The 110,910-nt window shown below is 33.8% G+C and overlaps 7 protein-coding genes across 15 annotated transcripts; 3 read left to right on the top strand and 4 right to left on the bottom strand.

The window, feature by feature from the left end:
* Positions 1–11,616: 11,616 nt before the first annotated feature.
* LOC123523409 (uncharacterized) lies at positions 11,617–17,700 on the bottom strand. Its single transcript, XM_053540993.1, has 6 exons — positions 17,605–17,700; positions 16,403–16,511; positions 15,476–15,629; positions 14,836–14,907; positions 12,224–12,387; positions 11,617–11,831 (listed from the first exon to the last, which is right to left on the bottom strand). The coding sequence occupies exons 1-6, from the start codon at positions 17,698–17,700 to the stop codon at positions 11,617–11,619; spliced, it is 810 nt and encodes a 269-aa protein (XP_053396968.1).
* A 24,148-nt stretch (positions 17,701–41,848) lies between these two features.
* Positions 41,849–47,145, top strand: LOC128555157 (uncharacterized). Its single transcript, XM_053536714.1, has 4 exons — positions 41,849–41,981; positions 42,311–42,458; positions 42,817–42,921; positions 44,443–47,145. The coding sequence occupies exons 1-4, from the start codon at positions 41,947–41,949 to the stop codon at positions 45,133–45,135; spliced, it is 981 nt and encodes a 326-aa protein (XP_053392689.1). The 5' UTR covers positions 41,849–41,946; the 3' UTR covers positions 45,136–47,145.
* Positions 47,146–52,150: 5,005 nt separating this feature from the next.
* On the top strand, positions 52,151–74,573 carry LOC123541530 (uncharacterized). Of its 5 annotated transcripts, XM_053544468.1 has the most exons (6): positions 52,151–52,257; positions 52,340–52,469; positions 67,443–67,493; positions 67,851–67,998; positions 68,833–68,937; positions 69,877–74,573. In XM_053544468.1, coding segments are annotated over exons 2-6 (903 nt in total). In that variant the 5' UTR covers positions 52,151–52,257; positions 52,340–52,467; the 3' UTR covers positions 70,474–74,573. The 5 variants fall into 5 exon arrangements, with proteins under 5 accessions (XP_053400443.1, XP_045183024.2, XP_045183031.2 ...); XM_045327089.2 differs by lacking the exons at positions 67,443–67,493; positions 67,851–67,998; positions 68,833–68,937; positions 69,877–74,573 and adding exons at positions 55,951–56,000; positions 56,298–56,445; positions 57,375–57,479; positions 58,341–59,249 and having other exon boundaries at positions 52,161–52,469; XM_045327096.2 differs by lacking the exons at positions 52,151–52,257; positions 52,340–52,469; positions 67,443–67,493; ... (1 more) ...; positions 68,833–68,937; positions 69,877–74,573 and adding exons at positions 52,959–53,271; positions 55,951–56,000; positions 56,298–56,445; positions 57,375–57,479; positions 58,341–59,249.
* A 1,787-nt stretch (positions 74,574–76,360) lies between these two features.
* On the top strand, positions 76,361–81,871 carry LOC123545673 (uncharacterized). 5 transcript variants are annotated; one of them, XM_053544490.1, is made up of 5 exons: positions 76,361–76,506; positions 77,122–77,172; positions 77,959–78,106; positions 78,735–78,839; positions 79,816–81,871. In XM_053544490.1, exon 5 carries the CDS (start codon positions 80,718–80,720, stop codon positions 81,627–81,629), a length of 912 nt encoding a protein of 303 aa, XP_053400465.1. In that variant the 5' UTR covers positions 76,361–76,506; positions 77,122–77,172; positions 77,959–78,106; positions 78,735–78,839; positions 79,816–80,717; the 3' UTR covers positions 81,630–81,871. The 5 variants fall into 3 exon arrangements, with proteins under 5 accessions (XP_053400465.1, XP_045187923.2, XP_053400484.1 ...); XM_053544509.1 differs by lacking the exon at positions 76,361–76,506 and having other exon boundaries at positions 77,001–77,172; XM_053544496.1 differs by lacking the exons at positions 76,361–76,506; positions 77,122–77,172; positions 77,959–78,106 and having other exon boundaries at positions 78,724–78,839.
* Positions 81,872–95,311: 13,440 nt separating this feature from the next.
* LOC123545672 (uncharacterized) lies at positions 95,312–99,150 on the bottom strand. The gene is made up of 3 exons (XM_045331987.2): positions 98,994–99,150; positions 98,120–98,225; positions 95,312–97,794 (listed from the first exon to the last, which is right to left on the bottom strand). Exons 1-3 carry the CDS (start codon positions 99,069–99,071, stop codon positions 96,488–96,490), a joined length of 1,491 nt encoding a protein of 496 aa, XP_045187922.2. The 5' UTR covers positions 99,072–99,150; the 3' UTR covers positions 95,312–96,487.
* Positions 99,151–103,535: 4,385 nt separating this feature from the next.
* On the bottom strand, positions 103,536–105,140 carry LOC128556324 (uncharacterized; the record flags this gene model as incomplete). Its single annotated transcript, XM_053541056.1, has 2 exons — positions 103,536–104,668; positions 104,953–105,140. Coding segments are annotated over 2 exons (894 nt in total), but the record flags the coding sequence as incomplete, so codon positions are not given.
* LOC123541486 (uncharacterized) lies at positions 105,123–107,071 on the bottom strand. Its single transcript, XM_045327022.2, has 3 exons — positions 106,931–107,071; positions 106,348–106,468; positions 105,123–105,274 (listed from the first exon to the last, which is right to left on the bottom strand). Exons 1-3 carry the CDS (start codon positions 107,015–107,017, stop codon positions 105,147–105,149), a joined length of 336 nt encoding a protein of 111 aa, XP_045182957.2. The 5' UTR covers positions 107,018–107,071; the 3' UTR covers positions 105,123–105,146.
* Positions 107,072–110,910: the final 3,839 nt, after the last annotated feature.

Genomic DNA, 110,910 nt, shown 5'->3' on the forward strand with positions numbered 1-110,910 from the left:
TAAACCTGAGTTAAAGACATCTACGAAAGGAATATTCAGAAGATTTCTGTATGTATGTTTTAGTCCAGCATAGTAGGTCGTACTGTATATTTACGTTTTACCTAAGGAAATTTATAGTACTAAAACCTTCACCCCGAGTCCTTCCAACGAACAGGATTTGGTCACTAAGCACAGCCCTGTAGATTGTTTTAGATGATCAGCAAGATTATGTTGGATTACTTAATTGCATATACAATCACATTAAGCTCGTTTCATAAATAATTCAACCTCTTATACATGTACTACTACTAATTTATTTAATAGTGTAACTCCATGTCGAACTGATATTTTACCCCGAGTGAAAACCTGGAAAAACATTCCTAGAAAAATGAAAATCCAACAATTACAGGGTTTGCTGTTCAGTTGTGTCATATGATTTCTTTACTCTTTATACCTATTTACCAAATAATCTAATGAATGACAAAAAAACTGCTTTAATTAAACAAATTTTTATGCATTTAATTTCAGTTCAGCCTTTTCTGCTTGTAACATTGTTAAACATTTTTCTATGTGAACCTGCGAGGCAGTTTGTCAAACCCTCTCCTTGTTAACAACATTGATATCCGGTTAGTTTTTCGAGACGAGAGAACTACTTCTACCTGGCTTGTCGGTCGCAGATATTTTTCGTATGATTTAGAAAACGTTATACACAGTCAGGTGTGGTTACTATACCGACAATATTTCACGCATTCTTGATGTTGCTTTCAAATACGGACAATCAGTTATTGCTCGAATAGTTGACATTTTTTTTATGCCAGATAGGTGCAGTTATTAAATGAAACTAACAATTCAAAGACTACAGTACTGCATTGCTTGGGATTGACATATCTCCGTTTCAAAATTGATTTAAGTATACAGATTTACTCAAGATTTTCTCTCTATTTAGATGGGGTATGGGGATGTTCCCCATACAATCTTTTGAAATGTATCAGCCCAGGTAAGTATCATTTACTATATACGTAATTTTTCACAATATTTGTAGGTCATGTTGTCGGTCTGGTATATGCGACGTTAGATAAATACATTTCCCTTCACCTTTATAGAATTGTCATATTTTTGCAAGAGCGACTTTCAAGAATCAAATGAACGTTATCAATATGTCGTATTGCAGAAATACCGCTATTATCAACTACAAGAATATTCTATTAAATGGAACTATCGTTATTCAGATTTGTGTGTGTGTGTGTGTTTTAAGTTTAATAGCAATTTAAAAACACTTCTGTTACTAAGTGTATCAAAACAGTAGTTATTTGGTAAAATGTTAAAATGTTTTATCATATGCGATTCTGACCCTCTTATTTGTAGATATATTGCACATTTGGTGCACAGTCTTTCGTCAGTCGGATGCTACTTTTTCCTCTTTGATCGTGTCTAACGAATTTGGTGGACGCCGCCATGGTAAGTAGTTCTTAAAGCCCACTGGTACTGAGCTGCTTTCCTGATAAGTCGGATCCTTGTTGTTTTGCTTTCTGCAACGGCGTGTAGAACATGTGCAAATGGTTTGTTTAAAGTTTCAAGAAGATCCCTTGAAAGTATTGAACTCAACTAAATAAAATAATTAAAGACTTAGTTTGACTAATTTGTTTATGAGAGGTTTAGAAAGGTGAAGTACTCCTTACGCCCTTTAGTACCAGTTTAAGCGGAATTCTACTATGATAAATATTAAATGAACTCCATAATACTAAAGGCCAAGAGTTTCTTCATATAGATATTTACCCTGATCATTTTTTGTGTTTTAATTTCCCTTGTGTGAATAAGACATTCAACAGTCGAGGTGGGGGGGGGGGGGGGGGGGGGGGGGGGGGGGGGGGGGGGGGGGGGCTTAATTTCATCACATTCGAATATAGTGGGGATATAGAGCGTGAGCATTGTTGCTAACTACTGTTTTCAGCCCGGCAGTGTTGTTTAGCAATTGACCGTTCCAAAGTGTTGCCGCACTACGTTCCTTTATTTTACCTTTTGAGCTTTCTGTCTATATGCTTTACTTTGTTCATGTATCATGTTCTAAACTATACATGCATTGCTGCTGTGTTACGGATTAAAGAGGATGTTTTGTTGAAACGTTGCATTAACATAAATCAGAGTATCTGCCCATGGTGACATTCCTGCAATTAGCTGAACGTAATTGCGGAAAGCCCATATTAAACTCAAAACGTTTTAAATGCGGGGATAATAAATAATACTGTTCGTAAAGCTTTGTTATCGCGGGGCTAAAGACAAATTAAGGAAAACACTTTCAGTGTTGATGTTAAGTTTGAATGAATATACTTAACCAGTAACACCGAGTAAAAAGACTATCATGATTTTACCACTTGCATTAATCAAAAATAAAAGCTGTAAAACTTCTAATGGCATAATCGTGTTGATAGTGCTTAAATCTAATGAAACTGAAATTGCAAACAATGCATGTAATTTGCACATAAGCTTATAATAAGTGAACAGACAACTACTTGTGCCGACATTGATTTGTACTGCATTTTCGTCAGATTGCCTTCCGTCCAGGTAAAGCAGATATTGGTAACATATATTCCCTTATTGTATGTTATGTTTCTTCAATAGTCTTGTAACTGTCGGGAACAATCTTATTTCAAATTCAACACCATAAGAATAGTCGAAAATAATCAATATCAAGATGTAGAAGAAGCGACGTGTGAAAATGCATTGTAAATTAAGTTGGTGGGATTATTAAACCGTTAAAATAAATTATATATATCTTTTTCCTGAGAAAGTGTAAATTTAGATATTTGAAAAGTTCCATTGGTTTGTTTAATGACATGATATCTGATATTATAAGCAACTGTACTGATTTTTTCAGACATTATTCAGCAGTATTATTTTCGTAATCGCTCGCCATATAGATGACGTCATTTCCGGATCCAGTCGCGGTCCCCAGAAGAGATACGTACATATTGTTCTTGTCTTAGTCCAAGGGAAAATTTGGTATATGTAGCTTTATTTCTCAACTACTTTTGAGCGGGATTACAAATGGCAGTGGACTATAGTGTTACACTGAAACTTTCAGTTACATTTACATGTAGATATTAGAAATAAATTTCAAAGATAGATTTCTAAATCAAACAAAGACCATTTTCATATAGAAAATATAGTAACTTTTCCTGTGATTTTCGTTTTAATAATATTAGCATGTTTTCACGGCCGTTATTTTAAAGTTTATGTTTTCTTATGTAATTCTTAATTTAGTGCATTTTACATAAATGTATTTCTAAATTACACACTCAGAAATCATTTCAGCATTATATATAATAAATCACTTTTCTGGTCGTTATTTGAAAGTTTGATTCTTAATTTACATCATTGATTTATTTCTAATTTCATTTGCAAGATCAGAAACTATTTCAATATCATACTTAGAAATATTCTTTAACGTAAGGTATTTTAAAGTTAATCATTTTATAATTCTAAATTTAGTCCATTTGACATCAGCAACAAAACATGTTGCCAGTGCTATATATAAATTATGTTAAATAGATTCATATAGAAATATTATTCTTGCAAAGATATGAAACATTTCTGTAAAAAAAAACTCATTATGTTAGCTTATGATATAGTGAAATTCGTGCTGTCATGTAGCAGAAAACGAAAACATTTAGACAAATTTCTTTTCTTTTCTTTTGAAACTGAATCCCGCTAAACGTTGAAACCCGAGAATTATTTCATAAAAGAGCTTTCCCACAAAAGCATATATAACAGTTTTCCTCGAGAAAAACGAAAATAGTGTGAAGATACATGTATTCCCATTTTGTTTGATTGTTTTTATCTTGTATAACTGTACTTTTGTTTAACTTTCATGCCTAGATTTTACGCTTTAAAACATGATAAAATAATGTAACAAACTATGCAATCACTGTATTTGACAGGCAAATGCAAAACAACCCGAGCAATTTAACAAACTTAAAAAACATACATGCTACTAAAACACGCACACACATGTTTTATTGACTGGCCTTGATCCTAGGTTTTCCATAGAAATCATGGAAAGAAAGAATCTATTTCATTATGAATCAAGTTTCTGAATTTTCTTATCAGCATTGGTGTATGTATTATTGAGATCCGAACTCACTTAAAAATAAAAGCTCCGAGACACTCACTGTCTACTTACTTATAGTGTCTATGTTACTTGTAAAACCAATGGAACTGTATACATAAATCAAATATGCCTTGTACATACTATAATAATCATGAATTCAAATTTATCGTGTAAATTAAAGTCTTTAGCTGTAATGATGGCTGTTTCGCATGCTTCCCACGAACAAAACCGTGACAAAAATATAGGTCGCACTATAGAGATAATCCTACCGTGCAAACTCATGGAAAGCATGCTATCATAAATGTTTGTTGTTGCTGTTGTTGTTGTTGTCTTTTGTTTTGTTTTGTTTTCAAGCTTGGATTTTATTTCTAAAATAGACAAGATATTGCGCGTCCATTGTTTCAACCTTTCTTTGCACAGCGTGGAAACCATGCTGTGTCTTTTGTGTAGATAAATGTAAACATTCTCTCTCCCTCTCACCAGCTTTCAATGAGCGCCTAACTTGCAAATTACACTATTTCATAAGAAAATTATTTTTTGACGTAGTTTTTCTCCTGTCGTCGAATGGTTTAATATTCAAAAAATATTTAGCTTTCAGTCGGAAATAATGTAATTTACGTTGATTCTTATTGTTCTTATACCACAAGTTGCAATCACTTAAACAGTTGGGTGAAAAATCAAATCTCTGTTCTATTCTGTTCTGTTCTTTTTGTTTCTATTTTTGTCTAATGAGACAACTATGAACGTTATTATTTCCAAAATCTATATTGAATCGTAGGTCATTTGCTGTTATACAAGTTCCATAAATTATCAACGTTTAAGTAACATCAGCATAAGAAATCCAACAGTTTTTAATTTCTTGAGACACTTTGACGTTGAATGGAAGCATTTATTTATTTTTTTATTTGGGTTTTACGGCGCACCAACACAGTATAGGTTATATGGCGCCAAACAGGACTACAAATTTTGGTTCCGCATCTCATTTACATCGAAGTAAGAACATGAGGTATGGAATCAAAATTTGCACACCTGCTGGAATCACAGAGTTACTGCAAAACCAATTGTTAAGACCCTATTAGTCGCCTCTTACGATCATGCAAGGGTAAGGCAGTGGTTCCAATTCTTTTCATACACAGACCGTCCCAGAACCACATGGGGCTAGAAGCTTTTACCCTATTTCAATTATAAATATACCATTGTATTGTTCATAAAGTCAAGAACACCTACACATATGTTAATAAGTTGTCATGTTTTGGAAGATATAGTTCATTTGCCTCTAAAGTAAAAGAAATTGAAAAGTTTAGTGATTTTCATTCTATGTTCAATATAAGCGATGGTGATACTTAAAATTAAATTGGAAGTAAGAAGATGTTCAGTTAAAATAAATATTTTCACATGATAGAGGAGAAATTGATGTATACTGCCATATATGTTAAAATACACAAACTTAAATTTATGTTTGAAATTAATCATTAAAAATAAATTTCCTAGATATTCTATTGCTCAAAGTGACATCACTAGGTAAACCAATATTGATTATCGGATACTAGTAATTTTCAAGGGGACAATCTACTAGGATATGCCAGCCAAATATAATAAAAGCTGGGGATGATAAATATATACATAGACATAAAATGATAGTGTTACTTGTGTAATTTTGACTCGGAGTTCCGTCAAGTAATTTCTCGAAGTGACTCGGCGAAATTCTGCTAAAGTAAAGAAATAACAACAGCCGATTCTCCGAGTCAGTATTATGCAGGACTCGGAGGAATTCCTCGCTAAGCAATATTTCTTCTTCTAGGAAAAACGGAAAGTGGGTTATCCGCGTGAGCTGATCTATTAGTCTTTTCAACACTACATATAACTTTTAGTTTTTTTGTGTCGTAACGTTTGAAAGGACGACCCAGTAAAATAAATTGAACACTGAAGTTAATTGATATTTTTGAAAAAATCATCTTAATACACATTCATGTAGTGGTGACGTAACGACAATTTCCGTGTTATTGTGTTTCAAAGTATGGAATTTCAACATTCTTTGTTTGTGATTATTTAGTTGTTTTTTTTTGCCGTATTTATCGGTGAATGCCGTTAACGTATAAGGAAATTTCGAAATGAACGGAAATTGCTATTTTATTACGGGTCCAATAGCTTAAGGTTCATCTACACTGAATACTGGAATGTTCATTGAGCAGTCTCAGATAGCTACACATAGGGAACCCAAGTCCTCACCTCATTAATAGAGAACACTTGAAATGTAGGGATTATATATATCGTCCAGGGGATTTTCTTTTAATATTTTGTCACTAGTCCTGGTACGAAAATATAGTTTGACCTAAAATGCAACAGTTTTTCCTATAAACATGTCTTAAATATACATCCACAATGAAATATTATCAATGCTTACCTCTGACTCTAACCCATGTGAAAAAAAAATAATGTCCTATAATTTGTCCGCCACTACGTTTTTTTACCTCAGTTGAATCTAATGTATGAAATTATCCGCCCAAGTTCACTGTGACTATAAAATATCACTTATACACCGGTGCAAGAAAGTTACACTTTCAGCGAATTTCCGTTATATTTCACTGTTTTAGATTTATAACTGTTCACATAATTATGAAGTTCAAAACATACATCTAATGCTAATAATCTTTGTGTATGCATTCAATTGAATCAGAATTAAAAAAGAACAGTGCCTACCAGCTGTGATGGAAAATCCACGTTACCCAGTGTCACATGTAAGTTTATTCTATTGATATTTAAGTCTACTCTAGCATAGCATGCTGTTAAGCAGATCGGAAAAAACATGTTTACACCAACCAATATTGGTTACCTGGATACGGTTTCAATGAAAAGTACGAAGTGTAATGGCAATAAACTGTTTAACAATAAAAATCTTAATAATATTTGACTGACGAAAGACAAAATCAAAAACTGATAAGGTATTGATAAGTACATTTTCCTTTGGTTAAAAGGATACTAGATTATTTGCATAAACCTTTTTCACCGTGGAAATACAAAGGTTTAAACTTATCCCTAGTCTGGCTATCGACTAGACAATCATTTTTAATTCTTTTATATCTTTTTTTCTAAATTAAAAAAAAATAAATAAAAGAAATTTAAAAAGAATTTTACTATCTTAGCTCAAAACTCATCTTAGCTCTGAGTATCATCATATTTTCTGGGAAGAAATTGGACACAATTATACAAAAAGTTAATAGCCTCTGGAGTTATCTCCTATTACCACAACTTAACAACATAGGGTCTGAATACAAACTATGTTGTCCGTGACGTTCAGCAGCTCATGCATGATATACAGTGGTAATAAATTGATTTTTAAAGTTAATTCCCTTTCGTGTTTTTCTTAAAGGAATCTAGTCAACTGAAAATTAAAACGACCATGAAGAGTAAACAACATTTATTTAGTTAACAGCTGAGTCCTCGCTATGTTTTGAAATCCGTTGTCCCCATATCAGACTTAAAACTCACTCGAACTTGTAAACTTAACTGCTTTCATAAACAAAATGTATAATAACTCATTGTTTAAGTTAGCACTTTTTTGTAAAATTATTTGGTCTGCTCTTGGCTAATACACGTATTTAATCTCCTTTACCGGGTATGTATGAACTGTCTGTACTTAGCACTGGCACAGAGTCCAGAAACACTTGTTAGGTTAACTGTCCGACGTTAAATAGCTGAAATACTGTTGAAAAACAGCGCTATACATCCAAGAAAAGAAAGAAAAAGTTGAAACGGCACAGGTCTCCCAACATGACAAAATGAAAATGCATTACGTTTATTATTAGTGTGTAAATTCTAGACATTTTAAGCACATTGTAGGTCTTTTAAAAATACTACTTTTACATGAAATCATTTCTTAATTTTATTGAATTTTCAAATTTTATGAAAAACATGCTTCTTAGCTTACGCTAAATTTCAAGTTCTTTATGTATCTTTGATATTTGCAATATAACAGATGGCAGGCTGTTTTGCTAGGTATGGTTTGTCAGCTAGTATATGGTACAGACACCTTTGTGATAGGACCTAGTTTAGTGCTAAACGTATAAATGCGTAAGAATATTTCATGTGTCATATATTCATGTCATGACATCGACAATGTCAATAGCAAGGCCCATACTCCTGACAACAGCATTTAATTGGTAATGCCTCCATTTCGCAGACTCTACTTCACATTTTCTTTTGCACTTGTACACACAAAATAAAATTAATCAGAAAGGTTTAACTATTCACACACATTTCTGGTTTGTAAAACATATTTGCTTAACTATAATATTCAGTCCATTTTCCTTAGCTATTCCTATTTGTTTTACAATGCAACGCTGAAAATAATCCAGCGTTCTAAGGAATCACTGTTTTAATTGTTTCTTTTCCTAAGTTTATAATTGAAATATGAGATTAAAGTTGAATGAGTTTAGATATTCTTATATAAAAAGACACAACTAGAGTATTTGACTCCATAATTACGTCAAATCACTTTCAAATGCAAGTAATGATAATTGTAACGTAAAAATAATGTGATTTAGTGATTTTTATACACCCGTCTCTGAAAGAGCGGGGCATATAATGTGAACACCATCGAAAAGCGGCGCGCGGCGTGTGGTCGGCGGGCGGTCGGCGTCCAAAAGCATGTCCGCTCTCTAAGTCGAACAGTTTTCATTTGATCTTCACCAAACTTGGTGACAATGTTTATGGGCATAATATCTCGATCAACTTCGATAACCAGCAAAATCGCCTCTGGCGCTCTTGAGTTATGGCCCTTGAATTACTCAAAATCTGCAAATTTAACTTTGTCCGCCCTGTAAGTAAATCAGTTTTCATCTGAACTTCACCAAACTTGGTGACAATGTTTGTGGGCATACATGTAATATCTCGGCCAAGTTTGATAATCAGTTAAATCGCCCCAGCCACTCTTGGATTATGGCCCTTGAATTACTTGAAAAACTGCAAATTTAGCCTTGTCCGCTCTCTAAGTCAAACAGTTTTCATCAGATCTTCACCAAACTTAGCGACAAAGTTTGTGAGCGTAATATCTCGGCCAAGTTCGATAACCAGCCAAATCGTCCCAGGCACTCTTCAATTTGGATGTTTGTCCTTGAATTACTCGAAAAACTGCAAATTTAGCCTTATCCGCTCTCTAAGTCGAACATTTTTCATCCGATCTTCCACAGACTTGCAGATAATGTTTGTTGGCATAATATCTCAGCCAAGTTCGATAGCCAGCCAAATCGCCTCAGGCACGCTTGGATTATGGCTCTTGAATTACTTGAAAAACTGCAAATTTAGCCTTGTCCGCTCTCTAAGTCAAACAGTTTTCATCCGATCTTCACTAAACTTGGTGACAATGTTTGTGGGCATAATATCTCGGCCAAATTGATAACAAGCCAAATCCCCCCAGGTACTCTTGGATTATGGCCCTTGAATTAGGCCAAGTTCGATGACGGGCGTATTTTGTGACAGTCTGCTACTCTTGTTAGTAATATTTTGCTAAGTCTCTGCCATGTAGTATATGCAAATATATATGACGTATGACACGTCAATGTCATGTACATGGTACTAGTTTTACTGCAGCGATTCTTTAAAAGCTAACCTAAAATACAAACAGAAGTAATATAAATATACTTACAATAAAGATGTATCAGAAAAAAAAAAACAAACAACAAAATATTTAACCTTAATATGTAAGCAGGTTTGTTTCACAATTTATCTCTTTTTCTTGTCTACCGAGCGAGGAAAGACAAGATTGTCCAGTGAGATAACATTATATTTCCTAAAGGCAAAGGATAAGCTATACGCGTGCATACTGTCATCTTAAAGGTGTTTTTCACAATTACTTCTAGCGGACAGAATTTTTTGTAACTTTGCATATTTATAGATTGATGTATGACAAGTTAAAATAAAAAATAAAACTAATAGGTACCCGTGCTTCTTTTTTCAATATTCAAAGTTTATTAAGAACACCAAATCGGTATTTTTGTCTGAAGAAACAGTACATACATGTTATAATAAAACTACTGCAAACAATTATTTATTCGAAGTTTCATTCTGATGTTACTTTTTATGCATCCGAATTAATATCACCACTATAACTATGCATAAAATGTCAACATATAGATATATTAACTCAGAAAAATTACTCTTGACAGATGTCGAAAGTATCTGAAACTGAGAAAAACACGAAGTATTTCTTAATGATATGAAAAATCTAGCAGACAGATTTTTTCCAAATTTTATATTATGTAAGCTAGAACTAAGACAAAAAATCTAAACCAAAAAAATAATATCAACCCGTGCTTGTTTTCAAGAAAAATTAAAAAATATTCACTCCACCCACAAAAGTATTTTTTCATTACCCCACCCACCTAAAAATTATGAACATTTTTTTTCTTACAAAAACAAATTGCACAATGTTATTACCAGTTCCTTAACCAATATTCTTACTCACATGCGGAATAATGCTCCTTTAAGGTTGCAAGCCTCTAGATCAAATACTTTTTGAGATACGTGCTACACAAGCTTTCACATCCCATTTACGTATATATTTGACCACGTCAAGGGACATAAATCTGTTTTTATTGAGTGAAACCTCAAATAAAAGCACTGGTGCACAATTTCGCATTCTGAATTTAATTCTTTTGTGGTTTCATGACTCTTGGCGCATATAATTTTGAGGTACATGCGACACAAATGTTTAGACCCTTTATGTACAATTTGACTATCAGGGGCCATAACTCTGGTCTTACTACGTGAAATTCGGGATGGGGCACAAAAAGTATAACAACATTTTTAGGAAGTCACATTTGAACTTGAAGGAGATATATCTACTTTAAGATTTTCTGGAATTTTATTTGACTTGGAGTCGGCTGCATCATTACTGGACGAAATAGTTTACTTTCAAATTGGCTGTCCACAATGTATTCGATTCGAGCACTTCCTACAACTACTCCTCCAATAAAACACCATCACTTTTAAAGGTAAAATATGGATGCACGACCTATATTGTCAGTACATACGATATATTTTGCGCGAGTGCCCTCATATCCGACAATTATGCACTTTCGGCGGCGAATTCTGAACTTTACAGTGGATATCGCTTGCTGCGCGATTGAGCTGCGCACAAAATATTGTGATGAACTCCTTTAATTTGACGTGATATTATGAGGTTTTAGCATATGAGCGATTTCTAATTTATCGTGCCTTTGAAAATGTTTCAGTGTTATCAACGGTAGGCAAAAAATGATTAAACATAGCTGCCTAAGTAAGGCAGATGTTTGGCTGGCGCTCAGTTTTTAATCCACATTGGGTCTCGAGTTTGGAAACCCTTTTATTACACAGACAGTCATATAAGATCCTTATTATCTAAATTTAGGACACAACTGTATTTTAGCATCACTGTCTCCTCGCACCTGATTACCGCCATTGAGGTATATAAATATTAACTGAATGAAAAGAAAAATGAACATTACTGATATTCATAAACACTTCTTTCAAACACTTTTCTGAAATCCCATTCAAGATTCATCAAAGTCCGTCAGCGGGGCATAAGTGTATTTTATCCTATCTCTTTTCTGACACCATTCTCTGGCATATTTCAAGTACAGTGCCATCATAGTGTAAGATACGATCATGAACGTTATATTGGCAGCCAGCAGAAAGGCGATAGCAACTTCCATGAAACGAACATTCGATATTTCATACTCGTTCCACGCTGGATTTCTCCGGGAACCTAAAACACAGCGGGATGTATGTATTACAATTTATTTAAACACAGCAGCTCGCGAGAATACTTACATCAGAACAACTTACAACAACTCAAAACTATTTAGAACAAAATAAACTGAAATTGTAAACAAAGTTAAACACAGCAGCTCGCGAGAATACTTACATCAGAACAATTAACACCAAATCAAAACTATGTAGAACAAAATAAACTGAAATTGTAAACAAAGTTAAAATATACTATTTTACCTCCCCGTGACTGAATAAGAAAACAAAGTGTAGCTTTCTAATAAATACTGCCCGAATTACTCTTGCAGGCATTTTAAAAAATAATTTATTTATAACTACTAAATCAACGCGAGAAAAATAGATTTAAAATGATCATTTCAGTAAACCTACCTGGGAATGGTGTAGGTAGAAACAAGAGAAAGGATGTAAGAATGATCCATTCTCCCGCACACAAAACAGAAAAACATCGCACTATTTGTGGTAAGATATTGTTCCTAAATCCATATTCAAATAACATTGCCAATCCACTTATTAACAGAAGTGGTATCAAAAATCTGAAAATGAAATATTACATATTTCAAATATCAAGAATTGGCAAAAAGAAATTTTACCAATTTCATAATATAGATGAACATTGTTCCGACATTATATAAATACCATATGGCAGCGTGTGTGACACTGATATTGTAAACCCAAGGGCAGAATGTTACCCGAGGCGATAGCCGAGTGGTGACATTCTGTTCCGAGGGTTGACAATATCAATGTCACACACGCTGCCATATGGTATTTATTTTATTATACCGAACAAAACTAAACACATAAAAAAGTTTTAAAAATGTTTTTGATTCATTTAATTCAACAGTTTCATCTTTAGCGCGGTAATCAGTTGTGTACACACTGAATAGCGACGTCATTACAATATGACATTGTGTACAAAGGAGGCAATCATATGGCTAAAAACCTGAAGCAGTTATTTGCCCTTATATGACATTCAAAATATCAGCGCGGTCACATGACCTGACAGTCACTTTCGCTTGGTCACGTGTCGAAAAGACTGAAAATGTTTCTGATAGTCAAAATATCTCCTTTTCGGGTAATGGGATTTTACCATTGTAGACAAAAGTGAGGTATAACAATACAAACTATTGTAAGATTTAACCGACTTCAAGGGAACGTGGAATTATCTATTATGAACCAGTCTGCTGTTTTTATGTATTTCCAAGCTCTTGAGTTTTTAGAATACATAAATATTTAAGCATCTTTTGGCAAAAGTTTCAGTTCTTTGTTTTTAAATAAAAGTTTTAGAAGAGTTTTTAGAATACATAAATATTTAACCATGTTTTGGCAAAAGTTTCAATTCTTTTTTAAATAAAAGTTTAAGAAGACGACGGTCACAGAAAACTACTACTCTTTTTGTAGCCATTTTCTGCGTGACTGTGAAAAAAATCAATAGCAATTTTAGCTGTAAGACTTTCAAATCATATCAAGAGGACTAAATGTATAATTTTCATAGGTGCTTACTTTATGATTCCTGTACAGCTTTCAATTACCAATCTTTTGTTCTTGGAAACGATATACATGTTTCAAATATTCATAACTGGGCCCAATCGAATCATGTATTCAATCATTTGAATCGATCATTTTTATCTCGTTATTACAGACATAACATTAACCTACTTTTGCAAATCACATAAAGATGTGGTCTTCAAGAATAATGATGAATGATACTTTTTCTTTTTCTTTTTTTGTTGTACCGATTATTACTCCCCAAAATCGTTGATATGATTCCTAGAGATGCAACTTGCATGCAGTTTCACAATGAACTTCAATAGTTTTCAATTTCTTTTCGCCGAATTCGAGAGAGTAATCATCAGTATGTTGGGGAGATGACAGTGTGTCTGAAGTTGGTACTTAACACGGTAAAAAATATTATGGATTAGATTACATCTCTTATACTACAAAAAAAGTTTTTATTGAAGAAGGATGACGAAGACACCAGATGTCCATCTGCCCAAGAACAGATGTTTGACCCTGACATAGAAGATCATGTATGAAGAGAACGTGAATTGCTTTGTTTATTCATGACTTTCTGCCGTTAATACATGCCTGGATCCAGGGAAAAACTGAAGAGTTGATGTAAGGATACATAAACCGCATTATTATCTACTGCTAAACCTACAGCCGTCACCGTCAAAAATTCTTTTAAAAATGATATATGTCCTTCAGCTTAGTGCACTGAAAAAGGCTGTTTCCTTGAATAGCGTATTGCGAAAACAAATCGTAAATTCTGTACATGATCATCAAACTCATCTGATCATCGGAAGATAGGATTATTTCATACGAAAATCATCAATAAAATCTGTAAAAAGATCCTTTGGAAGCAAAGAATGCAACCAAGAAAAATAATAGCAGACTCGGTTTGATTGAGTAATGAAATGTGTAACACCTCTCACGGCCCCTAGCACCGGCTTAAGCGGAACTCTATTACTCATATGTTGAATGGAATCCAGGATTCCAAAGGACCTGAAAATATAACAACACTGAATCCAAGTATGGGGAGACTTTTTACAGCCGCAACACGGCACTTAAAGATTGCAGTGGTGATAGTTATTAAAATCTGTAAAAAAGATCCTTCGAAAGCAAAGAATGCAACCAAGAAAATTAATATCATACGCGTTTTGATCGAGTCTGTTCATAAGATATAATGAAATGTGCAACACCTCCTACACCCCTAGCACCGGCTTAAAGTCAATTTCTAACAGAAACTTATTTATCTGATTGCTTAACAATTTAACCCTTACCCTGCTAAATTTTTATAATGAACTTGTCCGTCTTTCAATTTGGACAGAACCATTGACAGTTAAAAGGGATGCTTACCAAAAAGATACTGACTGAATGGCGAACAGTGCTAATCTTGATCAGACTGCACGGATGTCGTTTTATAAAATACCTAATCCAAGAAGCCAAGATGTGCCTAAAATATACGCCGACGTGTAGTTTACCTGTGTAGGATGTTCTCTAGTGGTGGTCTCCCTATATCAGGCATACTGTGGAAATAAAATCCCACTCCATACCTAAAAAGTATATCAATTAGTTTGAAAAAGAAATGTTTTAATACTTGTTTGCCCAAATTACTTGTAACGCATGCACTAATATATGTAACGCGGGCGTTCTTTACTACATTTAATTATTTGAAAGTTTTATTATAATAAAAGAATAAGGTATATATATAACAGTATTTAATGTCAGTGGATTGATTTGTGGTGTGTCGGTGGCTACGCTAACGATTGACATGCAGAATCCTTACAGTAGAGTGATTGGTGTGAAGAATGCTTCAAGCGGCCTGATTTTTGGTGTGAGGCTTTGGCTACGAATGATGTGCAATATGCTTTGAGTGGCTTGATTTGTATGTTGGCATTATGGCTACGATTGATGTGTAGACTGCTTCAAGTGGCTCGATTTGTGATGTGTGGGTATGCCTCCGGTTGATATGCAGAATGTTTGTAGTGATTTTCGTTTCTTTGGAAAACTAAAAAGAAGTAGCAGGCAAAATATGTTTACTCACTAACTATATCGAACTTAGTGTAACTAACATGACTTTTACAGATTCAGCACAATTAATACAATAAGCAAATGTCTTACCAGATGAAAGCAGTTGCAAATGTAAAGTACTTCATTCCTTTTATGGATGGTAATTTGCTGTATTCCAAACTGTCAGACACGCCATGCAATATGAACAGAGCAAATATGCTTATGTGAACCAATTTATCGATATGCTGGTAGTTGCCATTTTTGCCTACAAAACTGTCGGTGGTCAACACTTCATTGAGTAAACAATGACTTCTTGCAGACCTTTGTATTTTGTTTTGTTCAACGTCACATCGACACACTTATGACGACTTTTCAACTTTTTAAGGTGGAAGAAGACCCCTGGCCAGTGCCCATTTCAGCATTATGTCAGTCACGGGCGGGTACCTAGATAGAACACAAACCTTCCGTATATAAGCCAGCTTGGTACACGTAGCTCTAGCAACAGCAACATATTTTGCACAATAAACGCGGCTTCGAACACGCTACGGTGAGTGATTCAAAGCCTGCAACCTTAACTAAAAACTATTCTGTACACACACTAGTATATTGTCTATGATCATTTGATTTTAAAGAGAAACAAATTGAAAAAAAAATCTGTAAGTCGAATATTTATATGGTTGTAATATTTTTAAATTATCACTTTATAACAGTTTGAAAACATTTTATTTGTACAGAATATGCATTCGGAAGAGTATGTATTACGTTTGAGTCCACGGAATTGTTTTTTATTCAAGGACATTCTTTAATCTATGTCTCCATTATTGATCGTTTCGTTCCTCTGGAGTAGACGAGACTAGCTGTGTATACATTATTTTGACAACACACAAAAGATGTCTTATATTGAACATACTTTTAAAGATGCCTTTTGCAAGTAAGTTGTGATTTTCTTTTACTTACAACAAGCGTATTGAATTTCATGCTTACCCAAAATATTTACGAGATATAAATTTGTAAGGAAATAAATTATATAGATTTTACCTGCAACTGGAAATAGAATCTTCAGCATCAATTCTAATGGAAGACGCCTTCCCTTAAACATGAAGTAATATGAGCAATGTGACCGGTACGGCAGATTCTCGTGTAAGGACTGTAAAGAAAGAAAATATGAAAATAATTTATTCAGCTGATTCGTAGTTTGTACAACAGCGCTTTTGAAAGGAGTGTGGTACGCCTGTTTGCAAATGAACGGCTTGTCTTACCTATGCCAGTTAAGATATTTATTTACACTAATGTATGGAAGCTTGGGTATAAAATGTATTGAATTTTTCATAAATTTCCCAAAACATTTCGTTTCTATAAACGTACACGATTACGTCTGAAATCTAGTAAGTTTAAAGACGGACCGCGCTTCAAAGTAATAAGTGCTTTAATCGGATGTATAAAATAGATGCCAACTTGTCTATTGAAAGAAAGGGATATAACGGTACAGCAAGCTTTTAATTGACCGTTCTTTCTTGCATACCAGACGGAGATATCCAGTATTTTTACAGGTGCTGGAAAAATACACCTTACACCCCGGGGTTTTAATATGACTCTCGTGATGTAAATGACGTATTACGAACTACATATATGTAGAAGATTTATGTAGTAAAACGGAATAAAAATCCAATACCTTGACAGTTCCTCTTTGTTCCTGATAGTATATTTCTCGATTTAAAAAACATTATTATATCAAAATTTCATAACATTACGCTGCAACTGATAAAACAAAATCGGAACTAAATATTATTTGTCTGTGAAACGTCATGACGTCTTCCTATTTACGGATGTTGGTTTCCCGCGCTTTGTTTAAATACGCTGCTATATGAAAAAGTTCTAAAAAGAAAGTCGTTCGCTTGACTTTATTTTCATCATTTTTTTAATATGGTATGCAAGGAAAAGAGTCAATCACTGGTTGTAGGTGCAGATGGGAATATTCGACTCTCGGGTAACTTTATGCGGTATGTCGACAGAGCCTCGTTACCGCCTAAACAGTTACCCTTGAGGCCGGAAATTCCCATCTGCACAACCAGTGAAATAATCTTATATTTTTTGTCCGGTTTTGAAAATACATTGCATCACGACTATTAATCTAATGAGTTTAATATTTCGGCGATTTGTTGCATTAAACTTGAAAAATTGACCTTAACGCAGCCAGATATGGCTGTATTTCATCAAGGTTTTCTGTATATGACACATACCTGAATATAATTTTTATATATGTTATACATCCACCAAAGTGCCAGCACAACCAAAACGATACCTTCATCTATATGTGCAGCAAAATTTCCCCCCATCTTTGTCCCGTCTGAAATATCAAGAAGGAACGTTTCATTATAAATGTAAAATTTCTGCCATATTTTAGGGGGTTTCAGCCGTATTTTAGAGGTTTTAAACCTCATTTTAGGAGTTTTAAGTCCAACCGGCACGTTTAAGATCACATGGTTACGTTCCTACTTTGATGACCCCTTTGTGCCTTCTAGGCTTTCAGATGCAGGAAGGCACCTGGGCAGAATAGTCAACCTTCCATAAGCCGGGTGGGTTCTTTCTTCACATAAAAAACATCTTCATCCCGACCTGGCAAACGACAAGACTTGGTGACTCAAAGACAACCTCTAAGAAATCTAAAAATGCTCTGTATGAAATGTAAATGGAAAAAAGAAAAAGAAAAAAGATTAATGTTTGCTACTTGTTTCTTTTTTGACTGAACTATCAAAATATCCATGTACAATTTAACTGATAATTTCACAGTAAGAACTATCAAATACATTTTTCAACGGATTACAAAGATGGATACAAAATTTGGTAAAAACTATTAAAATATGGGATAGATAGTTAATGTAAGATTCTTAAACATCATATCCTATATTTTTTCTCTTTTGTCTGTGTCACTCGTAAAAGTATTCCATATGATTTTCACTTAGTGACATATATTACGATCCCTACAGCAGTGTATGTAAAGATTTGCAGACAATAAATATCTACGACGAAGTTAACGAACACAGTGAAATGAAAATAAACACAGGGAACAGTCCGAATTCGTGTACAGTTTTGTATAAACTCTTCTCAGCTTTGTCCAAATGTGTTCGAAAGCTTTCTGCGTCATGTATAGATTTCATATCTTAGTAAAACAATTTTAAAATCAGCTTGAAAGTGTTGCCCGGTTTATCTTATCTGTATCATTTATCATGTTTGTTCTTGCGTTTACTCGCGCCATGTAATATATATTTATATGTATGTATTGATCTGCAAAGATTTTCCAGATTACCTTCGCGTATTGCGACATTTATTGTGTAGGAATTTGTAAACAAAGAACTGAACTGATGCAAATTATATACTGACTAAAACAGAAAACCTGTAATTCTACTATATGCATTTTTGTCACTGAACAACGATTATTCACAAAGGCGATAAAAAGCTATTCGTTAACATTTCTGACAACCTTTCTACATAAATCTGGTCAAAAAACCAAGAGCCATGTTAGACATGGCTAATCCCCCCGCCGGGCATATTATAACTGAAGGATGTGGTCCGCATCAGGGGTTTTAAGATGTGGAAGAAAGAATAAGTCAGTAGTGAGGTGGTTTACTGCTAAATTTTATTAATTTTCATGAACAGTATAGCTATGATGTTTTTCTATATGGCTACTGTAAAAAGAAGGAATGGAAAGCTAACAGGGAACAAGAGTGCCAGAATGTCACAATATATGCCTGTCAAAGCAAATTTCTTTACTCTAGCAGCTGTATTTGCTGTTAATTTTGTGGTTGTTTAGTAATCATTGTAAGTCTTTTGTTTTTTAAAGTCCACAAAAAAACTCCTTACCAGGTAGGGATACCTTATATATAATGAAGTTAATAAAATACACCTAAAACTGGAGAGTAACATCTATGTTGTACCACTGAAAAGTGGTCTTGTTTTTTCCCTAGGGTCCATTATAAAAATGTTACAATATAAGTTATTTATAGTAACAACTAAGGGAAGTTAATCTTAAAAAAAAAAAAAAAAAAAAAAAAAAAAATTGCAAGTCCACACAAAAATCTTTATCAGGTAGAGATTGGTCAAAATACACCTCAAAATTGGATTTAGCATGCTTGTTGTACTACAGAAAAGTGGTCTCGATTTTTCCCTACGACTAGTAATGAAAAAGTTACAATAAAAGCTATTTAAAGTAACAACAAAGGGAAGTAACTCTAAAGAAGGGAACTGCGCATGACACTTCGTCTCATGATGGTGTATAATTGTGCCAAGTTACATCAAAATCCCTTCATGCATGAAGAAGAAATGCTTCGGACAAAGTCATTCTTGTATCTGACCTTTGGCCTCTAAGTGTGACCTTGACCTTAGGCCTAGTGACCTGGATCTTGCGCATGACACTCCGTCTCGTGGTGGTGAACATTTGTGCCAAGTTATATCAAAATCCCTCTATGCATGAAGAAGAAATGCTCCGGACAAGGTTTTTATTCTTGTATCCTTTGACCTCTAAGTGTGACCTTGACCTTAGACCTAGGAACCTGGTTCATGCGCTGACACTCAGCCTCGTGGTGGTAAACATTTGTGCCAAGATATATAAAAATCCCCCCATGCATGAAGAAGATATGCTCCGGACAATTTTTTTAAAGAAAATATGATATTTTGATTGAAAGGGGAATAACTCAAAAACAGGCATGGTAGAGTTATTGTTCTTGCACACTGCACTTCCTCCCAATGTGTTCTATCAGTGTATGAAGTTTGAAGAAAATCCCTCCAGTACTTTTGGAGTTATGCTCCGGACAAAATGTTTTAAGAAAATATGATAAAGGGGAATAACTCAAAAAATAGGCAAGGTAGAGTTATTGTTCTTGCACACTGCACTTTCTCCCAATGTGTTCTATCAGTGTATGAAGTTTGAAGAAAATCCCTCCAGTACTTTTGGAGTTATGCTCCGGACAAAGATCGTTGCGGACGCAAGGACAGACGGACGGACGCACGGACGGAGAGCATTTCTAATATCCCCTCCGCCTTTGGCGGGGGGATAATAAATCCCCTAGCAGATTCAAAGTCCATTTCATAAAAACAAGCAACATTCTCTCCACAACGATTAAATTTACATTTACACAAAATACATAAAGTATAACAATTTAACAACAAAACAAAGAAGATGGTGGGGCATCGCCTTGGAATTGTCAGTGGTAACTGCTTCAGGTTAGGTTTATTCATTCATTGTGCGCACAAAACCTAACCTATCTCTTAACAAACACTCTTCTTAAGTCATAAGACAGTATAAATGATAAATCAATGCCTTATTAGATTAAACCACAGTCCTCAAGAATCGTCTACAGAATCTGATGTGTTTCCATAGACGTATGAATATAATTAGCAAAAGCAATATGCTTACCAGTTGTGAATTCAGTTTTACCCCAAAACAAGTTCATTGACAAATATGTAACTTTTGTTAACTTTATATGTTTGATTCAAATACATGCTGTGATCAGTGGAGAGGAAAAAGCCGCATCTAGGCAATAATAACCTGTATTGCCATATAGGCTTTTGATTGTCAGAAAAAAAAATCAAATTTATACGGAATCTGGTTAGTGCAAAATTAAATGTCGTGTGTTGCGCTTGGAACGCAAAACACAACTTTCGGCGCTACACACGACACGACTCGAGACAATGCAATGCAACACTTGATACGACCGCCGACAATGCGAAGCGACATACGACACTGAACACAGGAATGTCGCGCTGAAGCACAGTCATATGTTATGTATGTAGTTCGAAATGTGGTGGTAAATGTTCCAAGGGCGACATACGACACTCAACACAACACTCTACACGACATGCAAAGTGACATACGACATTTCATCGCAAAAATATCGCGGAACTGTCGAGGGTCCTGTAACATTGCTCAGTCATCAATAACGCAACACACAAAAAGCAAGGCTACACACCACATGCAAAGCGACACAAGGTATTTTATCGTATTTAATTGACAGAATTCCACCTCCGGTAATAGCGGTTGACATTTTTATGTAAACAGAACGGAAATTTTGAATTATGGAGAATTTTAAAACTATAACAATGTGAGAAATGAAATGATAGACTTGTGAAGAGTTTAACAAGTAAACTGAAGCGCTTTCCTGATAGAACATGTAAAAATCGTGAAAGTTGTGTACAGAAACCTCTTATGCACAAAAAGTATGAGACAAAATTCATTAAAACAGTAATTAATGTGCAACCCCTATATCGGAAAGCAAGAAGACAAAATTATCATCTCCGTTTGATAGTGTTGATTTGAAGAAGTCCAAAAGTTCAAAGTCACAACATATTGGCCTTTCTAGCGAAGACATGTTTGCAATCAGTAACGCTCTTAAGGTAAAGAAGGCGCAATGAGCGGGAATTTCAAAAACAAGTTGTATCCTTGATAACATGTTTAAATAGAAGAAAAAGCTGATCCACACCCGATGTACAATTATCAAAAAATAAAGCACACTTTTTACGCAAATGGCGTCGAAATATCCCGTTTTAGCCAAGCCCTAAATAGTTGTGACGTTTCCGATTTGCGATTAATTTAGTTTCGGGTCGTCCATTCATTAAACAAGTAATTATTTTTCATTTAATATGACAGGCCAGTTAAAAACCTATACGGTGATGTAATTTTCAAACATGTACTCCGACTATTCGCCGAATGAAATGCTTACTTTATGCAAAAATCATGCGAAAATCTTTCTACGGAAGTACTGTTTTCGAGCGGAATGACTAAGTAGTGTGTAAACACTGTCCCATAGATTAAAAAAACAACAACTAAAATTGTCATATACTATTTCGTATCTCCTACGTAGGACTTAGTATCTCCTACGTAGGAGATATTTTAAAAGTACTACGTAAGAGTTAGTATCTCCTACGTACGACACACTATCTCCTACGTAGGACTTAGTATCTCCTACGTAGGAGTTAGTATATCCTACGTAGGACATAGTATCTCTTACGTAGGACATACTATCTCCAACGTAGGAATTAGTATCTCCTACGTAGGACATAGTATCTCCTACGTAGGACTTAGTATCTCCTACGTAGGACTAAATATCTCCTACCTCCTATGTAGGACGTAACTTCTCTACGTAGGACTTAGTTTCTCTTACGTAGGACTTAGTATCTCCCTCGTAGGACTTAGTATCTCCTACGTAGGACATAGATATTAAGTACTACGTAGGAGTTAGCATCTCTTGGAGTTACTATGTCCTACGTAGGAGATACCATGTCCTATGTAGAAGATACTATGTCCTGTAGGAGATACTATGTCCTACGTATTAGATACTAACTCCTACGTAGGAGATACTCAGTCCTACATAGGAAATAGTTTGCCCTATGTAGGAGATACTAAGTCCTTAGTAGGAGATACTATGTCCTATGTAGGAGATACTATGTCCTACGTAGGAGATAGGACAAAATGTAGGAGATAGTTTGTCCTACGTAGAAGCTACTAACTCCTACTTAGTACTTACTATCTCTTACGTAGGTGATAGTAAATCCTACGTCGGAGATACTAACTCCTACGTAGGAGATATATGTCCTACATAGGAGATACTATGTCTACGTAGGAGATACTAACTCTTACGTAGGAGAAACTAAGTAAGTCGTACGTAAGACAAATTTATATCTCTCTGCTGGCGACGGGACGCTGCCATACTTTTATATTCAAATTCGAATCAGCAATATTTTGGTACAGTACTATACATGCGGCAATATTAACAATATTTTCACACCATATGGAAGACAAAGTAGGCGATATGATCGATATAAACTTATTTAAGTCTGTAAAAGTATCATCTAAGAAAATACCTTTGGAATAAAAAAGAATGAGAAAAATATTTGTTCAATTTAGTAGAAAATGAATAGTTTACCTTTTAAGCGCAATTTAATCAATACAAAATGTTGTAGTAACGAAGGAAATAGAACGTTTTGTCCCTGCAGGCGTGCTTGCAAATGACAGATTTTTTAAAAGTAACTTTATTCTGACACTTTATTTATAAGTTTTGACAGGTTTTATTGCTTGTCCTCATGTTTATATGATATATCAATGAACACATAGTCACACGGCATGCCGACTTGATTTAGCTAATGCGAAGGTTTGAGACAATTTTGGTTAACTCTGCGATGTGTTGAATAAAATGAATTTCTGTAGATAATATGTTGTTAACTTTTATATAGATATTAGTTACTAGTACAAGTATCCACAAAAATGTATATATTGCGAATAGAGAGACTTAAACACACTCAAAACTGTAACTAAGACCTTTGAAACACCTAGTACTATTGTTTTCATTGCAAGAATCCGTGTCCATACATTGTCAGTTTACATTTCTTTGTATGTATTTTATTGTTTTATTGTTTTTCTTTCTTTTATTGTGTAATAAGAAGTTTTAAAACCTCGCATTGAGAAGAACTGTAGTTTTGTTGTATCTCATGTAAATAAAACGCAAAAGGTATTAAGCATTTTGCGACTTTGTCATTTAGTGAAAGTTTATTACCGAGTGTTTTACAGCCACCAAATGGTAGAGTTTGAACTGGATACTTACTTAAAACTGTTAAACTAGTCTATAAAATAACGTAATGTGAATGGATGACATGTTTGTACAGTTTTGATGTCGACGTCTTCATTATATCTCGGTTGTAGGTCATCCAATAGAAAGGGAAAATCTTATTTTCAGATATCATATCATTGAACTTTGACCATTTCAGATATCTATTTGTTCAAAAATTCCACGGAATTTGCGCCGCCATAAATAACGTAATGCTTTTTCCCATTGCGGGAGTATGTATGGTACGTAACTATGCAACGTATAATTCCTCATGATTCAAGATTTAAGATCCAGACACAAAACAAAATTTGTACGGTTTTAATGTAAAAATCTGAATCATGTACAGGTGAGGAGAAAGAGGTATTATACGGAACAATGATAAAACATACAGGAATATAAAGGGAGGGAAGAAAGTGTGATTGTTTTATTTTACGCTGCAAAATTAAGCATTCGTTTATGTAAAAATCTTCGGCTTCTTTTCTATTGAATCTTATAATTGTTTTGCACATTTTAGATTGTGCATCCGCGCAGTCTGGTCAGGATCCATACTGTTCGCTAACGGTTTCTCTAATTGCAATAGGGTTTGAAAGCGAACAGTCTGGATCCATGCTGGTCGCAAATGCACTATGTTGGTTTTCTCATGGTGCGGCTCATTTATGTAAGAACCTTACGGACTACTTCACACAAACTGAATGAAAGTAGGTATGTATGTTGGTTAGAGTCTTCAAAGCGTTATATTATTGAATACGTAATTACCAAAACTTTAGTAACATTTTTGTTTAATTCCGAAAGTATTTTACTTAAAAAAGAAGACATGATCATGGCGACTTATTTTGTTTCTTATAGGCTTATATCACATTATTACAAAAAGAATGCGGCAACTTATGTGAGATAAGTGATACGCATTTCAACTTATCGTATTATTAGTTACACTGCTTGTTGGTAACAGGATACGCGATATACGCTGTCTTGGGAATCCAAATCAGGCGAGAGCAGCAAAACAACATATATTCCATATCCTGTCACCAACACCTTCCATATTTTCTTATATTGGACATTACTTATAAACAAAATCCTTACCTACTAAGCTACTGTATACTCCAATATTTGCTAGATTTGTCTTAAATTGATACAGGCTAAATACTGTCAAACTGTTGGAAAATGATAAAATCGACAATTTGCCTCTAGTGTGTTAACAATATTACTTCTAATCCCCGATAAATCGAGTTTCGAACTTGATCTAGATTTTTTAAAGGAAAACATTCTAACCAGGTTTCATATAGATGGAATGGAAATCATGGCTTCCAATGTTAACAATGTTTCTCTATGAAATGATCAATTCACCTAGTGTTTGGGCCAAGATGACCCAGTTCAAATTCTAACTAAGTTTCATTGCAATTGGGCTAAAAATGAAACATTCAGAGTGTTAACAGTGAAATAAACTGCAAAAAGCGTACGACGAAGGAACGAGACTGACGACGTACACAAAGCTTTCACAATAGCTCGTCTTAAGCACTTTGTGCTCAATTGAATTAAAATCTCTGGCGCGCAACTGCTTATGTCGAATAACATTTCTATACAGTTTCATGAGAGTCGTTCAATACTTTTGGCGATATGTGTAACACACATTTTCTCTAAAGGACAGACGGACGAACGAACAGACAAAGCTTAATCTAAACCTCCCACCTCAAAGTGCTGACATAATAAGCTAGACCTTATCAACGGTACAGATTTACCGCACATAATGTATTCAAATTATGTTGAGATAACCCCTTGAAAATTTATCAAACTCCACTTCGTCTTCATTCGCAAATGTCTATAAATCTAAGGCTGAATTTTACAATAGAAATACTATCATTTGGTATACGATACTTATACTGTTAACCGTTTTGTGAAATGTATCAACATATATATATGGTCAGTAAGTACGAAGAGAGACTGTGGTAGTTGCGGGTAACCTTTGGTAGAGATAGACCCTAAAATTTTCAATGATAGTAATACATTAAATAAAGTATAGAAATTGATTTCTAAGTCCTTGAAATAACCAAAAATGATTTCACAAATGTGAAGTTTATGATAGTTTTGTTAATATCAATAACAGAAGTTTTAATTTTTAATTTAAAGTTGTGATCCACAAAGAATGACAACTCTTGCCTTTGGCTAGTACTTATAAGCAGAGATATCTATTAGTTTACTTCCCTTGAAATTACACAATTGCGTGGAAAATGAAAATTGTTTTAGACACAATATCATACTTTTTTGCACAACAAAAACATTTAGGATTTATTCATTTGTGTTTGATTTAACCCTCAAAACATGGTTCCTATGATTCTGTCAACTTACATATGGTAAAAAATTAACTTTTAATAAGCCAATAATAAAACGAAGTACCAGTAAGTAAATAATAGTGCAGATAAAACAGTTTTGCTTGTATCAAAATGTCACACAATAGAAGCACTTTTGTGATACAGAACACCTGGTAGGATTAGTAAAGGTGCAATTATATTGATCTCTATTACCTATGCCTACCTTTGGTCGGAGGGAAGTTTTTGCTCTCAACTGGAGTTTTAAATTGACAGAAAAGACGGTCCCTTACATGTAAGTTATATTTGTTTGAAAGTAGACAAAAACATCTGACTTTAGTTTAATGTTCACATTATTTGTATACTATCCTCAAGGATTGCGAATGATTAAAAATATATATTGAAAATATTTCGTTTCATTAACTATATAAATATAAAGGTTTGTTTTTAAATGTAAGTTAATAGCACTTACAGAATGTTGATTGTAATATTTGTAAAATTTGAAATAACTATTGTTCGTGCTTTCAAAACACTAGCAAGTAGGCTACCATTAATTAATCTACCGCCATTATCATTAAATATGTTTGTTTTAAACCTGCAACATAACTTTATAAGTTCTATATAGTTTTAGACACTATTGATATACGTTTACACTAAAGGTAAGACAGGTCGAACAGAATACTTTACCAAAATACTTGCCTTTCAAATATATAGATAATTAAAAGTACTCTTTTCAACCTGCCTTACCTGTTATAAGTGATAAAATCGTCTGTTCACGCGTTTTTGTTCAAATCATAAATAAGGACGCAAAGCTTTTTGTCTAGTACAATTAATACATACCCGAATTATGAAATAGTCAATACATCGGATTTGTATAAAGCGATTGATCAATGAACTCTGGATAATATAACTTGGCAAAGAGACAGTATAACACAATCATGGTTTTGTAGTGGGTATATTTTGAAATACAAATGTAGCATATTATAAAATAGGGACTATTTTGCTTCTTAAAGGCTTAGGACACATTATTTCAAAAGAACGAGGTGCGTTAGGTGAGATAAATTATTTGTTTTTCGTCTAATCGTATTTTATCGTATCATGTTTTATTTTTTTCTTATCTTATCATTTTTGTCCTATCTTAACGTATTTTTTATCCAGTCGTATTCGTATTTTATATTATCACAGCGTAAATAAGCTTATCATGGCTTATCGTATTGTTTTCTCACTACCCTGCTATATATTTTGAAGTGCTACAGTATTGTCACGTGCATCCTGAACAAGCTATATCCAGTTTAAGACCACAGATATTTTTACTATCGTCTATATACTAGACAATGTAAATTATTGCAATTTTGCCTGTATTCCGAAATCCCAAAATACCTACACTAACAAGAACTACTCAAAATACAAAATTCCAGCCACAATAAACATGAGGTTGCCCTGCTCTTTTTTCCACCATCTTGGACCAAATTACATGCGTATGAAGACTGTCAATGGTCGCAAACAGGCAAAACTGGCCCTATCAAAGTCGTGCTATGCATATTTTGACATTCTTATTCTGTCAATTTGTACATGTACCTACTATTTCATATCCCCTCTATTAATTAATGCCATTTATTGCAGGTCCTTCCCTCAATACTTCATTAATATTCACCGTCAAACAGAGGAACTATTTTCTGCGTACCCACTTCTTTATGGTCAATCAAGGGCAAATGACTGTGGTGTTGTGCTTATACAGTAGTTTAAAATTTAATAAGGTAGTACTATAAATTGCATGAATACCATATATTTTAATGACCAAACATCCAGTACTCGGCCATACCCTGTTGTACTACATAAGCTTTTTAAGTTTCTTATTGCTCTAATGGATTTAACTTTATCGGTCATTTGTTTAGACATCATTGGCAATATAAATTAAGTCGAGATTTTTGTTCTTCTACAGTAGCGGACCTTACGGTTGATGATTTAAGGTATCCGATCCACAAATAAATAATATTTAGATGCCTAGTGACCTAATTTTTTGTATCATTGGAGAGAGAGTTGTATCTGGCGAACAAGAAATACTGGAGAATGTACAAAAGGTTTTATGAAAGGTTTTGCAGTATTTTGACGGATAATTAAACAGTATACTATTTAAAACATATATTGGTTTTATAGACAGGATAGCCTAAATTGGTATCAATGGTATACTTAGTATAACGACTGGGCACCCAATGTATCTAGAGGTATAGAGAAGGCAACTATGGATATCTTAGGTATATCGGCAGGCAATCTTGGCTTTTCATACAGGCCACTGTAGATATTCATAGGATACAGACAGGCAAACTGTTTATCAGTGATATATAGGCAGGACATTTTGGTATCATTTGTATACAGACAGGCCATTCGGGCTAAATATTCATGCCACTATCGGTATTGAGGGTATACAGACATGCCACTCTGGGCAACCTGTGTATACAAACTGGCCCTTCTTGCTATACATACAGACATCTAGGGAAAACCTGGTTATACATACGTGCAACAATAGGTAGCCTCGATATAGAGACAGATAACATGGGTATCCTAGTTATACAGGAAAATGATCCTGAGTATACATACATGTACATTCCAGTATGGGTATTTTAGTTATACAATCATTAACTCTGCGTGTTTTGTGCATACAGAAAGGTCACCTGGCTATACATACAGTCCACTGTGGGTACCCAGGCTATACATACAGGTCACTATGGGTATCATGGGTATACAGAAAGGCCTATCTGGGTATACTGAGCATACAGTGGTATTGGCTACCCATGCTTACATATTTGCAAATATTGGTATACTGAATATACAGACAGGCAATTCTGGGTATTCTGGACATACAGAAGGGCGAACCGAGTTTCCTTGCTTTAGAGACAGATAACTCAAGATATTCAGGGTATACAGGCGTGTCATCCTTGCTATACAGTTATAAATAAAGGCTACTAAGGGTATCTTCGATTTACATACACACCATTCTGGGTATCTTGGGTATATAGACATGCCATCATGGCTATACATTCAGGTCACTTTGGATGGCATTGGTATACAGACAGGTTATCTATGTATCCAAGGTATAGGGCCATGCAACTCTGTGTAGCCTAGATATACAAACCTGTCATCGTGGCCATATATACTGGCAATTATGGATGTCCAGGGTTTACATATATAAAGCCTTTCTGGGTCAAAAACCTGGGTATACAGGCAGACCATCGTTGCTATACACTAGGCCAGTATATGCGTTGAGTATGCTGGGTATATAGACATGTCACCTGAGTGCATCCTAGGCAGGCCACCTTGAGTATCCTGGGTATACAAACAGGCCATCCTGACCGTTTGCCTAATGTCACCACTATGAATAACTTGGGTATAAATACATGCCACCGGTGTACCCTAGATATAGAGGCAGGTCTATCAGGGTATCCTTGGTATACTGTCAGGTCGTCTTGGCTGTAAATACAGGCCACTATTGGTTCCTGGGTACTGCTATTTGTAAACTTGCAATACATAAAGACCACTCTGGGTATACTGGGTATAAATACAGGTCATCCTGTTTATATACATGCATACGGAAAACCATGGGTATCCTAGGTGTACAAACAGGCCTTTCTTGGTATCCATTGTATACATAGAGGCTATCAGGGCTATATATGTATGACAATACGGATTTCCTTGGTATACAGAAAGGCCGCCAATGTATCCAAGGTATACAGGTCACTCTGGGTATCATGGATATACATATAGGTCAGGTTAGCTATACATACAGATACACTTTGAGTGTTCGTGGCATACAAAGTGGCAACTATGAGTACCTTAGGTACAGATGCAGGCCATTTTGGGTATCAGGGTTATACAGACTGACCACATGTGTATACTGTGCATACAGACAGACCATCCTAGCTATACAATGTACATATATGTCAGTTTGGACATATCCTAATTACGCTTCACAACTTTGCATCGATAGCGTAAAGTAATGGATCTAAGTTTGCATGTAAACAAATGATACCACGGATGTCATGTATGATTGTAATCCTATAATGGTCCGTGGGCCAAGGCCAAAAAAAAATTGAAAGTCGTAACCCAGAAATTAGGCAAAGGTTGAGCTATACCATGATGTTATACTATCATTCAGGAAACATTTAAGGGTGGATGTCGGTCTGAGCGACATGTCAGTAAAATTTAATGACGATTTTAAAAACGTTGGTGTCTAATAGATATAATTTAGCATTGCATAGGGATATCGCTGATTTGGATGGTAAAAGAGACATTTATGCGACATTTCTTGTAACAAATCTTATCTTTAAATGCCTGAAATAATCAATAATTTCTTTTGGTTGTCAAAGAATGCTTACGCTATGTATTATATACTGAATAAAATGTAAAAAGTAAGGGCTGATGTACCCCACCCACCACATTAGTACATATACTTATGTAGGAAATCTTTAGGACTTTCAATCCTTTATAAAGGAACAGAATCCTAAACAGTAAAGAAAACAAAATGAATGAATAATTAACAAAAATTTCAGACACCTTTGCACTTTAATGTCAGTGGCTAAACCTATGGTTTGTGTTTCATTTCTGGGCGAATTGCATACTGACAGACCTATTCTTTGTTAGTGCAGTAGAAATGATGAAAGCATTGCAAAAAGTAATACGACCGCAAAAGTTTTATGGAAGTTCCGTATGGGGAACATCAAAATGGAAGCAAATCCAGCAATATAAGTCTTTATTCAAGATGATAGCTATTTCAAATTAATCCAAAATTATTATACATATGAGTTAATGCCACCAAGTTTTTATATTTTGATGACTTTAATTCTCTTCTATGCTAGCTTAGGTCTTCTTGGTTGTCATTATGTACGTAGAAATTAACCCAAATTTAAGTTTGTTAAACTACCAACAAAACAGGTTATTTAGTTACACAGACTATTCAAATTAAGACGGCCACCACTTTCCAAATTTCAAATAACTGCATTAAATTTGATCAAACATGCACATATGAAAGAGGCGTAGCTCTTTAAAAGTCAAAACTATAACCTGAATCACCTGATATTGATTGAAACATGTTACAGAGGATTTTACCGCTCACAAAATGACCACCTGAAATCGGTTACATGTCAAATATTGATGAGCTACTACTGCTTAAATATTCAGTATTATAAAACAAACCAAATAAGTTTTCAAGGATTGAAGTTTGGTTATCCAGATCAATCTAATAAAAAAACACTCCTGTCATTTTCAGACTGGCCGCCAGAAATAAGTTTGCAAACATACATATGGATAAGATCTAAGTAATCATTTAAGATAATTTCAGTTGGAAACTACGTTACCAATACGATTTACTTCTCTTGTTTTAATCAAGATGGCGCCATTTTCAAAATGCATACCGTAAAAGACATTGCAGTAATATGATTTAAATACTGTTTTTATTCTAAACATGTTACTCTCAATTTTCATTCAAAGGATTTTGAATGTAGCTAAAATGTAATATAATTTGTATCAGAATGGCTGCCTGATAGATGTTACATGTACAGCGTATCCTAGTAGAATAACGAGAAAACATTTAAACATTTTTTTTGAAATATTTAAAAGGATTTATAAAGTTTATGTTTCAATGCAAATTGCATTTTTCTGTTAAAATTCAGCTAAATATGTACGACCTCTTTTTAAAGAACAAAGCCCTATCTGATCACACAAACGGAAATTAGCATATACAGTTCTAAACCTATCAAAGCAATTCAAGATACATATATACTGATGTACCTTTTGGTTGTGCTTGAACGTTTTATCTGTTTTATTTGAAATAGAAATTGTCAGATATATCATAATGCCAAATCCCTTTAATATCATTCAACAAAATCCTTTCAATGCGTATTCCTCTGAAATAGTGCCAAAGTATTATGAATACATCTGTAGTCATGCATTTGCTTGAGATAATGAACAGGTAGTCCAGAGCTTCGCAGCTATAAATTGAGCAAGTCCTGGAGTCAAGAAGTCGTGTATCGTATCTGTTTTTTTTTTTTGGTTGTATGAGTAATAATTATTGGTATTGTTGTAATTAATATTTAACGTAACGTATGCTTCAATTCCTTTTAGGATGTAGCTTAATGATTTTACTACGGAATAATTCACTTAACATAAAAGAGTTTTTACAGATACATGTATGTCATAAAGATATCAATACGTTTTCCAAACAAATAGTGCAGACTCTGTAAGTATGTACATATGCATCTATGCGTGTATGATGAACTTATTCTGATACTGATACCGAAAAGTGACTTCTTGCAACCTCTCATATAAAAAATAGAGTATATTTCTGTCATATGGTGTACATAGGTGTTATATATAATGTTTCCTCTTGTGTAGTTCTGAAACATACGTTACCGAAATTAGATTAAGTAGTTACTAGACTTAATGGTTGAAACACAGTTTCATACCGAGGTAAGCTATATGTAACAGTTGAAATACACCAATTTTTGAACGAACTAGTTTGTTTGTATTTGTTAATAGTTTTGAAAGTAGAATATTGAATTTTAGTAAGATCTTAGAACTGACAATAATGATATCACAACCATGATATGAACAAGGAGTCTTATCTATGTTTTCGTTAAGGGAATGTAATATGAATTCGTAGTTCAGTAATTCCGCCCCACAGTATAAGTGATATTTGAAAATCACCATTATCAAAGAAACAGAACTATTTTAAAAAACATGTTTTACCAAAAGTGTCATTTGTTTCACTACATGTACCCATGTTGTACTGTATATGTATGATGCTCCATAAGTTCAAAATGTGCCATGTTTATTTACATCAGGAATTACATCAGCAACTTTGAACACATAATGCATATAAACCGATAATTTCAGTAATGAATACAATCTTACCTTCCATAAATATCAAAACAACGCATTAAAAATATAAAATCCTCTGTCTTGAAAGCACCTAAGTCCACCGAAACCCCAAAACTATCCTAGCTTTAATGTTACTTAATGTTCTGTGTAATCTTGGTAACGTATGTTTCATAATATATGATTCATTTAATCTTTGTAATGCTGTAAAAGCTGACTGAGTAGGTGCTTTGCAATGCCAATAAGCATGATTTATGTATTAGCCTGGAATAATAACATACGACATATAAAATTGAATAGGTGACCTTTAAAACCTAGGTAGAGAGGAGTGGATAAGGTGCCGGCTGCTCAATCCAGAGGTCGTGGGTTCGAGCCCCACTGGGGTCACGACCATGACCTCTCATATGGCACCAGTATTGGTTTTTCCAGGAAGCGGACTCAACAGTGGTTTCAAACAGCTTGACGTTTTCATTTCAATCGAGCTAAAACAAATTAGTATAAACTAAAACCTAGGTAACGTATATTTGATTCTTAGATACCCTCACGTTCTGTATTTATTTTGAATGAAAGTCAAAAATATTCAGACTGCGTACATACTGTAACCAAGTCTACTGTTAATTATCAATATGCTATCTTTTGAAGCAGAAGCCATACAAATTGCTATTAAATCTATGCTATCTTTACAGTGATACTAAAAGAGGCACCGTTGTTTTACTGTAGTTTGTCGACATCCTATAATTGAGAATAGTAACAGGGTTAAGTCCGACAAAATTATATGTTATTATATGTTCAGTAAACATAGTTTATTTCAACTAAAAGCATAAAAATGCAATTGTTGGAGTATTTTCAATGTTGCTAATTCTTCAAGGTGGAAAATTTGAGTGGCGACTGTTACGTATGTTACATTTTAAAGTATCTTTATCAAATAAAGGTCAACATTATACATGTAAGCTTACTTTGACATCTAAAATAAAAGAAAACTATTGTTACCCAAAATCTTTCTGAATAAAACACAAATAGGCTTGATTTATTGAGAAACAGCATGTGATTTATACGTATTACATATGCATGCATGTTGGCTATAACCTAAACTGACTGCAATATTTCATATCTTCTCATGAAAATATATAAAATTGTTAATCTTAACACAATTATTTGATGATGTCTTATTAAAAAATACAGTAATTTTGATACTTTTACGAGTTATTTAAAATGGCAAAAATGTAGCTCGGGTGGGTGGGGTATTTTAACCCCTGAATTTTGGTAGAAATCATCAAAATTTGGAAATCATTGTTACAGTGAATCTTTAATTGATTTAGAACAGTTACATAAGCAAAACTCTATTATCTGAAAGTCAGTATTGAAACAATCTATTAAGAATTCGTGTGTAGCCAACAATACTTTCAAAGAGAGAGAATTCCGCATTTTTCATACACAACGTTTACTAAAATGAGTATAATTTTCATTTGACATACGGAAGAAAGCGACATCCGGTCTTAAACTATCCCGGAATGAATGTATTAATTGCTGAAGTGGATGAACCTTTGCCTAATTTCTGGGTTACGAAATCGAAAAATTAGAGGACTTACAGAAACTGGCCCACAGACCATAATAACCAAAGTAACATATCATATACTAATGTGGATTGCAAGACGAAATGTGGCAGTTCAAGGTGCAAATGCTACCGATCCAACCAGGTTTGAATGTTTGAATGTTCATGCGAGGCTATTTATATACCAACTGTAGAAATATAAATGGCAGCGATGACAATTAAATTGTGACATTTAAATTTTTCAAAACAATGTCTTCTGGTATAATTGTGTATAGAGAAAAGACTATGAGCAAGACTGAACTGTGTGAACTACGTGGTGCAGTATTTGAATAAGAGTTACATACTAATTATATTCTTAATGCATGGAATATTTACAAGCTTTTCTTGGACATGTATTAAACTGATAAGATTCTTATCAATGGTTAAGAACAGATATATATGTGTACTAAATGAACGTTTTAAATGCACTGTTTTCTTAAATAAATTTGATGAGGATTTTCAACATGTGAAGTTAATATCTTAATTAATGAATAACATAGTGGAAGATGGCCATTGATTCGATGAACGTTTCGTGAAATTTATTAATTTTACTTATATCTGTGTTTAACATAAATGACTAGTGAGTATGTTGAGTATTTTTTCTTTTTGCAGTTTCTAGTATTTTTTTTATACTTTTATTACATATGATTTAATAATTATTGAAACTCTTTTACTCATTAACTTATGCGCCGTGCAAAACTGAGTTACAGTAACATCGTTACAGTAACTGCTATTTACTCCTTTTGTAGCTTCTCTATTCGGAGAATAGGGGTGCTATTCTACTCGCCCCGGCGTCGGCGTGAGTTCTCTTGGTTAAAGTTTTTCGGCAAGTTTATGAAGGTGAAAATGATAAGTCCTTCCGTTTCCGCTAACATTTCAAGCATAGCTTGAGTATAGACTATTTTTTGTAACGTGGAATATTTGAACTGAAAATAAAAACATATAAAATAAATTAAAAATAAAGTAAAAGGCAAAATTAAAACAGAAAGGAATACATGTCACAAAATAAATTAACTGTGATAACATTCAACTTCCAATTTATGTTTTGAGATCCCATGAGTCTCCACAAATATGTATTCTCAATACGAAAAATAACCCCCGTAGTGCAAAATATATGTACACTATTAAAATAGATACTAACCATTTTGAGCATACATTAAGTTTAATTAACTTTTTTGCATTCGTACACCACATTGTTTTGGCGATGCGGCTGCTTAATGCAACTATGACTAATAAAGTAAGGTCACACGCTTCCAGTTAAGTATAACATGATGTAAAATATAAAAAGCAAAGATTACCTGACCAAAATAGATCCAAATTGATGGATTTTCAGATAAATATTTCATTGGCGAGAAAGCGAAAGTTGTCAGTTTTCACTCACTAACTTTTTATATACGACATAATTCTTCCTTGTAGAAACGGCATTACACAGCTGAAACATTTGTCCACATGATGCACAGTTTAAATAACCGCAAAAATGTTGAAATAAGATAATTTAAAAAAAAAATACTGACCTTGTATCTTGTTTACGTGCCTATATCCGCCATTTTGTGTTAACTTACCTCGCTTAATATTTCAACGTACCGAAACACGTTCGATCCCCTGGGTTTAGGAGAAAGTGTCGGTGGAGGATGTATATGTTTCCATATTAGCTATGTCAGGCCCTTCGTGCAGTTGAAAGGAGAGTGGAAGCTCGTCAACAATCTTGAAGGCGACACTGTCGAAGGACCAGTTAGGCAATGTTTCATTTACTTCCATCACATCGTTTCAGACGAGATGCTTTCTGAGCAAAATGTTAAAGGTCTCTTAAATGTTCGCTTAATATGGATTGAACAGCTATTTCAGGTGGAATTTCCGTTGAATATTCATCATCCCAGAATCAATTGCCTGTCTATACTTCTGGAAGCAGTACCAGTTCATGTACATTACCCAGCTAAGTAAGGTCGTTTTTGTACAAAGCGTTCTATTTTATATACTTGGTCGGCTGTAATATAAATATAAATAGGAAGACAGAAATAATATCAAAATTTCATCGAACTTTTCTTTGCACTAAAAAGCTGACTGTTATTCTAAGGCTATGTAAGTCAAGTTAGAAACTAGTGCAGAACGTTCAGTCTTTTTAATGCCTATAAGCGTGCTGTTAAAAATAAAATTTGTAATAATAGCTTTCAAAGATTAGTGAAAACTTTTATCAACAATAATGAATTATTCAAGCAATAAAAGTACAAACCAATGTGACTACAGTATCCTCAAGTAAGTTCAAAAGCACACTAGGTAAGAGGTATTGGAAAAGATACAAATCGATAATAACATGTACATACTGTTTATACATACATGAGGCCAGAAAATAGTGGTTTGTAGTAACGAAATTTGCAACCAAATTAAAGGGTTTGCCGGCGAAAGGCGGGAACTTTATACGTTTAACTTGAGTTTATATCGTTTGGTGTAAGTAAAATTTATATACTACGTTTTTGTCACACTATGATGCAAATCTAAAACAGAAATGTATATAAATATCTAACTAAAGTTAAATGTAAACATTATAATTGGTATCCCTCCGACAAAGAACTTTAAATTTGCATATCTTATCATAAATGAAAAAAGAAAATTGGTATCGCAAGCATTATATATTACTATTTATATGTAAAGTCTTTTAAAATGTGAATGTTAAGTGGTTAGTTACGTACCATGACATTGGCTGTAAGATAAAAAAAATCATTGTAAGTAACACCGTATTAAATCGTTTGGAAATGTACGTAAACAACAGAATTACATGAAATTTAGTCCATACACAGCTTTTCCTACAACAAATAGTAATTCGTCTTTACCCGGGCGGTATCTCACTCCTTTTAGGACTTGAAGTACTTTCTGACGTGAGTTCTGTCCCTTGACTCTAATCGTTTTATTTGTACAGTATATCTAATTTCTTGTTTTTCTACTGCTACAAAGTCAGATCAAATTGTTTTCACAAATTAAAAATTGCCTATTTTATTAGAAACTAAACGCATATAATAATGTAAAAATAAAGCTGTTCTATACTGTAATATTCTATCTACATTGATATTTAAAGGATAGGGATTAAGACAGTGCCTCTGATTGTTTATTTACATACATATAAACCTCCAGACTTTTTCTCAAAAACTAATAGCGTCTTACAGGATTTTCATATTCAAGAACAAGAAATTTTTGATATCTTATCTTCGCTCGTTATAAATAAATCATTTGGGCCTGATGAAATAAGTCACAGAATGTTAAAAGAATGTAAAACCTCAATTTGTAAGCCATTGCGTATTCTCTTTAATAGATCATTATCCGAAAGAAAGTATCCGCAATCTGGAAATCAGCCGTAGTTATGCCGCTTTTTAAGAAAGGTAATAAAAATAGTCCTTCAAACTATAGACCTATATCTTTAATCAGTTGTGTTGGTAAGGTTATGGAAAGGCAGTCAGGTTTTTGCCAGGGACACTTCACTGTATATCAGCTGTTAGACATTTATCGTCAAATCTGTTACTCTTTCGATAATAAAATCCCGACATGTATGTTTTCTGTGACATTTCAAAAGCCTTCGACCGTGTCTGGCATGATGGATTGCTTTTTAAATTAAAACAAAAATGGGCAAATTTTGCATTGGATTCAAGATTATCTAAGTAATCGCAACCAAAAGGTATTTGTTGGTTCTTCATATTCTGACTGTAAATATGTCACTGCAGGTGTTCCACAGGGCTCTGTACTTGGGCCCTTATTATTTCTAACCTATGTCAATGACATTGCATATAACTTAGTGTAACGCGGCTCTTTGTAGTCGACAGTTCTCTCGCAGTCTCCAACTCTGATATTGCTTATATGGAAAGTACACTAAATGACAATTTAAATAAAATAACTGAATGGTCGAAGCGTTGGTTGGTAACTTTTAATCCGAACAAAATAGTATTATTTTTTACACTCGAATCTGAAGTTAAACCTTCTCTTTACTTTGATAATGTTCTTCTTGATTATGTTGATAGTCATAAACATTCAGGAGTTACGTTTAGATCAGATGGTAAATGGCACGATCATATCAATAATATACTTTCATCTGCCTCAAACATTCTAGGATCAATGAGAGCATTAAAGTTTAAACTAAAAAGAAATACTCTAAATCAAATTTATATATCACATATGAGACATGTTCTAGAATACGCATCTATAGTCTGGGATGGCTGTGCAGATTACGAAAAACTTCTCTTGCAAAACTCTAAGGCTGCACGTATTGTCGCTGGTCTAACAAGGTCTGTTTCTATCGAACGTCTTCTTAATGAAATTGGTTGGGTATCTCTGTCCGATAGACGAAACATTCAAAAACTTGTTACCATGTATAAAGCCAAAATCGTACATTGCCGGAATATCTATTAAATTAAATTCAAGAAACAGTTGCCAATGATGTGTTCTATCTTCTAAGCAACAGGAATAATTATATAACAGTTGCTTGTCACTCATAAAGTTTTGCTAACTCGTTTATTTCATCAGCTTATTCTTTGTGGAACGTTTTAGAATCCGATATAAGAAATTCATCCACAATTTAAATTTTTTAAATCAAAACTCAAACTTAAATACAATCCTTCTTTTGTACCCACATATTTTTGTATTGGGGAAAGGCTGCACTCGGTTTTTCATGCTCAAATGCGTAATAAATGCAGTAATTTAAATGCTGATTTATATAGAAATCACTTGAGAGACAATGCTGCATGTGATTGCGGTCATGCTATTGAGGATGCTGAACATTTTCTCTTTAAATGCAGATATTATGCTTTACAAAGAATACAGCTTTTAAACGCCACACGTATTTTTCATCCACTGAATACGCGTACTCTTTCGTTTGGTCACGAAAATTATACTGAAGAAGAAAATTCACTAATATTTTTAGAAGTACGAACATATATCAAACATACAAATCGTTTTCGTTAAGATATCTGATTGATGCCAAATTATTAACTCTTAACGCAATTGTACCCCGCTCCCCCACCCCCTCCCCCAATTATGACCCAGGAGTTCGGACTCTCCCTCTTCCGATCTTTCCATCTATATCACTTTCTCTTAATTTCTGCAGTTAGGTAATTTCTACTTCTTCTCTAATATTATTGTTATTCATTTCACTTAGCTTTGTACTCTTCCAAATACATTTTGTCATTTTTTTTTCATAAGAATACAATGCAATCAATAAGATATTTTTTTCCTTTAAATATACCTTCGGGGGCGGACCGAATTACTAATGTTATATGAACTTGTGGTCCAACCCTTTTACCTTTCCTAGAATGTTTTGTATATGTTCTGTATATGTACAAAATATGTTGTCATAAAAAAGGAAGGAATAAAATATGTTTAAATCAATTTACATACCGCTAAAACTAAACGCCTGTTACTCATAATACCGTGGGGTTCATATATTTGTTGTACTTTCTAAAGAATGAAGATCAGACACAAAGATTGAAAAGTTTAATTGATAATTATATTTGTTCTTCAGCTGTATGAATAATGTACGATGTTCGAATGGTATTGTAGATTGTACCGGTACTTCGGTTACGCACTTTTGCTAACGAATCTATTGCGCTTACTGTTGTTGCTGAGGATACAAGGTTTATTGTCCATACAATGCCGGTATAATCAATACATACCCATATTGCGAAATAGTTACTATATTTATTATATTTTATTTAAGGCTACTTAGGTACATCCATCACAGTAGTAAGGTTATATCAATGTATAATGTAACTTGACATAGATACAAATAATAATCGCTTAACAGGGATCTTATTTTGAAACAGTAATTGCACAAATTAATAACGAGTTTGTTTCACTTTTTGAGGACTTACTAGAAAGGGTATCGATATATATTTAGTGTTTATTTTACCGAACTTTTTCTCATCTCTTTTTTTACCGTTTAAGGTGTTCTACACGTTTGATAAACCGGAAGTGATGGCGTAACATCATTTATCCGGAAAACGTAGAATAAAGCCTGGATTCAAAGTACGGAAATGGAAATAATTTTATGATTTAATCGAAACCTGTGAGAAAATTTATTACAATGGCACTGATGCTATATTTCTAAAGTCAAAATATGATATTAAAACATATGACACATTAAAAAATTCAAAAAATGTCTTAAAATTAGCGTGAAATGTCCGGTTCACTTTAATCTTGGTCAAATATCTCAAAAACAAGCACACGGACCTATACATTGTATTTCTTTCAATTATAGGCCATATGTTTATTTATAACTGTGAGAAGTATCATCAAAATCTACATTGTAGAAAAATTTCTATTCGCGAAAATGTTATGAAAGTTATGATTTTCCCATAGACTCTCATTATGAAATATTGCGTGAGGTCCATTTTTTTCAAACCAGTCTAGCAAAAAATCAAGCACACGACCCTATCTTTTTTATTTGCTTAATTTTCAAGGTATATTCTGAAGTTTTGAAAAATCAGAGTTTAATCAAATTCAACATTGTAGAAAAAATTTCGGTCAAAACGTGCAGAACTACCTTAAGCGGTGTGCTTAACATCTTTTCTCCATGTGCTTTTTTGAACAGCTATAGAGTATTTTATAAATATGTTAATAATTATGTTTAGTCAAAATATCTATTGTCTTTTATAGTACCAAATGTACTTTTTATTTTTAATTTTAACGCATTTCCGATTTTCACTGATTATTTATTCAGACAGCATTGTCAAAATACATTGCCAAAGCTTTTGTTTTACATGTAAGTATTATAGTTCTCACAACTTGTACTTAAAAGTCTGTACAAAGTAAATGTATAGTGACCTTTCTCCTCCTATGTTACAATACGACTGGAAGTCGTTGAAGATAAAATTTTAAATAAATGCGATATATATGAGACCACTGTCTTTTCTGAGCAGGGATCGTTATCGATATGAGAAATAAAATGACTTTATTTATACTAGTTTGTTTTTCAATGTATTCGAAGCTAGCGTAGGTAAAGAGATTTACAATAAAACCGCATTGCTAAATGATTACATACAAGACTCAAACATATACACACACGAGTTGTTATCTCAAAAGTTAGATTATAACTTCTTTTCATGTGAAACTTTTACAAATGTATTTACAATCCATGCATAAGGAACAAATATGCATATATTAAGTGAGTGCCAACCGTGTAGCTCACTATGAATTGACGGAAAACTTACACTCGATATTTCTTTCAGACAATAGACTACAAACATGGGAAAAGGAAATGGTGATCACCCTCCACAGAAGTAAGATAGATATTTTGTGTTTGGGAATAAAAACTATCTAAGGATTACATACTACGAATATTTTGGTTTTGGTGTATATGCTCCAATATAAATAAAATTCATTTTAGCTATACATTTAGTATTATTGTAATTGTAAGTGTTTTATGATATGCATTTCAATATGTTAGAACCCATAAACACTTCAGACATGTTTTTTTGCTTTATAATGACACTTTACTTCTATCTTGTGCGAGTATTTAAATCATATTATTAGTTTTTGATCACATAATATAATTTTTATTGCTGTAATTTTGTGTATTTCTTATTTTACAACGGATATTGTTTTTCAGGTTCAAAACCGACCAAAGTTTCTGTCTGCTCTGTATTTTTCTCTTTTTTGGTGCCAGTGTTACATTGTCGGGCCTAAGTACTGGAATGGATGACGGAGGCAGTTTCCCTTACCCATACTTCTTTACTGGCTTTGTTTTAGCGCCTATTGTAAGTTCTAAAATTGACAAAAAGTACTTAATTATCCGAAATACAATATTAGCACATTTTAGGAAATCAACTAGTATTGAATTCATAGAATTAATTGTTGCAAGAAGAGCTTTGAATGGAGACTAGTTTTAGAGTAAATGTTCAGTGTGACGTTTTGTTAGATGTACAAAATCATTTCACCGGCCACTTTTAATTCCATCTAAAGATTGACTAACTACTGCATTTGCATCCTTGTTAAATACAATGTATAATATTTCTTTTGGTTCACTTTAAGCTGGCTCATATTAAAAATGAAATATCTGAGTAGTACCATAATTTTTAATTCATCTGTTAATATTAAATATGTCATTTCTTACAGCTGCTCGTAAACCTCATATCCAGATGGTACGTCGTGACAGCTGTAGAAAAGAAAGGGTTGACCAGAAACAATATTGTAGAAATATTGAATAAAACAACATGTGGTGTAAGTAATATAATTTTCGCATACTGAGCTGTGTTAAGTTACATCATATTTCGACGTTACTGCATATTTCTTTAGTATCATATGAATAGAAAAGGGATTGCATGCTGCCTACATGCATTTAAATAAGGATTGAGAAAAAAATCAAAATGATTTTAAGCAATATTCCCGTTGATGACTTTCCACCAAATTCCTGCAAGTCATTTTGAATTTTACAATTCATGGTTGTCGTAGATCAGGTCTAAGTTTCTCTAATATAGCGTGATGAACGAAACTGATGCCCGATTTTACAATGTACCTTAGGTGGCCCTTATATAAATTCCTTCAAACTATATTGATTTCTTTGAAGATATGACCGCAAAGGAGTGGGTCTAGTTTTCCCTGTAAGGCTGTTTGGGAAAAGGCCTGAAAATCTGTTCTGCTGTAATTGCTAACCCGATTTCAAAATTATTTCATATACATTATTCTTAGTTGGCCCTCAAGATTGCTCAAGCTAGCTACTAAACTCCTGTGAGCGATCTAGGGCCATTTCTGCTGACCAAGGTTTAAAAAGAAAATTGACAGCAATGTTTCTTTGGTATTTGCAGCAGCAGGAGCCCCAATATTCCTTCAATCCAGGCATGCTAATTTACTTAAAAAATATGGCTGTGAGGATGTGGGCTTGTTTTCCCTTCACGCCTGTATGGATAGTTAAATAATCTTCTATTCAGACACTTTACCCGATTGCAAAACGATTTTGCAGCTGTACTTAGAGAAATTATCCTTACTAGGCCTTCTACCCAGCTGTGAAACACGGGTACATTTATAGCCATCTTGTATATTTATGTATTTTTGAATTGATGTGAGTTTGATTTAAGCGGATTTCAGTGAAATTTCGCCACATTACATTTCTCAGGAAATTGTATATAACAGGACCAAAGAGGCCCGTCCCCATATGTTGTCACACGCCTATGTATTTTTTTGAAACTAAACTATTTCATTGCCATTAAGAACCAATTTTGTAAACAATAGTAAGACACTGATGGGTGTTTATTATCTAGCTTTCAACGTTTTCACCATTTAGTCGAAATACTCTTGTTTATTGGGGCTATACATCGAACAGAGGATGTCTATCCGAAAAGAGATAGGCTTAGGTAGCTGGACATGCCTGTATCACTCACTTCGGTCTGGAGGCTTTCTCTCGCACTGTCTCTCCGGTCAGATCGTTCTTTATTTGTACTGACAGAGGATGGATCAGGCTCTCTCAGTAGCTTCAGTTATACGTAATGCTCATTAGCACGTGTTTATCATGAAAAGGATACTATATATTGTATAATATTATGATAATATAATACATTTGCAAATCTTGTATTCTGACATCTTGTTTGCAACACTCTTATACTTTTAGATGTAATCTATTGTAAATGTATTTAATTTATTACGAACAACTATTGTGTGCGTGCGTATGAAATAAATGCGTTTGAAATAAGCTACTTTTAATTAACTGAATATGAGCGTGATAATACCCTAACGTTTTAATTCTAGAATCACATCTGGCCTTGGTCCTGCAAAGTGGGGATGTTGTGGTGCATTCCTGGTTCAATACTTACAGGACTAGGTGGAGTAAACTGCGGAATAGAAGAGAATCATGACAACACAACCTTAACTAACGACACTCGCACAGTAAGAAATACCTGCTACTATGATATTGAAGGAGTACATGGCGAAATGTACAAAGGTTTAGCTACAGGATTAGTTGTCATACACGTGTTTTCGTTTGTATACCTTTTGCTAAGTAACTGTCCCGTTCATTCTGTGCTTGAACAAATAAAAGAAGACCCGCAAAGAAGTGCAGCGTCACCAGCCAGTACTCGTGCTGCTGAGACTCCTTCTGTGGCTCAAGCTAATACTCGTCCTGCCGGAGCTCCTGCTGTAGCTCCTGCAAACACTGGTCCTGCCGGGGCACCTGCTAACACCCATCCTGCCGAGGCTTCTCCTGTGGTTTCTGCTGCTACTTCTGCAAACAACGCCAAGGCTCCAGCTACCGTCGAAGGTGGTAATGACGTGGAAATGAAAACTAAGGTACAACAACTTGAAGTAAGACTAAGAGAACTTGAAAGTAGAGATAGACAAGTTAGAGAAATAAGTGTGCTACCTCCACCACCGACATACAACGAATTGATGAACTCTGATAGCTACAATAGTTCCGGAGCCCATCCTGACAATAGTTTCTCTTGATTGCTCAACAAATCGGCAGGGACCATAATCATTTTATAATGTGAATGAAAAGTAGTAAAGGTACTAGGTCACAATTATAAGAATCATAATGTACAGCAAGTTTTAAATTTATGATCACTAGATCTATTCTTTCTCGGCTAATACAAAGACATTTTTGTCGTGCTCTGTGATCATTGCATACATATTTGGTTTGTATTTGAACAAGGCAAGACATTTAGTCATTTAGAAAAGTAAAAACAAAGTCATGGAGTGTATGTTTCTCGCGTATCAGGCTAAAATAAATTTACAAGGCTATAAAAGACGTTTGCTATGTATATTTATAAGTAAACTCAAATTGCAAATTGCTTTAAAGTCATTCATTGGGTATGAAACCAAGCAATAAACCACGCAGATATAACTATTAGTATTTTGCTAGAATATATTTCTGTTTAGTTTCAATTTATCAAAATTTTATCTATTTTGTCTTTATATTATGAGGGATTTCTTGCAACACATTTTTAACCAATGCATATCGTAAAGAGCCATATCTTTTAATGTGTTGTATTTTTACGTTTGATTTAGTTTTTTTTACGCCCGTTTAAAAAACGGCACGTATTATGGGAACGCCCTTGGCGGGCGGGCGGTTGGGCGGTAAGCGAAAGATTATTGTGCTGCAACGTTCGTCCTGGTAAAGTCACTTTTTGCTGCTTCATTACGTGTCCTAATTTGTCATTTGTATGATATAGCTTTTTTATGTTATGCAATACCTGCAAGACAATCATATTGTTTTTTAGAAACAGAACCAAGTATTATTTCCTAGTTTAGTCGATTCCATTGTTCTTATTACAGAAGAGAAATTCATCTTGACTTTGCGATTTTAATCTGTATTCGTAACAGTACGTTGAAGTAGTGTGGAGGCACGAATTTTAGTTTGTATTCTTACAATTGGTTTGATGTAATAGAAATCCTGCTCTAAAGGGGTTAATTTTGCATCCAGAAGTACAATGGAGAGAGTGGTTTGATTATTCAGGTCTACCCTTGGCAACATTGCTCATACAAATTATGATACTGAAGGAGATTTCTTTTACTTAATACGTCCATGTGTGTGATTTTTACACTGTTTCTTTATTACAATATGTCAGCTGAAAATTATAGTAGTAATTACTTCTGGATGATTTAAGAGATATACAAGCGAAAGTCATGATTCTATTTCTGAAATTTATTAGACATGGGTCACTTATTATTGTTTATGACATATACCATTAAATGTTATATATAACTTTATCACAGAACGAATTTACGGCATTATGTTTTTCATAATATAGCATGCTTTTCCAAAAGGCGACATGTAGTATTAAACAACAATGTATGGTACTGTCATTGTTATTTTCATTTACCAGCAAGTAAAATAGACAATAGCTAGATTTTAAACTCCAAGATGTCGTTACATGAAACCATTTTTATTACACTGTACTTATGGCATTAACTGTTGGATATAATTTTCAAACGAAACATGTGCACGCGTGTGTATGTATGTGTGTGTGTGTGTGTGTGTGTGTGTGTGTGTGTGTTTTTAGATTTTGTTTATATTGTCGTAAATGTATGTTGATTGTTTCCAGTAAAACTGTTTTCGACATTTGATTTGGTGCCAGTAGATGTTAGATTCAAAGATTTGATGAATATTTCTTTCATAAATATACAAGATAAAATTTTCAATTAAATTCATGTTTGAAATTGTCATTATCACAGCCGTTATAACTGAATTCATATTCTACAATTTTGAAACCGATTTCCACCCTAGAAATACAAGGAAATCCTGCGTCAGAAAGTGACAATGACTTTCGAAATAGTTGTTTTAGTGCACAATTATTTATGTGCTTATGTACATCTTTTCAAAAGTTTTAGACTATTGGTGATTACAGATTTGAACAGAAATGCAAATTGTCTTACGAAATTCATTCATTCCTATATATATGACATTTTGTTATTTATAGCCGTGGTTTTCATACCCTATTGATCAATAAAACTCTTACATATGTCGCAAATTTTGTTTTTGCATAATATTGGTTCGATGCCGACAAATTGTTATATTCTATTTTCTATCTCAGCTGGTGCCTGTATGAACAGTTTCGTAATTTTTATAATCCAGTAAGCAATACAAGCGTGTGCATGAGTAAAAACAAAAGACAATTAATCAAAGATGACCTACCGTATTTGTACAACTGTATTACACATAAAGCAAGTGTTTTAAGATTTTTAACAGGTTGAAAGTGTTGATGGTACTTCCCGGCTGGAGGGTAATTGCTAAGGCGGTAATAAATATCAGCCAAGTTATAGACGGATAGTCCCATCTGCACCTACCACCAGTGATAGACTTTTTCTTAATACCATATTTAACAAAAATGGTAAAGATAAAATCAAACAAATAAATTTCTTATACCACTTTATTTCCAGTAGAATATGAAACCTCCAGTTTGCTTATACGTGACTTTGTCCATCGATAAAGAGAAGCTCGTATCTGTATTGGTCATGTTCCTCTCACACTCCCACCCACAAGATAGCTAATACCTTTATTTCATCCAGCATTATTGTTTTATATGCAATTTATTATTCATTCATTATGTAAAACCAGTCATACAACATTTAATCCAAAATCTGCAATACCAACATGCATAAACTGTTGTACAAGAGGAAAAATATAGGGGTAAGAGGACAAAAGCAAGTAATTCAGTATCATTGGTTGAACATTGGTGCGATCAGCGCTGATCTAAATTCAGAGACTGGTGCATCAATGATTTGCATGGGATGGTAATGTGTTCCATTGGACAACAACCCTAAGGAATAATGAATTTTATCTAAATAATCAACTGTGGAAATTAGAATTTGTAATGCCATAAGATGGTGAATTCTTGATTGTCTTTTGTAAGGTGTAAATTATTGTTTAGGTTCAAATTCTACAAGGTTATAAACAATCTTACCAAATAAGCTTAATAAAACAAGTTATCTTTTGGATTGTAATTTCCATTCCAGTGTTTTAAAGATATTGATGACTGTGCCTGAGATATTTCTATATATGAGCTTCGTCGTGAGAAAACCAACATAGTGCGTTTGCGACCAGCATGGTTTCAGACAAGCCTGCGGATCCGCGCATTCTGGTCAGGATCCATGCTGTCCGCTTTCAAAGCCTATTGCAATTAGATAAACTGTAAGCGAACAGCATGGATCCTGACCAGACTACTTGTCGCAAATGCACCATGTTGGTTTTCTCATGGCGCGGTTCATACGTTCGTAGCGAATCTGCAAACTGTCTTGGACATTGTCTAATTGTTAATACATTTTCAAACATATTCATCAGTCTTCAAAATGTTCTCTATTAATAGTTTTGGCACGCAGCTACCTTTGGTGCTCTCAGATGCGTACTTCATTACATTTCAGACAACCTATGCCCTGACATGTTTTACTAGAAATCTTGTTGACCGGTATTATCTTATTTCTCATAAAATATGTCGTAAACGTCTTCTACCTCTGCAATTAAACATTTCACTGTGCAAATACGATACCAGAACTGAATCTAGAAAAATTACAGAAGTTGAAATTTTCCATGAAACTCCTTTCCACCGTTATAATAATATAATCCTATGCTCGGATTATTCATGGTATAAACTGACCTACCTGTTGACATTTCAAACTTCAGATGACAAAAAAATGACCTCAGACTTGGTTGATAACCTCGGTAGTATTATTAGTAGAGCACTTGCTTCGAATCGTGGCGAAAACCTAGTAAAACATACTCGTTCGTAGTGAAAACGTTATACTCAGCCGCTTTGTTAATAGGCCTGACACCTGTTAGATTAGTCAATACGTAGTGAAACGTAGTGGAAACTTACTAAAAACCTAGGTAGAACCTAATATATCCAAAACGGAAATCCTAAGTGTGGGAAACGTAGTAATACCGATCCCTTTATACATGGCAGTTCAACAAAACATGCATGGTAAGGTATTAACAGTCTGTACGTAGTTACTATTTCATCATTTATAACATTTATAACTACGTCATTCGTCGCTCATCTTCAGCACAATGCTACTAATATGATGTTTAAATTTACAAGATTTACTTGGAAAAAGGGCATATATAACTGAGTTGAAAATTCAAATCCTTGCAACCGATCAAAGGCAAATTTTTTACGGTATATATCTAGCGATTTGATCAACATGAACATATCATTTTTGTTCTTACTCAGGTCAATTTCATTGTAATGAGGTTACGATAATTACATACTTCTTTGATCATATATTTTGTAAGGGTCTACACCGACCAAGAAATATTTTACAACTGTTATTTTTCTATAGATTATGTATTTAAAGTTATCCATAGGGACATTTAGAATTGAGTTTAAATCTTTATCGTCTATTTTACAGCTATAATGCCGCTTGATAATATTGTTTAGAATTTCTTTTTCAAATAGAACATTAAAAATCTCTGAAAAAATACATTTAAAAAGAGAATGATATATTTTTTTCACTTCCGGCAGACGTCCGTTCGATTAGAATTTTCTTCTAAGCTTTTCTAAAGCTTCTCGGGGCCCAAAGGAAGGGACAGTTGACAAACAAGCCTGCCAGGTGAAGTTCTCGCAAAAATGGTGAGACGCTAATTTGGCAGCTTTCACCAGGGCCAAGTTCAGTGTACAATTGTTGAAATTCAGTAACTAGGAAATGCTTGGGCCTACAGTCCTCGGATTGGCGGAGGTTGATCATAACCTGAAGATGACTTATTGATTTTGAGGTCATTAGGTCATGGTGACAGTGACTATGGCCCCTAATATGTCACAGTGACCTGCAACAGGGAAACTGTTTTTAGTCTATAGCACAACCTATCATGTAATCAGAGATATAGATAACAATTGTTATCTATGTGTCTGATATAACTTTGAAAGGAGCAACACTGGACCTCTCCTAGGTTTCTTTTTTAAGAGAAGCCTACTTGTTTGTTTCATGTTATAGACTGTGCTGTCACAATTTTGATTGGTGTTATTATTCTGTGAAAAGGCATGTGGTTTGTGTTTGCTATTATAATAAGCAATTGTTTTGGCATGCAATTTACATAAATACCAAGCTACGGAGAAATGAAAGCTTAAAATGCAAATGTTTATTTTTATCTTACTTCAAATTGAATATTAAACAGATGACCAAGATAAATCTCAAGCCAGTTAAAAGCAATCTTTGTACATCCCTTATTTTTACCAAGATAAATCTCACGCCAATTAAAAGCAGATCCTTGTACATCTCTTGTGCATAAGTCTGTATCCTATAAATTTCGTGCTGGATTATTTTAATTATTTATTTGTTTAATTAAGTGCTGACATTACTACATGCTAAAAGAGAATTTAAATAAAATAATTACACACATTCCCTTACGTTCTGCAGCAAGTATCAAGACAAAAGGTGGTATATTATACAGTTATTTGAGAAGGGCATATAATATAACAATTATAGACTTAATTTGAGGTCAATATGTGTTTTGCATATGTTGAGGTCAATATGTGTTTTACGGACCTGTAAAAATGATATTGACCGAGGACGTACAGGCCCGTAAAACACATATTGACCTCAACATAAGTCTATAATTGTTATATTACAGTATATGCCCTTCTCAAATGCACTCATTTGACTGACCAATATTTCATGCACATAAGAAAAAGTGATATCACAAGAGTCATTATCACTTTTGCGGGTCAATATCGCTTTTTGTGGACCCGCGCGTGCACCCCTTCCGACCAATCAAATGAGCGCATTTGAGAAGGTATATATTATTAATTATTCTAACGAGCCCGCCCGTTTTGCTCAGTAGGTCGAGCGTTGGTCTACGGATCGCGGGGGTCGTGAGTTCGATCCCCGGGCTGGGGGTATGTTCTCCGTGACGATTTGATAAAAGACATTGTGTCTGAAATCATTCGTCCTCCACCTCTGAATCATGTGGGGAAGTTGGCAGTTACTTGCTGAGAACAGATTTGTACTGGTACAGAATCCAGGTACACTGGTTAGGTTAACTGCCCTCCCCCCCCCCCCCCCCCCCCCCCCCCCCCCCCACACACACACAAAACACACAAAACAACAACAACAACAACAACAACAAAAAAAACAATAATTATTCTAACACAACCAGCAAATAACCTATATACACATAGAAGAAAATCATTCAACAGTTATTTTGCGATAACCCATGCGAGTGCAGCGATGTCATCCGATCCAGATGCGTAGCACGGTCGTAAAAAGTAGTTACCATTTTTCTAACGCTGTTGATACTAGTATGTCGTGTTAGAATCGAAATAACAAGTTCCCAAGTGTGATTTATCGTAGAATTACCCGAGTTGTTCGTTCTTATGCGAAACAATATATATCTCAGGCATACGGCCTTCGTGATATATTCTTACGCATAAGAACTCGAAACACGGGTTATTCTATGATAAACTACGATTTGGAACTTATTATTTCTTAAATAAAAATAAGCATGTGAAATAATAAATACATGTGTCAAGTATTAAACAATAAAATGACAGCAGTCTGTAACACAGTGTCCTTCTAGGTAGCCGAACGGTTGTAGACCTCGGTTCCGAGACGCTAGCTGTTTGATTAAAATGTCGTAAATTCATTTATTTAATTTTTCATTTTCTATTTACTTATACTCGATGATTTTGTTTTTGATCCATTACTCTTCACCAACTAAAACGTGGGAAAATATATGTAATGTATCATGATATTGGCTTGTCAACGGTATCTAATAGAGAGACTATTGTCTGTCTTAAGCGGATGATTTGTCCTGACAAATAACTTGTTATAGAGCAGAAAGAAACTCAACGCGCGAGTAACTGTACGAACTTCACAAAAATGCAATTTTCGTCGTGCTCACACTCTTTACGCAAGAAATCCGAATGTTAATCTAAGGCTGAATTTACATGCAAAAATGACATACTTTATTATGCGGATATTATACCCGTATATTATATATACGGTTATAGTCGTATTGTGAAATGTAAAGATCGATATAAACAAAATACTAGTACTAATAAGCTTTGATAATGTGGCAGTTGAGTCCAATAAGTCTAGGGATGTTCAAAGATAATCCGTCATAGATCCATTTTAAAAGTAAATATTGGATTTACCTCTATTGGAAAATAACAGTGTCGATTGTATTGAGGTCAGCTGCCACATTATCAAAGTTTATTAGTATATTGACATTCATGTATTGAGGTCAGAAAATAGTGCAGTACTGTAATTGAACAGAAGTTGTGGTAGTTGTTGATAGTTTTTGATAAAAGGGAAGTTTATGCTTTCAACTGGAGTTTATAACCGTTCATGTAGGTATATTTATTTATTTCAGTTTCACAAAATGACGTCAATTGAAAACTGATACAGATATCTGACCTAATTTTTTTTTTGTATACTGTCGGGAAGAATTTAAAATTATGAGGAATTAACTATTTAAATAGATTAAAAAATGTGAGTTATCAATTGCACTTCTAAAAGAGTATTGTTAATGTGGATCCTATAAAATTAGTAAAATGGCAATAATTGTGCTGTACTTTTATAATAGCATAATATCTACCATTATCGGTGATAATATTTGTTTCAGACCAGCGGCAAAACTTTAATGATTCTATATTGATTTTGACAATTAATTTGTAAACGACTCTACTAGCTGTAGATTAAGCTAACTGTAATCTAACACAACTGTAGATAATAGTCTCGCATCGTAGTTATGACAGGCCGACCATTTCATTCGATCAATATATTTGCTGTTCCATTATAATAAATAAAGTGAACTTTTCAACCTGTCTTACCTGTAATAAGAGAAACTGTTGATAGTCACTTTTGTCAGAAAGCCTATAAACAAATCGATTGTTGCGGAGGATCCAAACATACCTGTTTGTACAATCAATACATACCCGTATTTCAAAACAGTTAATATATCGGGTTTATATAAGGCGATTAAATTACATTGTTCACGGTTTAAAGTCATTTGTACGTATAAAATTAAAAGTATTTGGCAAAAAACAGATAAATAGCATAATAGAAATAGTATACTTAAAAAAGATAACAACATTTTGATTTTTGGAGGATTTAGGTCACATAATTAAAACAAAGAACGAGATACATTAGGTGAGATTGATGATATGTATGTTCTCGTTTCGTATTTAATCGTATCTTATCATATTGTTTACGTGTTTTCGTATTTTTATATTTTAGCCTGTCGTATTATTTCTCATTGTATCGTACTCTACAATTTGGTTTAGCATTCTACCTGGTATAAGCAAATGAGTGCCGTTCGAAAAAAATAACATGTCAAAATTGGCAACCAAAGTTGCAAAGGGATCTGAAACGCATTTCTTTTGTCTGTAAATATAAAAATTGAGTTAACTGTCGAAATAAATTATCATAAAAGCTATCGATATATATCGGAAAGCAAACTACAACTGATTTAACATGGGTCGTTATATCTACAGTGTAATACCCCAGTCACACATACGGCGCGGATAGCTACGTCTAGCCACGGATAGAAACGTAGTAATCCGTATAGATCCGTACCTGAGCCGTACCTTAAAGTAGTAACCCGTATCAATCCGTACCGAACCGTACGGCTCAGGTACGGATCGGTACGAATTACTACGTTTCTAGACCTAACTAAACTAAAGGAACCAGCGTGGGAGCCATCTGGTCTAGTCGCGTAATGGCTGCCAGGTATTTGAACACTAATTTTTCACTTGGCATGGCAACAGAGATCTAAATTGAGGCTAGTTTTTGTTTAAATTTCATTGTGGATGTATTGTTGACATTTTGGCAGGAAAAATGGGAGAGCAGGTTGTATTTGGTGAAGTCAAGCTCCATTTTAGTATGAGTAGTACTTTCAGGTCACAGCAGTGTGATTTTGATGTCAGTTTACAGTAAGTAAATGTGACCAGAGAAATCTTTCTTAGAAGATACATGACCCCTACTTTTCTCTTCATTTTATATCAGTTTTATCATAACTCTTTAAAATGAGGTAAGGATTTGTTCTCTGAAATGGGTCTAGCTATGTTTGGTAGCTCTTTGAAAAAGGTCAGTTTTATATAGAATATATAGGGGAAACTATTTAGGCTATTGTGACCTATAAGAAATGTGGGCAAAAATGAGATTTGTCCAGATATTGATATAAATGAACTAGTTTGGTCAGATTTTGGTAAAAAATGAGCATTTCATTGAAATTTTGCTGCAAAAATATGGTTAAAAACCCAAAAAATCACATTTTCACTGTCTTGGGGGTATTTTTTTTAAAAAAATGCAAATTTGCTCTCTAAATTATGCCCATCTATACCTTTCAGAGGGGACATTTGGTATATTTCAAAGTGTTAATGTGTAATTTGCTTGCAAATTATGGTGAAAGTTTATGAAATAGGGCAAAAACCAGCTCTGGCTACAAGAACTGGTTAAAAATTATGTCGCGACATCAGTTTTGAAGGAAAATTGGCGCAGGGACACGCGTTACTGAAAATGCCATAAAACCTGGAAAACTGATTTAATCAAGCTGAAACTTGATATTTTTCATGCAGATGTGTTACTGGTACTATACAAATGAAATGAGACTGTTACAGAAAAACAGTTTTTCTTATAGGCCTAACTAAACTAAAGGAACCAGCGTGGGAGCCATCTGGTCTAGTCGCGTAATGGCTGCCAGGTATTTGAACACTAATTTTTCACTTGGCATGGCAACAGAGATCTAAATTGAGGCTAGTTTTTGTTTAAATTTCATTGTGGATGTATTGTTGACATTTTGGCAGGAAAAATGGGACAGCAGGTTGTATTTGGTGAAGTCAAGCTCCATTTTAGTATGAGTAGTACTTTCAGGTCACAGCAGTGTGATTTTGATGTCAGTTTACAGTAAGTAAATGTGACCAGAGAAATCTTTCTTAGAAGATACATGACCCCTACTTTTCTCTTCATTTTATATCAGTTTTATCATAACTCTTTAAAATGAGGTAAGGATTTGTTCTCTGAAATGGGTCTAGCTATGTTTGGTAGCTCTTTGAAAAAGGTCAGTTTTATATAGAATATATAGGGGAAACTATTTAGGCTATTGTGACCTATATCCGTAGCTAAACGTAGCTATCCGCGCCGTATGTGTGACTGTGGTATAAATAACGATAGCCTGACTTTTATTTCGAGTTTTTAGTACTCATGGAAAGGAATCATTTTCTTGTTGTGGCAAGCTACTGTAAACTAAACTTGAATTAAGGGTTAGAAAGTTATTTTTTTTGTGTTTAGATGAGTATATACCGTATTGGCATTGCTGTTCAATTCATTCAAGAATCCCTAGCGCAGTTCATAGATTTCAAAGAGGTCTCTATATGTTGTTTATACAAAGTATGCACGGCTTAACGAATATACATAACACTTATTATCCAAATACACAGAACTAGTATTCAAACAACATTACAGTGCAAGTACTTTGTGTATTTTACTAACATTCTGTGTGGAAGAAATAAATGAGCTGCGCCATGAGAAAACCAAGATAGTGGGTTTGCGACCAGCATGGATCCAGACCAGCCTGCGCATCTGCGCAGTCTGGCCAGAATCCATACTGTTTGCTGTCAAAGCCTATTGATAATAGACAAACTGTCAGCGAACAGTATGGATTCTGGCCAGTCTGCTAGGATGCGCAGGCTGGTCTGGAAACATGCTGGTTGCAAACCCACTATGTTGGTTTTCTCATGGTGCGGCTCAAATAATAACTTACACCAATAAAATGTTATTAAGTTGTAATCGCGTATTCAGTGAATATTCGTACATGGATATTTTTTTCAGACAATCGACTAAAACATGGGGAAAGGGGATGGAGAAAACCCGCCACAGAAGTAAGTTAAGTTAAATGACTTTGTCTATCTTTTGAGGAACGAAAATTGCTTTTGAAATAACATATTTGTAATATAAGGTTTTTAGTTTGGAATGGGTGCATTTAAATTATATTTTTAGCTAGACTGATAGTTGTGATTGTAAACTTTGAGTCTTTGGATATTTATGTGATAAAACAGTAGTATTTACTAGAAGACTAGTGTATATCTAAAAATGTTGTTTTATCTCAATATAATTTGTATTGTTGGACGTGTTTTACATTTTCTATTCAGGAGACTTAAAGTGTAAGTTTTTTTCAGGTTCGTAAGCGACCAGTTTTTCTGTCAGCTCTGTATATTTGTCTTTATGGGGGTCAGTATTACACTGTCAAGCCTAAGTGCAGGGATGGATAATGGAGGCAGTTTTCCCTTCCCTTACTTCATATCAGGCTTTTTGTTAGGAATTGTGGTAAGTATCTTTTTTGCGCTAGTCTAGTCTCTTAAAGTCAAACTGTATTACAGACTAAATGCGTATGGCGATGATTTAATGGAAATATAAAGTTAATATAAATATGCTATACTCATTAAACAGGAGCTATTTTGTCACATTGAAAATGTAATACAAGTGTAGGATCACATCTATTATGTCTAGAAAAAAATGCATTGAACGGTGCAAATCTGGCGGGAACGTTCTGGACTTTTCTTCTTAATGCTGAATATTTCTTATTTTGATCACTTGATCATTACATTTGATTATATGACCACTTAAAATGATATAAAATCATGAGTACCTCAAGGTTGCTGTCGGAGAATACACTATCAGTAAATTACAATTGGATTACAATTTGAAAATAATCATGGCAGAATTTATGTGTCTAGTATTGTCAGTTTAAATTTATTCGATTTTAAAATTATTTTGAAACCTCACTTCATGATAATTTCAGTTTTGAAAGGTAGGTATATACTTGCTTACGTGATGAATATAGACTATAAAATCTGAATATGTGCCCAATAGCCCTGTCTAATTATATATTTACATGCACATGTCTATACACTACACAGGAACATTTATGTAACATATATTATAAGCAACACTGCATTCTAACAAAGAGAAAAAAATTTGGACATTAGATTGATGCCACTATCTTTCATGTAGTCACAATTTTTATGATGATCAGTGAATATAAAAATGTTGTAGAAAGTTAAATACAGCCCGACAGTATTCTTGAAAAGGTAAAGCCCTACAGTGTGCTTGAAAAGGTAAAGCCCAACAGTGTGCTTGAAAAAGTAAAGCCCTACAGTGTGCTTGAAAAGGTAAAGCCCTACAGTGTGCTTGAAAAAAATATCATTAATCATTTTACAGTCTGATGTTTATATTGAATTACTAATATCTTACAGCTTCTTGTCAACCTCGCATCTAGATGGTATGTCGTGAGAATTGTACAAAAGAAAGGATTGACAAGAAAGAATATACTGGATGCGTTGAATAATACAACATGTGGTGTAGGTATTATAATCTTCGTATACAGTACTGTTAAATTAGCATGATATTTCGACGTTATTTTGGATTGTAAAAGTCTGATAATGAATGTCAAATCAATAAAAATGTAACTGAAACTCAACGCATTATTTAATCATAATTATAATCCTTTATAATTTAAGGTTTATTTTATCATATTCTTATCAGTTTGTACATTTCTTGATTTATATATCAATCATTTGACTGGATTACAGACAAACATTTAGATTCGTTACTTTATCAGAGTATCATGTTAAAGGACCACGACGGAAATAAGAAGACTTTATGCTCTCTTTTTGTGTTATCCTTGGTATTGGTTATATGTCATCTACAATAGCATTTTAATGTTCACATTTATTATGTTGACATTAATTTTGTATTTGTTGTATGATATATTGTCTATTTTACCACAATAAATTCTATCTTTCTATCCTGCCCGAAAGTGCTCGGATCCACATTTTTAAATAATTCCAAACAACGCTGTTGTTCTTTAATTTTTTTCTATACCATAAATGGACCTTTCTGTACAAAATATCTGAAATAAAATAGTGATATGACTTTCATAAAATGTCAAGGTTTTCAGTTTTGATAATATACAATTTCACACAGGCGAAAAACTTGTAATCAGTCATATTTCCTTTGTTATTATTGCAAACATGTTTTAGAGAAGAATTTAGTTAGTTTATACTTATGGGGCTAAATTGTTGTCATACATGTTCTAAATTTACTATGAACAAATGTGATGTTAATGCGTATGAATCAATACGTTTGAAGTATAATACTTTTATTAACCAGAATAATATTTTTGATGAACGTCTGTTTATATTGTGATATCTAAATTGTAGACACATATCTGGCCATGGTCCTGCCGGGTGGGAATGTTGTGGTGTATTTCTGGTTCAATAGTTACAGGAATAGGCGGAGTAAACTGCAGAATAGATGAGAACAAGGAGAATAATTCAGCAACAAACGACACAGAAGTTAAAAATACCTGTTATTATAATATTGAAGGAGAAAATGCCGAACTGTACAAAGGCTTAGCTATAGGATTAGTCGTCATGCATGCGCTTTCATTTGCATACCTGATGCTTAGCCACTGTCCCGCAGATAGTGTGATTGACCAAATAAAAGAAGACCCACGAGGAAATACAGTGAAGCCGGCCAATAATCGTCCGGCAGCAGCTCCTGCAGCAGGCTGCTGCTACTTCTACAAACAATGCACAGGCTTCTAATACCGCAAGAGCAAGCACTGAAATGGAAATGGAAACTAAGATAAAAAAACTTGAAGCTAGAGTAAAAGAGCTTGAGAAAAGAGAAACAGAAATGAGAGGGTTAAGTGTACTACCTCCACCGCCCACATACAACGAGTTGATGAACTCCCAAGGTGAAAAGAGCTCTGGAGCCTTTCCAGATACTAGCTTTCCTTGAAAGCCTTATGAAATCGGAAGAAAGTAAACATAATTAACTGCTGATAGAAGTAGTACGTATGAAACTTTCAAGGTTACTGTTAAACGTATAACAACAAACAGCAACATGTGTTTTCAACTGAAGGATCATTTCTCTCGAGCAATGTGTCGTGTTCTGTGATCTTTGCAAACTTAAAATGTCTATATTTGTTTGATGTCATGTAACAGCTTTCAGCCATTGCGTATTCGAAGGACGCATCGCTTAAATATCATCTTGATTTACGTCTTATTCCTTAAAATTTTGTTTCCGTTTGCGTAATATTAGTGGGCGAAAAATAATTGTGCTGCAATGTAGAGACCGTACCATAGCTCTTCGCATACTTTGATTTTTCAAACTAAAGTGATTTTTACAAGTGCACCGGTTACGATAAAAATGTAAACAACGGACTCTGTCTATGAAACTTTGAAATGAATGAATGACAGTCGATCTCAGTCATAATACTGATTGACAGTGAATGCTAATGACTCCATGTGTTGCAGAAAGGTATTTAGTTTGTAACTGTAATTTCCCATCAATTGAAATCCTCTCAAAACTGGTAAACTAATTACTTATATTTGGACAAATCTCATCGTCTTTGCCGTTCGGCAGCTGCAAAAAGGGCAAATATAAAAGATTCAGTGTAAGTAATATTTCACTGGTACTGCCAGTTAGTAAGTTCATACTCTGAATAACACGTCAGAGAAATTTGGGCAGATTTGACCAATTATGACGTTGGCAGCATTAGATTATATTTTTTCTTTACACAAAAATTGCCGTTAGGTAACAAAGCGAATACGGCGATAATCCGGAGTTCACCGATTATTGTTCCAGTTCACGCAATGTAATCCAGCAATTAAACTGCATAGCTATTAGCTACTGCTGTTATAGGGAAGTGGTAGAGTGTCTGCCTTAGGGGTGAGAGGTCCTGGGTTCGAGTCCCAGTTAGAGCTTAACTCTATTTAGATTCTGCTAAAGCATAGTTTTGCTGTTAATAAACTGTTCCAGATGTTCTAAATTTTTAGCACACAGTATCATGGATCAGTATTTAGCAATCCAGATCAAAGTTGAATGTTAAATCAAATGCACCCAATTAGAAAATATTGACTATATTATGTCCCTTTGATGTTTATGCTCTCGTTGTTCAAGAAGAGTTACATTTCCTTGATCACAAAATTTTCGTTATCATGAAAATAATAAATGCTCATAACTCAGCACTTCTGGTTAAAATATTGTCTATATTTCTGTTTTTGAGAAATATATGGACATTTCTCTTCATTTCAAAGCTTTTTAACTTCAAACCTATGATTTGAAAAACTTAGGTACTATCTCTATGCAATGTGCTTCACGGTTAGATCGTTTTAAACTGCAACTTTACGTTGCCTAATTAGTCATTTGTTAATTTTATACTTACGTTACCAAAACTGCAAATATAGCTGTTCGACAATCATGGATAAAAAAATGCTATTTTGAAATCTCAACTTCCTCGATAATTCGATTAAGCGTCTTCTTTACTAATGAGATAATAAATCGTGGCTTTGAATGATATAATCTCTGTACATAACACCACTATTGAAATAATTTGGCAGCGCGTGTTTATATTTAGTATTGATACAGATATCCAGATGTACAATTGATAGACATGCAGGTTTGTTAATAGTTATAATTGTAGTATTGTCAACACTGCTAAGACAAATTATGATTCTGTAAAAGCTATGTTCGAAGAAATAAAGGCGCTTCATATTGCTCAATCTTTCCATTATTGTGATTTTGCACTGCATATTTATTACAATATTTCATTCGAATATTTTTGTGTTACTTCTGGGTTAAATGAGCTGTATACAAAAAAATGTAAGTCAGAATTATGCTTCTGTTCCTGAATTGTATAAGAAGTGGCTCATATATTACTTTTATTAAAGTGTAAATATCCGTATGTCATATTCTTATATTTACAAAAGACGGCTAAACGGCATGATGTGCTTTGCAATATTTATTTACACCACGTTATCATTGTACCGGTCTTTGTCAACCTCTAAAGAGTTTCTACAACATACAACAAAATAAATTGTTCCGAAATTCATTTAAATAGCAAAATAAATGGAGATCTTTCTTTGTATTCAATTTAACGTAACACCGACATAGCTGTAGATCATATGGCGGCTTTACAGTTTTTGATGGTAGACGAAGACCCCGAGAATTATTTCAAGCAGGATCGGGCACCTGGGTAGATTCACTGCCATTCCTTAAGCCAGCTTATTCATTCTCAGTGAGGTTTTTAACCCACAGCGGCGAGAGGCAAGTGAAAAGTCACTAACCTTAACCACTTGAACTCGAGGTCCGAAAAGCGCACATGAAGTGTCATAACAACAGCTTATGGTGTTGTCATAGTTACTTTATCATATAGCAGTAAGTGAAATAGACAAGAGTTATGTTACGTACGCTCCTTTTTATGTTATGTTTTGTTTTGTATTGTTGTAAGAGTTAGAATGATTGAAGTAAAATTGTTTTTGATGGGTAACCATGTACCAAAATATAAAAATACTTTAATACATTTGAAACATACCAGTAAATTTTGTCTTTGAAGATTTTCACACTAGAAAAATAAAGACAAATGTCTTTAAAGGGCGACAAAGACTTTTGCAATATTTGTTTCTGTACACAATTATTTATACAAATAATCATGTATAACTACTAGATAGATAAAGCTTGTTAGTGATGACATCATTTCAACAAAAAATATAATTGACTATATGTATGGCATTTTGTAATACTTGTTGAACAATAAATCTGTTACTTATTTAAATATTTATGTTTATGTCTTATGTTTACATATCCCTCTTGTAATCCCGCAAATTTAAAGATAAACCATATTTTCTGTCTCATGTATGAAACTTTATTTTCATAAGTTTAACAATTCTGTTAACAAAACAAAGTCAGTACAATTTAATGATTGTCCATCGCAATTCAGCAGCCTCTGTACAAATATGGTAAAATGTGTGTAAAAATCGCTTCTGTTGGGAATGTACATTAGTCATTATTTTACAGCTATGAAGAATAATGACATGATGGGTTATTATTCTTACAGATTCTGTTGAATTCCAAAATGTCTTAATGGAGTAAAACAGCTTAATTAAATTAAATTGAATTCAGCACCGGTCAGTTTTTGAAGTTCATTTAAATATTCATCATAACTCTTCCATTTGATGCGAGACCCTTTATAAATATATGTTATAAAAACCGAATTGATTTTCTGCAAAACAAAAAGAATAATGTCTAATTATATTGCAATATGCTCCAATACCATAATACTGCTCCTTATTCTATCGAAATGAACTTTCTACAGGGAATACCAAAACCACAGCCTCACTTAATCGCAACACACAGCATGCGGGCCGCGAGTACAACACGAACAAATAAAGGAACACATTGGGGCATCACCGTGGCAAAAATGCCACTGCGGATGGGGGCGCTTAAGCCGGTTTCTTATACGTACCTAACATGACTCTTCACACCACCATGTTCTAATTCACGGGACGGTGTAAATAAAACTAATCCCGTCTGGTCACGGGATCCCTTACACACGCAACAGAATTGTAGATTCAGAGAGAATGCCGTCAATTTTTATATATTGTTATCAAGATCTCTAAAGGTATCGATAGAGACTGAAATTTCAAAATATCGTTTCAGAAAAACTGTGTTTAAGTTTCATTATTTAGATAGGTTGCCTCCCGCTAAATATGGATTGAAAATATATTTCCATACTAGCCCCCGCAGAATATTTACCTCCATTTTAATAAATTTAAGGCCAATACTACTAAAAATAGGGAGACGGGCGACCCGAACAGTAGTATCAATTCTAGTTGAGCTTGTTGCTGTACAGATATATAATTATGTTCCGTTATATAAACAAGTACGTTTAATGTCTATATGCACACTTGCTAAATATCAGAATCAGAAAGCTTACAATTTGTATATTTAATTCCCATTAAAATAAAAAGAAACTGGTATTACAAGCATATTAATTATCTGAGCCCGACGGTTAGCTCAACAGGAAGAGGGCAAATCTACGGATCACGGTTCTTAAGTTTGATTCCCACGTGAGACGTATGTTCTTCCTGACGATTTGATAAAAAACGTTTTGTCAAAAGTTATTTAGTCCTTCACCTCTAATTCATGTGGAAAAGTTGCAGTTATTGATTTATAAAGATGTATTTAATTTTTTACTTTTCAACTGCTATGAAGGAAAGAAATTATGTTAGTCAAATGTATATACTACTTTTTCAAAAATTAAAAGTTGCCATTGACAATATATAGATACACTTCTGTGTTATATTATCTAATCATGTAATGTTTTCTGGAACATTGTGCGCTTTACTGTTTTTGTTTTATAAATTTAATCTACTTTTAGATAGCTTTTGTCCTGTCATAATTTTTAATGTAATTGATAAATTTAAAGACACTGTCGATTTTGTACAAGTACAAAAAATTAACGGTTTCAATATTGATCCAAACAAGAGAAAATGTCACATAGCAAATGTAATGCAAAGATATAAACAGATTTTTTTGCGACTGATACCTGGCTCGAACCGCCACAAGGATTGCTATAGAATGATCAGTTTCCTTGTACCCATTCATTGCGCCAATAACAAAATTCTTACGGTTGCTGAAAAGAAAACATCGTCATAATATTCAAAATGCTATTGGATACTTTTAACTCTCGTACTTTCTAAACAAAAAAGGATTTAATAAAACGGGTAAAAATACCTTTTTATAATTTATTCTGTATGAATAATTTAATGTTTCGACCCGTCTTGAAGACTGTATTCATACGCGCTTTTGTTATTTAACCGATTGCACTTAATAGTTGCTGAAGATAAAAGGTTTATTATCTCTACAAAGCTTGAATAATCATACCCGCATTACAAAATAGTTATTTTATCGAACATAACGACACTGGCTTACTTTATTTGTATGTATAGTAATACTAATAGCGATACATGACGTAGATACAAAGACAATTTATTAGCAGGGAGCATATTTTGAGACAGTAGATAACAGAAATTCATAGCGACGTTGTTTCGCTTTTCAAAGACTTGGGACACATTACTAGAAAAGGAAACGAGATAGTTTGTCTTATCGTATGTTTATCCAGTCGTATTTGAGCCGCGCCATGAGAAAACCAACATAGTGGGTTTGCGACCAGCATGGATCCAGACCAGCCTGCGCATCCGCATCGGGTTTAGCGTTGTTTTTCAACAGTTATGTAACGGCGAGCAGTTATTCTAATGTTAACGTAACCAGTGTACTTGAATTCTGTACCGGTATTAATCTGTTGTTCGCAAGTAACTTCCAACTTCTTCACATGAATCAGAGTTGGAGAACGAAATTTCCTGTGACACAATGCCTTTTATGAAATCGACTCAGACAACATACGCCTTGTCTGAGTATCGACTCAGGAACTGGTTATCTGTAGATCTGCGCTAATCACACTGAGCAAAGCGGGCAAGCGTGATCGGTAGAATGACGGTGTAGGTAAACAACATAATTACATCACTGTCTTACTCCATTAAGGCATACAAGACTCATACCTTTAAACACATGAACTATCCAAAAATTAGATTACAAGTACTTTTCATGATAAAATTGGGATTACTATTTTTTATTGCCATCAAACACTTTACGTGCTTGTATCAAAAAATATTTTTGTGACATTTACAACAAACTAAGCAGCATAATCTTGAACTGGAGTAATACCAAAGGCTGTACACCTAAAGATGATCCATCACTTTACACATAAAGGGAGTTTAAAATGTGCGTTCCTATATGAGATGTATAGCAGTGTGGAAAACACATGCATTATTTTTCAACTATGTAAAATAGCTCACGGAGATGCCCACTGTATTCGGTTGTGTTTATTTTTAATTGCAAGCGGTGAATCTGTGATATTTTCATAACAAAAAGTTTGTCTAAATGTGTGAAAAAAAATCAATTAATATACTGCAAGAAATATTGCAGATATATTTGTAGATGATTCTGATATAAGCAGTTTCATTATATAATACATGTAAATTGATAAAGATTACTGATTGCAGCCGATATAATTTACCCACTGATGCATTTATGATGTACAAGTACATAGTGGTTTTAGTAACAATACCATAGTTTCATAACCTATGACTGCTGTCCACTTCAGTGATGGAGGAAGACTTAATGTGGCTCACCAGGTATTATTTCAGACAAAGGCACGAGCGGGCAACGGTATAGAGTCATGAACTTACCGTTAAAGTGTTCGCGATTGCTTTCGCTTTCGTACACCTTAAGCTAGGTTACAATCTCACATGAGTTTTAAGAAAGAGATTCGGAGTCAACAACCTTAACCGTTCGGCTTCAGAATCCCTTGATATCAGGTAGAAAGTGATATTTTCTGTTGTTAAAAGTAACAAATTATTTAGTTGTCATTTTTATAAAGGTAAATATAACTTTATCAAAAATAATGTTATATACAATTAAATTCCTCATTATAAAATATGACAAGTCACATATGTTACGCTTTTGCAGATTTTGGAAGAAGTTTCCATTCAGATTACTCCAATTTGTAGCTTTATATTCTACAGATGTTTAAGTATATAATTCATATTCTAACTTATGCTGAAAATTAGCTTGAAATTGTACAGAAAGGTAAAGTTTGAAAAATCAACTACACGAACATATTGGCCTCACAAAAGGGACATTTCTAGTTGAATAAAAAGGTTGTTATGTTTCATTTATCCATTGACAAGTGCATCAACAAACACATTTTTCACGAAGCAACACAAAAAGTGGAGACTTATTGCGAAAGCTTAAGTACAACTGTAACTGTGATAAATTAATAAACAATATGCGGCACTTCTACCTGAGATCTAAGCCGTATTGAAAAATGTACAAAATCGATAAGTACGTGTACAAAATGTATAAACATACCAATATTAGGTCAAAAAGTAGTGTAACCGTTACGGTTTATAAAGTAAAATAATTGTATCAGCGAACTATATACGTTTAGTGACAGTTTATATCGTTTCGTGTAAGTTTAAATGATATAATTCCTTTTTAAAACTATGAATGAATTTAAAACAAAAAATGGATATATGAATCAAGTTATAGTTTAAAAGTAGTATTTTTGTATATACCATCGGCAAGGAAAGTAAGTTTATTAAATCAAAAACGACAAAGAAATTGATATTACCAGTCATGTAAGGTAACAGATATGTGCAAAAGGGTTTTAAATGTGTGTCTCAAACGTTTATAATGTTTTGCAGGTAATGTACATGCCTTGAAATTGGTTAAGTTGACAATTATTTTTATAACTGTTGTACTTTTCGGACACAAGTGGAATATTCAAAACAGGTCAAAATGTTTACGTTATACTTCATTTTTATAAATATTATAAAAATTTCGATCAGTATTGTGATTGTATCGTCACCTTCTGTTAGCGAATCGATTGTATTTACTATTGTTGCTGAGGATACAATGTTTACTGTCTATACAAATATTTTACAATCAATACATACCCGTATTGCGAAACAACTTTATATCGGATATCTTCTGCATAAAGCGAGCACAGCAGAACGGCAATTTGTATACAAAATATATCTTGGCTTATATTATAAATTACACGCTTCAATAGGGATTATGTTTGAAACAGAATATTACACAAATTTAGAGGGCCATTTACGCTTTTGAGGGATTAGGGGTACATCACTTTTAACGTAACGAGATACACTTGGTGAGATTTACTATATAATTTTCTTCTTGTCCTATTTTATTTTCATGTATTATTCAACATTTTACCCCCAACTTATTTTGGCTATTTAGAGTACTTATAAATCAAAAGACCAACAATTAGACTTCGTTAGCATCGCTAGAATAAAAGTACAATATACCTTGATCAATCGAGGCAACATTTTTATCAGTCATATTTTGTTGTCTTTTACCATGTTTACGTTTTCAAATTTTCTGTTTATTTTGCTTTTATTGCTTTTATTGAAATTCCGAATTTCACTGCAATTATTTTGTCATTGGTGTTAAGTGCATACACTCATAATAACCGTAGTAAAAAGGTTAATTCATAAAACCTGTATAATAAAGCATGCCGGCTTTGCAAATACCATATATTGTCCAAAGTCTTTTCTGAGCGCTAATGAGCATTTAAATAACTTTTTAACACCAGTTTCATTTTAACTTTACTAAATCAGTAAGAATAGCGCAAACAGTTTTACGACGTTGGTTAAACGCTACATAACAACATGGCATTGTTTTGTACATGACTTACACCTGCAGATATTCAAACTTTTACCAGAAAAAAATGCATGATTACAAGTACTCTTGATGAAAAATATTGAACATGCATTTTATGTTTATAAACCATGCATAAACAATAAATGATAATTTTGCATATTAGTGATTTTACACAGTAATGTAGCTGCTTATAAATCGAGAGAATATTAATACACTGATACATCTTTTAGGAAAAAGACCACAAATATGGGGAAAGGAAATGGAGATCATCCTCCATCGAAGTAAGTTAAGTCAAAAAGAATTACCTTATCGAATAGAAGGTTAATTAAGAACTACACAGTTCAAATAATTTTGTTTTGTTGTACATGCTTCAATGTACATAAAAAGTTCATTATTATTCTTCGCTTTAGCATATGTTAAATAAATTAAATTAATCTATGTGGAAACTTCTGTGACATGTACGTTAAAACAGAAGAATGGATAAAAGCATGTCTACATATTAAGACCTGATATATTAATACGAGTACTTAAATCATCTTCAAAGATGTTTGTTTGGTCCTCAACATGACATTATTTGTATTGCTGTAATAATTTGTATTCCTTGTTTTCTTCTTGGACATTTTTGTTGTTTTTTTCAGGTTCATTAACGATCAATGGTTCTTTCAGCTCTTTATTCTAGTCTTTTTGGTATGCAGTGTTACATGTTCGAGCCTAAGTATTGGTATGGATGACGGAGGCAGTTTCCCTTACCCATACTCCTTTACCGGCTTTGTTTTAGCGCCTATTGTAAGTACCATAGAGTTCAAACAATTCTTAAATGTTCGGAACACCATATATGCGTTTTTTTTGTACGGGGGATTTTTTTTTAAATCTACAAAACTACTTGTTGCATTGGGAGTTCTGATTTGTAAAGAAATAAGCTTTTTCAGTGGCATTACCTTCTTTAAATATGCTCATATTGTTTTGGTTCACTATACCGTTGTAATATTGCTTTTTGGACTATTTTTGACAGACAATTTTGCTTTTAGCGCACATCCATACTGTGATATCTTAGTAGAAACATTACCTTTATGTCTTAAAAGAACTCCAATGTCTTGCAGGCAGATATTAAGAGTTTGCTTCTTTATGTTTGACATTCTGACATTTCTCACGTAATAGCTGATCTGTACAAGCAATATTTGATCATTCAACATAACATTTAATCTTATCAATAAACTGATATCGGCATGAAGGACCACATGTAATATAAAAACAAAACAAGTAAGTTCTTATTCTGCAGTTCTTTCCACTTAGAAGTTTCATTTGTCGTGGTGACAAGAAAGAAAAAGAAAGGGAGGACTTCTGATACTTCTGGGAGTTCTGATTTGTAAAGAAATAAGCTTTCAGTGGCATTACCTTCTTTAAAGATGCTCTATTGTTTTGGTTTATATATATATATAATAATATATATATTGTTTTCATTATTGTTTTCATTTAACTGTCTTCATGGGAGTTCTGATCCCTTCTACAAATCAGAACTCTCTCTTCTAACGCTAAGAAAATGTATCAAAGATTAGAATAATATCTTACCATTTATCTTTTCAAACTTTTAGTTTATATCAAATAGTTGATATCTTACAGCTTCTGGTCAACTTCATATCCAGATCGTACGTCATGACAGTTGTGCACAGGAAAGGGTTGAGCAAAAAGAATTTACTGGAAATATTGAAAAATACAGTATTTGGTGTAAGTATTAAAAGTTTCGTATGCATTACTGTCACAGCCTTTTGACATATTAAATATATTTCAAGTAGAACTTTACGTTACGAATATCAAATAAGTACACATACGACTAAAACCTGCAAAAATGCACCAAAGTAATGATAGAGAAAAACAACAGATTCTTCTGATCACTTAATCTATTTTAAATGAAATCTTCTTCATCATTTTATTTATTTATATATTTTTGTTATATATATAATAATATATATATTGTTTTCATTATTGTTTTCATTTTACTGTCTTACAGAGATAGTATATTGCTTCACAACTAAAATTGCTTTTTTTTCAAGAAAAGCTTACATAACAAGCGCTTCTGATTTTTTCTTACCATATTTTGCAAAACCACCACATTTGGTAAAAAATATTGAGATACCAATGTGTGTTTATTATCGATATTTCACATATTTTTACGTATTTGATAAAATTCGCTAGTTTTCCTACAAATTAGATACTCTGTTTTCATTTAAGAAGATATGTTTTCGTAAACTTATATATTTTTCGCATGAACTAAATCAGTACACTCGTCTTAGCACTGCGTGTGTTTTAAGAAGAAAAGAAGCATAATTACACAATATTTGAGTAGCCTTAAGAGTTATCTCCTACGTCTATATATACATGTAGAATAAAATACACATTCAGACATGCGCAAAACAAGTATTTTGACACATCTTTCTATATCCTGTAGCGCATTATATGTTTCAGGGAAGATCTTAATCAGCTAATACTTTTGAATGTAATCCCTTGTCATACATTTATTATGATAATTTATGACGTTAATGCTTATGAAATAAATGCGTTTGAAATCAAATCCTTATAGATTAATTTCTTAAACCTTTGACTGAAATTTTAAATGTCTTTGATACAGTGTTAACTGATGTTAATGTTGTGATATTCTAATTGTAGCAACATATCTGGCCCTGGTCCTGCAAGGTGGGAATGTTGTGGTGTATTCCTGGTTCAATACTTTCAGGAATAGGTGGAGTAAACTGCGGAATAGATGAGAACCCTGACAACAATTCCTCAACAACAGATGCTCCCAAAGTAAGGAATACCTGTTACTATGAAATTGAAGGAGAACATAGCGAATTGTACAGAGGCTTAGCTATTGGACTAGTTATCGTGCACGTGCTTTCGTTTGTGAATCTGTTGTTTAGCAATTGTCCCATGCACTCTGTACAAGAACAAATAAAAGAAGACCCACGAGGAAATACTGTGTCACGAGCTAATAACCGTCCTGCTGTGGCTTATACTGCGGCGGTCTCAACGACTTCCGCTGCGGCTTCTGATACAAACAACAGACAGGCTTCAGCTTCTGGCGGATCAAGTAATGATATGAAAATGAAAACAACAATGCAAAAACTTGAAGCTAGAGTAAGAGAACTTGAGAGTAGAGAAAGACAAATGCAAGTTGTAAGTGTGCTGCCTCCGCCGCCAACCTACAACGATTCAATGCACCCTGATAACTGCACCGCAGCCCATCCTGACAATACTTTCGCTTGACGTCCAAATGCTAAGATCAAATACGAACACATTCTGAATTGATAGAAAAGGAGGAATTCTATCTCAATCCTGAACATAGGTATTGTAATTAACAGAAAAAATGAGTTTTCGTCATACATGTGGTTTCTCTCTCTGATATTTGTACTTCGTTTCATCATGTAATGTGATTGTTGTAAACATGTCCAGTCAGAAATATATTTGGAAATCGCATAGAATAATTTTAAGCAAAGCGTGCGCCTGGATATTGGTATTATATCTGGAAGACACAAATTCAAACTGTTTTTAGATCTGTGCCAAACAAAATCGGTGTTTCGGTTAAGTATGCCAGTAATGACTCTAACCGTCATACAATTTCAGTCTTATTTCAGTGGAATTTCGTGTGACTTTCAAGAGGGATACCCAGTGCAGTAATTATGATGTTCTACCAACTTTCATTCTATGGTGTAATATCTTTGTAGTTTCAGCCGTTTCCCTTTGCATTCCAACTTTAGATCGCACATACACCGATGTATCAATATATATTTCAATCATGAGGTAAATCCGCTATATTTATCTGCAATTTACATATGGTTTTCATTACCTCTATCCATAAATTATGTAAGATTTGTTGAAACATTTTTCAATTAATGAATCCGCGCAGTCTGTTAGCGAACAGCATGGATCCTGACCAGACTGCGCGGATGCGCAGGCTGGTCTGGATCCATGCTGTTCGCAAACCCACTATGTTGATTTTCTCATGGCGCGGCTCATATATATTCTACAAAGGAATCAATGGTTAGATCATTTTAAGCTGCTTCGTTACATTTACTCATTTGTTTTTGTTTATTTATACATCTATTATTTGAAATGCAAAAGCTGCAAGACAAACATGACTGTACGTAATTACGGAAGGTCGGTGGTTCTACCTAGGTGCCCGCTCGTGATGAAATAATGCACGGAGGCGCACCTGGGGTTTTTCATCCACCATCAAAGCTGGAAAATTGCCATATGACCTATAATTGTGACGGTGCGAAAATAAAAAGAATAAATAATAAAAATAAAATATGTAATTCTCAGATTTGATGATATTGAATTAACGTCTGATTGACTAGTTAGTGTATCGAAAATCCTGCTCTCGGCATACATTATGTATTTCATTTGGCAGCAATTTTATCAAATCTATATACTCAGAAATTAAGTGTACATCCATGACACAATACTAGTGTAAGATGTTCTCCTTTGAAAGTTATTGTTGCTAACTTGGGAATATACATGCATAAAAAAAAGAATCCGATTCCGATTCATGATTCCGTTTGAATAAAATAAGACATCAATAAAATTTGGCATTGAAATCCAGATGAATTTCAGTGATGTTTTCCGGTATTTGACATACGAGATTACGATTCAAGATTCGAGGTATCTTATAAGGCAAAAAGATTCAATATATTCCCCGACGAATATTGGGTAGTACATCTTAATTGGGTTCTTCGTGCCCTAGTGGTTAATGTTGTTTACTTCGAATCACTTGTTCTCAGGAATGTGGGCTCCTATCCTTGAGCTGCAGAATCAAGGGTGTTGAGGTTTTGAAGCTGTATGGCCTATTGTGTGGATGTGACGTTAGACCTTACAGAAAATGAAACAACAACAGCAAAAATTAATACTTTGTAATATGGTGGCTACTGAACAGAGTTTCAGAAAAACATGAATTTCATGAGAAACTATCAGTTCATGTATTCTGAAAAATGCTGACAGTTGTAATATTTAAGTGATATTTAATAGTGTTGATGGCGTTCTTCGGTATGTGTTTGACGCCTTTGTAAACTTACTGTCGAACATTAGCACTCTCAAGGTCAATTAGTAAACAATGTACATTTAAACATAAGTAGTTACCAGATGTTTGAGGATCTGTAATGACCGAATAAGGCCATTGTTGTTATAATGCATACCATTGTATGTGAATATGAAATCAAATCTGGAAAGTAGATCCCTCGGAAGCACCGAAAACAAGGCAAACAGTGAAAATTGCAGACTCGGTTTGATTGTGTCTTTTCATGAGCAGTAATGGAAAATGCAACACTGCCCACGACCCCTAGCACCGGCTTAAGCAGTATTCAATCTTCAAATGTAAATGAGTTGAAATCAGTGATCCAGAGGGTCAGAAAATATAACAACACTGAGATGAAGTCGGGGCGACTATTTACGGCCGCCACACAGCACTTAACACCCGCTGTTGTGAAGTAAATAAAATCTGGAAAGTAGATCCCTCGGAAGCACCGAAAACAAGGCAAACAGTGAAAATTGCAGACTCGGTTTGATTGAGTCTGTTCATGAGCAGTAATGGAAAATGCAACACTGCCCACGCCCCCTAACACCGGCTATATTTCACTTCCGTGATACATATCCATGTATTATAAACAGAAGTTTGAAGTTCAGGATGATCAGAATGAAAACAGCAAAATCATTTTCTCTGAAGAACTGCATTAAGATGTTAAAATCTAAAAAACAGCAAAATCATTTTGTCTGAAGAACTGCGTTAAGATGTAAAAATCTAAAAACAGCAATATCATTTTGTCTGAAGAATTGCATTAAGATGTAAAAATCTAAAAACAGCAAAATCATTTTGTCTAAACTGCATTAGGATGTTGAAATCTAAAAGCATACGCGCAATGAACAACTAAACTATTTTCCTTTTGAATCATTTTCTTCAATTGCTGTTAATTTCAATATAGGGTAAAATGTATAATTTTCATCTTAATATTTTAAATAGCTAACGAGAGTGAATGTTTCCTTGCGTTCATTTTATATAATGATTATCATCTAATTCCTATAGATATCATAGAAGAGTGCATGCATCACTCTTCAACTTATTTCAAGTAAAATAGCAAATGTACTTCTAAAGCTATATCATAACCGCTGAGCCGTTTTTACTTTTTATTCAGCGAGTAAATGCAAGTAAAAGTAGGAGTAATAACTAATAAGTTTTAAGATATCATTGCAAATATGTACAGTAATGAATCAAAGCTATAGAATCAAACTTATTAACGGGAATAAAATTAAAGGTGTTTTTTCCACGAAATACCCACATATATTTACAGGTTTTTCTGAAATTTACTACTGCGGCTACTTTTGCAATGTTTGTTTATGACTAAAAGTGTTTAGAGTTCAATGTGGTTAATCAGACCTTTGCAAAGTTATGGATTTGTGCGAAACTTTGACAACTGATCTTTCCATATGTTTATGTTCACTAAATGCTTGATACAAATTAGATTTTCACTAGTGGTATTTTTGAAAGCTGATTTTCCTATCCTTATTGCCTAGCTAAGATAAAATATTTTTTGCAAAAGTATTAAGTTTAGAAACATACTTTGGTCGAGAAATGATATAGATATTAGAACAATTGTATTATATTTGACAAAGATTTGCATTGACAATCAATATTTGATTTATATATATATTCATTAGAATTGCAAATTTGTGAAGATTTTTTTTACCTCCCTTTCTCTATTTTTGGCCAAGATAGATTGGAAAGTAATTAATTCAGAGGCTAGATCTGTTTTAAAAGAATGCATTTTGGTTAAGGTTGTTGAAATGATTCAATATCTAAAATGCAACTGTAAAACTGGGAAAAAAACTAAAATCAAGAGTATGCTTTTTATCTTTTTAAAAAACTTTAATATTAAAGTATGTGTTTGGTATTTGGGGAGGAAGTAGGGGAATGAGTAATTACCAGGTTACATTGAAATGATAAAAACGTACATTTTAACTAGTAATTTAACACAGAGTAATTTTTTTTTCTTTGAATGAATGAAACTTAACTCTTAGTAATTGGTCGTTTTCATTTCTTTAAATGAATAAAATAAATCAAACAATGAAAATATGTCATAAAATGTTTTGCTTAAATGTGATATACCACATTAAAATATCCTATTTATGATGCTCTGATATTGTTCTTGTACATTTTGTTGAAAAATAAAACGTAATTGTTCTCGTTATTTGCTTGTCAAACGTTTATATTTCCCTACTACTCCTTCATTCACTTCATAGGTATTCCCTTTCTCAGTCAGGCGAAAGTTAATATAGTGATTATAGTTAATAATTCAGCAATTGGCATACGATTTTGCAGGAATATAACAAAAGACAATGAGTATAAAGATGGTACTTATGCACATGTTGTAATTGTCAATCGTTTTACATCCAACAGCTCTACCGAGCTTCTTAATTGAAGCATGTATTCTTCGTAAACTGTGAAAAATTATTTAAGAAGCATAGCACGCCACAAAACAACACATGAACAGACTCGACCTGATGGAGTCTGTTCATGAGAGGTAATCAGATGTGCAACACCCCTCGCGCTCGCTTTAACTGGCTTAAGTGAAATTGTATAATAGTAAGGTAGCAGGGTACACTTTGAATTTTGGCCCCCGTCAATATTTGTTATAAATAGAACTTCTTGATTTTGGATGTCTGTAAATTAAGGTGAGAGATAATGATTATTAATTCTTTAGAAAATTTAAACAGCCGATACATATAAAATTCTGATGTCAGTTGGAAAACTAACTGCTGGTAGCTTTGTATGATCAATGAGACACCTTTTCGCGGAAAAATTCAAATCACGGAAGGGTTCTGTGCTTGTTGATTGATACTCAGGAACATTTTCGCTATTTTGTGAAAAAACGAGTTGGATGGGCCCCCATTCCGTTTATATCCTGACGTTCAGTAAGGACTATTAAATTGAGAAATGCAATAAAAATGGGCATTGTTCTTGCAGCGAGATCATTGCAGGCTGTTCAAAAAGTGCAAAATTGATGATTTTGGCATGCTATTTTTCATGGATGGTGTAAACCTTTCGTTTTGATAGCTTTCTTTATCATTGTATGAGAATCCTGATCTTGCCAATAATTAAAAGCACAAAACATGCGCGCAATTTATAAAATGGCCACCCTGATTCTGCTCATAAGGGAATCCGCTTTGTCTGCTTATCCAGAAATTAATTAATACTTTGCTACATATATATTGTTATTTTACTTGCATTTTAAATATGCCTTATTTTTGTTGGTGTTTCAAATTTCAATAGCAAGTCATGGATCGTTGTAATAAGTTCAGAGTTGCTTTTATGATTAACAATATGTATAGATCTTGAATTATTTACTGCATAAAATGCTGGTTATAGTGTATTTTTTTCTAATAATAGTATGTACATACCTCATTAAAAGTACTGTTTAATCCATATTTTACCTAACAAGGCATTTCGTTGTCGACTCCTTAAAAATAAATTGATACCAGTTGCATTATACATCATTCGAAAGTTTTCAGAGGGTGATAATGAAGATTGTTTTAGATTTTCGAAATACCTTAATTGTTTTATTTTAATGAATTTGAAAATATATTTTCTACAGTAAAATTCTGCTATTTTAGATACCAAAAATATGTAAAATTTAAATTTTGCCTATAGTTAATGATATTTCAATATTTCTTCGTTCGCACAATAGCAATAGTGCTATGTACATTGTAAAATTTTGGAATATGTGTTTGTTGCGAAATCATGGTTTTGCCTGATTTTTGGACTGGGAAAATACATTTTTCGCCTTAAAATTGACATCTTTCAATATATCATTAAAATTAAAAGAGTTCCAACCAGCACCCTTAGAGACCTTTAGAATTATTTTAGCTTATTTTTGATCTTGTATAATAAAGCAGAAATATACATAGCAAACCAGTAACTGTTTATATAAAATATCGGTATTTTGTTTGTATCATCACCTTCCTTTCGCGGATCGATTTCACTTATTATTGTTGCTGAGGATACAAGGTTTATTGCCAATACAGAGCTTATACAATCAATACATACCCGTACTGTGAAAAAAGCTTTATATCGGAAATATACGTAACAAAACGATCACAGCAGAAAGGTATTTTGTATTGGCATAAAGTTTAAAATACATTGTTCAATTGGGAGTATATTTTAAAGTAGTTTATCATACAGATCTAGAGGAAAATTTTACACTTTTTGGGAACTAGATGCACATTACTTGAAAAAGGATCGAGATACACTAGGTGAGATTTATGAATTATTTTCGTCTTATCGTATTTCATCTTATCGTGTTATTTACCATCTTATTTGCTTTATAGGGAAACAATAGAAAGGTAAACAGTTCGATTTCGTTAGCATTAGTAAATCGAGGTAACTTTTTTTATCAGCCACACTTTGTTTTCATTAACGTTTTAAAATCTTCTATCTATTTTGCTTTAATGGAAGTTCTGAATTTCATTGATTCTTTGTATATTCTTTGTATATTGGTCAACAGATGTCAAGTGGAGACAGGATATATTCCATATCCTGCTAGTACATTTCAGATATGAATTTTGATTAAAACAAATGGCTGCCGCTTGTTAATTTACAAAATTTTAGATTGTAGCATGTAAGTAAAGGGTAGTCGGCAAAATCCCGTATCCTGTCACCAACAAGCTGTTTAACTAATCATATACGCGAACTATTACGAGAAAAAATATCAAAATTACAAGTACTCTCAATGGAAAACTATTGCAAATATATTCTACATTTATAGCCCATGCATTAGGAATAAGTGCAGATGTTGCATAAGTAATGTGCTAGAATAATGTAACTCCTTATAAGTTGAGACAATATTAATACATGAATATTTCTTGTAGATAAAAGCCTATAAAGATGGGGAAAGGAAATGGAGATCATCCTCCATCGAAGTAAGTTCAGTCAAATAGAATCTTGTTTTTGAATAGAAGACTATATAAGAATTACACATTTCAAATGATTTGCTTTGGTGTACTTACTTCATAAAGTTCATTGTTATTCTTATTTATAGCGATTTGTAAAATTAAGTATGTCTCTATGGACACTTTTGTGATATGCATGTTAAAGTGAAAGAATTAATAGACACATATCTACAAGAGCCATTTTTGGAATGTGTCGCTACATCATGCGAGTAGTCAAAGCATCTAGTGTTATTATTATTATTATATTATACCAGATTTATATAGCGCCCTTTTCATGACGAACACGTTCAAAGGCGCTTTACATATAGCAAACGCAGCACACAGGGCGCTAAATTCATCCTCTGCTGGTACAGACACAGAGCGATCTGACCAGAGGGACAGAGTGAGATAAAGCCCCCAGAAAGTCAGAGAGAACAGAGAGAGACATACAGGCATGTCCGGCTAACTTAGCCTAGCTCTTTGCGAATAGACAGTCTGGTTCTTTAACGTGTCCAGTGTATAGAACCGATACACGCGAAGCCGTTTTTCCTGGGAAGAACCAGTACAGGCCTCTTAGTCAGGTGGAAGACACTCAAGAGCATCTCAGAAATTTCCAGTTCCTGGTTCGGGATTCGAACCCCGGACCTCTGGATTGGCAGTCAAGCATGTTACCACTAGACCATCGGCCCACCTGTTTGTTCCTCCACATGATATAACTATGATGCTGTTTTATTTTGTATCCTTTGTTTTTATAAGTGACATGCTTTCTTTTTTTAGGTTCATAAATGAGCAATGGCTCCATCAGCTATCTATTTTGGTCTTTTTGGTTGGCAGCATTACGTTTTCGAGCCTAAGTATTGGGATGGATGATGGAGGCAGCTTTCCTTACCCATACTTCTTTACCGGATTTGTCTTAGCACCAATTGTAAGTACCATAGTGGACATACAATTCTTAAATGTTTGAAACACAATGTACGCATTTTTGATGAAATCAAATACTGTTAAATCCGAATGACCAATTGTGACACTAGAAACTCTAATTTGTAATGCGTTCAATGTTAAATGATCAATGTTACGTTTTGTTAGAGGTACTAAGTCGATGGAACGCTCCTTTTTTCAGTTGTTTTAGCCCCTTTAAAGATATAACATTCCGTTAATGTAATACTGCTTTCGGGCTACTTTTGATATGTAAAATTGCTTTTTGCTCACTTCCAAACTGTTATATTCTAGTGCCGTTGTCTCTTGAAAGAACTCCAACATCTTGCAGGTACTTTATAAGGGTTTGCTTTTTATATGTTTGAAATTCCTAACAGTAAACTGTTCATCAGTATAATAATATTTGATCATGTCACATAACACATGATCTTAACAAGTAATTGGCATCGGTATTAACGACGGACCACAATTAATATAAAAACAAAACAAATAAGCTCTTGTTCTGCGGTTTGTTGTCTCTATACCTCTTAAAAGCCGATTTGTCATGGTGATCAGTACACCTTATGACGGAATAGTTTTAAACATATAGTTTATATTAAATACTCGATGTCTTACAGCTTCTTCTAAACTTCATATCCAGATGGTACGTCATAATAGCTGTGCAAAGGAAAGAATTGAGCAGAAAGAATATACTGGAAATATTGAAAAATACACTTTTTGGTGTAAGTAATATTCATTTTGCATGCATTATTGTCATTGAAAGCAGAATTTTGACTTATTAAGAATTTCAAAAAGAGCTGGTAATGAAAATCAAATAAGTACAAATGTTACTGAAGCCTACTAAATACATTGAAATACTAATAGATAAAAACAACAAATTCTTCTAATCACAACCTAATATAATTAATATTTTCTTCATTTTTTTTGTTTATTTATACACTATTAATCTAAATATTGTTTTTATTTACTTAGATTACAAAGGTTGTGTTTGGCTTTACCACTTTACTTGCTTCTTTTACAAAAAGCCAAGATAACAAGCTCACATGTTAAAAATGTGATACACTTCTGTTTATTTTTCTTACTAATTTTTAGTAAAAATACCATATTTGTAAAAAAAAACTATTAAGATACAAATGTGTGTTTATTACCAAAAGTTCAACGTCTTTTAAACTTTTGATAAAATTCACTGGTTTTCCTACCGACTAGATAAAACATATTCATTTGAGAAGAAATATTTTTCTTTATTTATATATTTTTCGGTTTTTCTTATATCAATACTTTTTTCTTAGCACTGATTATGTTTTGAGAAGAATAGGGACATATTTATACAAAATTTGAATAGGCTCAAGGGTAATTTCCTGCGTCTAAATACAGAATAAAATACACATTTAGATTCGTTTTTTGACATATCTTTCTATATTTTGCAAGCGCTGAAGATCGTAATTACCTGTTACTTTTGAATGTAATCTCTTGTCAAACATGTACTTTATCTATTTTGAACAACTTTGACATGCATGCTTATGAAACTTAAATAAACTATTTTCAGCTAAATTTCTTTTGATAAATTGGCTAAATTATTGATGGAAATTTGAAGTGTCTTTGAAACAGTGTTTTGATATATTTAATTGTAGCAACATATCTGGCCCTGGTCCTGCAAGGTGGGAATGTTGTGGTGTATTCCTGGTTCAATACTTTCAGGAATGGGTGGAGTAAACTGCGGAATAGATGGTAACAATGACAATAGTTCCCCAACAAAAGATACTCTTAGAGTAAGGAATACCTGTTACTATGATATAGAAGGAGAACGTAGCGAAGTGTACAGAGGCTTAGCTATAGGATTAGTTATCGTGCATGTGCTTTCCTTTGTATACCTGACGCATAGCAATTGTCCCGTGCACTGTGTTCATGAGCATATAAAAGAAGATCCACGAGGCAATACTGTGTCTCGAGCTAATGCCCGTCCTGCTGCGGCTGCTACAACGGCGTCCCCAACGACTCACGCTGCGGCTCCTGCTGTAAACAACAGACATGCTTCAGCTTCTGGTGGAGCAAGTAATGAAATAAAAACTACAATGCAAAAACTTGAAGCAAGAGTAAGAGAACTTGAGAGTAGAGAAAGGCAAATGCAAGTTGTAAGTGTGCTATCTACGCCACCAGCCTACAACGATTCATTGAACCCTGATAGCAGCTGCAGGAGCACCGGAGTCCATCCTGACAATAGTTTCGTCTGACATCCTCATGTAAAGATCCATTACACATTATTAACTGATACAAACGGGCGAAACCTAAGAAGGGTCTTATTATAAGTATCTTATTACATGCTTTTCATTGAATTATTTAAATATTAGAAATATATTTGGTATTTTCACAGTGAGAAGTGTCAAATATATTTTTCACTATTAAGAAATATAAAATGGGGACATTTACTCAAAACATTAAAAAAATTGTTTTACATGTAAACTCATGAAAGCGATACCTTACATTGTCACTCTGCTTCATAACATTAACTAACTAATTTGTTTTTATTTTTGTGTGACCATAGATAGTGAATTGTCAAAACCGGTGCAAATGACATACAGTGTTCCGCAAAATTTTTCACAATGTACACTAAACCAGTTGGTACAATATGCAAGAAACATGGACTAAATCATCATTTTTACGCCGACGATGGGCAGCTTTATTTATCTTTCAAACCAACAAAACCGGTCTCTCAAAAAGATGCTTTACGCTGTGTTGAAAACTGTCTCGTAGAAATCGTATCTTGGATGAACAGCAACATGTTGAAAATCAATGCCGATAAAACTGAAGTCATTGTATTTACCTCTCAAAGAAACGAAAAACATATTGAATCGGTTACTGTGAAAATTGGAGAAGAGAACATTAAACCATCTAAATGTTTAAGGAATCTTGGTGCTTTTCTGGACTCCAAAATGAGCATGGAAAAACATATAAACTCAGTTTGTAGATTAGGGTACGGACAGCTACGTCAAATAGGCCATATCAGGAAATATCTAAATACAGATGCTACAAAATCTCTAGTAAATTCACTCGTCACTTCACGCCTTGATTATTGCAATGCGCTCTTGTATGGTGTTCCGCAGGTCTTGCTGAATAGACTTCAAAGTCTTCAGAACTCTGCAGCTCGAATTATAACGAGAATATCGCGTTATGATCACATTACGCCGGTATTAAAAGAACTGCATTGGATACCAGTTACTCATAGAGTGGACTTTAAGATTCTAGTTCACACATACAAAGCATTGCATGACCTATCACCGATCTATGTTAAAGACTTGCTAGAACTCTATCAGCCAGCAAGAAATTTGAGATCCAAGAACAACTCAAAACAACTAGTTGTTCCAAAAAGCAAAACTGTGAGGTACGGTGATCGTAGTTTTTCATCAGCTCCACCGAAGTTATGGAATGCTCTTCCGGCTACCATTAGAGACGCTAAAAGCTTGGATGCTTTCAAACGATCATTGAAAACACACTTTTTCTTCAAGATCTATTGAAACTCACTTTGCACTGGAAAACAAGCTTTGCAATGGAAATTATTTCCTATTGTTAAATGTTCTCTAAAATATCTAGGACAATTAAAATGTAGAGTAAAACCTGATTCAGGCTAAATACCTTTTATTGTTGATATATTTTTGTGTTGTATTGTATGTCCATATCAGTATGTGATATGTAGTTTGTACAGCGCTTTTGAACGTTTATTTTATAGATGAAAAGAGCGCTATAAAAATCTGGTAAATAATAATAATAATAATAATATTTATTATAATACATCTTCTTATTTGAAGTGCAATAGTTGCAAGACAAACATGTACGTTCATTACTAATCATGCGATTTCGATGATGTTTTGAGCTAGCGTCTGATTTACTTATACATTTAAAGAAAACCCTGAACCCGGCTTATATTAATTATTTCATTTGACAGCAAGTTTAATTATGTTTAAAAATACTCAGAAGTCAAGTTTGCATTCAAAACCCAATACTGGTGTAAGATATTCTCCTTTGAACGTTATCATGGTTAACTTGGGGATATACATAAATGACTGGTGGAAAAGATACAGATCCTGATTTATGTTACCGTTTGACAAAATAAGACCGTAACGGTAATAAGTAGTACAGCATTATTTTAAGATTACGATTCAAGATTCGATATATGTTATAATGTATGTTCATCGATGAACATTTGATAGTACATTGTAATCGGATCTCCGTGGCCGAGCGTTAAGGTTGTTGACTTCAAATCACTTGCCCTCACAACTGTGAGTTCAGATCTTTGAGCTGCAAATGTGCCTAAGTAATACCTGATTGGGCACCTGGGCTTTCACTCACCATCAAAATCTGGAAAGTAGCTATATAGCCTATTGTGTCTATGTGACGTTAAACCCTACAAAAACACGCACACGCACACGCACGCACACGCACACGCACACGCACACACACGCGCGCGCTCTCTCACACACAAACCAAATAGTAATAAGTACTTTATAATAAGGCATATAATATATGAGAAAAACATGAAATTCATGAGAAACTATTAGTTCACGCACTCTCGAGTGAATTTTTCTTTACAAAGCGTTCATTTTATACCATAAATGATCTTTCTCACAAAATACAGATATTTAAAAGTTTTGTTGATATTGTTGTATATATATTTCAAGACTGACAGTTTCGGTGCAATGCAATATTATTGGGTGACAAAAGATAAAATTATTGTGTTATTACATTTTGAAAGGTTTATAAACATTTCTTTTATACAATACTTGAATGATGAGACATATGTGTAACTATATCTAAACACTTATACTAAATCTTTGTGATTTTCATTGACATTTACTTACTATTTTGTAGAAGATGTTCAACCTATTCTAGACATGTTCTAGATGGTGGCAACTTCTTTTGCAATGTTTGTTTATGACTAAATTTGTTTAAAACGCACATGTATATCAGCTTAATAGTTAGTGCATTCCAATAGAGTTTAAAGGCGGTAAATCAAACTTTTGCCAAGTTATGAATTTGTTCTAAACTTTAACAACATATAGACATATGTATGTTCATTATGAATTTCAGAATGACTGTATTATATTTGACAAAGATTTGCATATTGATGATTTTATCAATTCATTAGAATTGCAAGTTTGTAAAATTTTATTACCATCCTTTCTCTATCTTGGTTGCGCAACCAAGACAGATTGGGAAAAAATTCATTCAGAAGCTATACACTGTTTTAAAGAATGCCTTTCGGTTATAATTGTTAAAATATTCCAATATCTAACACATGCAACTGTATAACTAGATATTAATATCGAAATGGAGAGAAATAGTCTACTTTATATCTGTTTAAAAATTTAATATTAAATTCTGCGTTAGGTAGTGTGTCTGGGCGGTAAGGGGGTTGAGGGAATTGGTAATTACTAAATGGCATAAGAATAATAAAACTTAATTTAACGTAGAAATTTAACTCTAAGTAGTTGTGTTTTTAATTATTTAGGTAAATCTAAACTTAAAAAGAATAAATTCAAAAAATGAAAAAAAATGTCATAAAATGTTGCTTAAATGTGATTAACCACGTTTAAAATATCCTATGTATGATACTCATGTTGTCAAACTTCTTACTACTCCTTTATTGACTTCATAGGTATTCTCTTTCTTGGCCAGGCGAAAGTGTATATAGTGATAGTTTAAATACACTGAGTGGTAGTCGGATTTATTGAACCTTTAATGACCACATCGCCTGTGATATTACCAGAGTATCGATTGTACTTTTATCTATATCTTCACTAACGGTACAGAGGTCAATCGGCGGGTACAGCTTGTACAATCAATAAAAACCTGCATGTCGAAATATTAATTATAAAGAATTTATATAATTAATGTGATCGTGTTCTTGATTAAACCAATGTTATGCATACGTTCATTAAACTCATCTTGTTGGAAATAACAGTTTTTCAAACTCCACGCTTCGTTCTTTTTTTTACATCTGCAAAACATTGATCCATTTCAATGAAAATGGGATGAAAAATTTAATGATAAGTCTATTTAATAAAACATGATAACAAAAACTATTTGACGTACAAACATTTAGCCGTACCAATTACAATAAGGTAACCATGAAGTATAAAAATCACATAATATGACTGCAGTACACTAAGAACTTGAGTAATATGGATGTACGTTTGTCATTCATATTACATATTCATTTTTCAGCTGTAGTTGCAGTTGAACGTCTTTCAGTATTGTTCATATTAACGTTGACATTGTAAATCGTAAGTATAGCGCCACTAATGACAATACCTTTCATGGATGCCGTATATGTTAAAATAAGCAACAGAAAAACATATTTGCTATACATTGACAAACATACACTCTGCACAACTTATTCATACTTTATATTTGTCGATACAAATCATATTCAGAACTAATGTTCATGTGCGTAATAGTATCACATGTCTTAATAAAGGCCTGTTCTGTAATCCTCTAGCCACGAAATTGCTTAATTGTATAGATAGCACGACTTGCCACATAGCACCCACATGCACTCATTTTTTTACCTTTTAATTTTGGAATTGCATCATTGTAACTGTCACAACTCAATGAATTTACGTCCATCTGTTATCGTAGTTATGTTGTACATTACACAATGATCATTCAATACGGTGTTCAAGTTTCGTTGTTTAAAAATATGTCATTGTTTGACGACAACAACAAAAACTTAAAGTAGAAGAAATTTTTATCGACTCCGTCTCATGAATCCGTTAACGGATCTTCTTCAGATTTGGTCTGCAGCATTGTTAGAAGGATATTTCACTAGTTTCCTAAAACAGTGTTGCTTGACTGCATGAAGACGCCGCTAGAGCTTAAATCACTTTTAAAAAAGCGTCTTCTTCTGATGAACCGCTAAAGGGATCTTCAATATATCTGGTCTGCAGCATCGTTAGAATTTTTTTCAGATCTACCGGTATTCAAATAGTGCCACTTGACTGCATTTGAAACCTCTGGAGCTATAAAAATATCTTTAAAAGACTTCATCATGTGGGTCTTCATCAATTTTGGTCCGTATTAATGTTAGGTGGACCTTTCTCGTCTTTTTCAATGGTTCCGCTTGACTTGATTTTGGAGCACGTCAGTGCTAGAAATGGAAAAGTGATCTTTAAATAACTTTTTTTTCATGGGCCGCTCGATTGAAATTCCCAAGCTTGTTCAAATGGGCCAGCTTGACTGCACGTGGAGTTCGTAAAACCAAAATAAATGAATAAAAATCAAGTAAAATAGATAACTGAAAATAATAAAAATATGTACACAAGACTTCCCTGAAGTCGCCGGCTTGCATTCAGGAGTCATAATTACATTGTGTACCATCTTATTTCTGAAAATAGAATGAGTTAAGTCCCTCTGGAAGCAGGTCTACACAACAGGTAAGAAAATGAAACTGCTTTTCTTTTTTCACAGCCAGATCTTATTTTTATGATTTTTGAAGATAAGCGTTATTACAAAATTAATAACACCATGTTAGGAATGACATGTACATTAATTGTTCGATGTCTACATTGTAAATTGAAATGATAATTTTCTGCAGCTTCTTGTGAACAAGGTTTGTTGTGAACGCAAATCTGTCTAAAAGAGTAACTAGATTAAACATCGTATCGAAAAATGGAGTGAAATTAAACAGTATGAACTGATCCAGATCAACTGCATAATTACAAAATTACTTGTAATTCACATATATATAGTCATGACTAAAAAGGATCCGAAGTATGAGCAATTTAGTCTATTTGTCAATGATAGCTCTGATTATAAGCAATTTGTTCAAAACACAAATAATTGATTAATTTGTCCTAATTATTATTGTTTGACGTATAATAATAAAACAATTGATTAATTCAGTTTGGTAAATGCACCACATTTGCCAACCTTGTGACGGTTTCTTTTAAGGACATTAGGGCATGACCACACCGGAGCTAAGAACAATAAAGATATATATATATGCCAGAAATCTAAGTCATATAATTAATCTATAATCTACTTTATTTGGAATTTTGTTGTTACTGTAATTTTCAAGGTTCAGAATGTCGCCTGGTCGAGTTCCAGGACCTGCAAACCAGGACGTCTTGGTACATTGCTTCAAATCTTCTTGGCGGTGTAAACTACGTTATAAAAGGAAAACAAAATGAAAATATCACCGTCAAAATACCTGTTGCTATGACATTTGAATACGAAAATAAAAAGAAAAATAGCCAAAGGATTTATCGTTATCTACGTGTTTTTGCTTGTATATCTGTCCTTGGTTAGATTATAGATGATGCAAAGGGGAAAAGAGTGATTTCGGCTATTTCCCCTCCAACAAAATCTGTAAACATAACAAAAGTGCCACCTCCTTCCGGTGGATCAAACAATTATTAAGCCTCTTAATGTCCACTATGCGACAGAAAACCATTAAAACCATTGTGAAACTCGTAATGAAGGGGGAACTTAACAGTATTGAAGCAAGACTAAGAGAACTTGAGAAAAGAGAAGGACAGATGGGAGACAATGATCCGTCTGTTTCAAAAAGAACAAAGGAGCCTATCCTGACGTTAGTTTCAATGAAGGACGTTATATCTTGACCGTAAGCTAAGTGTGCAGTCTGAATTGATGAAACGTGTAGTCTCAGCAAGCAAGATATACAAGTACAAATGTAATATGTTTAATTCTTTTTGAAGAAAGATAAAGGCCCAATTTACCTATATTAAAAACGTTTTAAGACCAAGATTCACTAACTTCACTAACATTCTTACTCTGAAATTGAGACTTTAAATCCTTTTAAAATGCGTTTACAGTGAGTCTTTACTTTTGTAATTGCATGGAAACCCTTCAAGATACTGTAATAACTAAAATGAAGAATGATTTTAAAAGAATAGTATTTTATCTACCCAAACTGTGCTCGCGCTTACTTACTCCGATCAGTTGATTCGAAATGTGCCCAACATGGTAATATGTTGTTCTTTTAATTTAAATGAATTTATTTGTATATGCAAATAAGTCTTTCGTCCTGAAAGAAACATTTTCTTTAGAGTCGATACTTCAAGATGGAAACTTTCAGGCACATATTTTTAGATAAACTTTCATGTCGTCCAATTAGGGGACATGCTTTCAGAAATTTGAATGTACCTTGTTGTACTTTTTTAAAACACATGTCAAAGGCTATACAACAGCAAATGTGCAGACAATATCAAAATTATATCTAAATTGATATTTTTAAAGAATGGGATGAATTAAAGCTTTTGTTTGTTTGTAGCACATTGTTACCGCGTTTTCCCCGCAATAAAAACAATTTTCGTTTTTTTTTGCAGACATGCTTAAATTCACTTTTAAAATCACTTAGCTTTATTCTATTACTTAAATTTACAAGCAGTAAAAACTGTTACAAGTCTGTGCTTTCTGAAGTTTTCTCAAGGGAACCTAACTACATGTAATAGTTTGATTGCTTTGTTGTTGTGTCTGTTGTTGTTTTACCGAGGTTTAAGCCGTTTTCAATAACAAAACGGTGGTCAGTTAACCTAACCAGTTTTCATTGATTCCGCACCAATAGCGACTTGGACGCAACAAATTTACAATGGCCGAGTAGATAAGGTCGCTGGCTTCGTATCTATTGTCCCTAACCTCTGTGGGTTCGAAACCTTGCTAAGGATTAAGAATTATTTCTTCTTGCAAGCCGTCCAGATGGTTCATGGAAGGTCAATGGCTCTACCCAGGTGTCCGCTCGTGATGAAATAATGCTGCCGTATGACTTATAAATGTGTCGGTATGAAGTTAAACCCAACAATAAAGTAGCTAACACATCCATATGACTCGAACATGGTCATATTTCAAATCGTTAAGGAGAAAATACAGCGCTTCTTGTGTATTCATACCATTTTCAAAAGTGTAATATTAAACAGGGAAATCATGATAAGAAATGTTTCCACGCACTTTTCTACGTAATTGTTTGGAAGAAACAGTTTTGATTTTGTATACTCGTGTTATGTTTACGTCGCTTGCAAAGCACGAGCGCAGGTTTTTATCAAATACTAACCTAGTAGTCAAGAAAGTATTTGGATACCAACCTGCGCTCGTGCGTTTTTCAGGTTGATACGCTCAATACTAACCCAATCAAAACAAAGGAGTCATGCGGTAAGAGATTATATTTATCATGCAACTACTATGCAAAGTGCCTGATATCACTTCCCTGATATTTTATTTTGATATCACGTCAATGACCTGATATCAAAATTAAGCTTCTCCCATATTGACGGACTAGTTTTTACATCAGTTTCCTTTCAAATTGAATTTTATTACAGAGTCCAGTTTTAAGGTTTCGATGGAGGCCTCGAGAAACAAAAAACAAACAACACCAAATCATAGAAAGAAAGAGTTGTTTGACATGAAAATTGAACAGCATGTAAACATGTATATTACTTTACGAAACAAGTGTCAGTATACTGATATAAACATTGAATTCCGGAAAAGGGCTGTCTAAAGGGGCTCCACTTCCGGACAGTTAAACGCCTTTAAAAACTCACCATTTTCAAAGAACAGTTACACATGTTTGTTTTGATACATTTGCAGTAGCGTGCGAGTGGTGAAATTTCGCATAACAAGGTGGAACACAGTTTTCAGCAATTGTTTATCTTTATTTCTTTACAAATGGCATTCATTTACGAAGGGAGACAACTGTTCCCGATTATTTTAAATACAAATGGCATTCATTTTCAAAGGAAACAACTTTTTCGGATTATTTTAAGTAATCTTTGAGAAAAAGTTGTCTCCCTTTGAAAATTAATGCCATTTGTAAAGAAAAAATGATAAACAATTGCTGAAAACTATGTTCCACCTTGTTACGTGAAATTTCACCACTCGCACGCTATTGCAAATGCATCAAAACAAACATGTGTAACTGTTCTTTGAAAATGGTGAGTTTTTAAAGGCGTTTAACTGTCCGGAAGTGTAGCCCCTTTAGGCAGCCCTTTTCCGGAATTCAATGTTTATATCAGTATACTGACACTTGTTTCGTAAAGTAATATACATGTTTTACATGCTGTTCAATTTTCATGTCAAACAACTCTTTCTTTCTATGATTTGGTGTTGTTTGATTTTTGTTTCTCAAGGCCTCCATCGAAACCTTAATGTCGCACGACTTTTTTCTAAACACCTTCTGTAATCTCAACTAGTAACCTGTCTCCACTTCCATCGCACAGACATTAGTAGGTAGACCTACTTAATGACGTCATTGCGTAACGTTCATCATGACATCACATCGATTCTTGGAAAAGTTTATAAAACATTTGACAGTTGACACTATAGTTATTCTTGATTTAATTTTATGCCAAATTTAAGGCATCTTTTTTATTAATTAGAAGCAGAAGTGGTAGTGTTAATTATAATTCTTGGAACAGTGTAAATTTAGTGATTAAACGTTAAAGACAATCTGACTCAGTCTGGAAAAGGATATGAAATTTTCAGCGCTAGGGACAGGTAGCTGCCTTAATCAAATGTTTAAAAATGTGGAAATAAAGCATATTCTGATTTATTCAAGAGGATCAATTTTTATTTTTACGCAGGTAAGAGTTTATTTTATTGTAAGTTTTTTTATAAGAATACCAGAAAGTCAATAAATATTGTTTTAGTTGAATTCGATATGGCTGCCGTATTGTTTCGTTCATATGTTTCAGAAGCGGATGAATTTTCAGATCCGTAAATTATGAATTTATTTATATTATCTTTTGCTTCAGAAGTCAATATTACAAAAAAAGAGGAGAGGATATATGTTGTCCTAGAGAGGTTGTATGAGTTTCATGATAAATAGAATAACAGACAACTGTCTTCTGATATCAATGTTATCAGGCTCGGCAGATATGGGCCTGATAACATTGATATCAAAAGCCAGTAGCCTGTTATTCTCTATGTGTTGAATAGGTGTAAGACAAAATAGTGAAAAACCCAGAAGAAATATTCGTCAAATTCTGATTACAAAAAGTCAGGCATATTGCGTTATTCACAGCCCGACTATTATATAGTTTGCAAACATTACTTGACTAATACGTAATAAGCGTGGCAATCACATTGCATTTATTACCAGAAAAGTGTTATATTTGAAATAAACATAATTGATTATACTCATAAACTTGAGAATCTTCTATAAAGCTCTTACACATACTTACATTTTGTGTCTTATTTATTAAAATTTATATTTCGTTGTACTATTTTGCGAATTATGTCCTATCTAAACAATCTGTAATATGTATTTAATACTAAGTGATTAGAAAACATGCGAAACATTTTCACAGTCGCAGTAGCCTGAGGGAGATTAGAAATGACACCCGTCCGACCTTCCTTTCGTCTGTTCTGACGGTAATATTGGCATGACTTTAATTTAGTATTGACTGAAACATGACATATTAGTTAGATCTGTAATATTTATTCCCATTTAACTACATGTAATAAGTCGGTCCGTTTACATTACAATATATTTACAGTTGAATCATACAACTAGATATACTTACCGGTTAATTTATTTCAATGAACATTTTTGTATTACTCTATATTTATTTATGATTCGTGAACATGTGACCTGTTATACTCACTTTGCTGTTACTCTTAACCCAATAAAAAGAGACAGATATTTTTGTTTTGTGCGGGATTTAATGTCACACCGACAAAAGTTTAGCCTTTCACGCTGAAGGGAAACGCCAGATTCCCCTCCGGTCATAGTTTCAGACGCAAGCGGCACCTTGGTAGAACCAGCAACATTCCGTAGTCATGAATAATTCTACACCCAAAGTCAGGTTAGCGACTAGAAGTTCTCAACCTTAATCACATGACCAATGGGACCCCGAAACAAGATATAAGAGTTCTTACTCAGAAAAGAAACTCGTTCGAATGGGTTCACAAATGTTGTTCCTAAGACGAAGACCTTATGTAAGCCGTTGCTAGCAGAAGTCTCCATAAGATATTGTTTGATTTAATGTTCGATGTTTTTCAAAAGAAGCGGTTATCATAGCTTAGATACAAGGACTGACCTTTTCTCCATAAGGTGCTGGTTACTATTACACAAGCTGGCCACCAGTTTTTTTTATAATTGTTGAAAATATGCTCGCTAATTGGTGTACATGTAGATTTAGTTGTATGAATCAGCCAAGACAGAATAAGAAAACATTTCTTTGGTCAGACAGAATGCAAATAATAAATGTAAGAATTGGAGTTATAAAGTCTGTCAACATTTAAACAGTATGACTGTGATTTATATTGTAATATTGAAACGCCATTTCATAAAGTTGATATTTTTAGTAATACGCTACCTAAAATTATTGATGATTATGCACAAGATTGGAGTAGAGATATTACCCATGATATTGCATGGAATGGAAAAGGAAGAAACAAGCTTAGATTATATAAATCATTCAAGCAAAATGTGATGCTAAGCAATATTGTACACTAGTCTTTAAAAGATCTTACAGGAGTGCTCTGGCTAAGTTCAGAAGTGTCACAGTCCCATCTGGTATTGGTCTAAAACGATATATTGGGTTCTTGCAAACATTATATACTGTATCTGCTTCCGGAATAAAAGAGGATCTTCCGGTCTGTCCCTCTTTTTTCCCGCTATATGGAGTTTTTACCGGTGAAAATCACAGCAAATATTGAAAAAATCACAGACCATAGCAACAGAAAATCAAGAATTGTACGTACAAACAGCCCAGATTTGTTCGTACGTACGAACAAAATTCCAAATTACATTTACAAATTCTTTTTCATTTCTGAGATTTGTTCGTACGTCCGAACAGCCTGGATTTGTTCGTACGTACGAACAATAATCCAAATTGCATATCATTTTTCAGTTCTGACATTTTGTTCGTACGTACGAACAGCCCAGATTTGTTCGTACGTACGAACAGCCCAGATTTGTTCGAACGTACGAACAATATTTCATTTTTTTTTCAGTTCTCACATTTGTTCGTACATACGAACAGTACAGATTTATTCATACTTACGAACAATATTCCAAATTCCGTAAATTTTATCTTTCAGTTCTGACATTTTGTTCGTACGTGCGAACAAATCTGTGGACTGTATGCATTTGAAAAATGTCCAAGACATCCAAAGAATTTCCATATCAGTCTTGGCTGTTCGTACGTACGAACAAATGTGAGAAATGAAAAAGAATCTTTATGCAATTTGGAATATTGTTCGTACGTACGAACAAATCCTGCGACTGTATGCAAGAGATTAATTTTCAGTTCTGACATTTTGTTCGTACGTACGAACAAATTTGAGAACTGAAAAAGAATCTGTATGCATTTGGAATATTGTTCGTACGTACGAACAAATCTAGGGACTGTATGCATTTAAAAAATGTTAAGACATCCAAACAATTTCTAAAACAGCCTTTCTCAGTTCTCATATTTGTTCGTACGTACGAACAATATTCCAAATTGCATAAAGATTCATTTTCAGTTCTCACATTTGTTCGTACGTACGAACAAATCTTGGGACTGTATGCATTTGAAAAATGTTTAGACATCCAAAGAATTTCTAAAACAACCTAGGCTGTTTGTACGTACGAACAAATGTGAGAACTGTAAAAGAATTTGTATGCATTTGGAATATTGTTCGTACGTACGAACAAATTTGGGGACTGTATGCATTTTAAAAAATGTTAAGACATCCAAACAATTTCTAAAACAGCCTAAGCTGTTCGTACGTACGAGCAAGTGAAAAAGAATCTGTATGTATTTGGAATATTGTTCGTACGTACGAACAAATCTGGGGACTGCATGCACTTGAAAAATGCTCAAAATCTGAACAGTTTCTGTAACAATCTCATTTGTTCGTACGTACGAACAGCTCAAGCTCTTATAGAAATTGTTTGGACATCTTGAACATATTTCAAATGCATTGTCTCCAGATTTGTTCGTACGTACGAACAATATTCCAAATTGCAAAAAGATTAATTTTCAGTTCTCACATTTTTTCGTACGTATGAACAAATCTGGGGACTGCATGCACTTGAAAAATGCTCAAGATCTGAACAGTTTCTGTAACAGCCTCATTTGTTTGTACGTACGAACAGCCCAAGCTCTTATAGAAATTGTTTGGACATCTTGAACATATTTCAAATGCATACAGTCACCAGATTTGTTCGTACGTACGAACAAAATTCCAATTTGCATAAAGATTAATTTTCAGTTCTCACATTTGTTCGAACGTACGAACAAATCTGGGGACTGTATGCATTTGAAAAATGTTCAGACATCCAATTAATTTCTAAAACAGCCTAAGCTGTTCGTACGTACGTACAAATGAAAAAGAATCTGTATGCATTTGGAATATTGTTCGTACGTACGAACAAATCTTGGGACTGCATGCACTTGAAAAATGCTCAAGATCTGAACACTTTTTGTAACAGCTGCTGTACAGTAAAGGGACCAAGTGCCCCCATTTAATAAAACTTGGGAGAAGACCATATAATGAAGCTTCAGACCAAGTTTGATGAAGATCCATCAAGCGGTTCATGAGAAGAAGTCGTTTCAAGGTATTTCAATTTCAGCCATCACAGCCCCTAAAAGGGGTCCAAGTGCCCCCATTTGAACAATCTTGAGAAAGGACCTTATAATGATGCTACAGATCAAGTTTGATGAAAATCCATCAATCGGTTGATGAGAAGAAGTTGTTAAAAGGTATTTCTATTTTTAGCTCTAGCGGCCCCTAAAAGGGGCCAAATGCCCCTACTTGAAAAAAATGGAGAGGACCATATAATGATGATGCTACAGACGAAGTTTGATGAAGATCAATCAAGCAGTTTGTTTTTAGAAGTCGTTTAAACGTATTTCTATTTTTAGCTCTAGCGGCCGCTTAAAGGAGCAAAGTGCCCCCGTTTGAACAAGTATATGAGAGGACCTTATAGTGATGCTACAGACCCAGTTTGATGAAGATCCATCAAACGGTTGATGAGAAGAAGTTGTTAAAAGGTATTTCTATTTTTAGCTCTAGCGGCCCCTAAAAGGGGCCAAATGCCCCTACTTGAAAAAAAATGGAGAGGACCATATAATGATGATGCTACAGACGAAGTTTGATGAAGATCAATCAAGCAGTTTGTGATAAGAAGTCGTTTAAACGTATTTCTATGTTTAGCTCTAGCGGCCCCTTAAAAAAGCCAAGTGCCCCCATTTGAACAAGTATGTGAGAGGACCTTATAGTGATGCTACAGACCCAGTTTGATGAAGATCCATTGGGCAGTTCATGAGAAGAAGTCATTTAAATGTATTTCTATTTTTAGCTCTGGCAGACCCTAAAAGAAGCCAAGTGTCCCAATTTGAACAAACATGGGAGAGGACCATATCACAATGCTACAGATCAAGTTTGATGAAGATCCATTTGGCAGTTCATGAGAAGAAGTCATTTAAAGGTATTTCTATTTTTAGCTCTGGCAGACCCTAAAAGAAGCCAAGTGTCCCAATTTGAACAAACTTGGGAGAGGACCATATCACAATGCTACAGACTAAGTTTGATGAAAGATCCATTAAGCGGTTCATGGGAAGAAGTCGTTAAAAGGTATTTCTATTTTTAGCTCTAGCGGCCCCTAAAAGGGGCCTAGTTCCCCCATTTGAACAAATTTGATAGAGGACCATATAATGATGCTAAAGACTAAGTTTGATGAAGATCAATCCAGCGCTTCATGTTAAGAAGTTGTTTAAATATATTTCTATTTCTAGCTCTAGCGGCCCCTAAATGGGTCCAAGTGCCCTAATCTGAACAAATTTGGGAAAGGATCTTATAATGATGCTACAGACTAAGTTTGATGAAGATCCATTAAGAGGTTCATGAGAAGAAGTCGTTTAAAGTTTTTTTTCTATTTTAAGCTCTAGCGGCCCCTAAAAGGGGCCAAGTATCCCCATTTGAACAAATATGTAAGAGAACTTTATAATGATGCTACAGACCAAGTTTGATGAAGATCCATTTGGCAGTTCATGAGAAGAAGTTGTTTAAAAGTATTTCTATTTTTAGCTCTAGCGGTCCCTAAAATCCAAGTGCCCCCATTTGAACAAACTTGATAGAGGGCCTCACCAGGATGCTACAGACCAAATTTGGTGTTATTCTGACCAGCAGTTTCAGAGATGTTTCAGTAAAAATTTGGACGACGGACGATTCTTAGGACGACACACGGTTTAATGTTTAATATTTACAGAAAATCATTTGCTTTGTTTTTATTAGTTTATATTTATGTACGCAATCACCTACATGTCAAATTTTTACTGCTGTACAACCACATGAATTCAAGATCTCACTTTCACTCGTGGACTTGTTGCAATCAACCAAACCGCTTTATTCTGCATTTATACCATTCCACTTCAATTCAGTGTTCACTCAATAAATCACTTCACTTCAATACACGCTGTTTCACTATATACTTCTATTCACTCCACTCCAAGCTTCACTGGATATTCTGATCACAGTTAAAGGTCAATTTAATAGTTTTATCATTATTTCCTTTTAGGTCTAGTGGTAACTGTATATTAAGAATTTAAGCACAGTACAACTAAATGCTCGACAAATAGTGGGATAAGATTTTCTAAATCATTTTAATAACTGCACATCAGTGCTTGTTTAAAAAAATATTTAAGAGAACGAAATACAACAGCTTTGATTAAAAGTATGAGGAAAATATTTACGACCGCCACACGGCACAAACAACGCTGCTTTGATAATACAATAGAAAAAGTGGAATATCATGTTTAGGTTCTTTTTGGCTGGCTGTATAACACAATATATGTAATACAGTTTAACTGTTTCCAATGGATGAAGGCATGAATGGATGACACTGTTTCGACTGTTATATGATAATGAAAAACATTTGCCTTGTCCTTGGATAGAAATTTCGACCTTTTGACCTACAGCCTTTTGCTCCTTCTACAGAGCTTATCAGACGGATTTGCTCATACTATTTAGAGACACCAAAGTCTTAATTTTTAGCAGTATGAAACATTCGCATGAGCATCAGTTTTGCACTTATTTGTGTTATACATTATAAAGGGGAAAAAAGGTATGAATAATCATGTTTAAGTTAAAAGTTAAAAGTAACATATCTTGAACAAAACTATATCATTCTTGAATATGGTAAGATAAAGGCGCCGTGTGTGCAATGTACATCAAATTAGAAATGTGTTAGAGCTTACCTCAGAGGTTAATTTATGTTTTGTCTGCACCGTTTCAATGTTTTGAACAATTGACCACTTGTTTCCAGGTTTTTGATGAAGCTCTAGTTTAACTACCAGAACTTCATAAATGATTACAATTGTTTTGTTAATCAACGATCACCGTCCTGTAACCAATTCAAGCTTTTTTGCTTTTAAAAATATTCGCCATTCTCAATTTCCCTCGAAAAACCAGAAACTAAATTCTGAAGTTCAGTATCTCCATTTTGTGTGAACCCTAGATCATTTAAAAGGTGATGTTCATACGAAAGTTCGGCCTGGTGAAGTGATTCAGAAGGAATACCCCGAAACAGATCAAACCGAAGAGCATCCTGTTGAAATGGGTAGTATGTAAACATACGCTGGATCAGCGAATTGGAATAAAAGAAGTGTGGAAGCCGTTTCCTTTGGAGAGTAGTACGTAGTAGGGACAATAAGCAGCCAAGAGCCCGTTTAGCACTATAAATCTGTATTGGATTGATGTGGCAGGTGTATAGGATCAGATAAAATGCTATCTGTTTCAGATGATACGACTTCAAGACTGTAGTAATCGGCGGAGGAGGTCGATTCTCATTTTTGGCTATCGTCTTCGTTTTTGTGAAGTATGTTTTCAATAAGCGTAGCGCCGTCAGTATGTATCGCTGTTTTTGGTTTGTTCGTGCAACATCTAAAGTGTATCTTTCGTAGCCAGCTGAATTGATGTGCCATACTATTTTTTGGTTTGCAATTTCCAACGACTTTGCAGCATCTTCCTCTTTCCATTTGCAGACAGCATGTACGACAGCATTTACTGGATTACCGTTGTAGTGTGTAGTTTGATCAATTCTTAGACGTATGGCGGGAACAATGTCCAAATCTATTTCTCGGACAACTTCACTAGGATTTCGTATTTGACCTTGCCTCATAAACAGTTCATTAGCGGCATCGTCGAAGCAGATTCTTATGTTGACAGCGGGTGGGTTCATTCTTCTCGTGATGTGAAAATTGATATTCTGTCTGCACGCCATCGCTACGACTTTCTCTTCAATAGCAAGGGAAGATTGATCGATCAAGGATTCAAATACTGCCTGATGTAACATTCGTGAGCTGAGATAAATGATTCCCTGGGTGTCTTCCTCAAAGACACCTTCCTGCCAAAGCTCTGGATACCTATTCTGAAGAACCTCGCGTCCTTGATCTACTTGAAGATAGCAAAAGCCAGGGACGTATTTTCTGTTCTTGAAAATGCGCTTTTCTGATAGCTGTAACCCCTCGATATGAAACTCAATTAGTGTATCAAACTCGTCCGGTTTGATAACTTTCAAGCCATCACGTGAACTGCCTTGACGGATGTATGAATCAATTCTCAAGTGTTTGTAATGTGCTGCAGCCCTTGCTCGCAAATCCTTCAGTAACAAATCCATAACTGCATCAACTGTATCTCGCGAACGAGCCCATTCTCTCCGCCCAAAATCTATTTCACCTACAAGTATAGGACACAAAGATATATACTGGTTTTGTCTTAAAGGTCCGTTAATATAAAGTTTATAGTGTATAGTTAACATACCATACCACTGAATTTAAAAGGTTCTTTTGTTAAAAAGCATCTTTTTCATTATTGATCTATTCGTACTCAAAATCAATGTTTTTCAAGCTTTATTATTTAGTTTATATGTCACTTTGTATATTCATAAAACATCATTTTTTTGCTTCATTATTTTGTATTATTGTGTATATACATCTTTTATCTATGTTTTGCATTTAGGTTACATATTTTCAACTTAATACAGTATTGATATATAGCATACCAATATAACGTGACGCTACCCACTGAGGTTCATTGCCAAAGTCTGTGATAGGTCTTTGCCACTGATTCAAAGCCGACCCAAGCTGGCCGGGTTGACTTATATCATCCTGAAAAAGAGTCTTCAAAGAATGCAAAATCTAAACGTAATCATTGTTCATTAACTTTTGATATGAATGAAATATCATGGAACACATACACGTTGGATAATATAGACGAATTAAAATGACTGAATGAAAGTAGTAATAGCTGTTGCTATTTGCATTTGTGGTAAACCATGGTTCAGCAGTGTTTCTGTTAGTGATTTTATGCCCCAGTTTTCCATATGTAGACTAGAAGGCGTTTAAATGTCTTGACCTGATAATAAATGTATATGAGATATTAAGTAGCGCAAGTGATTAAAATATTAAGACTCATTCCAAATACAGAAGATTATTCAAGAACTTGATTTATATATAGCTATGTTCAATCTAAGAATTGTAGTGACAATGGCATTTTGACATGGTATTTATTTCATCGTAGGCTGTCATCCTTTTCTCAATTTACACCTAAACATTGCCTGGCTCAATGTCAATGAGGTGTATGATCTACTTATTCCAAAATAATATTATCCCTACGCACAATACAAATGATGTTATGTTTAAAAAACATGAAGAAGCGAATATAAACCAGTTTTCATGTCTTAATCACAAGCGCATGTCTAGAACGAAATATTTAAAAATAATCCAATATATCTACATTACTACGCGTTTATTACACTTCCTTTTAATCAATACATTTTCCATATAAATTGTTAAGAACTAAAGGAAGCTTTAATTTCTAGCAAGAGAAATTTTTATAATAGTTGTGATCTGACTAGAATGTCTATATACTCTTACCGTATCACCACTTTCTGCAACTGCCTTTAAAGCACGGTTAATATCTTCCTCTGACACGCCTCCATAATTCACAGCCATTTTGTCTTTTCTTATTTCAGGTAATAAGTGCGCAATTAAATGATTAATCTTTAATTTATGTATGCCAAATGGCTTTTCCGAAAATCAAGGACATCAAGGTCACCCGTTTATTCACAGGGAATATATCAATACAATTATTTAGGTCAAGGCTATCGTATTTACAATTGTAATAATGCATAGCAGATAAAGCATTCGTAGTTTTTAACGGCTGTGGACAAATTTAAACAAATATCTTAAAGGTTTATAAATTGTCACATGGTGGTTTGAATGTATTAACAATTTAAATACATGTAATTATGATAAAAATGAAAATATATCAGAATTATATGCCTGACTTAGATTTCATATTTTGCGCATTTCTTTTATGTGTTAAATAGTGTATCGAGCACGATACGTGTATTAATAAAACAGGTGCACATTTATAATAACGGCATGTCAGATCCTTTCAGCAAAAATTGTAAGTGTTAATGATAAATGTGATTATAAAATGCATAAGTAAAGTACACCAGTATATATAAGAAATTATTACATGCTTTTCGGTGAATTATCGAAAACTTATAGTGAAATATATGCGGTATTTTCACAGTGAAAAATATCAAATTTATCTTTCATTGATAAGAAACTATAAAATGGGTAAATTAAGACAAAACATGAAATAAAAAATAGTATGTTTGTTTAAATGTAAAACTACCAGATATAGTTTACTCTTACAGTCAAGTTAGTTTACGACAACATAAAATACACTGACCGTATCTGCGATAAGAAATATTTTGAAACCATATGACTGTTGAAAGATGGACGAAAAATTATTTCTTGTTCAGTATACATAGTAACCATTGACCGTACACAACGTTTTAGGTGAGAAATGCGTCATTGAAATGAGTAAGTATATTTTCTCGTTCATGGCTACGGTTCTGATAACATACATAGTGGTAAGGTATAACAAGTACAGTGACATTTTCTTTCTAGGTTGGTGCTAGTGGAACAAATATATGCAGAAGTTAAGTAAACGTTACCCACAGCGATATTTTGCGCACCCGTTTTTGTGAAATAAGCTAGAATCTACCGTAGGCATTTAAAAGGAAAATAGAACTTATAATAGAGGACTAATACTAATGACGTTGAATTGAAGCATCAATAATAGTGTTAGTTTATTAAATAAGTAAAAATATATTTGAATCAAAAAAATAATCTTAAAACCAATAAAACATGAACTCACGATGTTTCGAAAAACATGTTGTATTTCTAAACTTTCATATTAATCCACTGAAACGTAATATGCATGAGTCTTTTCTTCTTTTCACGAAAGCACTAAATATGTTGCCAAATGATTATTGTTGCGTAAGAGAAGACTTAGATGTCTCTGAAAATAAAAAATGGCGATCATCACTAATAAGATATTCTGATGATCTTATAAGGAAAGAGGAATATGTTTTTAATCCTGTCAGTTCCAACAAGCTTAATATTTCTTATTCGTCTAAATTCGGCCAGAGACACAAAATATGCCTATGTTACTAACGTTCTTTTGAAGAAATATAAAATACAAATACAAAATAATTAAAAGGGTTTTCTCTTTTCCCTTAAACGTTCTTAACAAAGGCATTTCCTATAAAAGGAAGTTCGCCGTGCAGAGAAAGGTACGCTAGGGCAAATAGTGTTGAAGTTCAGTTGTTGGACAGGAAACAGAATAAAACAAGCATACAATAGCTTTCCAATGAAGCTAAAATTACAGGATTATTTGATAACCAACATCAATACCTATATCATGTTACGTTTTCTACTTTCGTTAATTTTGGGTCCTTCCGCAAAAAGCGGGAATGATATAATTTGTCACGGACAATCACATTCTCAACTTGCCACATAATGTATGTTCTCAGTCCTAACATCCGCGCAAACATCCATTAGTAAATCTACATCATAACTCCGAATGGCCGTCATTTATCCCTTTTTAAGTCGTACCGGATTTCCGTCTAGCATTCACTTCAGTAGGAATTTTCGTTTCTCTTTTTAGACATTCGTATTCTTTGACTGATATCACTATACACTGTACACCTGCTTAGAAAACGAATTACGAGGGAACAAGGCAGCAATTTATAACATGGGTATTCTAAAATCCTCCTTCATATAAAGAATAGATATGGGCAAAATTATTTATATTCTGCCATCGACCTTATTTAATGGGGAGGCGATGATTTCTCTTAGAAAATAAAAATAATTTCTTACATAAACATACAGGTTATTTTGAAAAAGTTAAATGCAAGTGGTGTATACATACTAACATTCTAAAGTTTTATTTTCATGTAAACTTATTTCTTTTGCATTAAGTTCTTAAAACTTATAACTACGCTTGATGACTGCTTCGCAAGATTATTCACTGTCTACTGCCAAAATACCCTTCAACACAAAATTTTAAAACATGACCACTACTGTGGCTGAAGCGGTTAATTGCTTTTTCTAGACTTGGTTGTGTTATTGCATACGATAGCAGCTACTCATCTGTATTCTTATAAACGATATTCGTTGTTTAATAAAACGAATTATGCGACTGTATATTTACGACTTTTTTAGAAATAGGCAGAGAAATTGTTATCTGTGCACCATATACTTAATTTATGCTCTCAACGACATATGTATTCAAATATCTGAGATATGTCATAATTAATGAAATTCTATTAACATGAAAGACATTACCAACATTATCTATAAACTCCCATATTGGATCGATCTAGCAAACAACAAAGCACTCTACCCTACCTTTTTATTAACCGAATTTTCTTAGTATATCTTGATGTTTTTGGAAGATGTGGTTATGCGACTTTTGGCATATAGCCTTAAATGATGTTTGATAAGATTGTCTTTTACAACCTTTTAAAAACGTTTATGGATCCTGATCTATACCATGCAAGTCTTTAGATATTTCGACAAGAAAATAGGAAGAAATAATATGATGCCAAGTTATCAAACTGGTGAAGTAGGATCTTTACAAAATATTCTAATCTAGAAGACTGGAAAAAGTGATAAATCCATTCCTTGTTAACAATATTTTTGATATTTTAATTTTGCAACGACTTAAAAGATGAAATTACCTTAGCATTTGGCATTTGAAATTACACAAAAAAACAAAGACAAATATCAAACAGGAAATGCCACGTACCAAAAACGCAGCCTCCCCAAAACTAAACCTACAGCACGCAGACGTGCTCACCACAAACACACACACACATACGCATACACGCGCACACACACAAAGCCAACACACGAGGACAAAACGAACAAACAAAGGAACACAGTGGGGCACCGCCTTGGAACGGTCAGTGGCAAAAACACCACTGGGGAGTTAAACCGGTTTATGGTGCGCACCCAACCTCACTCTTACCCCCACCATGTTCCAAAGACACGGGACAGTGTAAATAAAAGTAATCCCCTCCAGGTGAATCTCTAACACATGTAATAGAAACAAAAAGGCATGGCATGTAAAACACAAAAATGCTCGTGTATAAATATGTAAAAAGCAAACCTTTAGAACCAAAAACTTAATGCCTTTTCAGAAGACAGAGCAACAAGAGAAACACACTTAAGGGCCCGACGAAACAGGCCAGAAGACAGATATCAAAACAGTTCAGTCCTGGTAGGATTTAAAAATTGCTTATCATAGAGTCCTCCCCCTCTTCCGTCAGACACAAGCAAAACTGTAAACGGGTTGAACACTAAACATGCGGTATGTCTCAAAACAGTTGGGTCGTAACCTCTTTTAATAAAACGTTTTATAATTTTACCAAATACATTTGGAAAATTACCATGACCCAAGATCTTACGAAGTTTGTAAACCACATCCCCATAAAAAACGGGTTTAGAAATACCTTCTCGCAGAAGTGTCTTTAAATTACTATTGAATTTTAAAACTAAATCAGAATTACGATAGTAAAATTTAGCAAAATATTTACGCAATTTGTAATAAGTTCATTTCGATATTAGCACGCCATAAAAATGGCATTTTAATCGGCGTATAGATCATGTAATATTGTATAACCGTTTTAGATATAATAATACCTACAATTTCAGAAGGGGTCATAATGACCCTGTTTCGTTCACTGCATAACTAATTTACGTAGGTGTTATTTATTGTTAGTGCTAAGGAAAAGGGGAACAACTCTAGGGTCCGAAAGTATATACCTACTGACTCACAAATACTCAATGGAACATAAATAACAATGTAAATGGTATAAAATGACAATGAAGGGATTTTGTTTCATTAAGTTGTTTTTCCTCAAATATAGATCCTACAGTTAAGAGTAAAGAATATTATATTACTATTTTGACTAATCTTATCTGAGGTTTATACATATATATTTGTTTCATCAATATATTTACTAATAAATCATTGCTCCAGCACATGAACAAATTTTAAACGTTCTTTATTTTTCACATGTTTACATTGTATAATCAACATTTATGATCAATTTTATCAACAATTGAATTGTTGCAAAGTGATAAAAACCGTTGCTTTGATAACATAATTGGAACATTATTGGAATACATGCATTTTCCTCAAGAGTCATAAACGTATGTATATTATTAAAATTCAGCTAAAAACAGTATAATTTATATGAATTATTGCAATATCTATTTGTTCAAGAAAACATAAATGTAAAACTACATGTATTATTACACGTCAAGCATATGTCCCAAACTTTCATTAAAATATATGCGCTTTCGTGACGACAAACTCCCCAAAACAGCACCGAATTAATCTTTATACAAAAAACATTACATTTGAAAGTCTTGAAATAGCAATGAGTTTGCAAATGATTTTTCATTGACATTGCGAACAAAATCAACCAACAGTAGCTTAATATTTTCAGAAACATTATGTTTTCAAGTTCTGTTCTCATTAGAAGTAGACACCTTGCTCAATTTCGTTTGAAAATTTCGATCTCAACGTTGAAATGTCATGATCTCCGCCAGTCATCCCAAAGCCTATATCTTTGATGAGATGATTCTGATAAGATATTTCAGCTTGGCGAAGTGATTCATTTGGAATTTTCCGATACAAATCAAAACGAAGAGCTCCCTCTTGTGTAGGATAACCTTGGAACATGTTCCGTATACCAGAATTAGAGTAAAAGAAATGTGGCAGGTGTCTCTTCTCCAGACTTGTATGCAAAATGTTAACGAATAGAACGAGAGCTCGTTGGACGCCATCAATTCGTGTACTCGGATAGAGATGACAAGCATAAAGAATCAGATAGAATGCTATTTGTTTTAGATGGTAGGATTTTAAGACCGTGGCAATTGGTGGAGGTGATCGATTCTCACTTTTTGCGACGGCTTTTGTTTTGGTGAAATAGGTCTTTAATATTCGGTGTGCCGTAAGTATGTATCTATGTTTCTGGATTGTTCTTGCGACATCTAAAGTGTATCTCTCATAGCCGGCTGAATTGATATGCCAAACCAACATTTGATTGGCAATTACTAGGGACTTTTCTGCATCTTCTTCTTTCCATTTGCAGACAGCATGAATATCTGCGTTTACTGAGTTGCCATTGTATCTGGTATGTTCATCAACTCTCAGACGTAGTGCAGGAACAATGTCTAATCAATTTCTCGGACAATTTCATTGCGGTTTCTAATCTGACCTTGCCTCATAAATAAATCGTTAGCATCATCGTCAAGATGGATAGTTATGTTGATAGCAGGGGGGTTCATTCGGCGAGTAATGTCAAAACAAACGTGCCGTGAACGTTTCATTGCTTTAATTTTCTCTTCAACAGAACGACAGGATTGATCGATGAGGGACAAAAATACTCCTTGATGCAACTTTCTAGAACTAAGATAAATGTATCCCTGTTCGTCTTCTTGAAATACATCTTCCCGCTATAGCTTCGGATACTTTTCTTGTAGTTTATCGCGCCTTTGTTCCACTTGAAGATAGCAGAAGCCTGGAACGTATTTTCTATTCTTGTTAATGCGCTTCTCTGAAAGCTGCAGTCCCTCGATATGAAACTCGATAACTGAATCAAACTCATCCGGTCTGATGACTTTCAAACCATCTCGTGATCTGCCTTGACGAATGTATTAATCGATTCTAAGATGCTCATAATCTGTTGCAGCCTTGGCTCGCATTTCTATTTGTAGCAACTCCATGACAGCATCGACAGCATCACGAGATCGGGCCCATTCCTTACGTCCAAAGTCTATTTCACCTAAAATATATGATCAAACATAAATTAAGTTTTGACATAAATGTGTGAAAACTTAATTAATGCATCAAGGTGTAGAACTTGTTTCACATATAACTTGGATAATTGATTATGCACCGTAACTTTTGTTTAAATAGGCAGATGTTTATAATAAAAGGTTCGTAAGAACAATAATTTGACCTGCAATGACGCATTCGGCTCTCGTGGATTTTTAGGCTGGATCAGACTCAGAGCAATCATCATCTAGTCCATATCCGTAACTAGTTACCTCCCCTGACGGTCCGTTATCAGAGTCCCAAGCAACAGGTATTAAAAATCGGCGTAATCGAGGTATTTCAGTTTTCCAGACATGATTGTTAACAAGAGATATGATTTAATAATGAAACAGAAAATAGTTATCTCTTGTGCATGGTTCTCCGCAACACACGATATGTCACATCATAAGTTCCGGGTAGCATTTATTGGAAAGCACATCTTCTCAGTCAAATTTTCATTTGATTTTTATTTTATAAGGAACTGCTTTTGAATAGGCAAAACATTCATTTTTGTGGAGAGATTTTGCTCTATATATTATAAGTTTCATTTGCCTGTTCTTTTATTAACGTCACGGGTGAACTTGGCGGACAAATCAAGTACAACTTCACGGTGCTGAATGCCGTGTGTGCATGCATGTACTTGATACACACTGTGTTAAATGCCGTGTGTACATGTATATACTTAACAGCATCTGTTCTGCAGATTTTATTAGATATAAACTTAACTGACATCTGTTTACAAGAAAAATATATTACCTACAACTAATTAAAAGATAATCTTGAAAATAAAATTTCTGTTCGGCTGTGAATTCGCTACCGAATACGCCGGTTTTCGGAAATGGCTGAGTTTGACGAAATGAAATGATAATTACGTCACGAGTTGAACTTTGTGGTATCCAGGTCTGACAAAATTCACTCGAGCCGAATACCATTATGCAGATCAAGGTACTGCATGAAGAAGCCTAGTATTAGACTTTTATATATACTAGTGATGAAATCTAAAAAGCACATTGCATAATCATGAAGGAAATATATTTATACCTATATAGGGTGACGCCTTTAGACTGGCTAGCCATTGGTGATCTCTATCGCCAAAATCGGTGATCGGTCTCTGCCAGTAATTGAGGGCTGACCCAAACACTCCGGGCGGTCTGACATCATCCTTTTGAACAATATCATGGGAACAATACAGAAATAGATTGCTAAATCAGCTATCTCAAAATAATTCTAAACCTGTTAAAAAGTCTTCATGATTATGGTGTCTTTTATAGATCTACTGAGCTAGCAATAAGTTTGCCGGCTTTACATTTATCAAAAGTGAAGAAATCAAGAAACGTCATTGAACAAAGTTCAGCTTTCATATTTACTGACTAAATGATTCAGAATATGGTTTAAGCGATTTTTAACTTTCTTTCTTTTTGTAAATTACGAAAAAATATGCAAGGACAAAAGTGAAGCTTAACTAAAGATGTTATTACAATACGTCAGCTACTTTCTCTAGTGTTGTAAATATAGGTCTTAGTATGGTAGAAATACCAGAAATGCAATCAAAGTCAATAATATTTTCGCCTCTGATTACTTTTTATAAGTGTAAGAAACATAATAGATTTTGTAATGATCTTACCTCCTCTCTACTTTCTACAATTTTTTTTGAAGCACGCTTGATATCTTCATCCAGAACAACTGCGATAGGTCCGTAATATTCAGTCATTTCTCCTGTCGGACTACGTAATAACTGCGCAATTCATTTATCTTTGTATGTCACTCGAATTTCTGAAAATGAAAAAGAGGTCAATGGAATGCACAATTACGCATTGCCGATTATTTACGGAGAATATATAAATAAATATATTTAGGTCAGATATACAATCCTACGAATATCATACAACTTTGATTATATTGTAATTTAAAGCAATGAAAGAAGAATACCTTGAAATTCAATATTTTTCGCATGTATTATTGACTTTGTAAGTAAACACGTAAAGTCTGCGCATTTCCTTTATGTGATAAATTGTGCTGCAAATAAGCTATGCCCTTTATCTCAATGTATTATTCATGTTACGAGAAGTAAACTTACAATGTTACTTTTTAACATTGTTGCATCATGTGCGTAAAACTCTGGGAAATTTATAGATGTTTCGTTTATCACTTCACTGTTTAAATATTTGATATGACTTCCAAAGTATTATCTTTATATGCTTTATTGCTTATTTCAAGGGACATTATCTGTCAGTTTTTATTTTAATATGCCTTAAACGCATTGTCTAAATTGTTTGCTTTAGAGTGTGATGTACAATAATATTTGAATATATATCTATGTGTTTTAACAATATAGACTATATGACAAAGATTATGACTATCGTAAGTTTTTATGCATTTCAATGAGTAGTACATGACAATATGATATCAAGCAAACAAAATTGACCAAACAAATCACTACAAGTTATCTTTTTCATTATCTTTTTCATATTTCACCATCTAATTAAGTAATCAAGCAAATTAAAATAGAAAGTAGAATATTCAAGTTTAATGTTTTGATAAAAATATGTGTCTTCGTACTTATTCACTTGGATGTTGTATAAAAATATATCTAGTTCATCCCGCTGCCTTTTTATTTATAATACGAAGTAACAGATTAAAAATGGTTGTTACTGATAACAAAGATGAACGATCAAATACGGAAAATATCAAATGTTTCACTTATTTTCCACAGCCATGTCAAAACCTAATATATGATAATGTTCTTAATTCTTCCTTTTTCTGAGCTTATATTGGCTTATAATTGATTTGTAATTAAGAAAGCGTTTTAAATGTAGAAATAAATTTAAAAAACTAACGATAAAGTCGTAACAAATCCGTTAAAAGCTAAATATCGTGTTAAGGCATTTCTGCACTCTAACTGTTTTACAACCTTAACGCTTAGCAAGAAATTCAAACAACACCAAATCATTGAAAGAAAAGGCTGTTTAAAATATAAACTGAACAGCATTTAAAACATGTATATTATTCTACAAAACAATTCTCAGTATACTTATATATACATTTAATTCCTCAAAAGGACTACATAAAAGAGCCACACTTTCGGACAGTTAAACGCCTTTTAAAACTCACCATTTTCAAGAAATCGCTACATAAGTTCGTTTTGATGTATTTACAATAATTTCCCTAGGAGGAACGTAGATTTCAGCGAATTAATATTTCTTTATAACTAGCGCTCGTTTTAAAGGGGGACGACTCTTTCATAATATTTTAAGTATCCATTGTACGGGACAGTACGGTAGAACATGTAATGGTCAGGTAGATTGCCGGTAAAAATTCTGTTTTCCTTTATCAAATGTTTATGTGCTTTGATGATATACTCATACACCTTATAACGGGGACTCCGTTGCCGAGTGGTTTAGGTCACTGACATCAAATCACTTGCCCCTCATCGATGTGGGTTCGAGCCTCACTCGGGGAGTTGAATTCTTCCAGCTGGCTTACGGAGGTCGGTGGTTCTACCCAGGTGCCCGCTCGTGATGAAATAATGCACGCGGAGGAGCACCTGGGTTCTTCCTCCACCATCAAAGCTTGAAAATTGCCATATGACCTATAATTGTGTCGGGACAAAGTTAAACGCAACAAAATAAATAAATAAATACACAAATAACAACTTACAGTTATCTATTATGTCTTTAAGTAGTATGTATTCTTTCTTTGGACATTTACTCTTTATGATTGTGATAGCTTGTCTTATTCTATTTGATAAACAACCAGCTTCATTCGTGTGCAATTCTGCTAAAATTTAGACCAGACCGCAAACATCTAGAGGAAGAAATACAGCGCTCACAACTGCACCAGCAAAATGAAACCTTTTACCTATATTTACAAGGGTACGAAACAAGTGAGAAGTTACATATGATTCATTGTCGATAAAATTTTACAGCCATTTTCCATCAAAAAGAAAATAAAATAAAAAAACAGTAACGGCTTCACTGGTGCAAAGATTTCTCCACGATTCACTTAAGCCTGGAAATCTACTGTCAGTATCTCAATTTGCTTTAAATAGCTGAAATTTCTATGCATTTTAGTCGCATATCTTTTCTTCCATGTGAGAAAGACATATAGCTGACTTACAGAAGGTCGGTGGTCTACCAAGGTACTGGTCTATGCCAAATACAGTGCCCGTAGCCGCATAGTGGCATCTGAGATCATCCTTCTCTATGAAAAGCCGGAAATTGTGGTTCGACTCTAAATTCCTAAGAAAGCAAACAAATGGAAAATGTAAAAAGACAAAAGAAACTGTCTAGGTGTTTGCCAATACACTTATAATATAACCCAAAGAGGTTAATTAAACCTTTGTGAACAACGGTTTAGACTATAAAATTTAAAATAAGCAAAACCAAAGCTCAACAGATGAGATGATTAGCTTTTCAGAATAAGCTCACATTTTTAGAATATCGTCCCTCTTTGGATCATAACACCCGAATATTTATTTGTTTGTTTTTTTTTAGTTTCAATGTTTGTTAAACATATTTCAACGGGATTCATGTGACGGATTGAAACTGAGTCCATGTTATGTTCTTTCGTAGTTTATTAAATACTAAAACAGTGACTGACTTCAAACCTTACACTGGCTATATGCCGACTGAAAAAGACACATTGAATAAATATTAGACACTGCAGAAACGTTTAAAATGAATTTTTGTAATGATGATAAAAGTACTACAACTTTAAACTTGGAACCAAAACTGTTAATAGAAAATTTCAAAAGCGTTTCAAAAGCCTTTACCGAAATGATTGATACAACATTCAATAAAATTTTCTAATACTAACCCATTATATATAAACTTTCCTGACCCCTTTCAGTCTTTCGATCCTATGTGATTTTACAGGATGGTAATGACCAATACCCGTATGACCTTATTAGTTCCAGTACATAGCCAATTTCGCCACATATGAGTCTCATATGAAATGATTACCATATGAAATTAATATGAATTTCTTATGATAATCATATCGTTATTCGATCATATGCTTTTTATATATAATCTTTCATATGATATTGATATGCAGGTTTTCATATGCTACTCATATGAAACAATTAACATCAAAAATCATATGAAATATTGTTCATATAAGAACCATATGTTTTTCATATGAAAACCATATATATTTTATTGTATTATGAACACAAAATGACGGAGGCTAGGACGGTCTGTGCAAGGATGCATGACACCTTATTTTACTTTATTTTCGTTTCCTATTAAATTATTACCTTAAAAAATGTATAAAACTCACTACCTTAGGACTGCTACTTTTAATATTAATTCCAATACCTTAAAATGTATGCAGATCGCTGTCTGTAAACTGCCACCTTTAAAATTCTTGAATATTATAGTGAATACTGAATTGATAGAACTGTTAATTCTGAATTAATTTTGTATTATAACATTATCGGATTGTGATGGTACTTGATATTTTAGAGTGGTAGTGCTAAACTATTATACTTACTTCATTTGAACATTCGGATGCGGTGACTTTGTGTTTACATTTAAATTTGGAATATTTGAATGGCACTTTTCTGCGTGCCAGTTCATTCATTTCATTATTACGGCTTGATGT

This window comes from Mercenaria mercenaria, chromosome 1 (genome assembly GCF_021730395.1).
Source record: "Mercenaria mercenaria strain notata chromosome 1, MADL_Memer_1, whole genome shotgun sequence".
In the NCBI taxonomy this organism is placed as follows: domain Eukaryota; kingdom Metazoa; phylum Mollusca; class Bivalvia; order Venerida; family Veneridae; genus Mercenaria; species Mercenaria mercenaria.

What these genes read in the sequence shown, in the direction of transcription:
- LOC123523409 (XM_053540993.1), bottom strand. Translation starts at nt 17,700, where the DNA reads ATGGGGGGAAATTTTGCTGCACATATAGATGAAGGTATCGTTTTGGTT. An exon ending in CTAGAGAACATCCTACACAG is followed by an intron (nt 12,388 to 14,835) that starts GTAAACTACACG and finishes TTTCATTTTCAG; the next exon opens with ATTTTTGATACCACTTCTGT. An exon ending in TCTACCTACACCATTCCCAG is followed by an intron (nt 11,832 to 12,223) that starts GTAGGTTTACTG and finishes GCTGTGTTTTAG; the next exon opens with GTTCCCGGAGAAATCCAGCG.
- LOC123545673 (XM_053544490.1), top strand. Translation starts at nt 80,718, where the DNA reads ATGTACACTAAACCAGTTGGTACAATATGCAAGAAACATGGACTAAAT.
- LOC123541486 (XM_045327022.2), bottom strand. Translation starts at nt 107,017, where the DNA reads ATGACTGAATATTACGGACCTATCGCAGTTGTTCTGGATGAAGATATC. An exon ending in TTGTAGAAAGTAGAGAGGAG is followed by an intron (nt 106,469 to 106,930) that starts GTAAGATCATTA and finishes ATTGTTCAAAAG; the next exon opens with GATGATGTCAGACCGCCCGG. An exon ending in AAAGGCGTCACCCTATATAG is followed by an intron (nt 105,275 to 106,347) that starts GTATAAATATAT and finishes CATATATTTTAG; the next exon opens with GTGAAATAGACTTTGGACGT.
- LOC128555157 (XM_053536714.1), top strand. Translation starts at nt 41,947, where the DNA reads ATGGGAAAAGGAAATGGTGATCACCCTCCACAGAA. An exon ending in GGTGATCACCCTCCACAGAA is followed by an intron (nt 41,982 to 42,310) that starts GTAAGATAGATA and finishes ATTGTTTTTCAG; the next exon opens with GTTCAAAACCGACCAAAGTT. An exon ending in TGAATAAAACAACATGTGGT is followed by an intron (nt 42,922 to 44,442) that starts GTAAGTAATATA and finishes TTTTAATTCTAG; the next exon opens with AATCACATCTGGCCTTGGTC.
- LOC123541530 (XM_053544468.1), top strand. An exon ending in GGAGATCATCCTCCATCGAA is followed by an intron (nt 67,494 to 67,850) that starts GTAAGTTAAGTC and finishes TGTTTTTTTCAG; the next exon opens with GTTCATTAACGATCAATGGT. An exon ending in TGAAAAATACAGTATTTGGT is followed by an intron (nt 68,938 to 69,876) that starts GTAAGTATTAAA and finishes TTCTAATTGTAG; the next exon opens with CAACATATCTGGCCCTGGTC.
- LOC123545672 (XM_045331987.2), bottom strand. Translation starts at nt 99,071, where the DNA reads ATGGCTGTGAATTATGGAGGCGTGTCAGAGGAAGATATTAACCGTGCT. An exon ending in TTGCAGAAAGTGGTGATACG is followed by an intron (nt 98,226 to 98,993) that starts GTAAGAGTATAT and finishes ACTCTTTTTCAG; the next exon opens with GATGATATAAGTCAACCCGG. An exon ending in GGTAGCGTCACGTTATATTG is followed by an intron (nt 97,795 to 98,119) that starts GTATGCTATATA and finishes CTATACTTGTAG; the next exon opens with GTGAAATAGATTTTGGGCGG.